The 144,179-nt window shown below is 42.5% G+C and overlaps 1 protein-coding gene, 1 long non-coding RNA gene and 1 other non-coding gene across 5 annotated transcripts; 2 read left to right on the plus strand and 1 right to left on the minus strand.

The window, feature by feature from the left end:
* Positions 1-394: 394 nt before the first annotated feature.
* Positions 395-9,914, minus strand: LOC116501464. The gene is made up of 2 exons (XR_004254438.1): positions 9,721-9,914; positions 395-725 (listed from the first exon to the last, which is right to left on the minus strand). It is a non-coding gene; the product is annotated as an uncharacterized LOC116501464 (long non-coding RNA).
* Positions 9,915-19,287: 9,373 nt separating this feature from the next.
* LOC116501453 (zinc finger RNA-binding protein-like) lies at positions 19,288-86,188 on the plus strand. Of its 3 annotated transcripts, none has more exons than XM_032207026.1 (20): positions 19,288-19,414; positions 19,624-19,708; positions 42,726-43,008; positions 44,682-44,823; positions 46,907-47,125; positions 49,754-50,001; positions 51,006-51,197; positions 53,629-53,929; positions 56,412-56,605; positions 57,146-57,265; positions 58,495-58,640; positions 59,012-59,174; positions 60,831-61,036; positions 61,282-61,432; positions 64,386-64,527; positions 80,412-80,509; positions 81,325-81,420; positions 84,929-85,040; positions 85,145-85,242; positions 85,936-86,188. In XM_032207026.1, exons 1-20 carry the CDS (start codon positions 19,378-19,380, stop codon positions 86,113-86,115), a joined length of 3,213 nt encoding a protein of 1,070 aa, XP_032062917.1. In that variant the 5' UTR covers positions 19,288-19,377; the 3' UTR covers positions 86,116-86,188. The 3 variants fall into 3 exon arrangements, with proteins under 3 accessions (XP_032062917.1, XP_032062918.1, XP_032062919.1); XM_032207027.1 differs by having other exon boundaries at positions 53,629-53,917; XM_032207028.1 differs by lacking the exons at positions 80,412-80,509; positions 84,929-85,040; positions 85,145-85,242; positions 85,936-86,188 and having other exon boundaries at positions 81,325-81,376.
* On the plus strand, positions 36,282-36,410 carry LOC116501478. Its single transcript, XR_004254442.1, has one exon. It is a non-coding gene; the product is annotated as a small nucleolar RNA SNORA66 (small nucleolar RNA).
* Positions 86,189-144,179: the final 57,991 nt, after the last annotated feature.

Genomic DNA, 144,179 nt, shown 5'->3' on the forward strand with positions numbered 1-144,179 from the left:
CTAATTGTATTTTCTAAGTCAAACAAGCTATAGAGAAGTGGGAACAGCGTGTGGATGGTGTTCAAGTGTTACTGTTTAATATAACACTCTATGCAAATAACGCAAAAAAGTCTATATACTCAGGACTGTTTACATATGAATAAATAGGGAAAATTAGCAAATACAGTATTTAAAATTATCTACAAAAATGTGTTTTACCAGGTATTCACTGTTTGTATCAAGTTTTAATGCAGAAAGTTGAGGACAATACCAAAGCGTATGAAAGAAAAACTATTTAAATAAAGATGTTTTAAAATTCTCCTTAGAAAACAAACAACTGAACTGAAACAAAGCCTAAAGCCAATAGGTGGCCTTACCAGCAAACATCTTCAATCAAAAGGCCGTAACAGCTACGTTTTAACCATTACTTGATTTATTTTACACCATGAGGTAAAAGCAACACATTTCCTTTTAGTAAAGTATACACAAATAGCCTCACTCAGAATACACTTTAAATGCACATAAAAAAAAAAAGTATTCATCTTACAAATTGTTTTACAAACCAAATATACAATAGCTTTGAAAACACTATTTTAGAAAACAAAATCCAATGTAAAAAGACTGCTTAAAACAACTGAAATGATAAAGATTTCTGTATGGCTATCTTTAAAGTTTTCTTACTGCATCATCAATATCAGAAATCTGTTCCTTCAGCTGGTTCCACTGTTCTGGATTTAAAGAAATACCTGAAATGTATTAGAAACAAACACTTAGTACAATAAGAAAATTGTAATTCAGCATCTTGCATATTTACAACCAAGACTGATTTCATACACAAAGACTGTCACAACTATTAATGTTTGAGCTACATCAAGTGTAATAAGTCTCAGCTGCAGAGTTAAACTACTCAGAACACTTCAGTTTAGACCTTTAGCCCATCTCTGGACAGGTTTACCTTACAAAGAAAATGGGTACAATACAACATTCATTCACAAGTGTTTTGCTAAATGCAGGAAGAGAAAGAGCTCTTGCCCTGATAGGGGGCAGCACAAAATGAGGTGAGATGTAGGAAACCAATTCTATTTCAGTTGGCTGCTAAAAACCAAATACCTCTGTGGACTGAACTAAGTATTTTCGATATACTATAATTCTGTGTTGTTTTCTTTTCTTGTGAAAACCTGTGGAATTCTTTCTTAAAGCACTGTGAATATCGTATGCTATAAGTAATATTTTAGAGAAGCTTTATTCTATTCCCTAGCACTCAAACCAACATGGAATATCACTACAGATTCTTGTGACATTCAATCAACCACTCAGTACCCCACAACTCATCTCCTCAGTTCTCAATTTTTACTTCCTCAAGCTCCAGTCCAGGCACACATTTCCATTGTGTATTAGCCTCCTCCTTCTTCCCCTACTAATCTCTATGCCAACTCTATGTAAGTAGAGGCTCATAGGCCTACCTCTCACCCTCTCCAGCCAGGCTCTTCTACTATTTACCCCCTTTCTCCCCCCCTCAGTGATCAGGCTTCTTTCATTGCTTTCTCCCTGTAGGTGGAGCAGGACCTGAAAACAGGTAAAACTATGAATTCCACTTTTGGGGCTCATCACCCCCCCCCCCCTTCTACTACTAGTGCTTTATCAGAGTACTGTTATTTTGAGCAGCAAGAAGTCTGCACTGTTACTTTTTCTAACGAGTTCTCCCACTAGTCTTTAAGTGGAAGATGTGTTTTGAAAACAGTTTGGTCAGGCATGCTAACCATTATTGGGGGACCAAATGTCATCAAGTTGCCCCTGAACAACATACAATATGAACTGTATGCAGGCATGAAGTTTAGAACTGCTATATGAAATAAAGGTATATTGTCATACATAAAGGTATATTGTCATGGTATATGACAAAGCAATTCCTAACTTGTGAGGAATGTTTTAACAATTCGTGTCCATAAAGAACAATTCTGTTTGAATCCTGTCTGCCTCTGGGCCCTGCACTGGCAATTCAATTCTTGAACCACAGATGCAGTGTGTCCCAGTCTCCCCCTCATTCTAGTCAATTTATCACTTCTTAAATTTATGAACCTGTTTGCTTTTGTTATTCCGGACTTCTATTTCTAACACTGCTATAGATGTGTCTGTGAATGGCTGGGGAAGAATGTTTTAATTACTCGTGTGTCTGGGAGTTTCAGAACAACTGATAACAACTAGTGACTGTTATGGGATACTATGTGGATCTTTGGTATCTGGTTAGGGGGGGGCGAGAGATAAAGAGGAAGGAGAAAGAAGCTGAAGGACGGCTGGGAGACAAGACTTGAAGAGGATGTTCTATAAACTTGGCATGGTGCCCAGTAAGTACAAAGGGGGAGAGGAAGACTACGAGCCTTCAGCATGAAAGACCCCTAGAGACCCCCAGAAGAGACCCCAGAGGAGACTGCGCATGCTCCAGTAGGAGGGACTGCACCCCGGAAGCTAATTTTAATAATCTATTTTTTTTAGAAGTAGTAATGAATATGTATTAGTCTAGGAGCATAAAAATCAGCTGCTTGATGTAACTGGTGTGCGTCCTGGTGGAGCGGAGACTCCCGGTGCACCCAGCGCTGTTTGCTTACCTCTATTCCTTTATATTCTTTCAATAAATCCTATTTTTTTATTTAATCCTAATTTGAATCCTGAGCCATTTATAACAATTTGTGGGCTCGTCCGGGATGGCTATAGTTCCTGAATTCTGATTTAATCTAGGAGAGGCGCCCCACCATTTGGTGGCTCCTGTTTGAGTCAGATCAGGACTAATGCCATCCTGAACCTGAATAAAGGTAAGCAAAGAATTTGATTTTTTTTTGAGCTCCCTTGCCGGCTGTTTTTTGCCCGTAATTCTGCACGCGAAGATCCGGACGAAGACAACAGGGTCGTTTGGATACCGTTCGGTTGGATTCCGGTGTCCGGGATCGAACCGGACGAAGACGACAGTCGTTTGGATACCGTCTGGTTCGATCCCAGATGAAGACGCTTGTGGATACCGTCCGGTTGGACTCTGGACGAAGACGACTGATTCGTAAGATACCGTCCGGTTGGGTAAAGGTACGGTTGCCCGTGTTTGTGTGTGAGAGTGTAACTGAGGCTTCTAAAGTCTGCGTAGAAGTCTTTTTGTTTTCTCACTGGTTCTAATCTCCTGTCGGGGGGGAGGTGGTGAATGGAGTGATACGTGGGTGGGTGATAGGTCCTAAACCCCCTGCAAGACACTCTCACTGGGGGCAACCAAGGGCTGTGGGAATTGCCACTAGTAAAATTCCCGGATGGGTCAGATAAAATCGAAGACCAAGGACCAGAAAGGGAGCAAATTACCAGATATATGACCAAAAAGTCCATTATGAATAATGATTAGAAATTGGAACAATAGGGGCCCCAGAAAATTAAAGAGTAAATTGAAAATGATCCAGTATTTTATGATAGAATGACCAAAAGAACCCTTAAGACCCCATGTATTTTGATCCACGGAGGACGGGGTCTGTCAGGCTTTGAACATTAATAGTAGAATACCCGTGGATCCGGAAAAGAGCAAGCTGAAACATTGGAATTAGAAATTAGAGAGCAATTGATTAAGAATGAATATGTGCTACATTTGTGCCTGTGCTGCACTTATACCACCAGATAACAGGAGCCTCTCAGACCCCGAGAACCAGATCAAAAACAACCTCACAGTTCGGACTTTAATCAAGGGGTCTGAGATAAGGACGACTGTTCACAAAGGGACAGGTTAGGAATATGTATATGTATAGGAATGTTCATGTATATGTAACTCTTTACTAGAGCAATTTGCCACGTTAGGCGTGCACGACTCTGGTGGGACTACCCACCCCGTGCTGCATGGAACTGAGTAAACATACCTACTTTACAATCTTACTGATTGTGGAGTCAGCTTTCTGTGAGTCATTTTGGTGAGCCAGGCAGGAGACACTCTGCTCGGCTGCGGGATCGGCTGTAGCGTGGACACCCCTAGGTGCACCCTGAGTGTTTTGCTCGGAGGGGACTCCACTCTCAGCTGCTCACCGCAGGAGCAAAGATCTCCTGAAACTGCAGACAAACGGTATGTTTTCAGCTGCTGGAGGGATACTAACTGGAGTGTTAATAATTGTATGTGTTTTTATGTATGTATTTTGTGTTGACATTTTGTATATTGTAATATTTGCATATTGTATGTATTTTGTGTTGAAAGTATTTGTGTAAATGTAAGGGTTTGAAACAAAGTGTTACAAGTCACTTCACAAAGAACACAGTCAGAGACAATACTTATTTGGTTGGTTATCATTCTAAATTATATTCCTGTGGTATGAATGAGATGTGCTGGAGGCCTCCGTGTGCGATTGTGCTGTGTGAGTGAGACGTAGCGTTGTTGCAAAGCGAGTGCAGAGTTCCGATCCATGGTTCCATACTCTCCGCAAGGGGAGTGGGCAGAGATGAACGAAGTGCTTGACAGACTGAAAAGAAGTGCTGTTTTATCCAAGTTTTGAGTGGTGGTGCCTAATATATGGGCCCGGTGTATCTTGTGTATCTTGTGTATCCTATTTTTGCTCTTAAATGTTTTGACTGTGACAAGAAAAAGGCAGGAGCATGATCTGACTCTACTGGTGCTTTCGCCTGTGCTTCCTGCAACATATGAGGCCCGCACAGGCCGAGACCTGGACTCGCTGAGACCTGAACAGGCCGAGAGACTGGAGCGGCGCTGGGAGACCAGAGAAACTACGGAGGGACTACCGCTGGACGGAGAGAGCCCTGAGAGACACTGCAGAGCCACGGACGGCTCTGAGAGACACAGAATAGACCTGACAGAAGCTGCAAAACACGGGGAAATTGAAGTAATTGCGGAACATCCGAGATCGAGTTGCTACGGGAGACCAGAGGCGTCAGTGGACACCGGCAGTCGACTCTCACCGTGAGGCGAGTCAGCACAGAGCAGAGGGGCGGACATCAGGACCCTGCAGCCTGTCTGACGTAACCATGGAGGCAGCGGCAGCAGCGGCTGTGCTGCTTCACTCTAGCATTCTTTTTATAAAAGGTTTATCTTGCAATGCAAAAAAGACTATTCGTCCCCAGATCGGGGTTATAACTATTACTAATGACGACTTAGCTCTATTGCGGGGCAGGAGTGCAGAGACGCAGATTACACTGCCAAATGACCACGGGCAGGCTCTTTCACAAACCTAAGGTTGCAGCTGGCACTGCCTGCAGCCGTATAGCAGACGTTACACTCTCTTTCCTAACTAGTAATCATGTGTCTCATCCAGTTGTGGTAAATGGTCAGTGGCAAAAAGAAAAGGAGGATGCCACTGACACTAACAGCATGGGTAATAGGAGTAGTATAAGTGACACAGGTGACAGTGCGGGGCGCTCTGCCTGCTGCTCGCCTTCGCCTGACTGTGCACTGCTGCCGACAGTGCTAGAGTAAAATGTGAAGACTGCTCAGATGGCAGTGATGAGAGTGCTTGTGTGAAGAAGATGTGTGCTGAATCTGATTTTGTGTGCAACAGTGGTCAGTGTGTGCCAAACAGATGGCAGTGTGATGGGGATCCGGATTGTGAAGATGGGTCTGATGAAAGTGCTGAGCTGTGTCATATGAGAACAGTGTCATGGAAATGTGATGGTGAAAAAGACTGTGACAGTGGAGAAGATGAAGAGAATTGTGGCAATGTGACTTGTAGTGCAGCAGAGTTCACATGCAGTAGTGGACAATGTATTTCCAAAAGCTTTATCTGCAATGGTCAAGGTGACTGCTCTGACCACTCGGATGAATCTTTGGAGCAGTGTGGCTGCCAGCCTGCACCTCCGGTGAAGTGTTCTGTGAGTGAGATGCAGTGCGGCTCAGGTGAATGTATCTACAAGAAGTGGCGATGTGACAGAGATCCTTATTGCAAGGATGGAAGAGATGAAATTAACTGCCCTTCTTGGACCTGTGGACCAGACCAGTTCAGATGTGAAGATGGGAATTGTGTCCATGGGAGTAGGCAGTGCAGTGGTGTGAGAGACTGTCTGGATGGCACTGATGAAGCAAACTATAACAATGTTATTCAGTGCTCTGAACCTGGCAAATTCAAGTGCAGAAGTGGAGAATGCATAGATATCAATAAAGTGTGTAACCAGCAGAGAGACTGCAAGGACTGGGGTGATGAGCCCCTGAAGGAATGCAACATAAATGAATGTGACTGTCCAGCTGAGTTTGAGTTTGTAAACAAGAGAAACTGTGGAGGTATTGATGAATGCCAAAACCCTGGTAACTGTAGTCAAATCTGTATCAACCTGAAAGGTGGCTACAAATGTGAATGTAGCCGTGGCTATCAGATGAATCCTGCTACAGAAACCTGGAAAGGGCCTTGTCAGAAGATAAAAAAGAGTGTTTCAACAAGCAGCCACGAGAGGAAAGAATCACTGAACCCCCGATGTGAGGGACTGTACCTTGTTTTACTGACTACTGAAACAGCTGTGAGAACTGCAGAAAGGGACCCACGCATCCAGAATAAAAGGACCAGTAACTACTGAAACTTGGAGGGTTGAGTCTGCTCCTGGGAAACTGAAACTCAAGCTAAGGAAGAACTAATATTCTGGCAACGAGGCTCTGCATGAATTAAGGATGCCAAATAAAGGGAACAAGCCTGAAGGGAGGAAAGGGAGAAGGCAAGACCGGGGCAGGACCCTCCACTGCGGTGTGTATGGTCTACCGAGGGAGGCAACCCCTATGGGTATTGACTGCCGAGTGAGAGGGCCTCGACCGGACTTCTCCCATACTAAGATCAGGTTGTCCTGAGAAAATAACATAAAAAAACTCTTTTTTAAACCTATATAAAATTGTGATCATTTTACAGGAGCTGGATCACCCTGACAGGCCGAACGGTAACACAAGCCTGAAGTGACCCTGAAAGCGGGCCTAACTCCTTGACTGAAGGCGTTTGCCTATTATGATCCAGATACATGGGCAGAAGACAGATCCTGGGACTATAGGACCCCAGTATATATACTTAATAGAATAATTAGGTTATTAGCTGTAATAGAAATAGTTATAAATGATGAGAACTGCTTTGTATCAAAATTGCCTACCTTTGGATTATTTACTAGCACAAGAAGGAGAAATCTATGGAAAATTTAGCTTTAGTAATTGCTGTTTAAAGATTGATAAAAAGGGTGTTTCTTCCTAGTAACTGATAGAATGTTATGTTCTGGTTTAGGATGAGAAGAATGTTAATAATATGCTGATGTTTTAATTGTTTTTAATTGTTACAGAGCAGTGCTTACACCAAGCCAAGGACCAAGCCAAATTCAGCTTCTCACTGTCCTGTCAGCAGGCAGGCTGGGAGGAGGGCCGGACTGCTCGGGGTTAGGTTGGGCATCGGACAGCAGGTGGTGAGCAATTGCATTGTGCATCACTTGTTTCGTACACATTATTACTAGTAGTACTATTATCATCATTATTGTTATTGTTATTATTTTCTTGTTTTTATCTCAACTCACAGGCTTCACTTTCCCATTTCTCTCTCCCATCCCAGAGAAGGAGGGGGGAGGTGAGCGAGCAAACACAAACCTGGAAGGATATGGAATGGGATTTATTTTCATGGCTGCCTGGTGGACCATGGTTTAAAAGAGTGTTATTTTTATTGTTATGTGGTGTAATGATGGTAATGATGTTATTGTTTATACCTTGTATGATACCTTGTCTTACATTATTAATACACCGGGTGATAAATAGTAAAAAGGAAGGGGATATGTCAATTATGATTTTTAAGAATTGGACCCTCCAAGGACGGACTGATGAAATCCAGTTATTAACAACAGAAGTGACACGAATTGTTGATATTAAAAAGAAGATAAGGGATTGTGAGGAATGTTTTAACAATTCGTGTCCATAAAGAACAATTCTGTTTGAATCCTGTCTGCCTCTGGGCCCTGCACTGGCAATTTAATTCTTGAACCACAGATGCAGTGTGTCCCAGTCTCCCCCTCATTCTAGTCAATTTATCACTTCTTAAATTTATGAACCTGTTTGCTTTTGTTATTCCGGACTTCTATTTCTAACACTGCTATAGATGTGTCTGTGAATGGCTGGGGAAGAATGTTTTAATTACTCGTGTGTCTGGGAGTTTCAGAACAACTGATAACAACTAGTGACTGTTATGGGATACTATGTGGATCTTTGGTATCTGGTTAGGGGGGGGCGAGAGATAAAGAGGAAGGAGAAAGAAGCTGAAGGACGGCTGGGAGACAAGACTTGAAGAGGATGTTCTATAAACTTGGTATGGTGCCCAGTAAGTACAAAGGGGGAGAGGAAGACTACGAGCCTTCAGCATGAAAGACCCCTAGAGACCCCCAGAAGAGACCCCAGAGGAGACTGCGCATGCTCCAGTAGGAGGGACTGCACCCCGGAAGCTAATTTTAATAATCTATTTTTTTTAGAAGTAGTAATGAATATGTATTAGTCTAGGAGCATAAAAATCAGCTGCTTGATGTAACTGGTGTGCGTCCTGGTGGAGCGGAGACTCCCGGTGCACCCAGCGCTGTTTGCTTACCTCTATTCCTTTATATTCTTTCAATAAATCCTATTTTTTTATTTAATCCTAATTTGAATCCTGAGCCATTTATAACATAACTGTTGGATTTTTTCCCTTGTTTATTATAAAATTTCAACTGTTTATACTGTTTGTAGGATAGCTACGTAAGCAGCTTGTAAGCGCATCACTGGAACATTAAACTCTCATGCTATCAGATTATTAACTTTATCCTAATAAAATCCAGTCCTGTTTCCCACAATGATAAACATTTCTATCTACATCATGTAGATCATCACTTTGCCTGCCCATCAAGTTTTGTTGTTGCTTCCCACTCAAGCTTTTGATTGATGTGATACACTAGTCTTTAAACACCAGAGTCATGATTTTTGTTAGACAGCAGCAACACATCCAAGAAAGAATTTTTCCTGTAAGGTACCCATAATATCCTGCTCATGCAAACCTATTATCAGTTGTTATCTATGAGATGTTGAAAATTCTGAAGCTTTCCAAACGTCTATTCACTGCGCTGCTCCCAGATACATCACAAAAATATAAATACCTTTAATCTTCAGAACAGAATGTTTCACACTTACCTCTTTCCTTTACACAATATGAAAAATGAGTGAAGTAAGCTTTTCTAAAGAAGCAACATGACATTAAGGAAAGCACTACTGCAACTATCAACTCATCCTCATCTTGCAGGTGGCCAAAGTTCCACAAACAGTTCAGTGAAAGGATGACATAAAAATTAAGCATGGGAGTAGAAATTAAAGGTGTAAAGGCTTATGCTGTGTTCCAGATTAGACAGACACAAAGTACCAAAGCTCAAGCACTTCAAGTGTTTTCACGTCAGCTAAAATCTTGATCCCCCCACCCAAAAAAATTAGTCATATGGAATGTTTCTATTATTTTAATCTGAAATTTGATAAAAATGAAGAACACAATTGTTTTAAATTATTTAACATCTTATTTCAACTAAACCCAAACCTTTTCAGACAAATTAGAAATAAGAAAATCTGACCTCTGTTAGAGGCAAGAAATTGAGTTAATTAAGAGGAGAAAAAGTATGGTTACATTCATAGCTCCCACAATACATTTGCTTGTATCTGATGCCTTGTTTCTCTAAATTATGCAGGATCCATTTAGAAAAAACAGACTCAGGCCAACAAAACCACTTCTCTTTTGTTTATAATGTACAGATACAGAAAAATACCTTTTCTGCCCGGCTTCATTTCACCTTCTTGATCCATCCAGCACTCTCTAATATCAATTAAGACTTTCCCTTTAAAGTCACGAACACTGACATACCTCATTTTACCAATCTGTCAAAAACACATAGAAGGATCTATTAGGTTTTTCACATATTAGAGCATTCACTTTTCCAAACAGTATTAGACTCAGACATATGACATTACCCACTGCAGCTTATTTTAGACTAATAGTTAATGACAATATAAACGAAGGACTTAAAAAACAGTTGAACATTCAATACATTTCTGCAAATGGGGCTCCTTCTAGAATAAAAATACCTATGTTCTTACCAAGTTGAATTCCTACAAAAGCCACTAATTTCATAGAATACCCCGAGTTGGAAGGGATCCATAAAGGACCACTCGTTGGCATGTTATGCAACTATTACACACCTGTTTAGCTACGGTATACATGCCTACACATATATATTTTCTTACTCCCCAGTCGCTTCCTTAATGTAGAACAGCTAAAATTTCCCTCATTATTTATTTACCATTTCTCTCCCATCACGGAGAATCCACCGTCTTTTGGACTCCTTTGCTCCTAATTCCCTAAAGGCTTCTATCTCTTTTTCACTGAATATTTGCTTTTCAGGTGGAGGTTTTATTTCAGGTACAAGAAGCAGCTTTGCTTCTACTTCTAATTGCAAAGCTGATTCTTTAGCCTTTTCATCTGCAATTCTGTTTCCCCATTCAACTAGGGAGTTTCCTTTTTGATGTCCTTTCACATGCACCACAGCAATCTCTTCTGGTAGTAACAGATTTTCCAAAATCTGTCAAATTAATTCTTCATGGACCAATTCCTTTCCCTTGCTGTTTACTAAGCCCCTTTCTTCTCAAATTTTTCCAAATGTATGTACCACCCCACATGCATATCGTGAATCTGTATATATAGTTCCCTGTTTCCCTTGCAACAACTTTAATGCTTGATTTAATGCATATAATTCACAAGTTTGAGCTGACCAATTACTAGGCAGTTTTCCCATTTCTTCGACATTCCCATTTGTTCCTTCAATAATGGCATAACCATTACATCTCCTTCCTTGTACCACCCTAGAAGATCCATCTATAAACAATATTTACCCTTCTTCTAAGGGCACCTCTTGTAAATCTGATCTTATCTTTGTCTGGTGATTTATTGGATCTTCAATTCCCTTTGACAAGAAGGAGGCGGGATTCAAAACAGGTTCTGTAGTTATAGTTAAATCATCCTTTTCAATTAGTATAGCTTCAGATTTTAGTATTCTGGAGTCTGTCAGCCACCTTCCTGCTTTCTGAGTGACAATAGTTTTCACTTGGTGAGGGGTAACAACAATCAGTTGTCCTCCAAAGGTCAATTTCCTGCTCTCTTCTACTAATAAGGCAGTTGCTGCTACTGCCTGAATGCATTCTGGCCATCCCCAGGACACGGGGTCTAATAATTTAGACAAATACGCTACAGGTTTCTTCTTATCTCCCCATTCTTGGGTTAACACCCCCAAAACAGCACCCTCACTTACAGTTATAAAAAGATAAAATGATTTCTTTAGGGCAGGAAAAGCTAAGACTGGTGCCGTGATAAGGTCTTTTTTAATTTTTCCATTACTTTTTTCCTCTTTAGTCCAGTTCAGTATATTGGGTTCTTCCTACAATAATTTGAGATATAATTTGTTTTCTGCACATATGCCTCTATCCACAGTCTGCAATATCCAATTAAACCCCAAAATTTTCTCAACTCCTTCTTTGTTCTAGGGAGAGGAAGTTGCACAATTCCCTGAGTCCTTTCAGGGTTTACTCTCTGTCTGCCTTCAGAGATTAAATGTCCCAAATACCTAACCTCTTTTTTTACATACTGTAATTTATCTTTAGATACCCTTAGCCCATGTTCTCCTAAAAAAAAAATCAGGAGTTTGTGGCTTCTTTTACCTCCGATCTTTCTACCCCAGATATCAATAAATCATCTACATACTGTAACAATGTCATCCCTTCTGGAATCTGAAACGTTTCTAAAATCTTTTACAATTCTTGTCCAAGCAAACTGGAGGATTCAGTGAATCCTTGAGGCAAAACAGTCCATTTATATTGTTGTTTACAGCCTATTTCTGGGTCTTCCCATTCAAATTAAAAAATATCCTGACTTTCAGGATCCAGTGGGCATGCCCAAAAGGCATCCTTTAAATCTATAACACTGAACCATTTGTGCTCATAAGGGATTTTACTCATCAGGGTATAAGGGTTAGGAACCACAGGGTGGCGCTTTCGTGTTATCTCCTTAAATTTTCTCCAGTCTTGTACTAATCGGTACGAACCACCTGGCTTTCGTACTGGTAAAATTGGAGTGTTATATGGTGACATACAAGGCTCCAAAAGACCATCTCTAACTAAAGGTTGCACTATAGGTTTCAGGCCCATTTTTCCTTCACAAGAGATAGGATACTGCCGTTTTCTAACTATTCAGCTCCCTTCTTGAACAGTTATCTTTAAGGGAGTTATATTAAGCCCTCCTCAATTTCCTTCCCTTACCCATACCATGGGATTTATTTCTTCTTCAACATTTTCTGTTAATAATTTCATTGAGACTGTTATTCCTTTTTCGCAGGTCTTCAATTGTAACCCTAATTTGACTATTAAATCTCTCCCTAATAAACTGGTCCCCGCTTCAGGTACATATAACAATTGACCAGTGACAGTTTTAGCTCCCCAGTATAATTGAGTAGTTTCAAAAAGTGACACCACCATACCAAATCCTTCTACCCCTGTACTCTTAAAGTATTACTAGTCAAATTGAGTCCTGATATTTTATAAGCTAAAGACGATCTGGCTGCTCCTGTATCTACTAAGAATACAGCCTCTTCTTTATTAGGTCCCATCTCTAAATTTATCAAGGGCTCTCAGTGGGACCACTGTTCAGAGAACCCCTGACCCCCCTATTAAGAGTTTATGATAGTAAACAATCTCCCTTCCCTTTTCAATTCAGGGCATTCTCATTTAAAATTACCTATTTGCCCACATTTAAAACATCCTTTCTGTACCTGTCTCTGTCCTGGCTGTGGAGGAAGTGGCCACTGATTTTACATTCCCATTCCCTTTTTCTTCTTCGTTCCATCCTAACCCTTGTCTTTCTTAAAAATTCTTTTCCCATTGGTTCCCCCTTCTATCCTACCACTTGATTCACTGTGGAGATCATCATTTTCGCCTTTTGTTTCTGTTTCTCATCTTCCCTTCTAACATACACTTTCTGGGCTTCCCTCAAAATTTTTTTCTAACGGCTGTTCAGTTAATTCCACCCCTCCAATTTCTGAAGTTCACTTTGTATGTCCAGCCACACTTTCATCACAAAATTAATCTTCAAGAGCCCCTGCGCTATGGGGTCGTCAGGATTCATTCCTGAATACCTTCGCATCCTGTCCCTGAGCCTTTCCAAGAAACCACTCCGAGTTTCATCTTTACTCTGCTGAACCTCAAAGGCTTTAATAAAATTCTGAAACTTAGGTACTGCCTCTCTAATTCCTCTAATTACCATTTCTCTCAAGTTTCTCATGTTAACCCTATCCTGCACATTATTGTTGTCCCAATTAGGGTCCACATTTGGAAATTTTTGCTCTGCTGGAATCACTCCATCTCCTGGAGGATGATCCTTTTCCCATTCCTGCATTGCTGCTCTTCTAATCATTCCTCGTTTTTCCCCTGAGAATAGCAGATTCAGAATTGCCATAATTTCTCCCCAGCAATATAGGTTGGGTCCCAAAAACTGATCTAACTGTTCTGCTAATCCAATGGGGTCCTTTCATTTCCTTTTTAAAATTTTGCACTTCTCCGCTAGAAAGGGGGGCAAATACATATCCTATCTGTCCAGATCCCAGCGGCACTTCACAGAGAGGATACATAGCAGCTTCAGTAGTGTTAGTAGTATTAGTACCAGGGAGTGGAAAATTCTCAAGGTCTTTTTTACATGGTTCCAATTCTTTTACAAGTCTGCAGTACCTCCTGTTCCCAGGGCTAATGTTACTTACAGTTCCTGTCTCTTCCCTCAGAGAAACTGCTACAGCAGCCACTGCTGCAGCTTGGGGGTTATAAGGAAGAGGTAAGTTATCCAGAAGGTCCCATTTATCATTTGTCTCTTCCTCTTTCTTTCCCTCTTTATTTTGATTTTTGCTCAAATCCAAATTTGTTCTTTGTATCCAACAAGCTGCATACTCCGATTCTTCTTCCAAAAATGGGAATTTGTTATTAACTGTGTTGGGTCTGTCTGAGCTGGAGTCACCTTTTCCCTGCAGCAGCCCACACAGTGCTGTGCTCTGCACTCGTAGCTGGAACGGCACTGATATCACTCCAGTGTTGTGTCTATTGCTGCGTAGTGCTGGCACAGCATCAGGACTCCTTCCAAGCCCCCAAGAGCCAGCAGGCTGGGGGTGGGCAAGTGATGGGGAGGGGACATCGCCAGGGCAGCTGACCTAAACCAACCAAAGGGATATCCCATAACACCTGATGTCACACTCAGCAATAAAAAGGGGGGCTCTCGTGGGGGAGGGGGCTGATCCTCCTGAACAACTACTGCACGTTTTAAGGCCCTGCTTCCCAGGACGTGGCCAAACATCACTCGTTGATGGGAAGTAGAGAATAATTTTTTTCCCTCTCTCTCTGCTTCCGCGCGGACTTATTGTTTCTGTGGTTTCTTTTTTCCTCCCCATTCCCTTTCCCTTTAATTAAACCTTTCTCATCTCAAACCTCGAGTTCTCTGTGTTGTATTTTCTCCCCCTTCCTCTTTGAGGAGAGGGGGAGTGAGAGAGCAGTTGTGGTGGAGCTCGGCTGCCCACCTGAGTAAAACCACCACAATAACTATCTAATTGGAAAAAATATTGCCAGGATCTTATATGCTACCATCACTCAAATAACTTAACAATGTGATCTTTGTCTCCAGACTAACCCCAAAAATGCCCCCAAACCAAAACTGTCAAATTGGAAAAGGCCATGGGCCAGGGCAACAGTGGCAAATTGACTTGTTTGAACTTTCAAGAAAAGGGAGGTGTCGATATTTACTGGTGTTAACAGATACCTTTTCAGGATGGCCAGAGGCTTTCCCTACTAGGACTGCCAAAGCCTGAGAGGTAGCTAAGTCTCTTGTAGAGAAAACTTTGAAACCACAGTGGGAAGGACTATACCAGGTGCTCCTTACAACCTCCACCACAATTGAGATCAAGGAACAGAGTGCCTGGATTCACCATTCTCGAGTGAAGAAAGCTCTAGAAGCCCCTTGGAAAGTAACGCCAGGTGACAGTGAACTGAAACTAAAGCTCAGTCGAGCAAAATGAGGACATTACGGTCAGGAGTATTTAATAATATAGTTAGCAGGAATTTAGTTAACAGAATTGTTTTATTTCTATGGCTTATAAGTTGTAATTGTGATTCAAGAAGGTGCCTCTATGATAATAGAGAATGGTGAGTGGCCTTGGTCCAAAGCTGTAACAACAGAGGATAAGAGCATTAATGGAAAGTTAGCAGTTGTGGTTATTTGGTGAACAAATGGTGACCATTTATATACATTATAAGAATGGAAAAAAATAGGGGAAGAATGGACACACCAAAGAACTGTAGGGGACGAAATTAAAATAGGGTGCCTAATGATTAATGGAACGACCCACGAGAAAGTAACGGGGATTTTAGTAAAACCGATTTCCAAAAGTGGCCAACAAGAAGGTTGTATCCACCCAGGTAAATCAGATTGCTGGTATAATTTTATATTAACACAGACTGTAGTAATTAGCTGTTTTTGGCTGTACTTCCTACAACAGCGGGACAAAACTAAAACAGCCTCTACAATCATCCTTATTGGCATTGGGAACTAGCCAATAGCAAGTTTCAAAGGTGTCACCGAGATGGGAAAAGGCTAATACCAAGACCACAGACTAATAATAGATGCACTTAGCATGGTTCAAGATAATGTATCTTTAGCTCTTAGTTGTATGCAAGCACAGTTATGGTTGCAGGCAACGGCTGCCTTGATCATTAGGGAACGAAGTGAAGGCATTTTTCCGGCTGAAGTCCAAAAGAATGTTTGGGACAATGCCAAAGATTTTGAGAAGAAGTTCCAGTCTTGGTGGACTCTGGTAAATTTTACCTGTGATCCCACTGTTAACATGGCTACTGCCTTTGTGCTTACTATAAGTAATGCCAAAGTTTATGTTATCCACCCCATCGTTGCACTAGGATTAAACCATGAGGAGACAGTGCTCTATCCTTCAGAGCATAGAACATGGGCACGGATGGAGAATGGGAAATGGCAGTCTATAAATCTAGAATCATGTGTTACCTGGGAACAACAAGGATTTATTTGTGAAGGCAACACAATTGATGCTCAGGATGTATGTCTTGACACGGAGCAAGGTGTCTGCCACTTTGAAATTCATCCAAATACTAGTCAAAAGACTGTGCTTGTATATATTGGTCAAGGCTGTGTGTGTTTAAGAACTGCTTGTGATTTTGTAGAAGTAGATAAGGAGGACATAACTCTCCGTAGCAAAAATCATTCTAACTTCTGTATTTGTAACTTTGTTAGAATTGTCAGGTGTGATTTTCTATATTTGGCACCAGTGGTATCCCACCAGTTGATCAAGTCTAACAACACAATGTTATTACCTACACCTATTGGGATGAACCTCGCACCAGTGAAGCAACTAGTTAAACACCAAGACCTGATCAAAATTTTAAAAGGTATTCAGGAAAATGGAGAGAAGACTCTAATCACTGTCCATCATGATACAAAGGAAATAAGCAGAGATTTGCAAAGAGTAAAACAAGACACAAATCACAACTGGTGGGATGCACTCTTTGGATGGTCACCAACTGCAACTGGGATTTTGAACACATTGAGTCACCCAATTATTGTTTTATTGATATTAGTTGGTATATGTTTAATATTGTCCTTTTGTAATACTTGTTTGGAATTGGAAATTGTTACAATGAATGTCTATATTAGCTTCCTTGACAAAAGTGCATGGCAAGGCATTGAGGGGTACATATCATAGAGACTGGGAAGATTTTTTGTATTAAGTAAAAGAATTTACTAGATTTTCTAGAAAAGGGGGGACTTAAACATGGAATTAGAAATTAGAGAGCGATTGATTAAGAATTAATATGTGCTACATTTGTGATGTACTGTGCCTGTGCTGCGCTTAGACCTCCAGATAACAGGAGCCCCTCGGACCCCAAGAACCAGATCAAAACAACCTTATGGCCCAGATTGTGACCAAGGCCTCAGAGAGCATGTGCAAAGAGATGAGGTGAAAAGTTCAACCCTGATGAAGACATCTTACTTCATCCCCGCGACCCTCAGCGCCCACCACCACAAGGCACTGAGCAAGCGCAGACAAGAGGAATTTATGGAAATGACTTCTTGTAGCTAATTTTAATATTAAGCGGGGACAGGTTATGCATATGAATAGGTGTATTGGGAAACTTCATGCATATGTAACTCTTTACTGCATATAACCACAGCAAGTTGCTGCGTCAGGTGCGCACGACTTTGGAGGGACTACCCCCTGTGCTGCCCACCGCTGAATAAACATACCTATTTTACAATCATACTGATCGAGGAGTCAGCTTTCCACGAGTCAGTTATATGCAAAGTTGTTTGACCAATGAAAAGTTGTTTTGAAAAGAACTGCTGTGGGGAGAAGGCTTTAAGAGGGGAGCCTGTCCTCGAGATAAATAAAAAGGCAACACGATGAAGTCATGTCATCAATAAAGAAGTAGAAAGAAGGAATGAAAAGAAACAGGCTAGCAGAACGGAGACCAGGATGGGAACAGGCAAATTGATCGCCTCATGAAGATAGGTTTGGCCAAACTCAGCAAACCGCTCAGAGAAGTTCGTACTGAAAGTCGTTGGAAGTAGGCACACTGGAGCTGGGAAGAAGCTCAAGCTGAGAGAAGTGGACCTGTGCACACAACTGCCCCTCGGTAGTAAGCAGCTGTGCATTATGGGGAATCATACGTCCTTAGAAACAAAGACTGTCCTGGAAACCTTACAGCTTATTCCCTTTATTAACAATCAGACAGTTTATGATCCTGAAACATGGGACCAAACTGAGGTTAAGGTGTGGGATTCTGCAACTAAAAACGACAAGGTTGCAGTGGGATTGCTCGGCACCTGGCGAGCAGTCTCTGAGGCCTTAAAGAGCCATGTGCGGCCACAGTCAGAAACGTGTGGTTTGCCAGACAGTGAGGGAGCTGTGGGCTCCTTTACTGATCCAACTGCTCTGCCATCAGCCCCTCTGCTGCTACAGCCATCGAAGGCTTTTGCTGTTACGCCCCCTGCTGACCTGGATGTGCCTTTTGACCCAGGCCCTATTGGCCTTGAAAAGGAGATGGATATGCTTTTCTTCGATCCGGGAAGAACGGGATATATAAGGCCCGAAGACCGAGTTGCTTGACTACTTAAAGCAAGACATAATTTTCCCACTACTAGCACTGGAATTCTCCAGTTTTTGTAATCAGGAAAAGGAATGAAAAATGGAGACTGTTTAGTCATGGAACTTAAAGGATTGCTTGTTACCTTTTCTGATTGTACATATGTATAGGTGTACTCGGGTTTAGTATGTAAAGCAATGTTCTGTATATTTAGAAGTTTCGATGTGCGTGTGTGCATGTTGGTAGAGCATAGACTCCCCGCGCACCCAGTGCTGTTTACTTGCCTTTTGTTAATATTCCTTTTATAAATATTACTAAATTCAGATTGAGACTTCATTTATAACAGTACTGACACATCCAGTATGTTCACAGGGAAAATAGCAGTATGTGGCAAGCGTGGCGGTGAGCCCTTTCACCTGGACTTCATCTACTTGGGTTACCAACTGCTGTGTGTTCTGCCTGCATAGGCAGGAATGAGAAATCGGCCCTATAGTTTGCCATAAAAGTTAAGGGGTACGTCTGTGGTGTGATTATGGGCGCAAAACACAGGGTAATGGAGGGAATAAGGAGAGCGGTACATGCAACGCTCCCTCCCGCGTGGGTCTGATGGATCAGGACTACACTTCCCAAGAGCTTTTGCACATCCCGCGCATGCGCGGCAGCTCCTGCGGCGTCAAGCACGCGCATCTGCGGGCGAAGGCAGCAACGGGCCGAACTACAACTCCCAGCGGCTTCTCGCATGCGTCGCATGTGCGTACGGCGCCGGCCCGGCCGTACTCCGCAGTTGTCGCCATAGGTGGCTGGAGGGAAGGGAGCAATCGTGGTCGTCAGGAGGAGGAGAGGAGAAAGAGAGGAGGAAGAGAGGGAGCGGAGAGTGGGGGGGGAGAGGAGGGGGAGGAGGAGGAGGAGGAGGAGGAGGAGGAGGAGAGAAGGGAAGGGAAGGGAGGGAGGGGGGGGGGGGGAGGAGGGGGGAGGAGGGGGGGGGGAGGGAGGGAGGGAGGAGGGAGGAGGAGGGGGGGGGGGGAGGGAGGGAGGGAGGGGGGGAGGGAGGAGGGGGGGGGGGGAGGAGGGGGGGAGGGAGGAGGGGGGGGGGGAGGAGGGGGGGGGGGGGGAGGAGGAGGGGGGGAGGGGGGGGAGGGGGGGGAGAGGAGAGGAGAAGAGAAGAGAAGAGAAGAGAAGAGAGGAGAGAGTGAGTGAGTTAGTTCAGACGTCGTTGCCGCCACCAGCTCGGACTCATGATTCCCATATGCCCGGTAGTTTCGTTCGCCTATGGTAAGTAACAGCGCTTGGGGAGGGCGGCTGCGAGGTGGGGGAGGGGGGAAGCGGGGGTCCTGAGGCACCGTGTCTGACTAGGCGCTGTCACGCTCGTTCTGTCTCTTGTCCATCTGTCCACTTCTCTTACCCCCTGCTTTCTCTTCCTTCTTCCTCCTGTTATGGCCCTGTCTGCCGCTGCCGTCTCCTCTCGGTTACCATCACCGTAGTGCCCAGCCGGCTGGGAGAAGATGCCAAAATGGCTACCGGCAACTACTTTGGATTCACCCATAGTGGGGCTGCTGCTCAGTACAGGTAACTGCCGCCACCCTTCCCTTCCCTTCCCCGCCCCACCGTCCCTTTCCTCGGCCAGGCCCGAAGCCCTCTTCTCTCCCGCTTTGGTCCCTGAGAGGGTTCTCCCCGCCTTCTCGGGGGGGGAGCCTGGGGCTTGCCATCTTTGCCTGTCCCTCTCTGGGGGCCTCTGCTGCACCGTGTGCCCCCGGGCTGGTTGTGCTAGGGACCCTTTTGCTCGCCTGCACTGTCGCGGGGTGTGTTTGCTTATCCTGCTGCCACCTGTGTCCCCTGTGGTGTGGGGGTGGAGAGGTGGAGCTGGGCACCACAGAGGAGGAGAATCAGTGGCAGGATTAGGGCTCAAGGCTTGCATACCTGGCGTAGTTTCAGGAGTGCAATTTTATGGAGGTCTTGTAGTGATGCTCAAGTTGGTGCATCTATTCTTTCCTGGAAATGGATGTAAAATACATTTGTTTTAATTTACTTCCGGTGTTGAATAGTTAAAGGAAGGGATTAAACTTAGCATGTCTTCTAGTTCTTTTAAGATGAGGTGCTCACAGCATATTTATGTGTTACTTCACAGTTATAGTGAAATTTGAAACTGGGTCCTTGTGGGATGTAGAGCAGTTTTTAAATAGCATAGAGGATTTTCTTTTCTTGATAAGAAAATAAATGATCTTTAAGTGAATAATAAACTATGAGATCCATATGACTGCAGTTATGAAGTGGAGATTAATTTTTAAATCTACTTTTCCTTTTGTTGTGGAGCTGAAGAGCTGTATAGATTTAAGAACCCAAACAACTCAGTTGGAGTTTCCTTCTGCATTGCAATATTAAAGTATAATTGGAATAAAGTTGAAGTTCAAAACTCTCTTCCTTGTTAATCATAAATGCGTTCTTGAGGAAAGAAAAACTGATCAAAAGGTTTTTCCTTTCTTACTACAAGTATATCAGTAAGACTCTGTGTTCTATAAATGGTTTGTATGTGTATCATGTCTGAGTGTGATGAGAGACAGTGATGGGTGTTCAAGTGGTCTTTTCGTAAGAGAGAAATTTAATATTTTGAGCAGAAAACACAGAAATTGCTTAAAGCATCTGAAAGGGGGTCTTACCTTCATAAAGCAGGTTTGACAGGTCCTTAGTAGCTTATTTACTGAGTACTACAAAATGTATATTCTACTCTAGCATATTTTAGAGGTAATGGCATCAGGGTAAGATAATTGAAGATTTAATATTGCAACAAGCTCTTTAAGATTGTTACCAGTATTCGAAGTATCATAACATATAAAAATAATAAAATTCCTGCCTCATTAGAGAACAGACTTGTAGAGAATACAGATTAATGTTTATCTGATAGCTAACGTGCAGGTGGGCCTCAACTCTACAGTAGACTTTTTCTGGTCACAGAACTACTCCATGGTTTTCAAAAAGTTGATCAAAATAGCAGGTTGTTTTAGGAGAGTAAATTAGACACTTGCAACTGCAGACCTTATTTTTTTTGACATAGGCTTTTTAGAAGTTTTACTCCTGTGGGTATTATAGAATGTAACAAATGTTCATAATAAACATGATTAGTCACGTTTTTGGGTTCTCTCTTGACAAAATGGCTGTCAAAAATTCTGATGCATTGGGAGAACTTCAGGATAGAACTTTAAAAGCAATCTCAGTGCTTCTTTATTATTATTCTAGGTTGTTTGTGGCCATGGTGGATCACTTAAATACTCTCCCATCCTTTGTGTGCTGGGTGAATGATTGGTAGCTGCTCAGATGTTAGAACTTGGTTTGGGAGATTCATGAGCGGAGTGTTCAGGAGTTAATAACATGTTTACTGTTGTAACATGTAAGCAGTATAGCTCCTGAGTTGACTAGATAAGAAAGGGAATAGATGTCTTTTTTATTTGCTCATAAATACTAGTTTTCATAAAGCATGTTTGAAACTTACCTTATTTCATGCTTAAGGGCAGAAAAAGAGCTAAGTGCCCTTTAAACCTATAAATAACGGATTAGAATCATTCTTGTTTCTTCTAGTGTTGTTACTGCATAAAATTTCCTGCTGCCCGCTTCATTTAGAATTCTTCTATGAACTGTACGTTAATAATATCATGACTTAATGAGAGAAGAATTAGATTATGCAAATACCTATACAGGAAATTTCTCTGCAATAGCTTTACTTTATGCTGATGGTGGTATTAGGACCTAACATCATAAATCTGTGTGCAGTGCAAAACTCATCTGTTACTTATTTCAGTAACTGTATTAATCTATTTAGGAGTCTGAAATAAATGTGTAACTTGGTGATACCAGTCCTCTTCTCTTCTGTGCTCACACTCCATAACTCACATGAACCACTGTGTATCTCCAATTTGAAATGAAGAGCTTAATATTGGCTTGTCTTTCATGTGTAAAAAACAATGTTAGCATTCTTGATTTGGTGCTGTAGAGTCATTGTTATGCTTTTATTTGAAAGTTGGCTGATTGAAATGTGGGGATGCTGGTGGAGAGATGAGAGCATTGAGAAACATTTGGATAGAAAAGTGAGCTTTTCTTTGCTTGCAAATGTGATGGTCTCATTTAACCAACCTTGTGTTAAAATTTTGGTTTCAAGAAGATAGAGTAATTCTTTGAATTTCATCTTAGTGATGTTCTTATCAAGGCTCTGCTGTAATGAGACAGGTGGGAGATCCTTGGGTAGTTAGGAGTGATTTGTTAACTTTAAATTGCCCTCAAGTAGCGTGAATATTATACATTCAGTATTGTGAGCTGTAACACACAAGGGCAAAGGAAGATGTTTGGATCCAGAGCAGATCATGATGCCTGTGAGTTTAGGTTAAGATGCAGTCTTCTAGGCAGCCATATGGAAATGAATTTTTGCAATTATAGCTAGTCTGGCATTCAGGTGCAGTGCTTAAAATTAATGGGGAACAAAAGTAATAATTTTATCACGGGATGAACCTACTTATATCAGAGTGTAAAAATTGTAAATGCTTTCTTTCTGTGAATTTTATGACTGTGGTGCCTTGAATTGCACCACATCTTAAAGGATATGTGTTTTTAGCAAAAAGAGCTTCTTAATATCATAGAATCATAGAATATCCTGAGTTGGAAGGGACCCTTAAGGATCATCAAGTCCAACTCTTGACACCGCACAGGTCTACCCAAAAGTTCAGACCATGTGACTAAGTGCACAGTCCAATCTCTTCTTAAATTCAGACAGGCTCGGTGCAGTGACCACTTCCCTGGGGAGCCTGTTCCAGTGTGCAACCACCCTCTCTGTGAAGAACCCCCTCCTGATGTCAAGCCTAAATTTCCCCTGCCTCAGCTTAACCCCGTCCCCGCGGGTCCTGTCACTGGTGTTAATGGAGAAAAGGTCTCCTGCCTCTCGACACCCCCTTACGAGGAAGTTGTAGACTGTGATGAGGTCTCCCCTCAGCCTCCTCTTCTCCAGGCTGAACAGGCCCAGTGACCTCAGCCGTTCTTCGTACGTCTTCCCCTCCAGGCCTTTCACCATCTTTGTAGCCCTCCTCTGGACACTTTCCAACAGTTTCATGTCCTTTTTATACTGTGGTGCCCAGAACTGCACACAGTACTCGAGGTGAGGCCGCACCAGCGCAGAGTAGAGCGGGACAATCACCTCCCTTGACCTACTAGCGATGCCGTGCTTGATGCACCCCAGGACACGGTTGGCCCTCCTGGCTGCCAGGGCACACTGCTGGCTCATATTCAACTTGCTGTCTACCACGACCCCCAGATCCCTCTCTTCTAGGCTGCTCTCCAGCGTCTCATCGCCCAGTCTGTACATGCAGCCAGGGTTTCCCCGTCCCAGGTGCAGGACCCGGCACTTGCTCTTATTGAACTTCATGCGGTTGGTGATCGCCCAGCTCTCCAACCTATCCAGATCCCTCTGCAAGGCCTTTCCACCCTCATTTGAGTCCACAACTCCTCCAAGTTTGGTGTCATCAGCAAACTTGCTCAAAATACCTTCTATTCCTACATCCAGATCGTTTATAAAAATATTGAAAAGTACTGGCCCTAAAATGGAGCCTTGAGGGACCCCACTGGTGACCGCCCGCCAGCCTGACGCAGCCCCATTTACCATAACCCTTTGGGCCCTGCCCGTTAGCCAATTGCTCACCCATCGTATGATGTATGATATTTAGCTGTATGGTGGACATTTTGTCCAGGAGGATCCTATGGGAAACCGTGTCAAAAGCCTTGCTGAAGTCCAAAAAAATCACATCAGCTGGTTTCCCTTGGTCCACCATACGGGTGATCTTATCATAAAAGGAAATCAGGTTAGTTAGGCAGGACCTACCCTTCACAAACCCATGCTGGCTGGGACCAATGACTGCTTTGTCCCCCAGGTGCGCCTCAATAAGTTCAAGAACCATATGATCAAGCTGTGTATGGTGCTGATTCTCCTTTGCTCAGTCTATGATAGTCTTAAGTGTTGTCTTAAACACGCTGTTCTGTCTTAATGTACACAAGAAGCCTCCATTAAGCTAGTGCTGTTTATGCAAAGATTTTGGTAGACTTGTTTCCAAACCAGTGAGGTGCCACCCTTGAGTGAGATACGCCAACATTAGTAAGGCAGTAAGGAGCCTCTGGGTTTGTTAGTGTGGGCTGCGTGCCGGTACTGCAGTTGACTATTGACAGGGAATCAGAGGAGGTGGTGGTAACTGGGGAGGAAAGGTGCCTCAGTAATCAGAGGAAGCTTTGTCATTTGGAAGAGTGAAGTCTGCCAATGAGGTGAAATTTGCAACAGGCTCATGATTTTAAAAATCGAGCACTTGGGAAAAATTTTCTGTTAATATTAAAGTCCTTTGTAGTTGTAACCTCAAAATGTATTGATGATTGCAGGCTTAACTCTGGGGTGTTAAATTATTTGTAAAAACTTGTTACCTAGATGCAAAAATGGTAGGGTAAAATGTAGTTGAGTTATTGGTACCTAGAAAAGCGAAGTAGTGGCTAAAGGCAGGAAATATAGAACGCTTCAAGAATTGAATACATTTTTCCTTACTAGTGAAGTTTCTCTCACTTAATAAAGAGCTTGCCAATTTTAGTGTTTTTTGTTGTTTTTTTTTTTTTGTTTTTTTTTTTTCTGACAGGGAAAATGTTTGTAGCTAGTATTTTTCAGGCAGATGTGACATCTTGAGCTCAGTTCTTTTCGTGTTGTGCTATCATCGTGAACATGGCTGTTAACTAGACTTGAATAAAAGCAATGTTTTGATGATGAAGGAAGTAATATAGGGAAGAGCCATCTGTTGTATGCAACTGAGTATGGGGGTGGTAGATACAGAGCATTTATTGCATCACTGTTTTAGATGCTAGCAGTTATGGTCTGATGTACAGAGATAAACGTTACCTGATTTGATTGGTTTTAAAGCAGGTAGTGAGAATAAATGTGAAGATTAAACAGTAATAGTATATTCAAAAGATGAACATTTTAATCTTTGAGATGAATTACTGATAGCGTATAATTTAGCTATATGGTGGTAATTTCAGATTCCTTTTGACTTTTTTGCTGTTTGAAGTGGTAATGTTTCTTCACTTCTCTGACCATTTTATTTGACCATTTTATGCTGTGTATTGTTAAGTGTGTTCAGGAGAAAAGAGTTGAATGAGGATTATTGTTTTTCACTCTGCCCTACTTTCATTAACATACCTGAAACTTCATCTGACCAGTTATTCAGTAGTTCCTCTTTATCCGCTTCTCTGAAGAAGCAGCAGGTTGTAGTGCTTCATTCAGTTTTTGGAGAGTTAGGTCATACTTGTTTCAATCTTAATATCACTAAAAGAAAAACTGCAGAATTATGTTTTTAGACAGAGCTTTGCTATTCTGCTATTGATAGAATAGTCTGTGAATCTTTGAAAAATCCTGCAGTTGGGTCTCAATAAGTACAGTTTCCTTAATGCTAAAATGTTCTAAGAAATTAGAATTTTCAAGAAATAAGGCTTAATTGTTTTGTCTAGATATTTGTATTTTTAAAATTATGCTTAAGAGTAGTTTAAATGTCGTATTAAGCTAGCCTGCAAATCGCTTCTTTAAATGAAAAAATATGCAAGAAACATAGTTAAGAAGTTGTCATTTCTGAGGAAGTTCATAATTTGGATTGAGACAATTGGTTTTAGCCTTAGTTTTAAATCTGTTAGAATAGTACTCTTCAGAAAGTTAAAACTAAATATACAACAATGTATTTTGCCTCTAGAAATAGAGATTTCTATGTTCAGTGCTCTAAACCAAGCTGGAATAGCAGCAGTTAAAATGTATGTGTTGGTTGTTAGTACATAAATACATAGGAGATGACCATTTCTATATTCCTTGGGCTTACGTGCACGTGAACTGTAATTCATTTTCAAGTTAAATCAGTTGGTGTGATGAAATGCAAGGCTTATAGGGAGCCTTATTTGTGCTATCCTTTTAATCTTTCATGTGCTTCGTACCCTGTATGGAAATACTGTTTTCTTCTGAAAGTGAATTCCCTTGACAATAAATGCTAAAGATATTGTATTAAGATTCTTAATACACAACTTAGTTTATTTTCCACATTAGGATGCCTGTGGAGTATCTTACAGTCTCAAGTCACCTGAAGTTATTACCTGATAACACATGGATATAATGCTGTCTATTTTAAATTCTCCTGATATTAATAAATAAATGAAATAAAACAAATCTTTCTACCTTCAATGTATTATTTTTTTTAGCAAAGCTTCAATTTTAATAAAAAAGGTCAATATCTGGAAAAGGACAGGAGCAAAGTGTTCTCAGGGAAGGATTTAATATTTATTTCTTAAATTTAAATGCTCTTAATTCACTTTCAGTGCTTAGTAGTACTTGGAATGGTCCTTCCCCTTCAGGACGAAGTTTTGATACTTTCCAGGTTCGAATCAGGACCCCATTTCCTGGGTGATTTGGGGGTGGGGTGGGATGTTGAGCCAACAACCCATGGGTCCTGAGAGATAACAAAGAAGAGGGCAACCCCAGAATACAGTTCTTAAGAAAACTCTTGTTTTGAATTGTGGTATCTCATCCCTTCTGCCCAGATAGGATAATCTGAACAGCATCTCCTTTCTTGGTGCTGTTTGAACCTGTAGGAGCGCTAAAGGTAAGCATTTTAGCCAAAGAAGTTGGGTTTCTAACACTAATTTAGTTAATTGTTTCTTTAATGTCTGGTTCATTTGCCCCACCTATCCAGAAGAGGAGGGTTGCCAGGGGGTGTGAAAATCCCACTCAATCTCTAGGGCCTGCTTTAACCCTTGCAGTACTTGTGAAGTGAAATGACGTCCTTGATCTGAATCAATGTTTTCAACTATCCCATATCTAGGGACAATTTGCTCCATTGATACTTTAGCCACTGTGTTCGCAGTGGCAGATACCAAGGGGAAAGCTTACACCCATCCAGTCTCCCTACTTTAGGTAACTCAGTAAAGTCTACCTATATACTTTGGAAAGCTCGAATCCCTGGCTCCCGCCCCCCTCTAGGTGGGTTACGGATGACCTTTTTATTTACCTTTTGACATATGGTACATCCTCTGCATATTTGCTTCACTGAAGTGTATATTCCTACACAGTCATACTTTCTTAGCACAACATCACACATTGCTTGCACCTCCCAATGACTCTCTTGATATTGATTCAAAGATCGAAGCCGAAATTCCTTTAAGTGGTATATTCTTTATTGCAGCGCTGGATGCACGGGGGATCTCTCCACCTATCGTGCATACCTAAAGCGGAAAGCAGTCTTGAATTTATACAATCAATCTATCAATATTCTACAAGCACCTATACATATGCATTACCTATCCCCGCCTTCCCTCGCTTCTCATGCTAATTAGCCTTTTGGCACCTTGCGCCTGCGTAGAGCCTTCCAAGAATTGTGGGCAGGGGTCTTTGGGACGTGGGCAGGGGTCTTTGGGAGGAAGACCCCGAGTCTTCCTCACAGTGTACTTTTCACCTTTGGTCAGGAATCTGCTGAATTGGCAGGTTTCTTAATTGCAAGAGCTGGTTGTTGCTAATTCTTCCGTTTGTTGTATCTTTATAATGAATTCCAATGTCCAGTTTTGAGATTTATAGTCCTTACGTTTGTTTCTCTGTCCGTCTGCCGCTTCCTTATCATGAGTTTCAGTGTCTTGTTTCGAGATATACAGTCCATGTCTGGGGATTGTCCTTGCCTCCCCAATGCCTCCCCAATACCTCCTTAATCAATCCCCCCTTTTCTTTTCCCATGCAAATTCTTTTGCATCAGATACTTTCATTATTTACAGTAACACAACAAAGCAGGCATCTAAACAACATGCACACAAATATTCCTAACACTACTAATACGATTAGAGCAATGAATACTTGTTTCAACCATTGGAAATTGGGCAACCAGGAGGTTAACTTATTCCATATTTCACTAAAACTCCACGAAAGATCATCTTTACTGATATCATGTAGGATCCTTGTCTGCTTCCATATTTCTTCCAGGTCGGTAGAGATCCTTCCACTCTGATCTACATACATACAACAACTTGTGTTTATTACTGTACAGACTCCCCCTTGAGCGGCCAGTAACAAGTCTAGGGCCATCCAATTTTGTAATACTACCTGTGATAAACTAGATATCTCTTCTTGTTGAGCCTTTACAGCATCCAGAGTTTTGTTTTCTAACTTCTCTATAATTGCAGAAATATTAACTATTGCCTTTTCCAATTCACTCACTCCTAACCATGTGATAAACCATCACACAAAACTATGAAAAGGGGTGTGTCTCTCTACCATTGTATTGTTAATTTTTCATCTGATTCTCCAGATATGATTTCTCAAGTAGGCTCGAGGCACTACATCATGTACTGTCATATTGGGGACTACCGCTCCAAGAGTGCAAGTTCCCTTCCAATTCTCAGGCAAGACCTTACGGGCTGTATCATTGCATAGCCAATACCACCCTTTTCCTTCTGGAACTGTCCAGCTGGTTGAATTTGCCCAGCCGCTAGTCGTACTAATATCAATTGTTCAATTACAAGATGTCTGATTTCCCACATAAGTAGTATCCGTATTTATACAATCCTGTTTCTCCATACCCCTAGGTGGGTTACACCTTTGTACACATACATAGTAAGATTCCAACAGCACAAAGCTACTCACTTCTAGTTCCAAAACTTCTTCATATTTTTGACCCCAAGATGTGTTTTCCCACAAATTAGTTCAAGATAAGTTTGCAGGTAAGGGAATCCCGATTAACGATACACCCTTATTCCCATGCTGTGGCAGATGGGTGCATACCCAACAGTTCGTCTTATTAGTTACTTGAGAAATTGTTTGTATTAAGGTCAGGTGTAAGTTCTCATCCCAAGTTGCCCACCCCGAATCCGAGAACCGCACCCCTGCAATCATTAGGATCTGGAAAACCGTAATTTTGTTGGTCCAATTGGAGTGGTGGTCTATATCCTCGCCGGGACCTTCTTCACCCTTGAATTGTGGATCCAAGCTGCTTGCTTCTTAATCTTAATGGCGGTGTGTGTTGTCAGTAATACTTGGTATGGTCCCATCCACTTTCCTTCCATTTTTCCTGTAGGGGTTGTCCTGAAAAAGTCTTTATATATATATAATTCCCGAGCTTAAAGGGGTGGATTGGTTGATCCAACCCTCTAGCCCTGGTCCCTAAAACAAATTTATGTACTTTATTTAATTGTTTCTGAAGTTCAGTTATATAAGCATATAAATATTCTGATCCTAACTGCGTTAGGTCCTCTCCACTAAATAGAAATTGCTATGGCCTTCCATATAAGATTTTGAAGGGACTCAAATTCCCTTTTATTCTAGGTTTAACTCTAATTCCAAGTAATGCTAAAGGGAGGGATTGAGGCCATGACAAATTAGCTTCTTATCCAATTTTAGCTATTTATTGTTTAATTAAATGGTTCATTTTTCTACCTGTCCACTTGCCTGTGGTCTATAAGGAGTATGCAGTTGCCAATCTATCTTTAGAATCTTACTTATCTGTTGTACCACTTGTGCACAAAAATGTGAAACTCTATCAGAAGACATTGCTACTAGAATCCCAAAGCATGGTATTATTTCATTTAACAAGACTTTAACCACTTCTCTTGCTTTGTTTGTTCGACAGGGAAAGGCTTCAGGCCTTCCTGAAAACGTGTCAGTCAGAACCAGTAATAATGATACCCCCCTTTTCTAGGGAGTTCTGAAAAATCAATTTGCCACTGTTGCCCCGAATAATTTCCTTTACCGATTATTCCAAACTTTATTCTATTCTTGGTATTGGGGTTATTGTATAAACAAATGCTACATTGTTGAGTTACTTGTTTTATCATATCGTCCCACTAATGTCTGACGCAGGCTCTTATGCAGTGTGCCAGCTCCCCAATACGTTTTATTGTGTTCTGTAAGAACTATGGGCCATGTCAAACTAGAGGGTATTACTATGTGGTTATCTTTTAAATATACTCATCCATCTGGTTTCATTTTACCTTTCAAATCTTCAATTAATTTTAAGTCTTCTTTTGTATAATTTGGATATAGTTTGGATTTTACCGTCTGGTATCAAAGACAATGCCTTCACCTCAGTTATTTCAGCTGCCTGCGTAGCCTCTGCCAATCGATTTCCAATTTCAAAATCGGTGTTCCCCTTTTGGTGTCCCTGACAATGCATGATAGTTACCTTTTCTGGTTGTTTTACAGCCTCTAACAATTTTAAAATTTCTTCAGCATGTTTTATCTGTTTTCCCTGAGCAGTCAGTAATCCACGTTCCTTCCAAATTGCTCCATGAGCATGTACCACGCCGAATGCATATTTAGAATCTGTCCAAATATTTACCCTTTTTCCAGCTGCCAGTTCCAATGCTCTCGTGAGTGCGACTATCTCCGCCTTTTGAGCTGATGTTCCAGGGTGTAAAGGCTTAGACTCGATTACCTGCTGAGTAGTTGTTATAGCATATCCAGCTTTACGTTGTCTTTGCATAACAAAACTGCTCCCATCCGTGAACCAAGTTTCTTCCGCATCTTCCATGGGCTCCTCCTTAAGGTCTGGTCGGCTGGAATACACAGTCTCTATAGTTTCTAAACAATCGTGAATCACAGGCTGTGCCGGAGCATCACTAAGAAAAGAGGCTAGATTCACAATATTAGTTATCACAATTTCCACGTTGTCCTGTTCTACCAATATTGCTTGATATTTCAAAATCATCAATTCTTGTTTAAGTTGTTTAAAGACTTTTTGTGCTTCTCCAGTCCAGACTAACTTTGACTGGTTAATCTTTATCAATTCACATAGAGGCTTTACCAATAGTCCATAATTATAAATCCAAAGGCGACACCAACCTGTCATTCTTAAAAAGGTTTGTAGCTCCTTTACCATTTGAGGTTCTGGAGTCTGGCAAATGACTTCCTTATGTTCAGTTCCTAGTTCTCGTTGTCCTTCCGAAATTTCAAATCCCAGATAGGTCACACTTTGTTGAGCCAGCTGGACTTTCTGTCAAGAGACTTGATATCCATTTAAACCCAGAAAATTAAGACGACTTATAGTCCATTGAATACAACTCCCTTTAGTCTCGGTAGCTATTAAGAGATCATCTACATATTGTAACAAAGCACCTTCAGTGTCCGGAGGCATCCATGTTTCGAGTTTCCTTGCTAATTGGTTTCCAAAAATAGTGGGGCTATTCTTGAATCCTTGAGGTAGTAATGTCTACGTAAGCTGCGTCTTTCTGCCTGAATCGGGATTTTCCCATTCAAAGGCGAATAGGTTTTGGCTTTCTGTGGCTAAGCCTAGGCAGAAGAAGGCATCTTTTAAATCCAGTACGGTAAACCAGACTTGACTATTCTTTAATTTAGTCAGCAAAGTATAAGGGTTTGCCACTACTGGATGTATATCCTCAGTGATTTTATTTATGGCCCTCAAATCCTGAACTAGCCTATAGCTTTTTCATCTGCCTTTTTAATTGGCAATATGGGTGCATTGTATTCTGATTCGCATTCAATCAATGATCCATACTGTAAAAATTTATTAATTATCTCTTTAATTCCTTTCCTATCTTCTATCCTCAAAGGATATTACTTAACCTTAACGGGTTTCTCTCCTGGCTTTAATTTAATAATTATTAAGGTCACATTTTTAGCTCTTCCAGGGACTTCGGTAGCCCAAACTCCTGGACATACTTGATCTGTGATCTCTAAAGGTATTTCACTTTTAGGGTCAGTTTGTATTAGTGCCAAGCTTAACACATTTATTAGTTGTTTTTCTCCTATTCTTAATTCCATTTTCCCTTTTTCAAAGACAATTTCTGCTCCTACTTGCTCTAATAAATCCCTACCTAAGAGTGCCCATGAGGAGCTAGGCATATATAAAAATCTGTGTATGCCCCATTGTTTCCCTAACTTGTACTTCAAAGGTTCACAAAAATAAGTCTTTTCGGTTACACCTTGTCCTGGTTTCAGTTAGAACAGAGTTAATTTTCTTCCTAGTAGCTGGTAGAATGCTGTGTTTTGGCTTAGGATGAGAAGAGTGCTGATAACACCCCGATGTTTTAATTGTTGCAGAGCAGTGCTTATACCAAGCCAAAGACATCTCAGCTTCTTGCTCTGTCCTGCCCACAGGCAGGCTGGGGGTGCAGTAAGAGCTGGCAAGGGACAGACCCAGGACAGGTGACCCAAACTAGCCAAAGGGGTATTCCATACCATCTGACGTCAGGCTAAACAATACATAGGGGTGGCTAGCCGGGGGGAGGGGGCCGGACTGCTCGGGGTTAGGCTGGGCATCGGTCAGCGGGTGGTGAGCAATTGCATTGTGCATCACTTGTTTGTACATATTATTAGTAGTGGTACTATTATCATCATTGTATTATTATTATTATTATTATTATTATTATTATTATTTTGTCTTATTAAACTGTCTTTATCTCAACACATGGGCTTCACTTTCCGTTTCTCTCCCCCGTCCCATCTGCCCCTTCTGCCCCCATCACTTTTTAGGGTTTCATTAGTGAATTTAATCCCTGATACTTTACAAGCCAGTAATGACCTAGCTGTTCCCCAGTGTATTGGGTTTGATGGCAAGGTTTGGGGGTGGGCCTGCAGTGGCAGCCCCTGTGAGAAAAACCCAGAAGCCTCCCCGTGGCAGATAAGGGACAATTTCATCTGGCCCCAAAGGGGCCCACTGCTGCCCAGAGCCATGCCATGAGCAACACAGCCTGTGCCTCTGTGAGAGCCCATCCAAGAAAACAAGCAAACAAAGAAACAAACAAAAACTTGCTGCTCAAAAGCAGCTGGGAGAGCGAGGTGCAAGAAACCTCCCCACAGACACCAGTCAGTGCAGAAGGAGGGGCAGGAGGTGCTCCAGGCACCGGAGCCGAAGCCCCCCTGTGGTCTGTGGAGAGGCCCCTGGTGGAGCAGGCTGTCCCCCCCAACCCCCCCCCCCCTTCCCGATACTTGGGAAACTGACTAAACACCACAGCAAATATACCAAAACTTCTGGACTGTTACTTAGATAATGCCTACATCTTCTTTCCCTGTGTGAGAAACACTCTAGCCAATAACTTAGGCTCAGTTGCGGATCTTGGTGAAGTAGTAATTTATTGCAATGGTGGGCACCCCACAAGCAGGAGAGCGCACCTACTAGTTCCAAAACACAGTTTATGTACTTTTTGAGGACAGGACCCTCCCTTGTTTCCCCACTGAGTGGGTAATCCTGGTTCACAGTCTGATGCTTCACAGACAATGCATGGCCTGCAGTTGCCGGCCTGTTAAATTTCTGATTTCTTTTGACTTTTTTACTGTTTGAAGTGGTAATGTTTCTTCACTTATCTGACTAGACTTGACACTGTGATTTTCACCTGATTGTCCTAAGGAGTCTGGTTGTCTGCATTTTACAAGGTCGCCTGCTAAGTTTTCTTACAACTGCAAACATATTTCAATACCAGATTCCTTACCTTTAAGCAATGTAACTCTGCAATAACAGCTTTTTTATTCCTACTGTGGGACTAAGTTGAAATACTTGATGAGGTGCATTATGGAAAATTATTACTTAATGTAGAGGTTAATAAAAGAATTGTAGCGAAATACTGGTAGAGGTGGTTATTCTAATGAGAAGAGTGATCATCATTAAATAGGAATAATTACACTGGAATTATCCAGGGATTGGTCTTGATTATTATTTTAGTATGGCATGTCTTTGTATTTTATACAAAGAAAGTATTGTCAATACAGAAGTAGCTTTACAAGAAGCTGTTCTGAGGAAACCAGACTGGAAAGAAAGCACTGGATAGTACAGCTGAACCTTCATCTGAATTGAGGGTTGTGGCCATCCACAGTCATAAAAGACGAGTAGGTAGTAAATAGGTGCAAAGATTCACTGCAAGAAAGATCAGTGGAACAGAGGGGGTCTGGCAGAATAGTCTGAGAGAGGAGGTAAGTTGTGTGATGATTGCTTGTCACTGAACAAGGGTAAAACCTCTTGTAAGTTAATTGAAAGTTGGCACAAAAATCTTTAGATATAAATTAATTACATGGAAGCATCTGGTCATCTTAATGTTAAAAGGTTTTCGGCAAGAAAATGGGGGAAAAAAGAAGCCCATAAATTTGAAAAAGATGTGAATTTCTGTAACATAATGAGTAGTTCTTTCAAAAAGGAAAAAGCAGGCAGTTCTAGAATATTTTTCTTGTAATATTGCAAACTCAATCATTAGCTCTTCAGGATGTTGCATGTTATAAATGAAGTCTCAATTCAATCTGAATTTTGTAATATTTATAAAACAAATATTTCTAAAAGGTATAAAAGCTATAAAAGGTATAAAAGGCAAGTAAACAGCGCTGGGTGTGCGGGGAGTCTACGCTCCACCAACACGCACACACAAACATCAAACATTCTAAATACATGTATACAGAACATTGCTTTACATAATAACCTGAGTATGCCTATACATACATACAATCAGGATAGGTAACAAACAGTCCTTTAAGTTCTATAACTTAACAGTCTCCATTTTCCATTCCTTTTCTTGCTTCAGGCCTTATGTATTCCGTTCTTCCCAGATCGAAGAAAAACATGTCCATCTCCTTGTGAAGGCCAAGAGGCCTGGGTCAAAAGGCACGTCCAGGTCACCAGGGGGCGTAACAGCAAAAGCCTTCGATGGCTGTAGCAGCAGAGGGGCTGATGGCGGAGCAGTCGGATCGGTAAAGGAGCCCACAGCTCCCTCATTATCTGGCAAACCACAGGCTTCTGACTGTGGCTCCACATGGCTCTTTAAGGCCTCAGAGACTGCTCGCCAGGTGCCGAGCAATCGCACTGCAACCTTGTCGTTTTTAGTTGCAGAGTCCCACACCTTGACCTCAGTTTGGTCCCATATTTCAGGCTCATAAACTGTCCAATTGTTAATAAGGAGAATAAGTTGTAAGGTTACCAGGACGGTCTTTGTTTCTAAGGACGTATGATTCCCCATAATGCGCAGCTGCTTACCAGCGAGAGGCAGTTGTGTGCTCTGGCCTGCTTCTCTCAGCTTGAGCTTCTCTCCAGCTCCAGTGCTGCCTATTTCCAGCGATGAGCTTCTCTGAGCGGTTTGCTGAGTCTGGCCGAACCTATCTTCATGAGGCGATCAAAGTGCCTGCTCCCGTCCTGGTCTCCATTCTGCCAGCCTGTTCCTCTTCACTTCTTTTTCCTGCTTCTTTACTGATTCAAAGATCGAAGCCGAAATTTCCTTAAGCGGTATATTCTTTATTGCAGCGCTGGATGCACGGGGGATCTTTCCACCTATCATGCATGTCCGAAGTAACAAGCCATCTCATATTTATACAGCAAAACGATGAATGTTCTAACGCCTATACATATTCATTACCTAAACCCGCCCACTCTCGCTTCGTACGCTAATTAGCTTATCAGTGCTTGCGCAAAGCCTTCCAAGAATTGTGGGCCGGGGTCTTCGGGACGTGGGCAGTGGTCTTTGGGAGGAAGACTGTAGGTCTTCCTCGTGATGCACTTTTCACCTTTTGCTTAAAAAATGCCAGATATGATGAATCGGTTGTTTTCCAAGCTGAGTTGGGTTTCGGCCTAACTGAGGGTCGGCAGATAATGGGATGTCTCAGTTAACAAGACATAACAGAAGGTTGACTCAAGTTATCTCAAGTCTCAGCCTGACTGAGGGTCGACGGATAACAAGATGTCATCTATTTTGTTCTCATTCATTTTTAACCACAAGATTTATCCTATCCTAAAGTGAGTCTATACAATATCATTACTGATGTAACTTCATCGTGTTGCCTTTTTTTTATCTTGAGGTCAGGCTCCCCTCTTATACCCTTCTCTCCACAGCAGTTCTTTTCAAAACAACTTTTCATTGGTCAAACAACTTTGCATATAACAACAGCAAACACCCAGAAACATCCATGCCTTTATGGCTGGAGAACAAGAGAACCAGCTGGAGAACAAGAAACCCCAGACTGCATGGCATCTCTTGAATCACCCTTCTTTGTTCCCTCTAAACTCTTTTATATTCCTGATGGCCTCATCGTTAAGAGTCTAATGTTATCTCAACCATGGGGCTTTCCAACCCCCATGGCCACATTCCCAAATCTCCCCCTTCTTTGTTAATATCAACCATTTTCTTGACACGAATTACCACTGCATATATAACATTGCAGAAGCAAGAGGAACAGTTTTGCTAAAGTGAAAATGGTGATAGAACTAAGCCTTAGAAATCAAATGATTGGGGCTGTTCATTCTATACCATGATAAGGAAATTTAATACAAAAATAGCAAAGAAGAAATGAGACTGAGCAGAATCTTGTTAACAGTACAATCACAATCTGGCAGTCAGACTGTTCTGTGAACTCCAATTTTTCTAACAGTTTTACCATGTCAAAAAATGGGCCAAGCAAAAAAAAAAAAAAAAAAAAAAAAAGATCTTGTACTTTTCTGCTAGATTGAGTTAAATCAGTAGCTCAACTAATAGCAGAGCTACCCCAAGTGATGGAATTGTATGTGATGGCCTGATGGCCAGATTTGATATATGGGAGGAGGGAAGAGTGAGAATGAGGATAGGGTGGAGCAAGACTGTCCCTTCATTGGCAGTATTGCACTGTTGATGAGTTCAGTTGTAATCTAAGTGAAAGTATAAGGCTTCCTGTTTTCTCAGTAATATATTTTGAGTAGATGCATGTGATGCTGTGAATTACCTTTGAACGTGTGAATATTTTACACTTTTGTGCTGTTAGGTACGTAAACAATGCAGCCTAATTTTATAGATTATCATACACTTTTACCATCATAAAATAGTTTTCATGAGTTTTCTGACAGTGATTTCTGACCCAAAGCTGACAAAACAAAGGCACTGCCTATATAAATCAAGTAGAAGGAATTGTTTCAAGTAGTGACTCGAGCTACACCAAAATATTTTAGGTCTTATCCTTCCACTGTTACACCAAGAAGCTAAAAATAAAATGTAATATAATATTTAATATTAATACATATAAATAACATTAATATATATAATGTAATATAATCATGAGTACAACTCACAACTGAGTTGAGTTTGGATGTAATGTAAAGGGTCTTTTAAACAATGAAATATCAGGGGACTATGGTGGGAAGAAGGTAGAGTCTAGACATGGAAGTCCAGTAGTAATAAAACTTTCTCTGTGTGTTTCTGACATAAAAATGGCTTTTTGATATGTTAAAGTCAATGTGTTCTGCTGTAATTAAATGACAAATTTTATTTTTAATTACTAAACGCAGTGGAGTTATGGAAATGTTTTTAGCAAAAATATCTACAGCAAAAAGGTGCTTTGTTTCTGGAAGTTATGTCAGAGATAATATTGCTGTCTTTTGGAATAGCTGTCTTGACTTCTTGGTCCTTTTGTGAGAAACACTCTGTAGCCAATAACTTAGGCTCAGGCGAGGATCTCAGTGAAGTAGTAATTTATTCGCAATTGCAATGGCGGGCGCCCCACAAGCAGGAGAGAGCGCATCTACTAGTTCCAAAACACAGTTTATATACTTTTTGAGGATAGGACCCTCCCCACTGAGTGGGTAATCCAGGTTCACAATCTATCTGATGCTTCACAAACAATGCATAGCCTTCAGTTGCTGGCCTGTCAAATTTCAATTTCCTTTTGCCATTTTTACTGTTTGAAATGGTAATGTTTCTTCACTTATCTGACTTGACTTGACTTGACACCATGATTTTCACCTAATTGTCCTAAGGAGTCTGGTTGTCTGCATTTTACAATGTAGTCTGCTAAGCTTTCTTATCACTGTAAGCATATCTCAGTACCACATTCCCTCCTTCTAAACAATGTAACTCTGCAAAAACAACATTTATATTCCCACACTTTTGGTTTTGAGCATAACCATGCTTCAATTCCACTGTGCCATTGTGTATGTTTCTTTCAAGTAAGATATCATTTCTGTTTTCTTTAAAATAGTGTATACTATCTCCTTGATAGACACAAAATTGGATTTGAATTATCTTTTAATAGTTCTATGGAGTTGTAGAACCCTATAATGATTATTAAATATTATTGAATAGCAGTGCTGGAAATGTATGGAAAAAAAATCAGAATAATCACTGAATCCCCATTTCATATAATTGTTCTACATAGTGATATTTATCTCAGTTCACTGTATTTGTTCAAAAAATCAGAACAGATATTGTAAGCTTTTAATCATAATGCATGGGTAGGGATTGAAATAGGACAATAATATTTGTTTCTGTTCAAAAAATTAAACCCATCATAAATTTTTTGTTTCCATTGTTAGTAATTACTCGTTCTTAGTAAATAGCCACATATTAATGTCCTACCTGCAAATTTTAGAAAGGCATGTTAGTCTCAGCATGTGCCTGGAAGATTGCCAGAGCTCTGGTGGAAGTCTTCTTCTTTGATCTAGCTGTCTTTTGATGATCCTTCATGCGGTAAGGCAGTGGACTTCTGTTCAAGTGGGGCCAGTATTTTATAATTGTAAACTTTTGTGGGAAAAGCCTGGTATCACAGGTATGTTTTTAAAGTGTGTCTGCTTTAACTTTAAGAGTTCTGAGCTAATTTTCATGGAAGTCTTTACAAGCTCATAGCTTTAATATAGTGTCGTGGTTCTGCTCGAGTGGGCAGCCGAGCTCCACCACAGCCGCTCTCTCACTCCCCCTCCTCAAAGAGGAATGGGGAGAAAATATGATGAAAAGGGCTCAAAGGTTGAGATAAGGATGAGAAGTGTTATAAGTTAGACCACACAATTTACTGGTCTATTGAAATTATTTTATTAATCAAGTAAGCAGACACAAGCAAAACAGCGCTGGGTGGCTGGGGAGTCTCCGCTCCACCACGGCACGCAACTTCCCCTTTCCAGTGTCGCTGTTTTATAGCATTGAAGTTCTGGCTTGTCGAGACCTGTCGACTTGTCGAGACCAGTCGAGACCTGTCCTAAGACTGTGCAGTCTGTTGTTGGGGGTCGTTATTCTTCCTCCGGTGATCACGAGTTGTGCTTGTGTTCAGGTGGGGGCAAAACAGGATGTCTTGCGGTGGGTGGGTGGTATCTTACAAAATCTTTGTTTTAACAAGGATGTTCACCCAACCCCCCTTCCCCATTTGTCCCCATGTTACAATGCCGTGAGTTGTGAAACCTTATCTCCTCAGTAGATTCTTTAAATTCTCAAGGACAATGAACAAACCCCTACTAATTTATCACAAGAAGATCACGCAGTAATTACTGTAACGGGCAAAACAGACTCGGCATAAGGAGATAGTAAGATTTATTGCTTATTACTAACAAGCTAGAGAAGTGAGAAACAAATGAAAGAAACCAAAAGCACCTTCCCCCCCCCATCCACCCTCTTCCACCTCCTCCCCCCGAGCGGCGCAGGGGAACAGGGGAATTGGGGTTATGGTCAGTCTACAGCGCTTCTCTGCTGCTCCTTCTCGGTCACTCTCATCCCCTGTGCTGTGGGGTCCCACCCGCGGGACACAGTCCTTGATGAACTGATCCGGCGTGGGCTTCCCACAGGCAGCAGCTCTTCCAGAACTGCTCCAGATATGGGTCCGTACCACGGGGTCCATCCCTCAGGAGCAAACTGCTCCAACCTGGGTCCCCCACGGGCAGCAGATCCTGCCAGGTCACCTGCCCCTGTGTGGTCTCCTCTCCATGGGCTACAGGTCTAGCCCGGAATCTGCTCCGGCAGGGGTCTTCCACAGGCAGCAGCCTCCGTCGGTGCAGGGCCACCTGCTCCACCGTGGTACTCCATGGGCTGCAGGGGGACTTCCTGCTTCACCATGGTCCTCACCACAGGCTGCAGGGGACTTCTGCTCCGGCGCCTGGAGCACCTCTCCCCCTCCTTCTTCACTGACCTTGGCGCCTGCAAGGCTGTTCCTCACTCCTTTCACTCTCCCAGCTGCTATGTGGCGCAGTGTTTTTTTTCCCTGTCTTAAATATGCTCTCACAGAGGCGCAAAACAACATCACTTATTGGCTCAGCTCTGGTCAACAATGGGGCCCTTACCAAACATGGGGCAGCTTCTAGATCCTTCTCACAGAAACCACCCCTATGGCCCCCCTGCTACCAAAACCTTGCCACGTAAACCCACTACATATAGTTTACTGAAAAACATAATGCAAGTGCAGGTCAATAATGAGCTGTCATAGAAAAGTAGTATTTTTCTTCATTTGTCAGGTGGTTTTATTGAAGAACTAATGAAGCACAAGCTTGTCGGGCATGAAAAGATAATAGTTTAAAATGTTGAATGAAAGATTTCTTTTTCACTGCTTCAGGAAAAAAAACAGCACACAAAACCAACCCACAAACCCTCTTCTTATAAATGAAGTCTGAACTCAATCTGAATTTAGTAATATTTATAAAAGGAATATTTATAAAAGGTATAAAAGGCAAGTTGTCGTGGTTTAACCCGGCCGGCAGCTAAACACCACGCAGCCGTTCGCTCACCCTCCCCCCTCCCTCTCTGGGACGGGGGAGAGAAATGGAAAGCGAAGCCCGTGAGTTGAGATAAAGACAGTTTAATAAGACAGGAAAATAATAATAACAATAATAATAATAATAATACAATGATGATAATAGTACTACTACTAATAATATGTACAAACAAGTGATGCACAATGCAATTGCTCACCACCCGCTGACCGATGCCCAGCCTAACCCCGAGCAGTCCGGCCCCCTCTCCCCGGCTAGCCACCCCTATATATTGTTTAGCATGACGTCAGATGGTATGGAATACCCCTTTGGCTAGTTTGGGTCACCTGTCCTGGGTCTGTCCCCTCCCAGCTCTTACTGCACCCCCAGCCTGCCTGTTGGCAGGACAGAGCAAAAGGCTGAGATGTCCTTGGCTTGGTATAAGCACTGCTCTGCAACAATTAAAACATCGGGGTGTTATCAGCACTGTTCTCATCCTAAGCCAAAACACAGCATTCCACCAGCTACTAGGAAGAAAATTAATTCTGTTCTAACTGAAAGCAGGATACAAGTAAAAAGCGCTGAGTGTGCGGGGTGTCTACGCCCCACCAACACGCACACACGAACATCAAACATTCTAAATATACAGAACATTGCTTTACATACTAAACCCGAGTACACCTATACATATGTACAATCAGAAAAGGTAACAAGCAATCCTTTAAGTTCCATGACTTAACAGTCTCCATTTTCCATTCCTTTTGAACAATATGTCTCACTTTAAGTTGTCAAGCAACTCGGCCTTCGGGCCTTATGTATCCCATTCTTCTCAGATCGAAGAAAAGCATATCCATCTCTTTTTTAAGGCCAATAGGGCCTGGGTCAAAAGGCACATCCAGGTCAGCAGGGGGCGTAACAGCAAAAGCCTTCGATGGCTGTAGCAGCAGAGGGGCTGATGGCGGAGCAGTCGGATCAGTAAAGGAGCCCACAGCTCCCTCACTATCTGGCAAGCCACACATTTGTGATTGTGGCTCCACATGGCTCTTTAAGGCCTCAGAGACTGCTCGCCAGGTGCCGAGCAATCCCACTGCAACCTTGTCGTTTTTAGTTGCAGAGTCCCACACCTTGACCTCAGTTTGGTCCCATATTTCAGGATCATAAACTGTCTGATTGTTAATAAGGAGAATAAGCTGTAAGGTTACCAGGACAGTCTTTGTTTCTAAGGACGTATGATTCCCCATAATGCGCAGCTGCGTAGCAGCGAGAGGCAGTTGTGTGCACGGGTCCACTTCTCTCAGCTTGAGCTTCTTCCTAGCTCCGGTGCACCCATTTCCAGCGACTTTTAGTACGAGCTTCTCTGAGCGGTTTGCTGAGTTTGGCCAAACCTATCTTCATGAGGTGATTAATATGCCTGTTCCCATCCTGGTCTCCATTCTGCTAGGCTGTTCCTTTTCATTCCTTCTTTCTACTTCTTTATTGATGACATAACTTCATCGTGTTGCCTTTTTTTTTTTTTTTTTTTTTTTTTTTTTTTCATCTTGAGGGCAGGCTCCCCTCTTATACCCTTCTCTCCACAGCAGTTCTTTTCAAAACAACTTTTCATTGGTCAGACAACTTTGCATATAACAACAGCAAACACCCATAAACATCCATGCCTTAATGGCTGGAGAACAAGAGACCAGGTGGAGAACAAGAAACTGGAGACTGCATGGCATCTCTTGAATCACCCTTCTTTGTTCCCTCTAAACTCTTTTACATTCCTGATGGCCTGGTCGTTAAGAGTCTGATGTTATCATCAACTACAGGGCTTTTCGACCTCCATGGCCCCACTCCCAAATCTCCCCCTTCTTTATTAATATCAACCATTTTCTCGACACAAATTACCACTCCATATGTAACACTCTCTAAGAAGAAAGTCATTATCCACTTGATATTTCTGTCATTCACAGAAACTTCAAAATGATAGTGTTTTTTTTTTTTTTAATGTGAGTAGAAGAGAGGTAATACTAGCTATTGAAGCGTATGTTCAGGTAGATAGCCATTCCTGCTTTGTTTGTAGAATAGACAAATATTAATTAAATCCAGGATTTTGAAATGCTTATGTATTAGCTTAATATGCTGAATTAACCTAATTATTTACTTACTGTCTTTTTTCCGTGTAGCCAGCAGCCAGCGTCGGGTGTAGCCTATTCCCATCCAACTACAGTTGCTAGCTACACTGTCCATCAAGCCCCAGTTGCTGCTCACACGGTTACTGCAGCCTATGCCCCAGCAGCAGCTACGGTTGCAGTAGCTAGGCCTGCTCCAGTAGCTGTCGCAGCTGCTGCAACAGCTGCTGCATATGGAGGCTACCCTACAGCACACACAGCTACAGATTATGGTTATACACAGAGGCAACAAGAAGCTCCACCACCACCACCTCCTGTCACTACGCAGAATTACCAGGTATGCTTAAAAAAATCTTCTGCTTAATGGTTTTTAAATTTGTATGTTAAAAGGAAGAGGCCTGTTTGGAGAGAGATTTGTTGGTACTTTAGATAGCTTCCCACTCTTAGACTGGCTTAAATGTAGTATGACAGCATCCTGTTACTGGATTGTATTCCTTCTCAGTTCATGAGTTAGTAAACTTGCAGTATAAATCAGCGTGCTACATTGATTTTGCAGCTGGAAGATTTCAGTCTGTAGAGGTCATGTTGGGACTTTCTAACATATGTCTTTATTTCTGTTCAGATTTTAGAAGAGTCAGAAGTTGCAGTTTTTCCTGTCTGTCTAGATTCACATAATACAGGTGTATCTGCACGTCAGCAATCCTAGCCCGTTGGTTTCAATTAGACAGTTTAGATGCAGAAAGAGGAGGGGTTTTACATGGCCAGGTAGTTTTCCATTGGAAATGTGAGCATTATTTGCATTTTTAACAGCTTTTTTTCTACATTAGCATTTGTTAGTCCAAGTCTTCAGTGGATATCTCTAGTCTGGTGTGTTTATGCACAGGAATTACATAAATTTTGTGGCATGGTTCATATTTAAAATTTGCATTTACTAGTGAGACAGAGGACATTGAAACAGTATGTCCCTTGTAATATTTCCTTAATATATTAGTTGTAAAATTATCAAGGCATTATATAGATTCTAATTAGTGGGCTTGTTTGTTTAAAAGGATGATTCTGTTGCTTTAGGTTCAGTTCTTTTGTGCAGCTTTTAGAATTTGTTACATATGGTAATGAATTGTAACCTAGGAGTCCTTCCAGTTGGGTGTATATTCACAACGTCATTAAGGTAGTCAGTTACTCGATGTATTCAGAGAAGAGTCCCCTAAATTAAAGAAAATTTCATGTCAGTAGACTTCAGCTAACGTAGTTTATGCCCTGCTACCCATCAGTTGGTCAGCTAGTCGCGCTTTACCGTAAATATGGTATGGATGAGAAAATATGTATACATATGTAGTGGTTTCCAGGCTCACCTATTCTAAGCTTACTAGCCATCTTCTGAGTTCTGGCTGTGTTGAATGGGCTACTTGCCTTACCCTTGTAGACTAGTTATGGTTCCCTAACGGAACAGCTGATATGTCAAAAAATGAAGAAGGCTTTGAAAGTGTCACTTCCACACTCTTAACAAATATAACCAAGAAAACCATTATAACCATTTTTAATGAATGGATTTTTAAGGCAAATATAGGATGATGTTTGTAACCTTGTGACTTTATTGTGGTTTATAGAAATTAACATTTTGTGGAGATTGGTGGTGTTTTTTTTCCTTCATATTTTTTTTTAGGAATTTGATATAGTTCCTATGAAAAACTAATGAAAGTAGTTGCTTTTCAGTTACAAAATAGCTTGGAAGGGAAAGCGATTTAATTAAGTGAGGTTAATTTTTATATAAAATCTGAAAAAGACCATCAGGTTTGTATTCTGTCCAGAAGCATTTGTAAACATTTAATTTCTTTAATGCATATATCTATGTATGTTGTCTCCATGAATAATTTTTTTTTAAAAACTATCTCCTTTAGTGTAGACTAGAAGGAAATATATTGTTTTTATTTTTTGACTCTGGTAATGAGCATTACTCCAGATACCTATTTTAAGGAGAAAATCACTGTTTTCTTCTTTGAAAATTTTTAGGAATCCTATTCTTATGTTCGATCTACTGCCCCAGCTGTAGCTTATGACAACAAACAATACTATCAACAGCCAACAGCAACTGCTGCGGCTGTGGCTGCTGCCCAGCCTCAGCCTTCAGTAGCTGAATCGTACTACCAGACAGGTGGGTTGCACGCTTCCAACTCCTGTCATTATACAGTGTGGGTACTACATTAATACCTTAAAAATATGTATTTGAACATATCACATTACCCAGATTTTATTTTTTTTTCGCGTAATCCTTGATAATGTGTAGAAGAATATGCTGCATCTGGAACTTGAATGTTAATGCTGTAACTTTCTTTGGATAGCTGGACATTGCTGTAGCTATCTTTGAATTTTGGATTGTTATTAAATGCACACAAAGCATACTTCTAGGCAAACGTTTTGATGATTTGTCTAGAAAGTTTGCTGAGCTATGTGCAGATAGTCAGTGGTGGGTTCAGATGATACTTTGGTTAGACTTTATTTGTAGTTCTGCAGTTACTTAATGATGTATGTAGTTATTTAATTATTGGTATCATGACTGCTACAAAGTCTTTTTTTATGTTAATGAAAAGTAATATGAAGGTTTAGATGTTCTTTAGCTTAGTGTATTCCAGTAAAAACTAAATTCGAAGGTTATTTTGATGTTATAAATGAGGTCTGAATTAAAATATTTCTAAAAGGTATAAAAGGTAAGTAAACAGCGCCGGGTGTGCAGGGAGTCTATGCTCCACCAACACGAACATCAAACATTCTAAATACATGTATACAGAACATTGCTTTACATAATAACCTGAGTATTCCTATACATACATACAATCAGGATAGGTAACGAACAATCCTTTAAGTTCCATAACTTAGCAGTCTCCATTTTCCATTCTTCGGACCTTATGTATTCCGTTCTTCCCAGATCGAAGAAAAACATGTCCATCTCCTTGTGAAGGCCAAGAGGCCTGGGTCAAAAGGCACGTCCAGGTCACCAGGGGGCGTAACAGCAAAAGCCTTCGATGGCTGTAGCAGCAGAGGGGCCCATGGCGTAGCAGTCGGATCAGTAAAGGAGCCCACAGCTCCCTCACTATCTGGCAAGCCACATGTTTCTGACTGTGGCTCCACATGGCTCTTTAAGGCCTCAGAGACTGCTCGCCAGGTGCCGAGCAATCCCACTGCAACCTTGTCGTTTTTAGTTGCAGAGTCCCACACCTTGACCTCAGTTTGGTCCCATGTTTCAGGATCATAAACTGTCTGATTGTTAATAAAGGGAATAAGCTGTAAGGTTTCCAGGACAGTCTTTGTTTCTAAGGACGTATGATTCCCCATAATGCGCAGCTGCTTACCAGCGAGAGGCAGTTGTGTGCACAGGTCCACTTCTCTCAGCTTGAGCTTCTTCCCAGCTCCGGTGTGCCTATTCCCAGCGACTGTATGAGCTTCTTTGAGCAGTTTGCTGAGTCTGGACGAACCTATCTTCATGAGGCAATCAAAATGCCTGTTCCCGTCCTGGTCTCCATTCTGCCAGCCTGTTCCTCGTCACTTCTTTTTCCTGCTTCTTTATTGATGTAACTTCATGTTGCCTTCTCTTTATCTTGAGGGCAGGCTCCCCTCTTATACCCTTCTCTCCACAGCAGTTCTTTTCAAAACAACTTTTCATTGGTCAAACAACTTTGAATGTAACAACAACAGCAAACACCCAGAGACATCCATGCCTTAATGGCTGGAGAACAAGAGAACCAGCTGGAGAACAAGCAACCCAAGACTGCGTGGCATCTCTTGAATCACCCTTCTTTGTTCCCTCTAAACTCTTTTATATTCCTGATGGCCTCATCGTTAAGAGTCTAATGTTATCTCAACCATGGGGCTTTCCAACCCCCATGGCCACACTCCCAAATCTCCCCCTTCTTTATTAATATCAACCATTTTCTCGACACAAATTGCCACTCCATATATAACATTTGAGAACATGGCAGCGTAGTTAAAAAAATAATCTGAGGCTTACTAATGTGACCTGAGACATATTTACACAGTTGTGTGGTTTTTGCACAATTACACAGTACATTACCATGACTGTTAAAATAATAGTAATAAAGGAACCAACCAAAAAAACACCTCTCCTTGTTATGTTTAATTCCCAGAATGTTATTAGGTATCATTAAGCATTACTTAATATGGTTTACACTTCATTCAACTAAAGCCTATGTTTGTGTACTTCTGTTTTCTATCCTCATTAGCTCAGAAAGCAGGATATAGCCAAGGGGCAGCTCAATATACTCAAGCCCAACAAACGCGACAAGTGACGGCTATAAAACCTGCAACCCCAAGTCCAGCAACAACTACATTTTCTATATATCCAGTATCCTCTACTGTACAGCCAGTGGCAGCTGCAGCTACTGTTGTTCCATCCTATACTCAAAGTGCAACGTACAGTACAACAGCAGTTACTTACTCTGGTAAGAGTTTTGTGTATTATGCTGCTGGGATCTTTGTCACAGAAGATTACAGGATTTAAATACTCAAAATGTTTCTGTTCAATTGCATCAGTCTACTGAGAAGTATCAACCAGTTGCATCAAAATGTTTTGCCAGTATAATGATTTATCTTTAAAAGTTTTTATGCTTAAGTATGCCTATTTTTTTACATGTAAAAATATAGAAAGTATTAGCATTGCTATGTACATGGTGTTTTGTGACTTGTTTAAAGTTTTGGAGAGAGAAGGTGGGGGAATAGAAAAAAATGGAGAGACATCCACACAAATAAAACCCAGGGAAATTGGAAGAGCATGATGCTATTGTTATAAATGAAGTCTCAACTCTGAATTTAGTAACATAAAAGAATATTTATAAAAGGCAAGTAAACAGCGCTGGGTGCGCAGGGAGTCTATGCTCTACCAACATGCACACGCACCTGTCGAACTTTCCAAATATATATAGGACATTGCTGTTACATATTTACAAGAAACCCGAGTACGCCTATACATATGGATATCCTATCCCCGCTTCATATTATAATTCTCTTTGTGGTGGTCCTTGTGGGTGAAAGGCTCATGGTTTCCCCATCACCATTAGCAACCTTTTGTTCCAGACTGCAGGAGCGGCTTCGACTGTCTCCCTCTTCTTCTGCACATGCTCTGCCCACCACAAGGTTCCCGAAAACAACAAAACGTGATTGCTTTTCCCGCGTTTCATTAACCCTTGAAATCACACTAATAATATTATTATCATATAACATTAAAGAATAAATGTTAACAGTTCTAACCAGCAACCCCTCCAGCAACTTCCATGCCTTAACAGAGGGGAAAACAAGCAACCCCAGATGGCAGGGCGTCGCCTCAATCACCCTTCTTTGTTTCCTCTAAACTCTTTACATTCCTGATGACCTCATCTTTAAGAGTCTGATGTTTTCACCAACCTCGAGGCTTTCCGACCCCCATTGCCACATTCCCAAATCTCCCCCTTCTTTATTAATATCAAGCATTTTTCTGACACGAATTACATATATAACACTATCAAACCAACAGGGAGAACCAATCCAATATAAATCTTGTAATTTTGGGTTCTGTTGGCACAAAATGGGAGGAGAATGGGTGCAAAAAAACACTTTTCTTTAAACATTAGAATCCAAAGCCTAGTTAAAGGTGAAAAGAAACTTCAGGTTTATGGCCAGATGGTGATCAACTGACATGTTATAGCTACCTTGAAGTTTTTTGGTTTTCTGTTTAAAAAGGGATTTTAAAGGGACTTCCTTGAAAGAGAACCTGATCAGAGGATTAAAATAGTTGAACCAGTAGATGTAAAAAGTTTATGGGAAAACTATCTCAAAGATATGAAAGCCCGGTTTCCTTGATTTATTCAGCTTTGAGACTAGAAATCAAGGAGTGCATATCTAGGGCGTGCTGCAGAGGTTTTAGCAGACAAGTAGCTTTGCATTTGAACAGTTTAAATCACTGAGGTAGAATGTAATAATAGCACTAGCAGTTCTATCTTTTGTATTTATTTTTTTTTGCCTTCCTCTACATAATTTGTCCTCCTTTTTGTTTTGGATCTTGAACAATAAATCTGCTTCCAAAAGACTATTTATTCCATTTGGCCTTTGAGAAATATTTTGTTCTTGTTATGTCGTGAACATGAGCCGGCAGCGTGCCCTGGTGGCCAAGAAGGCCAACGGCATCCTGGCTTGTATCAGGAATAGTGTAGCCAGCAGGACCAGGGAGGTGATTGTCCCCCTGTACTCTGCTCTGGTGAGGCCACACCTCGAGTATTGTGTTCAGCTTTGGACCCCTCACTACAAGAAGGACATCAAAGCCCTGAAGCATGTCCAGAGAAGGGCCTTGAAGCTGGTGAAGGGCCTGGAACACAAGTCCTATGAGGAGTGGCTGAGGGAATTGGGGTTGTCTAGTCTGGATGAGAGGAGGCTCAGGGGAGACCTTATTGTTCTCTACAACTACCTGAAAGGTTGTGGGGAGCTGGGGGTCGACCTCTTCTTACAGATAACCAGTGATAGCAATAGAGGGAATGGCCTCAAGTTGCCCAGGGGAGGTTTAGGTTGGAAATTGGGAGGCATTTTTTCTCAGCAAGAGTGGTCAGGCATTGGAATGGGTTGCCCAGGGAGGTGGTGGAGTCACCGTCCCTGGGAGTGTTTAAGGAAAAGTTGGACAGGGTGCTTAGGGACATGGTTTAGTGGGTGACATTTGGTAGTAGAGGGATGGTTGGACCATATGATCTTGGAGGTCTTTTCCAACCGTAATGATTCTATGAATCAGTCTTGCGAGATGTACGAGGAATTTTCACATATTCTTTAGGGATGCTTTGATATATCCAGCAACATAACTATGTCTCTGTGAAGATGTCCAAAAAAAAAAAAAAAAAAAGATACAAGTGGTATGCTATATATTTGTGATATTTGTGTACTGTGAAACATCAAGAAAAACTTGGACTATGTAACGAGATATCAATAAATTGTTTATATCTTGTCCCCCCACCTCTGTTACACAGTGTGCTTGTAAGTAGTGTGTTATGTAATTGATACATGGTGTACTTACTATACAGTGATGTAATATTTATTTTATTTTGATCTTTGAGGTACCTCTTATTCTGGCTATGAAGCTGCTGTGTATTCAGCTGCATCGTCCTATTACCAGCAGCAGCAGCAGCAACAGAAACAGGCGGCAGCAGCTGCTGCTGCTGCTGCTGCAACAGCTGCTTGGACAGGGACCACCTTTACAAAAAAGGCATCATTCCAAAATAAGCAACTGAAAGCAAAACAACCTCCCAAAACACCCCAGATCCACTACTGTGATGTTTGTAAGATCAGCTGTGCTGGACCACAGGTACTTGTATTATGTAATATTATGCTATACGTTTTTTCGTCATAATTTCTTCAGAAAAAAAATGACCCCCTTTATAAAACTCCTTAAATTTTAAGGACCTGATTCTGAAGTTTTATTAAAGGAATAATTAAATGAAAGTTTGTGCTATTATAGAGTTACTACGTGAAGGCAAAAGATGCATCCTGTTAGCTTGTACAGAGAACCTTTAACAATACTTTGAACTCCAGAAGTATTATAAACTATGAATTTGATTTGCTTTTTTAGCACAGCAAACTTCTTAGGAAACACTTTTTTTTCAAAACTACTCAATTATATAAATTTTGTGAATGGGAAGCCCGAAAATTTATTTTTCATGGTATTCTGTCATCCCAGTGTAGTTTCACAGTGGGTACAAGTGTGTAAAATGTAGACATCAATTCATGTAGTATCTGTGTGTGTTTGGCTCAACAGTTCTTTAAGGAAGTCTGTCATTATTTCCCACCCTGTCTCTCTAGGTTGTCAGGGATGTTATAGGAGCAAATCTCAACTTCTGCATTTCATTTTCACCACAGCTTTTTGTGCTACCTTCTTTTGAATCAATTTTTTAGCTCTCAGGATACACTTAATCAGTGTCATCATGCAGGTTGAGGAAAATTCAAAATCAAGAATAATTCGATGTAGTGCAGGAAACTGCAACTGAGATACAGTTTTGTGATCATCTCAAGTTTTCAATATTAATATCTTTTGAACTGTACTTGATTGAGGAAGTGAGCAGGTAGGGGAGGAGAAGCCAGGTTGTATTACTTCTAAAAGTGGAATTCTGGTAGTGGAGAATAAAATTTCTTGTTCTTGCAAGTGGCCTGTTTATGCCTTAGAGCATGTAATATAAAATAAATGTTCAAAGTAGGAAGTAGTTCTTATACAAAGCATGTATTTTATGTTATGGTCTATTCTATGTGTATTCACTTGAAAGATGAACAAGCAGTACAAAGGTAGCTTACTGTGTGTATTATTTATTTAATCAGACTTATAAAGAACACTTAGAAGGCCAGAAACACAAAAAGAAAGAAGCAGCATTAAAAGCTTCCCAGAACACCAATAACAGCAGCACATCTGCTCGTGGATCTCAGAATCAGTTGCGCTGTGAGCTTTGTGATGTGTCTTGTACAGGAGCAGATGCATATGCTGCCCATATCCGTGGAGCAAAACATCAGAAAGTAAGAGTCTTCTTTGTTCTTATTACACAAGTCAGTTGTATATTTTTCCCCTCATCTTAGAGGGGAGAAAATAAGCAGACACAATATAGTTTGAATAAGTTTGTTTTAAAATGTTTATTTCTGCTTTTTGTTTCAAATGTAACTTTAAGCTCACTATTAGAAGGGCATTGTCGGGAGAAAGGGAGAAAAATACTGCTGCTGCATCAATAAGAAGGGGATGTATTAGGGAAAGTATGGAAATTGTAGCATGAAGGTGTAGAATAAGGTGGGGAAAAGAGTCAGTGAAGACATGTGGTAGCATGCTTGTCTTCAGTAACTCTTTCCAAGACTTTTCTCGGTAGTCAGCTTACTTGCTTGGTGCTGTGAAGTTCACAGTGCGTTTTGAAATGCTGTAAACCGAGTCAGTACCAAGGGACAGGATAATTATGCATCACACCTTGGCATTTCTTGCAAACAAAATTGGTATATGGGAGCACAGAACAGTGCACTGTAGTAGTAGACTTCATAGTGTGTGCTTGGAATACTTCGGGTAAGCATGCTTTTTCCCTACTGTCTGGGTGCAGGTATGTAGGTATTCTGGAAAGAAGACTCGGTCTTCACTGTGAACCCCTGTGACCTGTATTTTGAATTTGGCCATACAATAGTAAATAGAATAGCACTGTAGTGTGTGTTTATATATTTGTTGTGGTTTAACCCAGCCGGCAGCTAAACACCACACAGCCGTTCACTCACCCTCTCCCCTCCCTCCCTGGGATGGGGGAGAGAAACGGGAAAGTGAAGCCTGTGAGTTGAGATAAAGACAGTTTATTAAGACAAAATAATAATAATAACAATAATAATAATAACAATAATAACAATAATGATGATAATAGTGCTACTACTAATAATGTGTACGAAACAAGTGATGCACAGTGCAATTGTTCACCACCTGCTGACCGATGTCCAGCCTATTCCTGAGCAGCACAGCCCCCCCACCCCGGCTAGCCACCCCTATGTGTTGTTCAGCATGATGTCAGATGAGATGGAATACCCCTTTGGCTAGTTTGGGTCAGCTGTCCTGGGTTTGACCCCTCCCAGCTCTTGCTGCACCCCCAGCCTGCCCGTTGGCAGGACAGAGTGAGAAGCCGAAACGTCCTTGGCTTGGTGTAAGCACTGCTCTGCAACAATGAAAACATCAGCATGTTATCAGCACTCTTCTCATCCTAATCCAAAACATAGCACCCTACCAGCTACTAGGAGGAAAATTAACTCTGTCCTAACTGAAACCAGGACAGTATTACAGATTTTCTTCGTTACTTGGGCAAGATTAATGTCAGTAACAAATACAGTATTAATATTCAGCTTTTACAGCTCTTACCTTTCTAACCTAGAGCACTGTACAAAGTGGCATCAGTAACATCATTTCTATTAAAATAAATAAATCTCACAATGCATTTAAAAGTTTCCTTAATATGATTTTTGTTAGTGCAAGAACAAATATAATTTAGACGTGTCTAGTGTTTTTTTTATAAATACATTGAGCCATTAATTTTTTTGTGGTGTCCCTAGTAATTGGATAGATATATGGAGGGTGGTATGTTATCTTAGTACATGTGGATGTAGCTTTCTTTTCCTTATAGATAGTCACTATCTACTGCTAATTTAGGTTGTCATCTGCGTAAAACTGAAATCTCAAAGGAATCTATTACTTTGGTACACTGTGAAGAATCTTGTGCATTCTACTGCAGAAGTCATTTTGAAGAGTTGCTTAAACTTGAAGTTATAGCCTGTATTCCAATGGGGGAAATATGATTTACTTAAAAAAAAAAAAAAAAAAAAAAAAAAAAAAAAAAAAAAAGAGAGAGAGAGAGAGAGAGAGAGCAAAAACCCAAGAAGCGTATGTATACTGTTGTATGCGTATTATTGTTGTCTATACTTTTGCATTAAAGGTGTGTCTAGCAGATTTTTTATTGCTACTTTTAAATCTTTCCCAATCTTTAGCTTTCATTTTGCATGTTTAGTTTTTATGGACTGCTTGTATTCCTTTTTCAGGTGATGGTCAGCTCTTTCAAAAATGTAGTTTAATGTATTATGCTTTTTGAAGAGAAGAAAAAGCAACCGGACAGCAAAACAGTGACATGGAAACATTTTGAGCAAAATTCCTCCTTCAGTTTTACTGGCCTTTCAGTTTATTGGCTATCTTATCCATGTAGCTTTTGGAGTAAATACTGAATTTGCGATGGAAATAAGCAATCTGAGACAACAGTTAACAATTTCCTTGTTACAGATGACAAAAACTTCTACATGTTCATCTTTTCTTGCCAAGATCACTTTTTATTTTTATTTTTTCGATGTTATATTTGTTTGTGTTACAGCTTCCATAGCCTATAACAAGTTCATTTTTTTCTAGTTGTCCCAGGAAGAGTATATGAATTTCTCTTTTCTCTTATAGGTAGTAAAATTGCACACAAAACTTGGCAAACCCATTCCTTCAACTGAACCAAATTTGGTTACCCAGGCTACTTCCTCAACATCCACATCTGCTTCCAAACCAGCTGCATCTGCTTCAAGCATATCAACTAGCAGCAGTACTGTGAACTCCTCTGTTACATCCTCTGCAGTGAAAATTCTTATTCCCACAGCAAGCACACCACTTAACACGGCGTCCAACAACAAAATGTCTTCAACTGCTGCTAATATAGCTGTAAAGAAAACATCTACACCGAAAATAAACTTTGTTGGCAAGTACAGAAGTCAGTCTTTATTTTGAAACCTAACCTATTCCTTATATTTTTTAAAGATCTTAGTTTAGTAAATACAAATGTATTGAGTTAACTATTCATGAGTAACTCCTGATAGGTGAAAATAAAAATGTGTATAAAAGTTCTGCTTCATAATTTATGGTGCAAGTCGATGGGATCCACCTGAGGGCACTGAAAGAACTGGCAGAATAGCTGACCAAGCTGCTTTCCATCATTTATCAGCAGTCCTGGCTATCAGGGACGTCTCAGTTGACTGGTGGCTAGCAAATGTGACGCGCATCTACAAGAAGGGCTGTGGGTAGACCCAGGAAACTATAGGCCTGTTAGTTTGACCTCAGTACCAGGGAAGCTCATGGAGCAGATTATCTTGAGTGTCATCACGCGGCACTTGCAGGGCAAGCAGGCGATCAGGCCCAGTCAGCATGGGTTTATAAAAGGCAGGTCCTGCTTGATGAGCCTGATCTCCTTCTATGACAAAGAGACATGCTGGGTGGATGAGGGAAAGGCTGTGGATGTGGTCTACCTTGACTTCAGCAAGACTTTTGACACCGTTTCCCACAGCATTCTCCTCAAGAAACTGGCTGCTCATGGCTTGGACTGGCTTATGCTTCGTTGGGTTAGAAACTGGCTGGATAGCCGGGCCCAAAGAGTTGTGGTGAATGGAGTTAAATCCAGTTGGAGGCTGGTCACTAGTGGAGTCCCCCAGGGCTCAGTACTAGGGCCAGTTCTCTTTAATATCTTTATTGATGATCTGGATGAGGGGATCGAGTGCACCCTCAGTAAGTTTGCAGATGACGCCAAGTTAGGTGCGTGTGTCGATCTGCTCGAGGGCAGGAAGGCTCTGCAGGAGGATCTGGATAGGCTGGACCGATGGGCTGAGGCCAACTGCATGAAGTTCACCAAGGCCAAGTGCCAGGTCCTGCACCTGGGGCACAATAACCCCAAGCAGCGCTGCAGGCTGGGAGATGAGTGGCTGGAAAGCTGATTAGTGGAGAAGGACCTGGGAGTATTGGTTGATAGTCGGCTGAATATGAGCCAGCAGTGTGCTCAGGTGGCCAAGAAGGCCAGCAGCATCCTGGCTTGGATAAGAAGCAGTGTGGCCAGCAGGTCTAGGGAAGTGATTGTCCCCCTGTACTTGGCTCTGGTGAGGCCGCACCTCGAGTACTGTGTTCAGTTTTGGGCCCCTCACTACAAGAAGACATGGAGGTGCTCAAGCGAGTCCAGAGAAGGGCGATGAAGGTGGTGAGGGGTCTGGAGAACAAGTCTTATGAGGAGCAGCTGAGGGAGCTGGGCTTGTTCAGCCTGGAGAAAAGGAGGCTCGGGGCGACCTTATCGCTCTTTATAAGTACATTAAAGGAGGCTGTAGCGAGGTGGGGGTTGGTCTATTCTCCCACGTGCCTGGTGACAGGAGAAGGGGGAACAGGCTAAGGTTGCTCCAGGGGAGTTTTAGGTTGGATCTTAGGAAGAACTTCTTTACCGAAAGGATTGTGAGGCATTGGAACAGGCTGCCCAGGGAAGTGGTGGAGTCACCATCCCTGGAGTTGTTTAAAAGACGTTTAGATGTAGAGCTTAGGGATATGGTTTACAGAATCACAGAATCACAGAATTTCTAGGTTGGAAGAGACCTCAAGATCATCGAGTCCAATCTCTGACCTAAGAGGAGTTTAGTGGAGGACTGGTTAGTGTTAGGTCAGCAGTTGGACTAGGTGATCTTGGAGGTATCTTCCAACCTAGATGTTTATGTGATTCTGTCTTCTGTCCTTTTGTCTCTACCTGACTTTTCCTGGAGGCTTCTTCCTCCTTCATAAAAGTGTTTTGGTTTCTTACATAGTAGCTGATGGAGTATTGCAGTTTATAGTCCAGTTGGTCCTAATTTCAGTTTACAGCCTGGACTGCTATGGCAGACAGGCAGTTGATTACTGGGAAGCTGAAACATCCTTGTAACAGTGTAAGTGTATAGTGAAAACTTTTTGAAATTAGCATGATAGACATACAGAGATGGGAAGTAGATGTTCTGAAATAAGCTGTTCTCCTCTTGAAGGAAAAACCTATGCAGTTGCAACATTGAGAGCATAGTACCTTTGTTAATACACAAATTATATGGTTTTTCAAATATGGTTTTGGATCCATTTACAAAAAAAAAAATATTAAAATGTCTTTGTTCCTTTCGGTTTTCTCTCGAAAAAGCGTGTTAGTGAATGATGAAAATTACGTAAAGTAGTAGGTTTTTGTGCTAAAATTAAAAGCTAATACTAAGTGCTTTAAACAAATTTGAATGTTTTCAAACTCTTATTTATTAAAAAAAAAAACAACACATATTTTAAATATGTTTAAGTTTTAACTAGTTTTAAAAGACTGATAAAGTTTTGGGCAGAACATTGATACTTGCAAATAAACTCTTCAGTCTGTACATCACGTGTAATCATGTTTGCATTTTATGGAAGTTAAAAAAATTTAATATTTTAATTTGTAGGTGGTAATAAGCTTCAGACAACAGAAAGTAAACTGGAAGAAATGAAATCAGCTGAAAGTGTTAAAACAACTCTTGTTGCCACGGTACAAACACAGGAAGTAACACCAGACACAGCAACTGAACCAGTGACTCCTGCGACTCTTGCTGCCCTGCAAAGTGATGTACAGCCAGTGGGCCATGACTACGTGGAGGAGGTATTGATGCAAAAATATGTATTATTTTAACTATTTCAGTGAAAAATTGTTCATTATGAAACAAGGCATCACACCTGCAAAGGCTTGTGCATATATTCACATTTTTGTATTGTATATGTTTTAAACTGAGCGGGGGACTCTTCACGTTGGTGGTATGAGACGTGGATCAAGTCAATAGGATCAGAATCTGATGTAAATCTTTCATTATTTTTCATTATTTGATTATTATTTTTTTAATTTTCATTATTTTTGTTTTGCTATTATTAATTTCAGCTCAATATGTTCAGGTTCAAGTTTAAAGCTGTGTGCTCATTGGAATGGAAGAACTCAGTTCGTTATGGAGCACAATGGTGTCTCTGGCAGAATTGAAAGCTAGCCTTCTTTCAGTTACTGTGTGAACTTTTTAGTATGTGTTATAGATGAATACACATTATCCAATGTTACTGAATTAAATTCATGTTTACATCATTTTTGAGTTTAAAACAAAAACAACAACAACAAATAAACACAAAAACAACTGTGTTAAACTTTATTTTCCAGGTAAGAAATGATGAAGGAAAGGTGATCCGCTTTCACTGTAAACTTTGTGAATGCAGTTTTAATGATCCAAATGCCAAGGAGATGCACTTAAAAGGGAGGCGGCACAGACTTCAGTATAAGGTTAGTAGAAATGTTTATGCTTCTATCTGAAAATCCATCAGATTGTCATCTAATTGTACAGTCTTACGTTTAAAGAATGCCAAACTAAGTACTCTGAGTAAACAGCATGTTAAAGAAGGTAGAGAAATATATTGATTTTCTTTGGATTATAGTCTTCAAAAAAAAAAAAAATTGTGCCAGGGGAGTTTTAGGTTGGATGTTAGGAAGAACTTCTTTACCGAAAGGGTTGTTAGGCATTGGAACGGGCTGCCCAGGGAAGTGGTGGAGTCACCATCCCTGGAAGTCTTTAAAAGATGTTTAGATGTAGAGCTTAGGAATATGGTTTAGTGGAGGACTTGTTAGTGTTAGGTCAGAGGTTGTACTCAATGATCTTGAGGTCTCTTCCAACCTAGAAATTCTGTGATTCTGTGATTCTGTGATTCAAAGCAGTAATGCAGACTATGAAACTCCATTTTTGATTTTGTTTGTTATTAAACATTTTGAATGTTGCTTTTGGGAACCTTTGCAACATTGAAATATGGTACAACATATGCAAGGAACAGTAGGTTCTTTTATGTTTTTTACCATTAATTTCAAGCAGTGTAATAGAATAGTGCTTAATGTTTTTGGCAGGATAGACCACACAAACCTTTTGTGGAGACATTTGAGAAATGAGCATTGGAGCTTTTTTTCCAGTCATGAGTGGAGAGCCACCTGTATTGATATATGGTGTGCATTTTGATTATTATGAAACAATGTAAGAAGAATCTACTGTGGTCTCAGGAATTGTAATAGGCCTGTGTAATCATGAAAGGGATGAAAAAAGAGAATTGCTAGAAAAATGTGTTCAGTAACTCATGATGATACATCTGTATGAGGTACCTTTCAGGAATTAGGATGTCAGGAAGCACACAGTAGTTGAGAGGAAATGTTTTTTCAGGCTACAGATTAGTCACCTGGCTACAGAATGAACAGCAAGTTACTTGGTCTTTCATGTAACATTTTCATCTTAAATTACTTTGTTCCTGATGTAGGTAAAGAGGGGATTCATGCTATTTGTAATATGTTATTTCTTTAAAATACTGGACATGATTTTCTTCAACTACTCATTCAATGTAGTTCTAAAACTGCATTTTACTCCCCTTGATTTTATTGTAGACAAGTAGTGTGTGTTAAACATTCCAGGAAAAACTATGTAAATTTGAGATGACAAGGAAAACCAGCATTTCATTCATTTTTTTCTGAACTAGAAAAAAGTAAACCCAGATTTACAAGTAGAAGTAAAGCCTAGTATTCGAGCAAGAAAAATTCAAGAAGAAAAGATGAGGAAACAGATGCAGAAGGAAGAATACTGGAGAAGGCGAGAAGAGGAAGAACGCTGGAGGATGGAAATGAGGTAATGCATTGTTTTATCAGTAAATGAGACAAAGCTGAAGTCGGATTAAAACTAACTCTGCTTCTGTAGTTAGTTCTTTTGAATGATGTGGGAACTCTGTACTGTCTTGTTTTAAATTAAATTGTCATTAATTCACTGGGGTTTTCGTTTGCTGGTCTTTGAGCCCTCTGAGGAATGTGGACTTACTAGAATTATTTTGCTATAAACAGACTCACTTTCAAAAAGCCATTCCTTTTTACTTACCCTCTGGAATTCCCTGGTATTTGCACAATTACTAGAAATGAGTTAGTGAGGACATCCAAGAATTTATTTAGAATGTTTGGAAGTACTAACAGCTATGTAAAGAGAATGCTTTGTTTCATGCACTTCAGGCGATATGAAGAAGACATGTACTGGAGGAGAATGGAGGAAGAGCAGCATCACTGGGATGACCGTCGCAGAATACCAGATGGAGGATATCCTCATGGTCCTCCAGGACCTCTAGGCCTGCTGGGAGTTAGACCAGGAATACCTCCTCAGCCCCAAGGACCAGCTGTGAGTTTCTTAACTTAAAGGGAAAACAATGAAATCTTACTTACTAGGAGGCACAGTTAAGGACTATAAATTATTCAGTGCAGAGTTGTCTCCATCCTTTCTTAATAAAGGATTCGTAAAGGTGAAGAAAAAAATTATATGCTAATGAAATTATGTAGATGAACCTTTCTTCCAAAATAAGTCCACTTAATATGACAATAAGATGCCTCGAAATATACTTGAAATATACTCGAAAAATACTGATGCTTCTGAAATACAAGTCTTTCTGGATTTGTGTATTACTTTTATTTAATTGCATTATAAAACATTATTTTCTTGATCTTTAAAGATCCCTTCCAACCCAAACCATTCTGTAATTGTGGACAAATGTATTAGGTAAAAAGTGGTTGGATCATGAGTCCCAGAGGATAATGGTTAGTGGTGGGTACTACTCTCCTTTGAGGTTGGTAACAAGTGGAGTACCACATGGGTTTATCCTGGGATTTGTCTTGTTAGTACCTTATCAGTCATCTGAAAGGTGATGGAGTTTAGTGTGTGCTCATCAGGTTTGCTGCTGACATTGGCTCAGGGTGGGGAGAAGAACCTATACCTTTAAGGACAGGACTTCTGTCCAGATGGACCTAGGCAAGCCGGAGGAATGAGTTGACAGGAGCTTTACACAATTCTGCAAGAACAAATGGCTAGTGCTGCACTTGGGCAGGAGTAACCCATTGCACTGGTGAAGGCTGGGAAGTGACAGGCTGGGTAGTAGCCCTACAGAAGGGAACCTGGGGATCTTGGCAGAGAACAAGCTGAACATGAGCCAGCAATGTGCTCTGACAGCAAGGAACACCAACAGTATCCTGATTTGTATTAACAGGAGCATAATCAATAGATGATAGGAAGCAGTCAGCTTTCATTAGACCCAAGCTGCAATACTGCATTCAGTTTAGGGCATTCTAGTACAAGAAAGATACTGATAAATCATAGCAGGTTCAATGTGGGGTCACCAGAATGACTGGGGACTGCAGCATGTGTGCTACATGGAGAGACAGGGATCTTGCCACTTTCAGCCTGGAGAAGAGAGAGCGTCAGTAGGTCCTAAGAGCCTTCTAATGTCTGTGCCTTAGAAAGACGATGGAGCCGGGTTCTTTGTAGTGGTGAGATCAAGATAGAGCCAGCTTAAGCTGAGATGAGAAGTTCAGACTGAATACAGGAAGTAACTTTTTCACAGAGACGTTGTGCAGCCTCCATCTTTGGTGTTTTTTCAAGACATGACTGGATAAATCCCTAAACAATGTGATCTGATCTTATAGCTAACCGTTGTTTGCACAGGAAGTTGGACTAGAGACCTCCTGAGGCCCCTTACTATTTGAATTCTTCTTTCTCTGAAAGAAACGATAGATACTTTATTTTGCAGCAGTGAATAAGTATGCAAGCATTTAGCGGTTAATAAAAAGACAATAGATACTTATTTGGGAGAGAGGAGTACTTTGGATCTGTGGATTTCAAAATTTGTTTTATTTCTATAGTTTCTTCAGACATGATTGTGAGCAGTGTAAGTTGTTAAGGACATCTCAGTTCATGTTTTGTTACATTTCAGTCATTTGAGGCTTGAATATTCTATGAACTTTTAAGTGTTCCCACATTTCAGAAATATACTTTATCTCTGTTTAGCCTCTATGCCGCCCTGACTCCTCTGACGACCGTTACGTGATGACCAAACATGCGACAATATATCCAACAGAGGAGGAACTTCAGGCAGTCCAAAAAATCGTTTCTATTACTGAGCGTGCTTTGAAACTTGTTTCTGACAATATGACTGACCATGAAAAAAACAAGAGCAAAGAGGGAGATGATAAAAAAGATTGCAGTAAAGACAGGTATTTTTTTTTTAAGAAATGCATCTTTTGTTTCTAAAATCATTTTATGTTTTTCCTTGTACTGTTCTTAGTGCTTCCAGGGATCCTGTTCTCTTTAAGTTTTCATACAGCAAATTTTGATTAGGACTGTGTCCTCAGGAGTATGTGGAATATTCCTATTTCATTTCATTTTTCTATCTTCATGACTAGCATTTAAAATAATAGTAAAACCTTAAAGCAATTTCTAACTGTAATTTACTTCACAGAGCTTTGAAAGGAGTTTTACGGGTAGGCGTTTTGGCTAAAGGTTTGCTGCTCCGTGGAGACAGAAATGTCAATCTTGTTTTGTTATGTGCTGAGAAGCCTTCAAAGACTTTACTCAGTCGTATTGCTGAAAGTCTTCCCAAACAACTTGCAGTAAGTAGAGTTTAGATTCTTTCATCTGATTTTTTGTAAAGATACTTTAAAAAAAAAAATCTGTCCTCAAGTCATATGTCTGCAGGGCTGACAGCTGCTCAGCTGACAGCATAGCTCAAGTTGAGTTTCTTTTGTTTTTCTGGGTGTTTCCATCTGAATTCAGTGACCACACTGCATGTTTTGCTTTCTGTACATTGTGTTTACAAGTGTCTAGGTGTTTATGCTAGTGGTGTAGTATCAATCATCATTTAATAGAGTTCATTTAATTGGAAAATATATAAATAATTGAATAAATGAATAGAAGAAATGAATAATTAAATGAATAGAATAAATGAGTAGAAGATGACTTTCTATTGTCCAGTTACCACCAGTGACAGAGGTAATTTGTGCAGTGTTATAGAAAGCTTACTGCCTGAAGGTCAAAGTTCTCCATTAATGCCAGTGTGTTTCCAGTATGTGTGCTTCATAGTTCCACAGTTAACAGATTAAGTCTTGTTGCTTTTTAATGTTGTACCGTTCTTAAAAGTTACCAAAAAAAAGTCCTAAACCATTCAGTGGAACTCGTATAAACTATTTGATATATTTCCATAAGAAATGTGTAAAAGTCTTTGCTCCCTACTGAAATAAAGCCTGCTGTTATAAATGAAGTCTCAACACAATATGAATTTAGTAATATTTATAAAAGGAATATTTATAAAAGGCAAGTAAATAGCGCTGGATGTGCGGGGAGTCTACGCTCCACCAACACGCACACATGAACATCGAACTTTCTAAATATACAGAACATTGCTTTTACATACTAAACCCGAGTACGCCTATACATATGTACAATCAGAAAAGGTAACAAACAATCCTTTAAGTCTATTACTATTAATGTCCATGTCTGGGGGAGCATAGTTGGAGTTGGTAATCCTGGTTGAAGCGCTCCCATATCTTCCATGACTTAACAGTCTCCATTTTCCATTCCTTTTCTTGATTACAAACACCAGAGAATTCCAGGGCTAGTCGTGGGAACAATATGTCTTGCTTTAAGTTGTCAAGCAACTCGGCCTTCGGGCCTTATGTACCCCATTCTTCCCAGTTGGAAGAAAAGCATATCCATCTCCTTTTCAAGGCCAATAGGGCCTGGGTCAAAAGGCACGTCCAGGTCACCAGGGGGCGTAACAGCAAAAGCCTTCGATGGCTGTAGCAGCAGAGGGGCTGATGGCAGAGCAGTTGGATCAGTAAAGGAGCCCACAGCTCCCTCACTGTCTGGCAAGCCACACATTTCTGACTGTGGTCCCACATGGCTCTTTAAGGCCTCAGAGACTGCTCGCCAGGTGCCGAGCAATCCCGTCGTAACCTTGCCATTTTTAGTTGCAGAGTCCCACACCTTGACCTCAGTTTGGTCCCATATTTCAGGATCATAAACTGTCTGATTGTTAATAAAGGGAATAAGCTGTAAGGTTACCAGGACAGTCTTTGTTTCTAAGGACTTATGATTCCCCATAATGCGCAACTGCTTACCAGCCAGGGACAGTTGTGTGCACAGGTCCACTTCTCTCAGCTTGAGCTTCTTCCCAGCTCCAGTGTGCCTACTTCCAACGACTTTCAGTACGAGCTTCTCTGAGCAGTTTGCTGAGTTTGGCCAAACCTATCTTCATGAGGCGATCAATGTGCCTGTTCCCATCCTGGTCTCTGTTCTGCTAGCCTGTTCCTTTTCATTCCTTCTTTCTACTTCTTTATTGATGACATAACTTCATTATATCGTGTTGCCTTTTTTTTTTTTCATCTTGAGGACAGGTTCCTCTCTTATACCCTTCTCCCCACAGCAGTCCTTTTCAAAAACAACTTTTCATTGGTCAAACAACTTTGCATATAACAACAACAGCAAACACCCAGCAACTTCCATGCCTTAATGGCAGGAGAACAAGAAACTGGAGACTGCATGGAGTCTCCTGAATCACCCTTCTTTGTTCCCTCTAAATTCTTTTATATTCCTGATGGCCTCATCTTTAAGAGTGATGTTACCATCAACCACTGGGCTTTTCTGACCCCCATAGCCTCACTCCCACATCTCCCCCTTCTTTATTAATATCAACCATTTTCTCGACACGAATTACCACTTAATATATAACGCTGCCCACCTTCATTATAGAAGGGTTGCTTGTAGCATCAGTGTTTCAGTAGTCTGGTAAATTGCTTGGCAGAATCAGTGGCATGGTAGAAGCATTAGCAGGATCAAATTAATTAGGAAATAATTTTGGGTCCTGCTCAAAAGTTACAAAGCAAGAAAAGCTAAAAATTGCACATCTTGGTCTGTCTTTGTGGAGAACTGACTTCTAGTTTGTAAAAGGAGATGACAGAGGTGCCTATAGCTTCCTCTTGAGATATTTAGAACTATTAAATCACTAGCAAGAACCAATTAAGAATTACTACCTTGTTATTCTTATGTTTTCCCCTGGTGTTTATCTTGCTCTTTGTTCTCATCTGAGGATGTTGCGACAGCCAAGTATAGAATGTGCCTAGCAGTACCCAACCTATAAGTGAGAGCTGGAAGGAGGGGAACCACTGCAGCTTTGTGCTTTTTAAAGACTTGTATGTTTGAACAGGAAACATACCCAGTAGCTGTTTCAAGTGGCACTGAGGCTTTTCTTTATTTTAAATGCTGTTCATGTTACATAATTTACTTGGTGTATGAATTTCCTTTATGGACAGTTTTCCCTTTTCTTTTGCATGCTTGGTGAGTGCTTTGTATTTTCATTAATGATTTGATAACAGTAAGTCCACAAATCTTTGTACATATGTATATATATTTTTAATTGCATATACTGTGACTTTTATGAATAGAGATACCTGCTGCTTATAATTAATACTGCATTTCTGTCTTTCTGTTTGAAAAGACTATATTGAAGTCCATTTTCTTCTCCATACTTTTCTTGGTGCTAATAGAAATCTGTTTCCCAATATTTAGGTAATAAGTCCTGAGAAATACGATATCAAGTGTGCAGTCCCAGAAGCAGCAATAATTTTAAATTCATGTCTGGAACCCAAAATGCAAGTTACTATCACGCTGACATCTCCAGTCATTCGGGAGAAGAACATGAGGGATAGAGGTTGGGAAGTTGTTGAAGATGTTACTTCTTTCTTATGTATTTTATATGCTTAACTATTCTGCTTAAGATGGCATTAAGGTCCTGGAAGGTAACATGCTGGCACAACTAATACCCATTGAAAACTTGTTTTTCAACAACCAGTCTCAGTAGTCAACAGTTGGTTAAAAATAAATGCTTATATGATGCATTTATTTAATTTTTTGAAATTGTAACTTTTATGTCCAACCTCAGCTTTCTGGAAAAGGTACAAACTTGACTATTTTTTCCCCTCTTACAAAATTACTTGAAAAACTTGGTATTTTACAGCAAATGGCTATAAACTGGCTTTGTAGAGCAGTCTTGTCCTAAGATAAAGATTGTATCCTTTTAGAAAATCAAATCATATGGTCTTGGATTTAAACTGGATCAGTATTACCATCACTTACACGTTCCAATTAGCAGTACCACTTAAAATACACTTATGTAATAATTTTGATGGTAATGGTGCTTCTAACCTTAAAAGACAGTGTGATTTTTTTCCAGCTCTCTGAGGTTGCTTTTTGGTCTGGAGTGCTTTTTGAGTATATTTAAGCTCCTGGCATTACAATCAGTTTTCTGTCCAACTGGCGAACCCAGACTTGTACAGTAAGAATTGGCTTTGTCATTGAGCTGAAGCAGAAGGTGGAGCTTATAAATCAATTTACATTTCTGAAGTCCACAGTTTCTCTGGTGCCAGCAGTGTTGCTTTAGATTCTGTTCTGTAACACTTTCAAAGCTCCAAAAGCTTTTAAGCCAACAAGCATGTTTAATGTCTGAAGTTCATTGGTTCTTTTTGTTTACGGGTCAGATAAAATTAACTTTTGTTTCCTTTTAATCCTGTATTTTCATAGTTGAAAGACATCGTGGTGTGAGAAATACTCCGTAGCCAACAACTTAGGCTCAGGCGAGGATCTCAGTGAAGTAGTAATTTATTTGCGATTGCAATGGCGGGCGCCCCACAAGCAGGAGAGCCTGCCTACTAGTTCCATAACACAGTTTATATACTTTTTTTCCTCGAGGACCGGGACCCTCCCCTGTTTCCCCACTGAGTGGGTAATCCAGGTTCACAATCTGTCCTATCCGGTGCTTCACACACAAGACCCGGCTTTCAGTTGCCGGCCTGTTATAAGTCAAATTTCTTTTGACTTTTATACTCTTTGAGGTGGTAATGTTTCTTACACGGTGATTTTTGCCTAATTCCTCTAAGGATTCTGGTTGTCTGCATTTTACAAGGTCGTCTGTTAAGCTTTCTTATCACTGCAAGCATATCTCAGTACCACATTCCTTTCCTCTAAACAATGTAACTCTGCAAAAACAATATTTCTATTCCCACAATTCCTCCCTTTTCTTCATTATAAACTGTTGATTTTTGCAAAACTTTTCTCTAAGGTGTAATTTGGTAGATATCTTCCTCTTCTTCACTTTTTTGCTTTCCATTTCCTCTAATATCATCATCTTATCTGAGTAGGGTGGTGGCTCCATGGTCATTTGTTTCAATAGTGCAGTTTGAGTTAACTGCTGGACAAGTCCCCTTACACAGGGGATAATGCAACAACCAATGTCTGTCAAAACTCCTGCTACTATGATCAAGGTTGTAAATATGGACACTACCATCCCTTTCCATTTACCAAACCAAGATTCCAACCATCCGGTGATGGAAGTGTCTGCTCCTGAGTTTTCTGCCAATTCACTGGCAAGGGTGGTAAGCCCTTGCAATGCTCTAGTTACTGTGCCATCCGGAGCAGTATTGTTAGAGATAAAAGTACAATGGTTGCCCAGCATCGCGCACACACCTCCTTCATATCTAATGCTATTCTGTTTTCCTAAACCATTTTGCTGGTGGCACCTAGTTGTTCAGCAATACTTTTTATCACATCCCTTGTATAATTTATGAATCTCTGCTGATTATAATAAATATAATGAATCTAATCCACATTCTTATTGATTGTTACACATGTTATAAATGAAGTCTCAACACAATATGAATTTAGTAATATTTATAAAAGGAATATTTATAAAAGGTATAAAAGGCAAGGAAACAGCGCTGGGTGTGCGGGGAGTCTGCGCTCCACCAACACACACACACGAACATCAAACATTCTAAATATAAAGAACATAGCTTTTACATACTAAACCCGAGTACACCTATACATATGTACAATCAGAAAAGGTAACAAACAATCCTTTAAGTTCCATGACTTAACAGTCTTCATTTTCCATTCCTTTTCTTGACTACAAACAAGTCTCCATTTTCCATTCCTTTTGAACAATATGTCTTGCTTTAAGTTGTCAAGCAACTCGGCCTTCGGGCCTTATGTACCCCATTCTTCCCAGTTGGAAGAAAAGCATATCCATCTCCTTTTCAAGGCCAATAGGGCCTGGGTCAAAAGGCACGTCCAGGTCACCAGGGGGCGTAACAGCAAAAGCCTTCGATGGCTGTAGCAGCAGAGGGGCTGATGGCAGAGCAGTTGGATCAGTAAAGGAGCCCACAGCTCCCTCACTGTCTGGCAAGCCACACATTTCTGACTGTGGTCCCACATGGCTCTTTAAGGCCTCAGAGACTGCTCGCCAGGTGCCGAGCAATCCCGTCGTAACCTTGCCATTTTTAGTTGCAGAGTCCCACACCTTGACCTCAGTTTGGTCCCATATTTCAGGATCATAAACTGTCTGATTGTTAATAAAGGGAATAAGCTGTAAGGTTACCAGGACAGTCTTTGTTTCTAAGGACGTATGATTACCCATAATGTGCAACTGCTTACCAGCCAGGGGCAGTTGTGTGCGCGGGTCCACTTCTCTCAGCTCGAGCTTCTTCCCAGCTCCAGTGTGCCTACTTCCAACGACTTTCAGTACGAGCTTCTTTGAGCAGTTTGCTGAGTTTGGCCAAACCTATCTTCATGAGGCGATCGATGTGCCTGTTCCCATCCTGGTCTCTGTTCTGTAAGCCTTTTCCTTTTCATTCCTTCTTTCTACTTCTTTATTGATGACATAACTTCATCGTGTTTCCCTTTTTTTATCTTGAGGCTCAGGCTCCCCTCTTATACCCTTCTCCCCACAGCAGTCCTTTTCAAAAACAGCTTTTCATTGGTCAAACAACTTCGCATATAACAGCAACAGCAAACACCCAGCAACTTCCATGCCTTAACGGCAGGAGAACAAGAAACTGGAGACTGCATGGAGCCTCCTGAATCACCATTCTTTGTTCCCTCTAAACTCTTTTATATTCCTGATGGCCTCATCATTAAGAGTCTAATGTTATCTCAACCCTGGGGTTTCCGACCCCCATGGCCACACTCCCAAATCTCCCCCTTCTTTTTTAATATCAACCATTTTTTTGACAAGAATTACTACTCCATATGTAACACCCACCAGAACAATGCTGATTCAAACCCTACAGCAATTTGATTCCTGGCTTTCTGTTCATCAGGAACTCCTCTAGGCACCCCGATGGAATCTATGTATACTCTGTCATCAAATTATACTCCTAAGTGTCTTTTACTTCTTCTGGGTATTTGTGATGTTTCTCTTTCAAATGCCAGGGTGAAGGGTATAGCTAATTGAACAAGTGCAGAAGTGCCTCCCCAATTGGATGGTGGGGTGGACTGTAAGATCTTCCCTCAGCCGTACCACCAGAGATCTGCCCTGGGGATCTCAAGTCTTGAGCAGTTTCCCATCAAGTCCTCGGTAGCACAAGGCAAATTCTCCCAGATGCCAGGTAGCACTCACACCCTGCCGTGACAGGCAAGCTGTATGGTTACCTATAGCTGTAGAGAATGCAGGGGGAGCCCTGATATCCCTATCACGCAAGGAACAGCAAAGAGAGAGACTTACAGGCCTCATTTCCCCAGGCAGTCTTTTCTTGGTACAATGCAAACATACATCGCATCCCCGGGGAGTCCTTGGTCCACCCCCATGGGAAGGGCACTATCTGGGCAATCGGTCGTCCTGAGGCACAAGCATAGCAATTGCTATGGTTGAGATTCTGGACTGTATATTTGACCCATTCTATCCAGGCATTCACATCCCCATACCCTGTTTGAATCTCAAATGTTTGAACTGCCGCATTTCAAAGAGGGCCTCCTGTTTTCTCCTTGAGTTTCTCCCTTTCTCTGATGGCAATAGAGGATTGTTTCCATACAGCCATTCTCAATCTGGCTGTTGGGTCTCTCCCAGTTATTTGTTTTCTCTGCTCAATTGTCGTTGGGCATTTAAATCTCCACAAGCTAACACCTCACAAGCATCAAACGTGATGAATTGTGGTTCATAACTGTCACATTCACCCATATTTTGATGGGGTATCCCGTTTTTGCTATTATCTGGTCATGCCTTTTCCAAGTTGCCAATTGACCAAGGCCTTGTCTGAGGCCTACAATCACTGGAAACAAAATTAATAGTTGATTTTTCCCTGTCGTTATTTTTAACCCTTAGGTTTCCAAATAATTATCAATACAAAGAATAAGATATATGTAGTACTAGAACAAAAACCCCTTGGGAGCACTGCAATTCGCTATAGGTCTGTCCTTTCTCTCAATCACAAATCACACTCGTTAGTTACCTGTGAAAATAAAAGGTTAGTTTACAATTGTAAGCTTTTATCCTGCTCACAGTCCACTATGAGATTTTTCTCTTCAATTTCAACTTCCATCAAGTCTTCTGTAGGAACAGATTCCCGGGTACCAGGGTTGATGGATGTATTCACTCGAGTATAGTGAGTCCAACCTTTTTCCGCAGTTCTTATGGCTGTTTCGGTGATTAGTAATTGTCCTTCCCATTCAGGCTGGAGGTTTGATTCTTTCCAGGTCCGAATCAGGACCCGGTTTCCTGGGTGATGGTGGTGAATAGGGAATTCCAAAGGTGGGGTTTGAGCCAACAACCCACAGGTCCTGAGAGATGACAAAGAAGAGGACAACCCCAGAATACAGTTCTTAAGAAAACTCTCTTGTTTCAAGTTGTGGTATTTCATCCCTTCTGCCCTAATAGGGCAATCTGAACAGCATCTCATATGGTGAAATTCCTATATCCTTTCTTGGTGCTGTTTGAACCTGTAGCAGTAAGCATTTTACCCAAGGAAGTTGGGTTTCTAACACTAGTTTAGTTAATTGCTTCATTAATGTCTGATTCATTCGATCCACCTTCCCAGAAGAGGAGGGCTGCCAAGGGGCTGTGAAAATCCCACTCAATCTCTAAGGCCTGCTTTAACCCTTGCAGTAAAGCTTTCCCCCCTCCAGTCACGTGGTCAACATGGACAAACAAGTAATTCAGTAGAGTCTACCTGTATACTTTGAAAAAGACAAATTCCTGGCTCCTGTCCCCCTCTAGATGGGTTACAGATGTCCTTCTTATGTACCTTTTGACATATGGTACATCCACTGCATATTTGCTTCACTCAAGTGTATATTCCTTCACAGACATACTTTCTTAGCACAACATCACACATTGCTTGCACCTCCCAATGACTCTTGATGTAAAACAGTTAATATTTGCCTCATTATCACTTTATTCAGCATTTCTCTTCCATCAGGGAGTATCCATTTTCCTTCAGACTTTGTGGCTCCTGATTCCTTAAGAAAAAAATCTTTCTCGTAAAACTTTTTAGTTCTTTCTTAGTTTTCAACAACTCCCTGAATCCCCTCTGGATTTATTCTTTGTTTTCCCTCAGACATTAGATGCCTTAAATACCTGACTTCTCTTTATAGATTTGGTAATTTATTTTTCAATACTTCCAAGCCCTGCTTTCCCAGAAAGTTGAATAGCTTGTTAGTAGCTTTCTTCACAACTCTTTTCTCCTGTCCTGACAATAAAAGATCATCCACGTATTTGTAACATTGATACCTCCTTGGGAGGTTGTAATTGCTCCAAAATCTGTTCTAGAACTTGCCCAAATAAATCAGTGGCCCTGTAAACCCCTGAGGTAAAATTGTCCACCTATATTGTTGCTTCCGCCCCCATTTCAGGGTCTTTCCAGTCAGAGGTGAATATTATCTTTGCTCTCAGGGCCTGAGAGCACTCCATTAATAACACTGTTATTCCAGCCTAACAATTTACTAGTTGAATGCCCAATTTCATCATCAAATCCCTTCCCAACAAGTTAGTCCCTGCCTTGGGTACATGCAATAATTGCCCAGTGATCGTTTTATCTCCTAGTCTCAGCTTGGTATTCCCCAAAGGTGGCACTGTTATCCCAGCCCCTTCTGCCCCCATCACTTTTTAGGGTTTCATTAGTGAATTTAAGCCCTGATACTTTACAAGTCAGTAATGACCTAGCTGTTCCCCAGTGTATTGGGTTTGATGGCAAGGTTTGGGGGGGGGGAACTGCAGTGGCAGCCCCCGTGAGAAAAACCCAGAAGCCTCCCCGTGGCAGATAAGGGACAATTTCATCTGGCCCCAAAGGGGCCCACTGCTGCCCAGAGCCAAGCCATGAGCAATACAGTCCGTGCCTCTGTGAGAGCACATCCACGAAAACAAAAACAAAGAAAGAAACAAACAAAACTACATTCCCTACCTTCTGGAGCATTTTCTGTGTATCTTGCCAGGCTTTAATCGCAAAATTAACTTTCAAGAGCCCTTGGGATACCAGGTCCGCAAGATTCATTCTTTCTCATTCTGACACTAAGTCTCTCATATGATTTCTGTGTTGCACACTATTATTATTCCAGCCAGGATTTGCAAGTGGGTATTTCTGCCCTGCCGGTATTACCCCTGGTCCTGGAGGATGAGCTCTTTCCCATTCTTGTATAGCAGCTCTCCTCCTGATCATTCCCATTTCTTTCCCTGTAAACAACATACTTAGTATAGATATAATTACCCCCCCCCCCCCCCAAGTGTATGAATTAGGTCCTAGGGACTAAATTTGAGGTGTGAGCAGATGGATGACCTGGTCCACATGGTGACAGAACTCAAGGAGGAGGTGGAGAGGTTGAGGGCTATCAGGGAGTGCGAGCGGGAGTTAGACTGGTGGAGCAACTCCCTGCAGGGCCTCAAGGAGAGGTACCGGGGTGAGACACCCCAAATGGGGGTGGACCCCCTGCCCTGTCACCATCAGGCAGGGGGAAGGGACCTGGGAGTTGAGGAGGAATGGAGACAGGTCCCTACTCAACCTCGCAGGCGATGCCCTCCCCTTCCAGCCCTGCCTTCCCAGGAGCCCTTATACAACAGATTTGAGGCCCTGGAGCTTGAGAGACCCGTGGGTGAGGATGAGGTAGGAAGCCTACTCAGGAGGGTAGGGGGAGGAAGTCAACTCCATGCCTCAGGACTGCTTCCACCAAGAAAGAAAGACGGGTTGTTGTAGGCGACTCCCTTCTCAGGGGAACAGAGGGCCCTATTTGTCGGCCTGACCCTACCCGTAGGGAAGTCTGCTGCCTCTCTGGGGCCAGGGTCAGGGACGTTGCCAGGAAGCTTCCCAACCTGGTTCGCCCCTCTGACTATTATCCTCTTTTGATAGTCCAGGCTGGCAGTGACAACGTTGAAGAGAGAAGCCTCAAGGCTATCAAACGGGACTTTAGGGGGCTAGGACGATTAGTGGAGGGAGCGGGAGTAGAGGTGGTGTTTTCGTCTATCCTTACGGTGGCAGGGAGGGGTACTGATAGGACACGAAAAGCCCACCTGATAAACACATGGCTCAGAGGCTGGTGCCAGCACAGAAATTTTGTTTTTTTTTGACCATGGGGCGCTTTACTCAGTACCCGGCCTGATGGCCGCAGATAGGTCCCTGTCTCTAAGGGGAAAACGGATCCTGGGCCAGGAGCTAGCGGGACTCATTGAGAGGGCTTTAAACTAGGTAAGAAGGGGGACGGGGCTGAAACAAGGCTTGTTGGAGCTGTGCCAGGGGGAACAATGGCAAGGCCAGGGGATAAGGCAATGGCCCAGCTGTAGTGCATCTACACCAATGCACGCAGCATGGGTAACAAACAGGAGGAGCTGGAAGCCATCGTGCGGCAGGCAGGCTACGACTTGGTTGCCATCACGGAGACGTGGTGGGACCAGTCTCATGACTGGAGTGCTGCAATGACTGGCTATAAGCTCTTCAGAAGGGACAGGCAGCACAGAAGGGGTGGTGGTGTGGCTCTCTATATTAGAGAGTCTTTCGATGTTGTGGAACTCGAGGCTGGGAATGACAAGGTTGAGTCCCTTTGGGTAGGATCGGCGGGAAGGCAAACAAGGCTAGAATCCTGGTCGGGGTCTGTTATAGACCGCCGAACCAGGATGAGGAGATGGATGAGGAGTTCTAGAGGCAGCTGACAGAAGTTGCAAAATCGTCGGCGCTTGTTCTCGTGGGGGACTTCAACTTCCCTGACATATCCTGGAAGCACAACACGGCCCAGAGAAAGCGGTCTAGGAGGTTTCTGGAGAGCGTGGAAGATAGCTTCCTGACGCAGCTGGTTAGTGAGCCTACCAGGGGAGGTGCTCCGCTAGACCTTCTCTTCACAAACAGAGAAGGACTGTTTGGAGATGTGGTGGTCGGAAACTGTCTTGGGCAGAGTGATCTCAAAATGGTCGAGATCTCTATTCTTGGCGAGGCCAGGAAGGGGACCAGTAAAACTGCTATACTGGACTTCCGGAGGGCTGACTTTGAGCTGCTGAGGACACTGGTTGGCTGAGTCCCTTGGGAGGCGGTTCTGAAGGGCAGAGGAGTCCTTGAAGGCTGGGCACTCTTCAAGAAGGAAATCTTTATGGCGCAGGAGCGGTCTGTCCCCACGTACCCAAAGACAAGCCGGTGTGGAAGAAGACCAGCCTGGCTCAACAGAGAGTTGCAGCTTGAGCTTAGGAGAAAAAAGAGGGTTTATAATCTTTGGAAACAAGGGCGGGCCACTGAGGAGGACTATAAGGATGTTGCGAGGCTGTGCAGGGACAAAATTAGAAAGGCCAAAGCTCATCTGGAGCTCAATCTGTCTACTGCCGTTAAAGACAACAAGAAATCTTTTTACAAATACATCAACGCCAAACGGAGGACTAAGGAGAATCTCCAGTCTTTACTGGATGTGGGGGGAAACCTTGTTACAAAAGATGAGGAAAATATGCTTAATGCCTTCTTTGCCTCAGTCTTTTGGGGCAATACCGGTTGTTCTCTGGATACCCAGTACCCTGAACTGGTGGAAGGGGATGGGGAGCAGAATGTGGCCCTCACTATCCACAAAGAAATGGTTGGTGACCTGCTACAGCACTTGAATGTGCACAAGTCGATGGGGCCAGATGGCATCCACCTGAGGGTACTGAGAGAACTGGCAGAGGAGCTGGCCAAGCTGCTTTCCATCATTTATCAACAGACCTGGCTATTGGGGCAGGTCCTAGTCAGCTGGCAGCTAGCAAACGTGACGGCCATCTACAAGAAGGGCCGGAGGGCAGACCCGGGGAACTCTAGGCCTGTCAGTTTGACCTCAGTGCCAGGGAAGCTCATGGAGCAAATTATCTTGAGAGTCATCACGTGGCACTTGCAGGGCAACCAGGTGATCAGGTCCAGTCATAATGGGTTTATGAAAGGCAGGTCCTGCTTGATGAACCTGATCTCCTTCTGTGACAAAGTGACACGCTTAGTGGATGAGGGAAAGGCTGTGGATGTGGTCTACCTTGATTCCAGTAAGGCTTTTGACACCGTTTCCCGCAGCATTCTCCTCAAGAAACTGGCTGCTCTTGGCTTGGACTGGCGCACGCTTCGTTGGGTTAGAAACTGGCTGGATAGCCGGGCCCAAAGAGTTGTGGTGAATGGAGTTAAATCCAGTTGGAGGCCGGTCACTAGTGGCGTTCCCCAGGGCTCGGTGCTGGGGCCGGTCCTCTTTAATATCTTTATCGATGATCTGGATGAGGGGATCGAGTGCACCCTCAGTAAGTTTGCAGATGACACCAAGTTAGGTGCGTGTGTCGATCTGCTCGAGGGTAGGAAGGCTCTGCAGGAGGATCTGGATAGGCTGGTCCGATGGGCTGAGGCCAACTGCATGAAGTTCAACAAGGCCAAGTGCCGGGTCCTGCACCTGGGACGCAATAACCCCAAGCAGAGCTACAGGCTGGGAGATGAGTGGCTGGAAAGCTGCCTGGCGGAGAAGGACCTGGGAGTGATGGTTGATAGTCGGCTGAATATGAGCCAGCAGTGTGCTCAGGTGGCCAAGAAGGCCAACGGAATCCTGGCTTGGATAAGAAGCAGTGTGGCCAGCAGGTCTAGGGAAGTGATTGTCCCTCTGTACTCAGCTCTGGTGAGGCCGCACCTCGAGTACTGTGTTCAGTTTTGGGCCCCTCGCTACAAGAAGGACATGGAGGTGCTTGTGCGAGTCCAGAGAAGGGCGACGAAGCTGGTGAGGGGCCTGGAGAACAAGTCTTATGAGGAGCGGCTGAGGGAGCTGGGCTTGTTCAGCCTTGAGAAAAGGAGGCTCAGGGGCGACCTTATCGCTCTCTACAGGTACCATAAAGGAGGCTGTAGCGAGGTGGGGGTTCGTCTGTTCTCCCACGTGCCTGGTGACAGGACAAGGGGGAATGGGCTAAAGTTGCTCCAGGGGAGTTTATGTTGGATCTTAGGAAGAACTTCTTTACCGAAAGGATTGTGAGGCATTGGAACAGGCTGCCCAGGGAAGTGGTGGAGTCACCATCCCTGGAGTTCTTTAAAAGATGTTTAGATGTAGAGCTTAGGGATATGGTTTAGTGGAGGACTTGTTAGTGTTAGGTCAGAGGTTGGACTCGATGATCTTGAGGTCTCTTCCAACCTAGAAATTCTGTGATTCTGTGATTCTGTGAACTGGTCTAATAGTTCAGCTAGCCTGATGGGGTCCTCAGATAAAGACTTCATCTCCTTCTTAAAACCCTTAACACCTCCCTGCTGTTAAGGAGCGGGGGGGGGAGTTCACCTAAGAGGATGCACAGTTAGTGTTAGTACTGTTAGTATCAGGGAAGGCAAAATTCTGCATATCTCTTCTACCTTGTTCTAATTCTTGCCACAGCCTAGAGTACGATCCTTCTTTAGGGACAGTGTTAATTGCAGTCCCTGTCTCCCTTCCTGGAGTGACTGCTGCTGCCACCGGTGCAATATTAGGATTATAGGGAGCATAACTTGGCTCCTTCTCCGAAAAAGGAATCTTATTGTTTACATATAGAGTTAAAGACTGAATTTTCATCAGACCCATATTTTGGCCAAAATACTGCTGTTTCCTTAATTGGTTCTTTTGTCCAGACCGATACACAATATTTAACCTTTTTTTTTCTTTCTTTTATAATCTCCTCTAATTTGGGGATTATTTTTCCAATTGCTTATCATTCTTTAGGAAGAACTGTTGGTAGGCACTCCCCCAGGGATATCTCCCTGTCCCCTGGAACTCATATTTCCCCTTTTTCCTAGCCCTTGTCAGTGTGCTGCTACAGAAATTTCCCTCCTGTAGGGTACCACACACTAATGTTCCGATTCTGGAAAATGGGGGTGTCCTGCCAAGTACTTCCCCGTGCAAGGATTTGCCGTACACCAAATTTCCCGAGACTCTTCCTTTCTCTCCCTTATCTCACCCTTCATCCATCTCCAGCCACCCCCCTCACGGAGCTATGGAACTGCGGATCAGGACTCCACACTGGGTTCGTACAAAAGTACATCTGAATTACACATCACACAGCATCTCACCCAACCCCCAAGGCAATACTTAATATTTCTTACCTTGGTCTGTGCACAGAGTTACCGGATCAATTCTTAAAACCTGGAGTGCCTACGTTCTTCCTTTCCCCACTACTTCACGGATCCTGTCTCTTTAATCAGCCTCGGGCCTCTGTCAGCTCTCCACCAAACCGCCACCGTCGATGCACAGGACCACTGAAATCAGTGGGGCATGCCTTCCTGCTGCTGTGGCGGTGGGGCTCCCCGGTAGGTGACTGGATCCTGGACGAGCCCCCAAATTTTGAGAAACTCTCTAAGGAGTCTGGTTGTCTGCATTTTACAAGGTAGTCTGCCAAGCTTTATTATCAGTGTAAGCATATCTCAATACCACATTCCTTTCCTCTAAACAATGTAACTCTCTGCAAAAAACACATTTCTATTCCCACAATGGCAAACAGTGTTCTGGTGTATTATAATGAACCTACAAATAAGAAATCAGGTTATCTTAACATTTTTCGTGCAGGTTTAAAAAAATTGTGTTTATGTATGCATGTGCTTGTGTATATACATATTTATATAAGCCACAGCTTTTTATTTCATCTCATCATTACATGTCCTCTAAAATACATGAGGTTTTATACTGCATTACTAAATGTTCTGTAGCTGTGACTAGTGCATCAAAAGCAAACTGTGTTAACAAAGTCATCGTATGTAATCAGAATAAATTCAAGATTCATTCTGTAGTTTGGATGACTTCTGAAGAGTATTTGAGTGCTTTGTACATGATTTTTAAGCTGTGCACATCATACCTAGCTATAAATGCTTTGTACATTTACTGTCACACCCAACCAATACTACTTGTTTTTTTGCAATCTTAAGTGTTACATGACTCTTGGTTTGTTTGTGCTGAATCAGACTTTGTATATTGCTTAAGTCCATAAAGAATACTTTCACTTAAAACCTTTGATTATTAAATTAGATTAATCATTAAAAAAAGTTAACCTGAAACACTATGTTAATTTTAATGTACTGTACAAAAGTGCAGTATTGATTCCTGCTACAATTTCAATGGAATTGTTTCTGGCCTAAAATTTTATGAAGTGGACTAAAAATAGATTTAAAATGCCTATGATCAATCCCTTAATTTATGCCTCCTAAAGGAAACAAATGTTTTTTTGTCTGACCCACACTTGAGTTAAAATGATCGTTATGAGTTTATTCACTACTGAATACAGTACTGCCTCTAGGCAAGCCAAATCAGTAGATTTCTCTTCAAAACACTGAGCATTGTAAAATGGATCTGCAGTAGTTTGCTCTTGAAACGAGAAAATACAAGACTCAATTGCAAATTATTGCAGCAAAGATGGCCTTATTATGAAGACTGCTTCTTATTTGCTGTAGAGTTAACAAGTATATGTGTGTGTGTTTTTTCTTGCTTCAGCTTCTCATGCTCCGTGTCTTACAATGGTTTAAAGTTGGTTTTTTTTTAGCTTGCTTGGGGAACTAGTTCAGGTGATGAGGAAGGCTTTACCGGAAGAACCGGTTTGAATAAAGATGAGACTGAAACTTGCACGTGGAGTAGAATTGTGTTTGATGTGTAATAATACAGTTACATGATTAAAGGGCTAAAAGAAAACACAAATAGTGTGAAATAAAATTGTTAACCGCATAGCTACTGTTCCTTACAGTGTTGTGCATTTGACAGTTTCCCAAATCTGATATGTTCAAAGTGATCTAACCCCCTGCTGTGGAATCTTTCCTTCAGCAAACAAAGTGTACATATGTATAAACGCGTATGTGTGTGCATGTGTTTTTTCTATCCTTAGCTAACAGCCCCGGTCCAAAGCCTTCTAGCAGAGGGACTTGATTCCTGTCAGGGGTTGCTGCCAAGACATCGGAAGGATTTTTGACCAAGGTTTTCTAAAGCTCAGTGTCACACCTGCTATACTTTATAAAGGAGGGGAGTTTGGCTGTCCTAGCATCTCCTGTTTCTTTGTGTTTGGCTTTTTTTTTTTTCCTTTTAATCTCTGTCTTTCTCTTAGAATTAAGCAGTGTTCACACTAGTTTTGAAATAGTTGACTGGGTAATATGTATTTTGCATAATAAAACTTACCAAAATTAATATACCTGTTAACTTTTAATGAAGAAGTAGTGTGGACACAGCATGTATAACCAAAGATTAACCCCTTATATTTAGGCTACTAATAAATATGTAGGGTGAGAATTCATGATTGTGTTTTGTAAATTAATTCCGTTTTGTTTTTTAGCTTTTACAGGGTGGTAGGTTAGGAGTCTGAATTTAGTTAAATAGTCTTTAAAAGGTTAATCCTAAAATGTAAAATAGATGCAAAAATTCACAGATTAAATATTACAAGAGTTCCCTTATTTTTTTTTCAGTCAATATATTCTCTGTTCAATAGGTGTCTTGGCAACTTCTGACTTTCAGTCTTTTTTAGTTTCAAGGGTATTCATATGATTTCTGTTAGTAGTAGTACACTTTAGATTGACATTTCCAGCACTAAGTGCACTTCTGTGTGTTTGCAATGTAGTAGATTTAGTAAAATTATTTTCCAAATTGAAGTTTTTGAGACCTAGAAGTCAAGTAATCAAAGTTTTAAATTACGTAGTGAATTATTGTGATAAAATTTTGCAATGCATCTTTCTTGTATTGGTTTGTGTTGACTTCTTTTTGTTGTTTGTTGTTTTTTTTTGGAGTTTTTTGATTTTGTTTTAAATGAACCAATTTAAATGTCGTCATTTGCTCTGTAAATGTTTTGTTAGTTTCTTCTTTCCACTTTAACATATGGTCCATAAGTCTGAATATCTTTGAGAGAAGATAGCCATATTCTTTGCAACTAGGTTCTTATTTTGAAATCCTTCTCTTTTTAACCCTGTGCAGAGCAATAAGACTATCATATAAAAATGCCTAAATCTAGTACCTTAGATTAAATTCAGTTATAATACTGGAAAATTGTAGCACTGTGCTCATTTACAGCTTTTTTGCTCTCAGTATAATAAAAAGTACCCTACTGTTCATTACATATTTGTATATAAGTATATGGCAGCTTCAGAGCTGTCTCTGCAGCATCCCTAAAATTTTCTCCATGTTGGCCTGTTTCATAAGTCTCTCTGTTTTTTTTTAATTTGGTTCTCTGACTTAACCTAAATTTGTATCTTGCTGCAATAAACCATACAGTTTCACAGTCAATTGCTGTGAAATAACTACCATTGAGACGTGGCTTTTCGTTTTTTCTTATCTGGTATATTACCAGTCATGCTACTGTTTTTTTGTGTTACTAGTCACAATAATTCATAAATAATAAAATAAAGATATGTTAAAGCTGATTACTGCATCATATCCTTATAATTTTAAGTAACCTGAAAATACCATTTCAGATTGTTCAGTGGTTCCTGTTTTGTTGATTAAACCAATTCTAAAATGATCTTGTGATCTATTCTATTTAGCTAACAAAGCAATCAGCTTGGTAACTTAAATAATTTTCTGAATATTTAATATATGAGATATTCTATATTTTCTTTCAGACATTCTGCTTTTGTTTTTTTTTTTTATACTATTCCTTGCTTTTCTTTTTCCTGCTGAATCTTAAGTAAAGCAGTCCCCTTTCAGATCTTTCTTTACATCCAAAGTTATATTGGAGCACATATATTATGGGTTGAGGAATTTGAGTAAGAGGGGATACTAGAAGGTAGTGAACTCAGTAATATTGAAGAGCATTTCAGATTCCTTTAATTAGCTTTTAAAGCAAAATCATTGCATTCTAAGGTTAAGGTATAATAAAAATAACATAATTACTAAGCATCTAGTGCTTTTGAGATTTGTTATACTTTTTTTGAGGACTAGGTCCCAAATAACAGGTAGCAGTTAAAATATGCAAGAAACTAAGATTTAATATTACTACTTGGTTAAAGTGGATTTTTGTGTTCCTTCTGTCTTGTGTTCTCTGTGCTGGTGCACTGTGTCCAACCATCCTTCCTTCCCTATTTAATTTTAGCAGATATATATTTTTCCAGTGGTAGCTTAAATAAAGAAGCACTAAGCATTGCATAATCTGCAATGCATTTGAAAATAACCTGAGAGCTAAATAAAGTTTATTATGCTCTTGATCTTCATGCTGGGTTGGTACACTAATCCTAATTGAATACCTTGTATGGAACATTTTCACTTGTTTCACAAAGGTTTAAACTTTAAAATGGCATGTGTGACATTGAAGCTACTTTCAGGAACTGTCTTGCTCACCTGGTCAAACACCCATTCCTCACTGCATTTTGCCAATTCAATCCATTTTAGATGTAACCTCGGGTATGGTGAAAGACCCACCGGACGTCTTGGACAGGCAAAAATGCCTTGACGCTCTGGCTGCTCTACGCCACGCTAAGTGGTTCCAGGTTCGGAACATCATTTTACTTTCTTCTTGTAGCCTTATGAGAGATTAGTTCAGTTGCAATATAAATGTTTAATTGTGTGAAAACACTCAGCGTTGTTCATGCTAATAATACTTATTATTTTTCTGGTCCCTAAATTTAAATGTAGAAAGTTGAGTATGGAGGAACTGCTTTATGCAGTTAATTGCTCGTTTGACATGATTTTTTTCTGGTCATTGAGAAGGCGATGTTGAAAGTTTGACTCGCTTGGGGTGATCATACGTTGTATATTTGTTATATATTCCATAAGGCTGCAGAGTAACTTTGCTTTAAATGATGGAATATGTGTTTAAAGCTTTGTGTTTAGATTTAAGACTTTTTTCCCATTTCTTTAAGTGCATTAAGTGTAGGGAATGAAAGGTGAGAAACAACTGCTTGGTTTAGTGACTTTGCATTCTGGCAAAGGTACAATAAAGAAACCAAACAGATTCCCTTGACCTTTCAGTCTCTATACCTATTTCTTAGACCTTTACTTTATTCTTTATATTTCTAATATAGTAAGATGCTGTATTTATTGTTATAAGTGAACATAGGTCAAAGTGTACAGGGGATCAAGAAATGTTATTCTTGTATAACCTGCGCACTTTGACTTTTACAACTTTAAATTACTAACCCTGTATAAAATACTGCTGTAAATGGCAGCTCACTGAATAAACTTGAATGATTTGTATCAGTCTTGTATCTGAGCTTCCATTGAACAGTGGTGTTTTAGTCTTTCAACAAGGCCTATTTGCTGTAGGTGCTGGGATTGATTAATTTGATTTTGTTTTGCTCTCAAGGCTAGAGCTAATGGTCTGCAGTCCTGTGTGATTATCATACGTATTCTTCGTGACCTCTGTCACCGTGTTCCAACCTGGTCTGATTTCCCAAGCTGGGTGAGTAATACTCTTTTTGAATGAGTCTTTTCAATACACATGGTACTACAAGTAGGGCACTGGAAAGTGTTACTGCAGTTAAACGTAGACTTTTTCAAGAAGTAATATGCTTTTTGTGCTTGTATTTACAGGTAGAGAGTCCCTCTAAAAACTTAATTTTCTGAAATTTAGTCATTTGGAGCTGGATTTTTTTTTCCAAAAGAATTTTCTTGTTCTTTTGAGTTCTTTGTGCTTAGCATTCTTATTCTAGATTTCAGGTGTTGTTTTTTTAAACTGTATATAAAGAATTTTTTTTTTTTTTTTTTTTTTTTTTTTTACCACCTACTGGTGGTTAGAAATTCCTTGGGTTTTACTGAAATTGATTTAAAGTGATGTCAGCTGTGCCCAGATACCTCTGTGATAACAGAAAGGTTACTTAAAGTAAAAGAACAAATCACAGTAATTCCTGTGATTGTTATTGTGACCCTTCTCCAAGATGAAATACCACAGTACTAGTCAGTGGATGTGTCAAAATTAGTATCTTTAATCAGTGTCACTTAGAAAAAGATCTCTAGGTTCAACCTGTTTACTTCTGATAATTCCTGCAGCTGAGCATTCTTCAAACATTCCTTTTGCATTGACTGTTTTAAAAGATGCTCTTCAGGAATGTAATTTGTTTTCCAATCTGTGGACCAGCCAAAATTAGTCTGAAAGAAAATTTCAGAAATGTGTGTAGATAAACTGACCGTTTTGTTTCACAAACCCAATCCTGTTGCACTATGCTGCTTCCCAGTGTAAACTTTTTGGTTTTGACAAGAAGAGCACTAAGTTGGCATTCTTTGAATGAGAAATGTGTTAGTCTTACATATGATTTTATTAAATTAGTTCTGATAATATTATTTCTGGAAAAATGTAGAAAAGATTATATATGTTTTTAAAGTATTAATAGAAATATATATCCCGCCAGTTTCTGTGCTACATTTCTGAAAGATGCACTGTATAAATAAAACTTAAAAGAAGCTAGAAAAGTGTGTAACTGTCCTCTTAATTATCACTGTGATGCTGAAATGCCAAAGAATAAAAACTGGAGTGCTTGCAGGAAAGCACCATTATAACTCCTGCAACACACATGAAGATGAAGAATAAAGAACGTTGTTTTTTCTTTGTCACATTGTCTGTTCTAAGGCACATCTGAAAGGGAATAGAGGTGTGTGTCAAGTCTAGCTGCATCTCTGCTCTCTACAAGAGTGCTTCTCTGGTTTGCTGAATTGATTTTTGACAATGCTGGGATGCATTGTCAGTGACATGGATCAGCACTGAAGTCTGTGTAGTCAGTTGTTCTTCTGGTCTATTGGCAAAGTCTTACTTGACAAAAGCAGTGACAGAATGAAAATTTGTGATTTTAAATATCTGTAATTTCTGCTAGTCACAGGTGGAATTTCAGATAGAAGAAACAGACTTTTCTGAATATAGAACTTCTCTTGACCTGTATGCTAGAAGCCTGTCACAAACCAAGGAGCTTTTCAAAAAGAGCCTAAGTGTTTGTAATAATAGAAAATAGTAGGAAGTTTAAACACAATTAGTAGTGACCTCCCTATATACCTAAAAATAAAAAATAAATTGGAAGAATTTTGTCAATTTCCTACAAGTTGGAAGTAATGATTATTCAAGGTTGATTTTTCTGACATGAAATCCAGCCTTTCATGCACACAAACACCAGGTCATTGTCCTGGGCTAGGAATGAGCACCCTTAATGAAGAATTGTAATCAACACTGCCCATAGTTACTGCATGCATCAGAATAGGCATTTACTTTTAGTGAAAATAAAAGACAACGTTTGAAAAAGTGTAAATTCAGAGGAAGGGGGGAAAAAAGACATTGTTTGAAAATGAAACTTGCAAATGAAGTGGTAGTGAAACATCTTAATGCTGAAACAGCTAAGGAAAGCTATTCCTTACTATTGCAAATCTTTTTTTACAGTCTATTGAAAAAACGTCTAATAAAAGGAAACAATGGAAATAGTCACAGAGGAAAAAATAGTATTTAAAATACACCTTTTTAAACCGTCATTTAAAATTTTTTGGTGTGTACATTTTTGAAAATCTGTTGATTGATAAGATTTTTTTTACGCTTGTTTATCATCTGAGTTAGTGTTAGGCTAAGTCCAGGAAAAAAACATGTGAGCTTCAGTTTTGTTAATCTGAGGAACTAGTAACCATTTAAACTAAACTTCAAACAAAAGACCATTATATTTTTGATGATTTGAGTTTGTGTTCTTATAGAAAACACAATAGATTTTTTGTCATATTCTTTTACTCTTATTAGATACACTGTGTGCTGTTTATTCATCTGGCTGCCACGTTTAGATAACCCATCATTTTTCATGAGTTCCCAAGAAATTGTTGGACAAATTGGCTATCTGCACATGTATAGTTACTAATGTATAATAATAATTTTTTAAAAAAAACAACTTTTGGGCAATCTGTGATGAGAAGAGGCATGTCTGTATTGGTACCCAGTGTTAATCTTGCACCAGTCTTTTTTATGCACTTTTACAAAATATGCTTTTTTTTTTTTTTTTTTTTTTTTCCATTTTAACTGAAATTGTTCTGTGATGTTCTTCAAAATTTCTACGTCAAAAGTTGTTGAGTGAACCTAATGAGGTTCAACAAGGCCAAGTTGCAGGATGCTGCACCTGGGTCAGGGCAATCCCAGACATGAGTACAGACTGGGAGAAGAACCCATTGAGAGCAGCCCTGCAGAGAAGGACTTGGGGGTTCTGGTGGACAAAAGGCTCAACATGAGCCAGCAGTGCATGCTTGCAGCCCAGAAGGCCAACTGCATCCTGGGCTGCATAAACAGAGGAGTGGCCAGCAGGTTGAGGGAGGGGATTGTCCCCCTCTTCTCTGCCCTTGTGAGGCCCCTCTTGGAGTACTGCATCAAGGTCTGGAGCCCCCATCAAAAGAAGGATGTTGATCTGTTAGAGTGGGTCCAGAGGAGGGCCACAGAGATGATCAGAGGGCTGGAGCACCTCTCCTATGAAGAAAGGCTGAGAGAGCTGGAGCTGTTCAGCCTACAGAAGAGAAGGCTCTAGGGTGACCTCGTTGCAACCTTTCAGTACTTGAAGGGGGCTTATAAAAAAGATGGAGAGCAACTCTTTGCTCAGTTGGATAATGACAGGACGATGGGGAATGGTTTTAAACTAAAAGAGGGGAGATTTACATTAGAGGTTAGGAAGAAATTCTTCACTCAGAGGGTGGTGAGGCACTGGAACAGGTTGTCCAGTGAGGTTGTGGATTCCCCATCCCTGGAGGTGTTCAAGACCAGGTTGGACAAAGCCCTGGGCAACCTGGTCTTAGTGGGTGGCATCCCTGCCTATGGCAGGGGGATTGGAACTAGATGATCTTTAAGGTCCTTTCCAACCCAAACCATTCTATGGAAAGTTCTGTATTGAACAACAGTAGTGTGTTTTTTTTTTCTGTTTCAATCAGTCTTCTGAATTAACTGGATTTTGTTGTTGTTGTTACAGGCTATGGAGTTGCTCGTGGAAAAAGCAATCAGCAGTGCTACTGGACCACAGAGTCCTGGGGATGCACTTAGAAGAGTTTTTGAGTGTATATCTTCAGGAATCATCCTTAAAGGCAAGTTGAATTTGATCAATGTACTTATGCTGAAGTAATATAAAATATATAGTCTTGGTCAAAATAAGGTATAGATGTTCTACTAATTAGCCTAACCATTCTAGGTGGTCCTGGCCTTCTGGACCCTTGTGAGAGAGATCCTTTTGATACACTTGCTGTAATGACAGATCAGCAACGAGAAGATATTACTTCAAGTGCACAGGTAAGGGAAAATATGTGTAAAATAACTAAAGTTGAAGACATTAGTGTTTTTTCTGAATGAGGCTATGTGGATGTGAATTTTCCTTTCTTATAAGAACATAGTCCATTTTTTTTAGATGATGAGCCTTAATCTAGGCAATGAAAATGTCGCAGGAGAGGATGCGGAGCAGTGTTGTGTTTTGCACTGAAATAAATGTGACAAGTTTGGAACGTTCCTTTCTATATACATGTATATCCATAAGGATGCTCTGCCTACAACAGTATTCTATTAGATTTAAAATGTTGTTGGAACTTAAGATCATACAAATAAATATGTTTAAATTTTAATATTTATTGTTTCTGTTCATAGTATTGACCACTCATGCTTGCAGCTGAATAGCTCACTGTCTCTACGAGTTTGTTTGATCCTTTTGCCAAAGATTACTAGCATGTAATGGGATGTGTGAAAAGCCTTGGCTGCTTCATTTGCTAGTCCAACAGTTAAAACATATTATTTTGAAGCTGAGATGCTGGGCTTTGTACAGAGATAGCAAATGTAACATGCATATATTACTGTGTTGATGCTGTGGAAAAGAAGAGGATGGATAGTAAGAGCTAAGGATGATATCTTACACCACTTCTCTGTTGTTTGACAAAGTACTCAAAATTGACATTTGTTTCTAACTGAAATATCTTCTTTCTACCCTTTTTGTAGTTTGCATTGAGACTCCTTGCATTCCGTCAAATACACAAAGTTTTAGGAATGGATCCATTACCACAGATGAATCAACGCTTCAACATCCATAACAATCGTAAAAGGAGAAGGGACAGTGATGGGGTTGATGGATTTGAAGCAGAGGGGAAAAAAGACAAAAAAGATTATGATAACTTTTAAAAAAAAAAAGTTTTTCATTTATGCTAAGATTGAAGGTGATAAAAAGTCCATTTGTTGCCTTGCTTTTACTTCATAATAATGTCTGTTTAAAACATCCAAAACCAGCTCGGGAATTAGAACAACCTAGCTTTTCTGTGAGATTCTGAACATTGTAATGGATGTGCTGTATCACACAAATTATGGATGGAAAGACTACAAATGGAAACTGTCATTGGGGAGAAAATAGATTGATTTTTTTTTCCCCCTCATTGTGTTTCCTTTAAATGTATTGCTAACTTCAGTAACTTTTCTTCTTTTTTGACCTTTTTTATTAACAAGTGTGTTGTCTTATCTTGACTGTATTTAATGCAGCATTTCTGCTTCTGTTGCTATGTGTATTTTGACATTTTATTTAGAAGGTTTTTTTGTTTGCCCTTGACACTAGTTGTATAAGTTACTTTGTGTTAGATAGTATAAACTGTTCCCCTCCCAATTAATATTTTACAGAACTTTTTTTTTTGTAAAGTGAGACTGCAGGATTATACTTTTTTTCCCTAAATGTGAAGGGGTTACAACAGAATTAGCCTGCCATTTGAGTGCTCAGAATTAAATGCTTTTGCCAATCTTGTAGCATTTGTCATCTTAGTGTGATATAACAGTGTAATTAAAACAAATTTGTGTTAATCTAATCAAGTTTGCTGTTAGTTTTGCATTAGCAGTATAAAAGCTAATATATACATTATGGTCTTGCAACAGTTTTAAAGCAGCTACATAATTGATCAAAGTTTAGCATGATTTTGTTTTTAATAGAAGGGCTTTTAAAACTATCATTTTAGGTTAAATGCGTAGTTCTTTGTATGATAGACTTTGTGACATAGCAAGGCCAAAAAATAACTTTCTGAATTTCTTAACATATAAGCAGAAACGGGCATTTCCTATTTGGACAAAGTTAGTCATTCTTTTCAATCAGCTTTGTCAATATAATATTAATGCCTCTTAGACCTTAAAAATAGATATTTGTCATATCAGTGCCTGTAAGTTATTCCTTATAGCTATTCCTGTATAAAATTTCTGTGATTTTTTTTTCAATAAATCAAAATTTAAAAGTGAAGTATTACTAAGAGAAGGCTATCAAAGAAAAAAACAAAACAAAACAAAAAAAAACACCACCAAAAAAAACCAGAAAATTATTTGATGTGGCTATAGTGTATGCTTATGTCTCTTTCAAAAAGCTAAATATAGCAGTGGTGTAAGTAAAGTTACATCATGCTGTTGATATATGCTCTGATACGCAGGTGTGATTTATTGTAACAGCACTGAAGTGGAACACTCAAAAGCTAAAATTTATTAAATGACTTAAATTCATTATATACTGGAAACTGAAGTTTCACTTATTCTGTTCAATGTGTATTATACTTTGTTGCAAACCCATAAAACATAGATAACATAGACTAACATTCTGGTATCTACTTAATCACAGGCTGTATGAGAGCATCAGCCATCACAAAGATCATTTGTCATTTCACAGAATCACAGAATTGTAGGGATTGGAAGTGACCTAAGGAGATCATCAGGTCCGACCCCCCTGCCAAACCATTTCTGATACCATTTGTTAAAAACTTCTGTTCCCGTTTGTAGTTTGTGGTTTAATTTATCTTTGACCTTTTTAATAAAACAAGTTTTGGAGTAGGGGGATACTTTTGTCTTGCAACACCTACTGCTAACAGCATGGGTCCATACAATGCAAATAAAATATTTTAGAAAATAGAGGGAATCTTAAAGAAAAATTTTAATATTTTAATTAATTTATTTAAATTTTAATGTTCTTCAAGCATCAGAGTGCAATTTTAAAAGGAGTGAATATTAATGGTTAGCAAATAAAATGAAAGCAATCTCATTAAGAAAAACTTTTTAAATAATTTCAGTGTCAGAAATAGAATAATTAGTGTGTGCTTTAAAATGACTAAAAAAAAAAATTGCAGTAGTTTCTGTTGTCCAGGCATAGCTTCCAAACACGTGCTTGTCCTTATTTTTTATTTTTATTTTTTTAATAGGAGTCTATCTTGCTGCCATGGTGTCTAGTTAGCCATTACTATTTATTTTGAAAGCTACAGGTGCTATTCATGTAGCTAGTTTAACTCCATACCAAAGTTTCTTTCCTCATAAAGCTAAAACTTGTCTATTCAGGCATGTGACCCTCAAATTTAGGATTAAAAAGGTCAAAGATGTAGTTTGGATTTCCTGTATTTTTGTTCTGCTGGCTTTTATCTCTTAACTAATTTCTGGATCTTTTGAAATATTGTATACTTAAAGTGATTCCACATTAAATATGAAACTGTGACTGTGATTTTTGTGCTGTGTAGTGAAGAGTGAATTTCAGTTTGTTGCTGTTTTTCCTGCCCATTATTATGGCCTGTTTTAACTAGGTAACTCCTGGCTCTGTCAAAGCTAAAAGTGGAAAAACAACACTTTACAAAGTACAGCGATAGTTTTGACTTTTAAATATTACATTGTGTGCTTATGAAGACAAAACTTCCATTTTCTTTATTTTTTTTCTCTGAAGCTTGTAAGCCAGAGTTTTCTAGCCCAAAAGGCTACAAATTAAATTTCTTCTGACAGATTACTTTATAAATCTTCTCAATAGTTTATTTTTTTTTTATTCAGCGCGGTCTTTCTCAGCCTTTTTTTGAATGAAACAGCTATGAAATCTTTTGAGGGTGGGGGAGAAATCCAAGAAGTGTCATCTGTAGTATAGTGTTACCTCAGAGGTTCGCACAACCAAATAAAAATCAGGCTTAATTCTGTAAGTATCTGTTAATTTGTATTTTCCCATTTTGTACCAGTTTCTCATTTGGATTTATGAAAATGTGCGATTGTACATATATGTTCATAGTACTGGAAGATGTTTCCAGTTGGACTACTTTCTGATGTTTACCATTCACATTTTAAGAAATGCTACCCTAATATAATACTTGGCAAATGTAAACTTCCTAACAGGGTAGAGTGCATCATTTTTCATAGGCATCTGATTGGCAGCGGGGGATTTTTGTCCTACACATTATTTACTTTCCCACTTAATGTTGCCTTAACATACCAGCATTAGCAATGGTCTTCTTCTTTAATGCATATATTTTCTTAAATCGTTTTGCAAAGACATGTATATTACTATTTATTCTGAAGCCAGTGATTAATTTATTGCAGGACTGTTTAAAGCCTGACAGCTTTTAGAGTCTTAGCCTAGCTTAAATACTTTGAAATACATTCTACATCAATCCTATTTCAAGTTGATATCCTAAAATCCAAAGACACGTAGAAGGTATCAAGAAATCTCTCTTAATTTTTGAAGCTTCCTACATTTTAAAATCTAAATTTGCAGAATGGAATAGCTGACCAAGAGAAAATAAATCATTCATTCTACAGTGGAAGCTTACTTTATCATTAAAAAGAGATGAAAAGTCTTGTTTCTACATGAGTCATAAACCTTGCTCCTTATATAAGTCTTTTTCCTTTGCTGCATACTCTTATCATGTTTACATCAATTGTATGCATATGATTAGGAAGTTCTGTCCAGAATATGAGATACCTTTATCACAGACTTAACTTCAGGCATACATTTAGATTTATCTGTAATTTGCTGGTTATACAAGTTAACGGTTTGTTATTAAGACAGGAAGCTGAGCTGAATTGCTGACAATGCAAGTCAGAACAATATGGGAGAGGTTATGGTGCCTAAATACAGGGGTTTAGTACCATTTTATGTGTTCCTAGGGTATGTGGTGCTGCAAAAGAGGACAGGTTTCACAGAGGTCCGTGACTGTATTAGCCAGCCTTGTGTCACAGAATGTCTGAGGTTGGAAGGGACCTCTGAAGATAATCTAGTCCAACCCCCCTGCCAAGCAGGATCACCTAGAGCACGTTGTGCAGGATGGCATCCAGGTGGGTTTTGAATATCCAAACAAGGAGACTCCACAAACTCTCTGGGCAACCTGTTCCAGTGCTCTGTCACCCTCACAGTAAAGAAGTGCCCCCTCATATTCAGCCAGAACTTCCTGTGCTTCATTTTGTGCCTGTTGCCTCTTGTCCTGTTGCTTTTATTTTCTTGTTAGGCTTCTAATGAGAGGTGATGGGCACAAGCTGCAATATCCAGGAAAAAAATCCCCATGAAAGGGGCCCAGGAGTGGAGCTCTTGACTCCAGGAGAGCTGCAAGTGCAGGGATAGTGTGAGCCTTTCTGGAGCAGAGAGTAGCAAATAGTAGGGCTGGCCACTGTGCCTCCCCACTAGCCCTCCAGTGCAAGGTGCTATTTTCCATCTAGGCTTTGCTACAGGGGAGTATAAAATAAATATTAAAAAAAAAAAAAAGTATTTCAGAGGTTTTTTTAATATAGTTTAAGGAAACGCTAACATAATAAACTTACAGGGTGAGAGATTTTGTGTACAAGCAGCAAAGACACAAAGCAACATCTGCACAAGATGTCATGATGGATATTTCACATGCCTGATGACATCTAAAATGGCGTTTAGGTAACTACCATGTATTTATATGCATGAAAGGAAAGTGTTAGCATTTTTACCTTTTTAGAGTTTGTGCCAGTGTGGGCCAGAGCACTGCCAATATAGTCACATGAAACAGCTACAAGGTTGTATAATCATGAAGAAAGCACTGGTATTAGCAATGGCACGTGCTTGTCACAGAAGCTCAAATGCCTGTGATAATTAAATACCATCCCAATTTCTCCAAGTAATTTTTTAGCGTGTGTTTTGTGATTTACACCTGTCCAAGGTTTTGAGAATACATAGGAATCATGATCTACAGCTTCCTCCCAAGGGGAGCGGAGTGTCAGGTGCTGAGCTCTGCTCTCTGGGGACAGCGACAGGACCTGAGGGAACAGCATGGAGCTGGGACAGAGGTGGGTCAGGCTGGGTGTTAGGAAAAGGTTCTTCACCGAGAGTGTGATTGGGTGCTGGGACAGGCTACCCAGGGCAGTGGTTGCAGCACTGAGCTGCCAGAGTTCAAGCAGCATTTGGACAATGCTCTCAGGCATAGGGTCTGATTTTTGGGTGGGCCTTTGTGGAGCCAAGAGTTGGACTTGTCATGGACAAGTTGGACTTGTCTTGGACACATGTCTTAAGAATGTCACCCAACAGTCTTTTTCCAGTCCCAAATGTATTGTTTCTGATAATGTAACTTATTTCAAGTTCATTGTGATTTTGGTGCCACTTTGCAGGAACAAGGACATACATGTTTTAGCAGGAAAAAGAAGTAGGACTTCAATTAATTATGAGAAGAAAGGAAAAAGTGAGTAAAACAGTATCAGAAAGAACAGAACTGATTAAATGGGTCCAACTGAAGAAATAAAATGAGGAAGGCTCTTTGCTGGAGAACTACATGTGAAAGCTAAATGAAAAATGGAAGAAAAGTTATGTCAAGTAGTAAAACAAACAACTACACATACAAATAGTGCAAGAACATGAAGAGAGAAGCTCTGTTCAATGCAGAGAAGGGTCAGTGCAGTATGTGATTTGCCACCCCCCATGCCAACTACTGCAGTGCTCCACTAAAGCATGGAAGACAAAAAGTGCCAGGTGATTGAGGAGGCTGAGACTGAAATTGTTTAGGCCAGTCAGTCACTGTGCTCATGTGCTGAGGCGAAAGGTAAAAGGGAAGATGAAGAGAAGGGGCTGACCTTTAATGCATCCATCTTAGCAGGCAAAGCTGTACATCTGGCGTTTATGCCTTGTTCTGCTACATTTGAATGAAGGGAGTATGCAAGCAACATGTAAAAAAAATAAAATCGGAAATCAATATGCTACACAGACAAAATAAGTGCAATTTTATGCAGGAAATCAACCACTTCAGCTGGGCTGATGCTTGTAACATTTCTGTGTGTTCTGAACATCAGAGAGCCCTCTTGCCATTAGCAGCAGCTGCAATCTGGAAAGGGCCAGTCAATTCTCACATCGCCTGTGACAAGCACGAGGCAAAAACTGTGATCTTTCAGCTACTCTGGTGTGCCTCCGTACTGACAAAAGGTGCACATAATAAAAAAAAAATAGGCAAGAAAAAAACACCTTTATGCAGCCAAGTTGCCATGGCAGTAAAATCCATAGAAAAACATTGCTAGTGCATAAGAAGAGAGCAGTAGTTAGAAGTACAGTCAGGACTATCCCATTAATAAATTAGAAGTAAATACTTTCTGGGGTAAAGAAATAAAACATTTCAGCTAGTAGATTTCGGAGAAGACAGATTCAATTTGTCCAGAGTCACTGTGGGACTGCGAAGAAGACGTGAGCTCTAGAAGTTTTCCCAGGTAAAGATTCACACTGAGAAAGAGGCTATAGAAGAAGACTTCAGAAAATGTGTCAGAAGAATTTGTCTTGCAAGTCATTGGGAACAGGAAGAGAGGCATTTTAGATGTAATTCCTGTACGAGGAGACAGCATATTTTTGCATTCTTGCAGCTGTGGCAACAAAAATGTTGTTTTTGCACAGAATTACATTGTTTAGAGGGAAGGAATGTGGTATTGAGATATGCTTGCAGTGATAAGAAAACTTAGCAGACTACATTGTAAAATGCAGACAAGCGGATTCCTTAGAACAATTAGGTGAAAATCATGGTGTCAAGTCAAGTCAGATAAGTGAAGAAACATTACCACTTCAAGCAGTAAAAATGTCAAAAGAAATTTGGAATTTAACAGGCCGGCAACTGAAGGCCATTCATTGTCTGTGAAGCATCAGATCGATTGTGAACCTGGATTACCCACTCAGTGGGGAAACAGGGGAGGGTCCTGTCCTCAAAATTATATAAACTGTGTTTTGGAGCTAGTAGATGCGCTCTCTCCTGCTTGTGGGGCGCCCGCCATTGCAATTGCGAATAAATTACTACTTCACTGAGATCCTCGCCTGAGCCTAAGTTGTTGGCTACGGAGTGTTTCTCACAGAAAAGTGTGTGGTACCCTGCAGGAGGGAAATTTCTGTAGCAGCACACTGATAAGGGCTAGGAAAAAGGGGAAATATGAGTTCCAGGGGACAGGGAGATATCCCTGGGGGAGTGCCTACCAATAGTTCTTCCTGAAGAATGATAAGCAATTGGAAAAATAATCCCAAAATTAGAGGAGATGGTAAAAGGAAAAAAAAAAAAAGAAAAGAAGAAAGTTAAATATTGTGTATCAGTCTGGACAAAAGAACCAATTAAGGAAACAGCAGTATTTTGGCCAAAATATGGGTCTGATGAAAATTCAGTCTTTAACTCTATATGTAAACAATAAGATTCCTTTTTCGGAGAAGGAGCCAAGTTATGCTCCCTATAATCCTAATATTGCACCGGTTGCAGCAGCAGTCGCTCCAGGAAGGGAGACAGGGACTGCAATTAACACTGTCCCTAAAGAAGGATCGTACTCTAGGCTGTGGCAAGAATTAGAAGAGATATGGAGAATTTTGCCTTCCCTGATACTAACAGTACTAACACTAACTGTGTATCCTCTTAGGTGAACTACCCCCCCTCCTTACCAGCAGAGAGGTTAGGACTTTTAAGAAGGAGATGAAGTCTTTATCTGAGGACCCCATCAGGTTCGCTGAACAATGTCAGGGTTTAACCCGGCCGGCAGCTAAACACCACGCAGCCGTTCGCTCACCCTCCCCCCTCCCTCTCTGGGACGGGAGAGAGAAATGGAAAGCGAAGCCCGTGAGTTGAGATAAAGACAGTTTAATAAGACAGGAAAATAATAATAACAATAATAATAATAATAATACAATGATGATAATAGTACTACTACTAATAATATGTACAAACAAGTGATGCACAATGCAATTGCTCACCACCCGCTGACCGATGCCCAGCCTAACCCCGAGCAGTCTGGCCCCCTCTCCCCGGCTAGCCACCCCTATATATTGTTTAGCATGACGTCAGATGGTATGGAATACCCCTTTGGCTAGTTTGGGTCACCTGTCCTGGGTCTGTCCCCTCCCAGCTCTTACTGCACCCCCAGCCTGCCTGTTGGCAGGACAGAGCAAAAGGCTGAGATGTCCTTGGCTTGGTATAAGCACTGCTCTGCAACAATTAAAACATCGGGGTGTTATCAGCACTCTTCTCATCCCAAGCCAAAACACAGCATTCCACCAGCTACTAGGAAGAAAATCAACTCTGTCCTAACTGAAACCAGGACATCTATCCACCCCTTATTCCATATCATTTATGTCATGCTCAGGTTACACTCTTCTCCATACATTCTGATTAGTCACCATTTTCATGTAGGGTATATAGTAGTCATGGTAGTGATAACATACAGTATTATATGGTAATTAACATGGTACAATTCAATTCATGGGCTATTCTCACACAGTATTAAATCCCCTTGAGGTACACACCGGACCTCTCCGTCCTTTTGCATCACCCACCAAGTGTATCCAGGTCCCTGAGCAAAAGCAATCCCACAAATTGATTTGCCTTCTCCTGAGGCAGGAGTAGCCCAGACTGTTTTACCCACCATATTTCTTACATGCACTACAGGAACTTTATCCCCATCTACAGTACGTAACAGGTTTGATTGGGCAGGTCCAGCTCGGTTGGCAGATCCCCTAGTATTGACTAACCAGGTGGCCTTTGCCAAATGCGTATCCCAATTTTTGAATGTCCCAGCGCCCGTTGCTTTCAATGTAGTCTTTAACAGTCCATTGTATCGTTCAACTTTCCCAGAGGCTGGTGCATGATAGGGGATGTGATACACCCACTCAATACCATGCTCTTTGGCCCAAGGGTCTATAAGGTTGTTTCGGAAATGAGTCCCATTGTCTGATTCTATTCTTTCTGGGGTGCCATGTCGCCATAGGACTTGCTTTTCAAGGCCCAGGATAGTGTTCCGGGCGGTGGCATGAGGCACAGGATATGTTTCCAGCCATCCGGTGGTTGCTTCCACCATTGTAAGTACATGGCGCTTGCCATTGCAAGTTTGAGGGAGAGTGATGTAATCAATCTGCCAGGCCTCTCCATATTGATATTTCAGCCATCGTCCTCCATACCAAAGAGGCTTTGACCGTTTGGCTTGCTTGATTGCAGCACACGTTTCACAGTCATGAATAACCTGTGCTATAGCGTCCATGGTCAGGTCCACCCCTCGATCACGAGCCCATCTGTATGTTGCATCTCTACCTTGATGGCCTGAGGTGTCATGGGCCCATCGGGCTATAAATAATTCACCTTTATGCTGCCAATCCAGGTCCACCTGAGCTACTTCAATCTTAGCAGCCTGATCCACCTGCTGGTTGTTTTGATGTTCTTCAGTAGCCCGATTCTTGGGCACGTGAGCATCTACGTGGCATACTTTTACAGCCAGGTTCTCTACCCGAGCAGCAATATCTTGCCACAATGCAGCAGCCCAGATGGGCTTGCCCCTGCGCTGCCAGTTGTTTTGCTTCCATTGCTATAACCATCCCCACAGGGCATTTGCTACCATCCATGAATCGGTGTAGAGATAGAGAACTGGCCATTTTTCTCGTTCAGCAATGTCTAAAGCCAGCTGAATGGCCTTCACTTCTGCAAACTGACTCGATTCACCTTCTCCCTCAGCAGCTTCTACAACTCGTCGTGTAGGACTCCATACAGCAGCCTTCCATCTCCGATGCTTCCCCACAATACGACAGGACCCATCAGTGAACAGGGCATATTTCTTTTCATTCTCTGGTAACTGGTTGTACAGAGGGGCTTCTTCAGCACGGACCACCTCCTCCTCTGATGATATGCCAAAGTATTTGCCTTCTGGCCAGTCCATAATCACTTCCAATATTCCTGGGCGGCTGGGGTTTCCTATTCGAGCCTGCTGAGTAATCAGTGCAACCCACTTGCCCCATGTAGCATCAGTTGCATGATGTGTAGAGGAGACCCTTCCTTTGAATGTCCAGCCTCGTACCGGCAATTGGGGTGCTAGGAGGAGCTGCGCTTCAGTACCGACCACCTCCGAAGCAGATCGAACTCCTTCATATGCTGCCAATATCTCCTTTTCAGTTGGAGTATAGCGGGCCTCGGATCCTCTGTATCCCCAACTCCAAAACCCCAGGGGCCGACCTCGAGTTTCCCCAGGTTCTTTCTGCCAGAGGCTCCAGGTGGGGCCGTTCTCCCCGGCTGCAGTGTAGAGCACATTCTTTACATCTGGTCCTGTTCGAACTGGCCCAAGGGCTACTGCATGGACTATTTCCTGCTTGATTTGTTCAAAGGCTTGTCGTTGTTCAGGGCCCCATTCAAACTCATTCTTCTTACGGGTTACTTGGTAGAGCGGGTTTACAATCAGACTGTAATTTGGGATGTGCATTCTCCAAAACCCCACAACACCTAGGAAGGTCTGTGTTTCTTTTTTGCTAGTTGGTGGAGACATAGCTGTTATTTTGTTGATCACATCCATTGGGATTTGACGACGTCCATCTTGCCATTTTATTCCTAAAAATTGGATCTCTCGTGCAGGTCCTTTGACTTTATTTTGTTTTATGGCAAAACCGGCTTTCAGAAGGATTTGGACTATTTTCTTCCCTTTCTCAAAAACTTCCTCTGCTGTGTCACCCCACACAATAATGTCATCGATGTACTGCAGGTGTTCAGGAGCTTCCCCCTGCTCTAGCGCAGACTGGATCAACCCATGGCAAATGGTAGGGCTGTGTTTCCACCCCTGGAGCAGCCGATTCCAAGTATATTGGACTCCCCTCCAAGTGAAGGCAAATTGTGGCCTGCATTCTGCTGCTAGAGGGATGGAGAAAAATGCATTAGCGATATCAATAGTGGCGTACCACTTGGCTGCCTTTGATTCAAGTTTGTACTGAAGTTCCAGCATGTCCGTCACTGCAGCACTCAGTGGTGGCGTGACTTTGTTCAGGCCACGATAGTCCACTGTTAGTCTCCACTCGCCATTAGACTTTCACACTGGCCATATGGGACTATTGAAAGGTGAATGAGTCTTGCTGATCACTCCTTGGCTCTCCAATTGACGAATTAGCTTATGGATGGGAATCAGGGAGTCTCGGTTAGTGCGATATTGCCGCCGGTGCACAGTTGTGGTAGTGATTGGCACTTGCTGTTCTTTGACCCTCAGCAACCCCACAACAGAGGGGTCCTCTGAGAGACCAGGCAAGGTAGATAATTGTTTAATGCCCTCTGTCTTTAAGGCAGCTATACCAAAAGCCCACCGGAACCCTTTTGGGTCCTTGCAATATCCTCTTCTAAGATAGTCTATGCCAAGGATACATGGAGCATCCGGGCCAGTCACAATGCGGTGCTTTTCCCACTCATTCCCAGTCAGACTCACTTCAGCCTCCAATACAGTTAACTGCTGGGATCCCCCTGTCACTCCACAAATACAGATGGGCTCTGGTCCTTTATAGCTCAATGGCATTATAGTACATTGTGCACCGGTGTCTACTAAAGCCTTATACTTCTGTGCGTCTGACGTGCCAGGCCATCGAATCCACACAGTCCAATAAACTCGATTGTCCCTTTCCTCCCCCTGGCTGGAGGCAGGGCCCCCCTAATCCTGGTCAGAATCTTCTTCGTTTCTGTGTTTGAAGGACTGCCTGCTGGAAGTTGGAGCAGCAAACTTTTCAGAGAACCCCTTTTTCCTGATTGTTTTCTTTTGCAACTCACGTACCTGTGCCTCTAGGGTCGCGGTAGATTTTCCATCCCATTTTCTCATGTCCTCTCCATGGTCTCGTAAGTAAAAGCACAGGGTGGCACGGGGTGAGTACCCACCATATCGTCTTCCTTGTGTGGATGAACGCCTACCCCTGATAGCTGAGACACTGCTTTGTACAGGTGCGGAGGAGAATAATCTCTCTTCAAGTTGGTGAACCTTTTCAGAAAGTTTCTTCACAGTGTTCTCTTTTGGTCGGTGGACACTGGTTGGTTCAGGTGGGGAGGATGATAGATTCTCTTCAAGTTGGTGAACCTTTTCAGAGAGTTTCTCCACAGCTGAGACGCAGGCCTGTAAGGAAGAGGAGAGACTTTCTTCGTACTGCCGGAGTTGTTTAGCCACTTCATCCACTGTGGGTTCCTCATCCTCTTTCCAGGCCATTATTGCCAATGAGCTGGCATATGATGATGGTGCACTCCGTACAAACTTCCGCCACATGGGTCGTTGTCCTGGTTTCAGTTAGAACAGAATTAATTTTCTTCCTAGTAGCTGGTGGAATGCTGTGTTTTGGCTTAGGATGAGAAGAGTGCTGATAACACCCTGATGTTTTAATTGTTGCAGAGCAGTGCTTATACCAAGCCAAGGACATCTCAGCCTTTTGCTCTGTCCTGCCAACAGGCAGGCTGGGGGTGCAGTAAGAGCTGGGAGGGGACAGACCCAGGACAGGTGACCCAAACTAGCCAAAGGGGTATTCCATACCATCTGACGTCATGCTAAACAATATATAGGGGTGGCTAGCCGGGGGGGGGGGGGGGGCCGGACTGCTCGGGGTTAAGCTGGGCATCGGTCAGCGGGTGGTGAGCAATTGCATTGTGCATCACTTGTTTGTACATATTATTATTACTTTCCTATTATCACCATTGTAACATTATTGTTATTATTGTTATTATTATTTTGTTATTATTATTTTCCTGTCTTATTAAACTGTCTTTATCTCAACTCACGGGCTTCACTTTCCATTTCTCTCCCCCGTCCCAGAGAGGGAGGGGGGAGGGTGAGCGAACGGCTGCGTGGTATTTAGCTGCCAGCCGGGTTAAACCACGACAGTCTTTTTGGCGCCCAACGTGGGGCACGAAAGGTTGAGATAACGGCAGATCTGACCAGAGTGTGTTAAACTGAAATTGGTATAAGTATTAGACCTGCTTAATAGTCACTTGTCATAATGCTGATCGCTTTAATCTCAACTCTGCTGCGCCTGTTTTCCAAATTGAGTATTACAGTACATTATTTTCCGTACTTACAATGGGGGGTTTTGGAGAATGCACATCCCAAATTACAGTCTGATTGTAAACCCGCTCTACCAAGTAACCCGTAAGAAGAATGAGTTTGAATGGGGCCCTGAACAACGACAAGCCTTTGAACAAATCAAGCAGGAAATAGTCCATGCAGTAGCCCTTGGGCCAGTTCGAACAGGACCAGATGTAAAGAATGTGCTCTACACTGCAGCCGGGGAGAACGGCCCCACCTGGAGCCTCTGGCAGAAAGAACCTGGGGAAACTCGAGGTCGGCCCCTGGGGTTTTGGAGTCGGGGATACAGAGGATCTGAGGCCCGCTATACTCCAACTGAAAAGGAGATATTGGCAGCATATGAAGGAGTTCGATCTGCTTCGGAGGTGGTCGGTACTGAAGCGCAGCTCCTCCTAGCACCCCGATTGCCAGTACTAGGCTGGATGTTCAAGGGAAGGGTCTCTTCTACGCATCATGCAACTGATGCTACGTGGAGCAAGTGGGTTGCACTGATTACTCAGCGGGCTCGAATAGGAAACCCCAGCCGCCCAGGAATATTGGAAGTGATTATGGACTGTCCAGAAGGCAAATACTTTGGGATATCATCCGAGGAGGAGGTGGTTCATGCTGAAGAAGCCCCGCTGTACAACCAGTTACCAGAGAATGAAAAGAAATATGCCCTGTTCACTGATGGGTCCTGTCGTATTGTGGGGAAGCATCGGAGATGGAAGGCTGCTGTATGGAGTCCTACACGACGAGTTGCAGAAGCTGCAACTATCATACCCCTGATAGCTGAGACACTGCTTTGTACAGGTGCGGAGGAGAATAATCTCTTCAAGTTGGTGAACCTTTTCAGAAAGTTTCTCCACAGTGTTCTCTTTTGGTCGGTGGACACTGGTTGGTTCAGGTGGGGAGGATGATAGATTCTCTTCAAGTTGGTGAACCTTTTCAGAGAGTTTCTCCACAGCTGAGACGCAGGCCTGTAAGGAAGAGGAGAGACTTTCTTCGTACTGCCGGAGTTGTTTAGCCACTTCATCCACTGTGGGTTCCTCATCCTCTTTCCAGGCCATTATTGCCAATGAGCTGGCATATGATGATGGTGCACTCCGTACAAACTTCCGCCACATGGGTCGTGTACACCTGACTTCATCTGGATCTGTGGATGTTTGTCCGTTGTCTAGGTCTTCATAAATCACCTCTCGTACGGCTAATTCCCTCAGGTACTGGATTCCCTTCTCCATAGTGGTCCACTTGCCTGGTAGACATACAAGTTCTTCCTTGAAGGGATACCTTTCCCTCACAGCTGAGAGGAGACGCCTCCAGAGGCTGTGAGATTGTGCTCCATCTGCAATTGCTTTGTCAATGCCAGCGTCTCTAGCAAGGGATCCCAGCTGCCTGGCTTCCCTGCCATGTAATTCCACACAATTGGCTCCAGTGTCCCAGCACCGGAGAACCCAGGTGACAAGCTGCTCACCTATACAACGACCAAAATCTTTTCGCACATCTTCGGCATCCTCATCTTCCTCCTCCTGAATCCTTGATGGCCCAGCGTCGTCGTTATCTCTATACCTAGATTTGGCAGAAGACTCTCTGCATCCTAAATGACCTGAATCTCTATACCATTTTTTCACCTTCTCTACAGGGGCAGCTTGCACTGCTACAGCTCGTTTCTCTGACCCCGTTACAGGGTCTGCCACAGGGGTTGGAATACCCTCTGCAGGGTCAACTTGCACTGCTACAGCTCGTTTCTCTGACCTTGTTACAGGGTCTGCCACAGGGGTTGGAATACCATCGTCAGGGTCAACTTGCACTGGTACAGCTCTTTTCTCTGACCCAGCCACAGGAGCTGGAGCGGCTGCAGGAACCGGAGCTGGAGCGGCTGCAGGAGCTGGAACTGGAGCGGCTGCAGGAGCTGGAACAGGAGAGGCTGCAGGAGCTGGAACTGGAGTGGCTGCAGGAGCTGGGACTGGAGCGGCTGCAGAGTCCACCGTAGGGGTCACAGTGGCCGTTGGATCTGTCACAGGGCTTGGAGTGGCCACAGGGTCTGTCACTAAGTTGATAGCAGTATCAATGGCAGCTCGATAGGCATGAGCCAGGCCCCAGCATGTTACAATGATTTGTGTTACTTTGGAACTGCCAGAATCATGACACTTTTTTTCAAGCATTCTGCCAGTTTTTGAGGATTTTGCAGTTGTTCAGGGGTGAATTTCCAAAACACTGGGGGTGCCAACTGCTCTAGATGCCTGCCCATATCCTCCCATACTCCCTGGCACCCACAACTATAGTGCCTCCCGGCAGATCTCCAGATGAGCTTCCTAAGTAGTTGTTTAACTTTAAGCAGAACCTGAAGTGCATTCAGGAGGCAGAACAACAAGACTATGCTGGTCTGAGTATCCCAAGGATATTCAATATCTTGGAGAGCTATTGTAACAAGCTCGGAGGATAAGAGGGTGGTGAAGGAGGAAGGGAGAGTGATCGAGTAAGAAAAAATATCTTCCCCTTTCCCCTCCACAGATTGACTCCCTGATGAAAAAAGGCAACAGGTGTAATTGCTAATAGTTTCTGAGATATTGTGAGGAATGTTTTAACAATTCGTGTCCATAAAGAACAATTCTGTTTGAATCCTGTCTGCCTCTGGGCCCTGCACTGGCAATTTAATTCTTGAACCACAGATGCAGTGTGTCCCAGTCTCCCCCTCATTCTAGTCAATTTATCACTTCTTAAATTTATGAACCTGTTTGCTTTTGTTATTCCGGACTTCTATTTCTAACACTGCTATAGATGTGTCTGTGAATGGCTGGGGAAGAATGTTTTAATTACTCGTGTGTCTGGGAGTTTCAGAACAACTGATAACAACTAGTGACTGTTATGGGATACTATTTGGATCTTTGGTATCTGGTTAGGGGGGGGCGAGAGATAAAGAGGAAGGAGAAAGAAGCTGAAGGACGGCTGGGAGACAAGACTTGAAGAGGATGTTCTATAAACTTGGCATGGTGCCCAGTAAGTACAAAGGGGGAGAGGAAGACTACGAGCCTTCAGCATGAAAGACCCCTAGAGACCCCCAGAAGAGACCCCAGAGGAGACTGCGCATGCTCCAGTAGGAGGGACTGCACCCCGGAAGCTAATTTTAATAATCTATTTTTTTTAGAAGTAGTAATGAATATGTATTAGTCTGGGAGCATAAAAATCAGCTGCTTGATGTAACTGGTGTGCGTCCTGGTGGAGCGGAGACTCCCGGTGCACCCAGCGCTGTTTGCTTACCTCTATTCCTTTATATTCTTTCAATAAATCCTATTTTTTTATTTAATCCTAATTTGAATCCTGAGCCATTTATAACAATATGGTTTCCAAAGTATAGAGTCGACGATGTTACTGAGAACAAATATCAAGTCAGAGTCATGGCCAGATATTTCATCATCTCATAAGCCACTGTTACAACACACAGTACCATAATGGTCTGAAACCAGGGCCCGGAGAGGATAAACAACATGACAGAGAGCACATACGGAAAATAATGTGCTATAATACTCAATTTGGAAAACAGACGCAGCAGAGTTGATATTAAAGCAATCAGCATTATGACAAGTGACTATTAAGCAGGTCTAATACTTATACCAATTTCAGTTTAACACACTCTGGTCAGATCTGCTGTTATCTCAACCTTTCGAGCCCCACGTTGGGCACCAAAAAGACTGTCGTGGTTTAACCCGGCCGGCAGCTAAACACCACACAGCCGTTCGCTCACCCTCCCCCCTCCCTCTCTGGGATGGGGGAGAGAAATGGAAAGCGAAGCCCGTGAGTTGAGATAAAGACAGTTTAATAAGACAGGAAAATAATAATAATAATAATAATAATAATAATAATAATAATAATAATAATAATAACAACAACAACAACAATAATAATAATAATACAATGATGATAATAGTACTACTACTAATAATATGTACAAACAAGTGATGCACAATGCAATTGCTCACCACCCGCTGACCGATGCCCAGCCTAACCCCGAGCATGACGTCAGATGGTATGGAATACCCCTTTGGCTAGTTTGGGTCACCTGTCCTGGGTCTGTCCCCTCCCAGCTCTTACTGCACCCCCAGCCTGCCTGTTGGCAGGACAGAGCAAGAAGCTGAGATGTCTTTGGCTTAGTATAAGCACTGCTCTGCAACAATTAAAACATCGGGGTGTTATCAGCACTCTTCTCATCCTAAGCCAAAACACAGCATTCCACCAGCTACTAGGAAGAAAATCAACTCTGTTCTAACTGAAACCAGGACAAACAATTAGACCAGTTCCTAGGACACAACTGATAGTCTTTGGGGGGGAGTTATGTCTATAAGTATGTTGTTTACAGGGAAAGAAATGGGAATGATCAGGAGGAGAGCTGCTATACAAGACTGGGAAAGAGCTCATCCTCGAGGACCAGGGGTAATACTGGCAGAGCAGAGTCCTCTCCACGGGCTGCAGCATGGAGATCTGCTCTGCCGTGGTACGCCATGGACTGTGGGGTGGTGGACACGAACAGACAGCCTGCTCCACAAGGGGCCTCTCCACAGGCCACAGGGGGATTTCGCCTCCAGCACCTGGAGCGCCTCCTCACTCCTCACTCTCCCAGCTGCTGTTGAGCAGAAGTTGGTTGGTTGTGCGTTTCTTTGGTTTTGTTTTTTTCCTCGTTTTTTTGGTTTTTTTTGGATGTGCTCTCACAGAGACACGGACTGTGTTGCTCATGGCTTGGCTCTGGGCAGCAGTGGGCCCTTTTGGAGCCGGCTGAAACTGGCCCTTATCTGCCACGGGGTAGCTGCTGGGTTCTTCTCACAGGGGCTACCACTGCAGGCCCCCTGCTACCAGAACCTTGTGTGGGAAGCCCGCCATTGCAATCGCAAATAAAAATGCTACTTCACTAAGATCCTCACCTGAGCCTATGTTATTGGCAACAGAGTGTTTCTCACATGAATGCCTTAACTAATGTTCCCAGCATGCTCTCCAGCATATCCAAAGGCATAAGATGTGCCAGTTTACAAGCTGCACGACTGATTCAGAGCTCATATTACAGGAGCTGCCAGAACAGAAGTGTTTCCTAAGGAGCAGTGAAGCAAAGTGAGAGAAAACAGATGTGAATGCCATGGGCTTGGAACAAAGCCCCCACAGAAAAGCTTTCACCTCCCCTCTGCTGTTTTATGTGTTCTCCTTGAGGAACAGTCCCTCTACAAATGTTACCCATGTATTAGGAAAGAGCAGATGATTTAAAGTAACCAATTTCCCTGGAAAAACATTCTCGCATTCTGGAAGTGGAAGTGAGTGCTGGAATCCCCAAGACAAACAGCCAGATTTCCAAATACCTGTCTGACATCCAGGAGTGCCAAACCTAGTGCAGGCATCACTGCAGACATGTTTTAAATCTAGAAAGTTTGGTCAAGAAACTTTCCACATGCCTAGAACTGAAAACCACAGCCATTCCAGAGAAAAACGTTCTAGTAAATGGAAGACAGTTGCTAACACAAAAGAATACATGGCTTTAGCAGATTTATTTTACAAGACCTGCTTCTTTTACAAAGGTTTGCTCTTTTAAAGATTCATCTGGTGACCGGTGACCAGTGGTGTTCCCCATGGGTCGGTGTTGGGGCCCATCCTCTTTAATATCTTTATTGATGACTTGGATGAGGGAAATAAGTGCATCCTCAGTAAGTTTGCAGATGACACCAGGTTGGGGGAAAGTGGTGATCTGCCGGAGGGTAGGAAGGCCCTACAGAGGGACCTGGACAGGTTGGATAGATGGGCAGAGGCCAATGGGATGAGGTTCAACATGGCTAAGTGCCCGGGTCCTGCACTTTGGCCACAACAACCCCATGCAACACTACAGGCTTGGAGCAGAGTGGCTGGAAAGCTGTGTGGATGAAAAGGATCTGGGGGTGCTGAGCAATGCTTGCCTGAACATGAGCCGGCAGTGTGCCCAGGTGGCCAAGAAGGCCAACGGCATCCTGGCTTGTATCAGGAATAGTGTAACCAGCAGGACCAGGGAGGTGATTGTCCCCCTGTATTCTGCTCTGGTGAGGCCACACCTCAAGTACTGTGTTCAGCTTTGGACCCCTAATTACAAGAAGGACATCGAGGTGCTTGAGCAAGTCCAGAGAAGGGCCGTGAAGCTGGTGAAGGGCCTGGAACTCAAGTCCTATGAGGAGTGGCTGAGGGAATTGGGGTTGTCTAGTCTGGAGGAGAGGAGGCTCAGGGGAGACCTTATTGCTCTCTACAGGTACCTTAAAGGAGGCTGTGGGGAGCTGCTTTCTTTAATGGGTGAGTTTACGCCTGTTTCTTAAATTATTCATGTTGTAATTTTTAGTTACAGCAACTGTATGGGAACTCCTGCTGTCATCCCCAGTTCCCATGGGCTGGATGGCTTATGTCAATACCCAAGATACATGATTACTGTGAGTTACACGTGCATTTTTCATTAGGAAATCAAAGTCAAGAGTATGTCAAGGGCTTAGTAGCCAAATTAAAACAAACACATTTTACTTCAGTCGTGCTAGATACAATTTTTACTGATAAAGTAGAAAACAGAAGAAACAGGACATCGCTAGCAAAAGCTTCAACTCTAAACATGCTTTACAAAGAGAAAAGGCTGCTGTTGATAGCAAACTGAATATTCCTCCCTACCAGTGTGCTGGAACCATCCTGTCCTATCCTGACTCAGATGCTGGATCGTTCTTTCTGACTTCTCCCAGAGCAGGACCACTCATAACCAGCAGGAAAGGTCCTGATGTAGCTGCCCCACATCCAGCCTTGGCATAGGCTTTCTCCTGACGAGGGTGGGCCTTTTTTCACCCTTCAGGCATGGTTAAAGAGAAGAAGTCTGCTTGAGGTAATCTGGATTCGGAGCCTTTGCAGAAGAAAACAAAGAGGTATACCACACAACAAAGACAACTCATCATGCCCATGCATAAGTAATTGTGTTTGCTTTCAAGAGAGATTTAAAAAAGGTGGAGAACTTCCCTAGCTCATGTAGTTTTTATTTCTGATGCACATGCTTCCTCGGGTGATTAGAGTTATTAGTTACTTCCTATTCTCCCACTTAAAGCTAAGAAAAGAAGGTGGTTCTGCTAATAGATGTGAAATGCTTTGTTCGCTCAATTTTTACAGCTCTCATAGCAATACTTTGCTTTCTATTCTCAAGTTTAAAACATGCAGTTCCCAAGTACATCTCCATGACTCCAGTAAACACTTTGTTCCAGGGTGTGTTCTCAGCAGTGAATGCTTCTGTCCTAATCTTCATTATGTTGTTGCTAATAAAGTCTTGCATTCATGTTTTCACAGGTGAACCCCACATGGTAGGTGAACCTTCCTGGTAATTGAAATGCCCTCATGGCATCTCTCTACTGTCTTTTAATACCTGGATTGCCACTTGACCAGGGTTTTAAAATCTCAGTTTCTTCAATTGGCTCTGGAAGATCCTTGTAAAACAAAAAAAATGTGGTAATTAGAGGATGGACACAAAACTGTAATGGCCTGTATCACTAGGGCTGAAGGAACTGCTGTTTACCATCTGAGTCATGACCAATGGCCAAGTGGGACCTCCTAGACAGTTTCACTTAAGAAGTTAAAATGCATCTCTTCAGCCACCTTCAGAGAGGAACTGGACACATGATGTCCCAGGGCTGAGTCACAGGATGGTGCAGGAAAGCAGCTACGGAGCTGCTTTGTCTTTACTGGGGGAATTTTTTTTTCATGTTCTACATAATGTCACCCCTCAGACATGTGCGTGCAACCCTCCCCAGAGAAATTAGGTTCTCCCAACAATGAATAGAAAATGTTGCTTAAAAATTAAAGTGCATAATGCAGCCAGTGGAGAAAGCAAGAGCAACAAAAACACAACATAGAGAATTCAGATAGGACAGCATTACAAAATCTCTGACCATATACTTAGTACATGAGAGTAAAAACAAGAGCTCTGAGCTCTAAACATTACCTTGAAGTTCACTATGAAGGTGACAGACTGTGAAGGAAGAAATCCAAACCAAGTTTGGAAACTAATTCCCAAAGGACATCTGAGAGCACCTGCAGATGAAAGTGTCAGTGTGAATCTGGCACTAAAACCATTGTCTTAGAGTAGAGTCTTCTTTCATCTGCTTCTTGCTTTTATAGAACTGTATCAACTTATATAAAGCTAAGACTTTTAATAATAAATTATCTTAACCTGTGTAAAGCAGAGAGAGCTGCTGGTTGTTTATGGGCAGACTGATTTGCTGACCCTTACCCATAGGACATGGCAGCACATTTCTCATTTCCCTTTTTTCTTCTGATAGTTTCCAGTAATCTGACATTCCATTTAGGCTTAAGTCTTCTACATTTCTTCCATACTGTTTTCAGCTACTTTAATGTGGTCTCATACCTTTTAATATGGGCCATCATACCTATTTAATATGGGCCCAACTAGAGTTGAAGCTGGCCACGTCTGTGGGATACAATAAAAAAGTTTTTTATAGATATGTGAACAGAAAAAGGAGAACCAAAGAAAACATAGGTCTGCTACTTGATAGGGAAGGTCTCTTCACAGACAAGGACATAGGCAAAGCAGAGACGTTTAATGCCTTCTTCGCCTCTGTCTTCAACACTGATGATGGGCTTCAGGACCCAGGGTGCCCTGAGCTGGAGGACCGTGATGGTGGGAATAATAAACTCACAAGCGATCCTGAACATGTGCGGGATTTGCTGCTCCACCTGGATCCATACAAGTCCATGGGTCCAGATGGGATTCATGCCAGGGTGCTTAAAGAGCTGCCTGACGTCATCGCGGGACCTCTCAATTATTTTTCAACAGTCTTGGGAATCTGGAGAGGTCCCAGTAGACTGGAAGCTGGCAAATGTTGTACCAATTTTCAAGAAGGGCAAGAAGACCCTAGTGTTATATATGGAGTGGTAATTCGTGTCGAGAAAATGGTTGATATTAATAAAGAAGGGGGAGATTTGGGAGTGTGGCCATGGGGGTTGGAAAGCCCTGTGGTTGAGATAACATCAGACTCTTAATGATGAGGCCATCAGGAATGTAAAAGAGTTTAGAGGGAACAAAGAAGGGTGATTCAAGAGACTCCATGCAGTCTTGGGTTGCTTGTTCTCCAGCTGGTCTCTTGTTCTCCAGCTGTTAAGGCATGGAAGTTTCTGGGTGTTTGCTGTTGTTATATGCAAAGTTGTTTGACCAATGAAAAGTTGTTTTGAAAAGAACTGCTGTGGAGAGAAGGGTATAAGAGGGAAGCCTGCCCTCAAGAAAGAAGAAGGAAAAAAAAAAGGAAGGCAACACGATGTGATGAAGTTATGATCAATAAAGAAGCGGGAAAAAGGAGTGAAGAGGAATAGGCTGGCAGAACGGAGACCAGGACAGGAACAGGCACTTTGATTGCCTCATGAAGATAGGTTCGGCCAAACTCAGCTAACTGCTCAGAGAAGCTCATATAGAAAGTCGCTGGAAATAGGCGCACAAGAGCTGGAAAGAAGCTCGAGCTGAGAGAAGCAGACCTGTGCACACAACTGCCTCTCGCTGGTGTGGGAATAGAAATGTTGTTTTTGCAGAGTTACATTATTTAGAGGGAAGGAATGTGGTACTGAGATATGCTTACAGTGATAAGAAAGCTTAGCAGGCGACCTTGTAAAATGCAGACAACCAGACTCCTTAGGACAATTAGGTGAAAATCATGGTGTTAAGTCAAGTCAGATAAGTGAAGAAACATTACCATTTCAAACAGTAAAAATGGCAAATGGAAATTAAAATTTAACAGGCCGGCTACTGAAGGCCATGCATTGTTTGTGAAGCATCAGATAGATTGTGAACCTGGATTACCCACTCAGTGGGGAAACAGGGGAGGGTCCTGTCCTCAAAAAGTATATAAACTGTGTTTTGGAACTAGTAGATGCGCTCTCTCCTGCTTGTGGGGCGCCCGCCATTGCAATTGCGAATATATTACTACTTCACTGAGATCCTCGCCTGAGCCTAAGTTATTGGCTACAGAGCGTTTCTCATACACAATTTGGGGGCTCGTCCGGGATCCAGTCACCTACTGGGGAGCCCCACCGCCGCCGCCGCAGGAAGGCATGCCCCGCTGATTTCAGCGGTCCTGTGCATCGAGGGTGGCGGTTCTGCGGAAAGCTGACAGAGGGCCCGAGACTGGTTAAAGAGGCAGGATCCGTGAAGTAGTGGGGAAAGGAAGAAGGTAGGCACTCCGGATTTTTAAGAATTGATCTGGCAACTCTGTGCACAGACCAAGGTAAGAAATATTAAGTATTGCCTTGGGGGTCGGGTGAGACTCTGTGTGAAGAGTCTTGGGAAATTTGGTGTATGGTAAGCCCTCGCACAGGGAAGTGCTGGCACTACACCAGGGAAATTTGGTGTGCGGTAACCCTTGCACGGGGAAGTGCTTGGCAGTACACCCCCATTTTCCAGAATCAGAACATTAGTGTGTGGTACACTGCAGAAGGGAAATTTCTGTAGCAACATACTGATAAGGGCTAGGAAAAATGGGAAATATGAATTCCAGGGGACAGGGAGATATCCCTGGGGGAGTGCCTACTAATAGTTCTTCCTGAAGAATGATAAGCAATTGGAAACATAATCCCCAAATTAGAGGAGATGATAAAAGGAAAATAAAAATAATTTTAAAAAGGTTAAATATTTTGTATCAGCCTGGACAAAAGAACCAATTAAGGAAACAGCAGTATTTTGGCCAAAATACGGGTCTGATGAAAATTCACACTTTAAATTTATGTGTAAACGATAAGATACCTTTTTCAGAGAAGGAGCCAAGTTATGCTCCCTATAATCCTAATATTGTACCTGTGGCAGCAGCAGTCACTCCAGGAAGGGAGACAGGGACTGCAATTAACACTGTCCCTAAAAGAAGGAGCATACTCTAGGCTCTGGCAAGAATTAGAACAAGGTAGAAGAGATATGGAGAATTTTGCCTTCCCTGATACTAACAGAACTAACACTAACTGTGTTGGGAGGACCCCATCAGGCTAGCTGAACAATTAGACCAGTTCCTAGGACCTGACTTATACTCTTGGGGGAGGGAATTATGTCTGTAAGTATGTTGTTTACAGGGAAAGAAATGGGAATGATCAGGAGGAGAGCTGCTATACAAGACTGGGAAAGAGCTCATCCTCCAGGACCAGGGGTAATACTGGCAGAGGAGAAATACCCACTTGCCAATCCTGGCTGGAATAATAATAGTGTGCAACACAGAAATCATATGAGAGACTTGGGGTCAGAATGAGAAAGTACTCGGGGATGATTCCTGAGGACCCAGTATCCCAAGGGCTCTTGAAAGTTCATTTTGTGATTAAAGCCTGTCAAGATGCACAGCAAAAGCTCCAGGAGGGTTGGAGGATGTAGTGAACAGTCACTGGGGGCCTCCTGAGGCCTCCTGGAGGAGGTCCTGAAGGTGTTTTAATTGTTGCAGAGCAGTGCTTATACCAAGCCAAGGACATCTCAGCCTTTTGCTCTGTCCTGCCAACAGGCAGGCTGGGGGTGCAGTAAGAGCTGGGAGGGGACAGACCCAGGACAGGTGACCCAAACTAGCCAAAGAGGTATTCCATACCATCTGACGTCATGCTAAACAATATATAGGGGTGGCTAGCCGGGGAGAGGGGGCCGGACTGCTCGGGGTTAGGCTGGGCGTCGGTCAGCGGGTGGTGAGCAATTGCATTGTGCATCACTTGTTTGTACACATTATTAGTAGTAGTACTTTTATCACCATTGTATTATTATTATTATTATTATTATTATTATTATTTTGTCTTAGTAAACTGTCTTTATCTCAATTCACGGGCTTCACTTTCCATTTCTCTCCCCTGTCCCAGAGAGGGAGGGGGGAGGGTGAGCGAACGGCTGCGTGGTGTTTAGCTGCCGGCTGGGTTAAACCACGACACCATACAGCTTGCCTCTCACGGCAGGGTGTGAGTGCTACCTGGCATCTGGGAGAATTTGCCTTGTGCTACCAAGGACTTGATGGGAAACTGCTCAAGACTAGAGATCCCCAGGGCAGATCTCTGGTGGTACGGCGGAGGGAAGATCTTACGGTCCACCCTACCATCTAATTGGGGAGGTACTTGTGCACTTGTTCAATTAGCTATACCCTTCACCCTGGCATTTGAAAGAGAAGCATCACAAATACCCAGAAGAAGTAAAAGAGGCTTAGGAATATCATTTGATGATAGAGTATACATAGATTCCATTGGGGTGCCTAGAGGAGTTCCGGATGAACATAAAGCCAGAAATCAAATTGCTGCAGGGTTTGAGTCACTGTTCTGGTGGGTAACAATCAATAAAAATGTGGATTGGATTAATTATATCTATTATAATCGTCAGAGATTCATCAGTTATACCAGGGATGAGATGAGAGGAATCGCTGAACAACTAGATGCCACCAGCAAAATGGCTTGGGAAAACAGAACATCATTAGATATGATGCTCGTGGAGGAAGGAGGTGTGTGTGTGTGATACTGAGCAACCATTGTTGTACTCTTATACCCAACAATACTGTCCCAGATGGCTCAGTAACTAGAGCATTGCAAGGGCTTACCACCCTTGTGTCGTGGTTTAACCCGACCGGCAGCTAAACACCACGCAGCCGTTCGCTCACCCTCCCCCCTCCCTCTCTGGGACGGGGGAGAGAAATGGAAAGTGAAGCCCGTGAGTTGAGATAAAGACAGTTTAATAAGACAGGAAAAAAAAATAACAAAATAATAATAACAATAATAATAATGATGATACAATGGTGATAATACGAAAGTAATAATAGTATGTACAAACAAGTGATGCACAATGCAATTGCTCACCACCCGCTGACCGATGCCCAGCCTAACCCCGAGCAGTCCGGCCCCCTCCCCCCGGCTAGCCACCCCTATATATTGTTTAGCATGACGTCAGATGGTATGGAATACCCCTTTGGCTAGTTTGGGTCACCTGTCCTGGGTCTGTCCCCTCCCAGCTCTTACTGCACCCCCCAGCCTGCCCGTTGGCAGGACAGAGCAAAGGCTGAGATGTCCTTGGCTTAGTATAAGCACTGCTCTGCAACAATTAAAGCATCGGGGTGTTATCAGCACTCTTCTCATTCTAAGCCAAAACACAGCATTCCACCAGCTACTAGGAAGAAAATTAATTCTGTGCTAACTGAAACCAGGACATCTATCCACCCCTTATTCCATACCATTTATGTCATGCTCAGGTTACACTCTTTTCCATACATTCTAATTAGTCACCTATAGTAATCATGGTAGTGATAACATACAGTATAATATACTATTTAACATGGTGCAATTCAGTTCATGGGCTATTCTCACCCAGTATTAAATCTCCTTGAGGTACACACCGGACCTCTCCGTTCTTTTGCATCACCCACCAAGTATATCCAGGTCCCTGAGCGAAAACAATTCCACGAATAGGTTTGCCTTTTCCTGAGGCAGGAGTAGCCCAGACTGTTTTACCCAGCATATTTTTTACATGCACTACAGGAACTTTATCCCCATCTACAGTACGTAACAGGTTTGATTGGGCAGGTCCAGCTCGGTTGGTAGATCCCCTAGTATTGACTAACCAGGTGGCCTTTGCCAAATGCGTATCCCAGTTTTTGAACGTCCCAGCGCCCATTGCTTTCAAGGTAGTCTTTAACAGGCCATTGTATCGTTCAACTTTCCCGGAGGCTGGTGCATGATAGGGGATGTGATACACCCATTCAATACCATGTTCTTTGGCCCAAGTGTCTATAAGGTTGTTTCGGAAGTGAGTCCCATTGTCTGATTCTATTCTTTCTGGGGTGCCATGTCGCCATAGGACTTGCTTTTCAAGGCCCAGGATGGTGTTCCGGGCGGTAGCATGAGGCACAGGATATGTTTCCAGCCATCCGGTGGTTGCTTCCACCATTGTAAGTACGTGGCGCTTGCCATTGCGAGTTTGAGGGAGTGTGATGTAATCAATCTGCCAGGCCTCTCCATATTTATATTTCAGCCATCGTCCTCCATACCAAAGAGGCTTTGACCGTTTGGCTTGCTTGATTGCAGCACATGTTTCACAGTCATGAATAACCTGTGCTATAGCGTCCATGGTCAAGTCCACCCCTCGATCACGAGCCCATCTGTATGTTGCATCTCTACCTTGATGGCCTGAGGTGTCATGGGCCCACCGGGCTATAAATAATTCACCTTTATGCTGCCAATCCAGGTCCACCTGAGCTACTTCAATCTTAGCAGCCTGATCCACCTGCTGGTTGTTTTGATGTTCTTCAGTAGCCCGATTCTTGGGCACATGAGCATCTACGTGGCGTACTTTCACAGCCAGGTTCTCTACCCGAGCAGCAATATCTTGCCACAATGCAGCAGCCCAGATGGGTTTACCCCTACGCTGCCAGTTGTTTTGCTTCCATTGCTGTAACCATCCCCACAGGGCATTTGCTACCATCCATGAATCGGTGTAGAGATAGAGAACTGGCCATTTTTCTCGTTCAGCAATGTCTAAAGCCAGCTGAATGGCTTTCACTTCTGCAAACTGACTCGATTCACCTTCTCCCTCAGCAGCTTCTGCAACTCGTCGCGTAGGACTCCATACAGCAGCCTTCCATCTCCGATGCTTCCCCACAATACGACAGGACCCATCAGTGAACAGGGCATATTTCTTTTCATTCTCTGGCAACTGGTTGTACAGTGGGGCTTCTTCAGCACGACCCACCTCCTCCTCTGATGATATCCCAAAGTATTTGCCTTCTGGCCAGTCCATGATCACTTCCAATATTCCTGGGCGACTGGGGTTTCCTATTCGAGCCCGCTGAGTAATCAGTGCAACCCACTTGCTCCATGTAGCATCAGTTGCATGATGCGTAGAGGGGACCCTTCCCTTGAACATCCAGCCTAGTACCGGTAATCGGGGTGCTAGGAGGAGCTGCGCTTCAGTACCGACCACCTCCGAAGCAGATCGAACTCCTTCATATGCTGCCAATATCTCCTTTTCAGTTGGAGTATAGCGGGCCTCAGATCCTCTGTATCCCCGACTCCAAAACCCCAGGGGCCGACCTCGAGTTTCCCCAGGTTCTTTCTGCCAGAGGCTCCAGGTGGGGCCGTTCTCCCCGGCTGCAGTGTAGAGCACATTCTTTACATCTGGTCCTGTTCGAACTGGCCCAAGGGCTACTGCATGGACTATTTCCTGCTTGATTTGTTCAAAGGCTTGTCGTTGTTCAGGGCCCCATTCAAACTCATTCTTCTTACGAGTTACTTGGTAGAGTGGGTTTACAATCAGACTGTAATTTGGGATGTGCATTCTCCAAAACCCCACAACACCTAGGAAAGTCTGTGTTTCTTTTTTGTTAGTTGGTGGAGACATAGCTGTTATTTTGTTGATCACATCCATTGGGATTTGACGACGTCCATCTTGCCATTTTATTCCTAAAAACTGGATCTCCCGTGCAGGTCCTTTGACTTTATTTTGTTTTATGGCAAAACCGGCTTTCAGAAGGATTTGGACTATTTTCTTCCCTTTCTCGAAAACTTCCTCTGCTGTGTCACCCCACACAATAATGTCATCGATGTACTGCAGGTGTTCAGGAGCTTCCCCCTGCTCTAGTGCAGACTGGATCAGCCCATGGCAAATGGTAGGGCTGTGTTTCCACCCCTGGGGCAGCCTATTCCAAGTATATTGGACTCCCCTCCAAGTGAAGGCAAATTGTGGCCTGCACTCTGCTGCTAGAGGGATGGAGAAAAATGCATTAGCGATATCAATTGTGGCGTACCACTTGGCTGCCTTCGATTCAAGTTCATACTGAAGTTCCAGCATGTCCGGCACTGCAGCACTCAGTGGTGGCGTGACTTCGTTCAGGCCGCGATAGTCCACTGTTAGTCTCCACTCGCCATTAGACTTTCGCACTGGCCATATGGGACTATTGAAAGGTGAATGAGTCTTGCTGATCACTCCTTGGCTCTCCAATTGACGAATTAGCTTATGGATGGGAATCAGGGAGTCTCGGTTGGTGCGATATTGCCGCCGGTGCACAGTTGTGGTAGCAATTGGCACTTGCTGTTCTTCGACCCTCAGCAACCCCACGACAGAGGGGTCCTCTGAGAGACCAGGCAAGGTAGATAATTGTTTAATGCCCTCTGTCTCTAAGGCAGCAATACCAAAAGCCCACCGGAACCCTTTTGGGTCCTTGCAGTATCCTCTTCTAAGATAGTCTATGCCAAGGATACATGGAGCATCCGGACCAGTCACAATGCGGTGCTTTTCCCACTCATTCCCAGTCAGACTCACTTCAGCCTCCAATACAGTCAACTGCTGAGATCCCCCTGTCACTCCACAAATATAGATGGGCTCTGGTCCTTTATAGCTCGATGGCATTATAGTACATTGTGCACCGGTGTCTACTAAAGCCTTATACTTCTGTGCGTGTGATGTGCCAGGCCATCGAATCCACACAGTCCAATAAACTCGATTGTCCCTTTCCTCCCCCTGGCTGGAGGCAGGGCCCCCCTAATCCTGGTCAGAATCTTCCTCGTTTCTGTGTTTGAAGGACTGTCTGCTGGAAGTTGGAGCAGCAAACTTTTCGGAGAATCCCTTTTTCCTGATTGTTTTCTTTTGCAACTCACGTACCCGTGCCTCTAGGGTCGCGGTAGATTTTCCATCCCACTTTCTCATGTCCTCTCCATGGTCTCGTAAGTAAAACCACAGGGTGGCACGGGGTGAGTACCCACCATATCGTCTTCCTTGTGTGGGTGAACGCCTACCCCTGACAGCTGAGACACTGCTTTGTACAAGTGCGAAGGAGAATAATCTCTCTTCAAGTTGGTGAACCTTTTCAGAAAGTTTCTCCCAAGTGTTCTCCTTTGGTCGGTGGGCACTGGTTGGTTCAGGTGGGGAGGACAATAGATTCTCTTCAAGTTGGTGAACCTTTTCAGAAAGTTTCTCCACAGCTGAGACGCAGGCCTGTAAGGAAGAGGAGAGACTTTCTTCGTACTGCCGGAGTTGTTTAGCCGCTTCACCCACTGTGGGTTCCTCATCCTCTTTCCAGGCCATTATTGCCAATGAGCTGGCATATGATGATGGTGCACTCCGTACAAACTTCCGCCACATGGGTCGTGTACACTTGACTTCATCTGGATCTGTGGATGTTTGTTTGAGGTCTGGATCCTCATAAATCACTTCCCGTACGGCTAATTCCCTCAGGTACTGGATTCCCTTCTCCATAGTGGTCCACTTGCCTGGTAGACATAAAATATCTTCCTTGAAGGGATACCTTTCCCTCACAGCTGAGAGGAGACGCCTCCAGAGGCTGGTGGGTCGTGCTCCATCTGCAATTGCTTTGTCAATGCCGGCGTCTCGAGCAAGGGATCCCAGCCGCTTGGCTTCCCTGCCGTCTAATTCCACACAATTGGCTCCAGAGTCCCAGCACCGGAGCAGCCAGGTGACAAGCTGCTCACCTATACAGCGACCAAAATCTTTTCGCACATAGAATCATAGAATCATAGAATCATAGAATATCCTGAGTTGGAAGGGACCCTTAAGGATCATCAAGTCCAACTCTCGACACCGCACAGGTCTACCCAAAAGTTCAGACCATGTGCCTAAGTGCACAGTCCAATCTCTTCTTAAATTCAGACAGGCTCGGTGCAGTGACCACTTCCCTGGGGAGCCTGTTCCAGTGTGCAACCACCCTCTCTGTGAAGAACCCCCTCCTGACGTCCAGCCTAAATTTCCCCTGCCTCAGCTTAACCCCGTTCCCGCGGGTCCTGTCACTAGTGTTAATGGAGAAAAGGTCTCCTGCCTCTTGACAACCCCTTACGAGGAAGTTGTAGACTGCGATGAGGTCTCCCCTCAGCCTCCTCTTCTCCAGGCTGAACAGGCCCAGTGACCTCAGCCGTTCCTCGTACGTCTTCCCCTCAAGGCCTTTCACCATCTTCGTAGCCCTCCTCTGGACACTTTCCAACAGTTTCATGTCCTTTTTATACTGTGGTGCCCAGAACTGCACACAGTACTCGAGGTGAGGCCGCACCAGCGCAGAGTAGAGCGGGACAATCACCTCCCTTGACCTACTAGCGATGCCGTGCTTGATGCACCCCAGGATACGATTGGCCCTCCTGGCTGCCAGGGCACACTGCTGGCTCATATTCAACTTGCTGTCTATCACGACCCCCAGATCCCTCTCTTCTAGGCTGCTCTCCAGCGTCTCATCGCCCAGTCTGTACGTGCAGCCAGGGTTTCCCCGTCCCAGGTGCAGGACCCGGCACTTGCTCTTATTGAACTTCATGCGGTTGGTGATCGCCCAGCTCTCCAACCTGTCCAGATCCCTCTGCAAGGCCTTTACGCCCTCACTTGAGTCCACAACTCCTCCAAGTTTGGTGTCATCAGCAAACTTGCTCAAAATACCCTCTATTCCTACATCCAGATCATTTATAAAAATATTGAAAAGTACCGGCCCTAAAATGGAGCCTTGAGGGACCCCACTGGTGACCGCCCGCCAGCCTGACGCAGCTCCATTTACCATAACCCTTTGGGCCCTGCCCGTTAGCCAATTGCTCACCCATCGTATGATGTTTTTATTTAGCTCTATGGTGGACATTTTGTCCAGTAGGATCCTATGGGAAACCGTGTCAAAAGCCTTGCTGAAGTCCAAAAAAATCACATCAGCTGGTTTCCCTTGGTCCACCATACGGGTGATCTTATCATAAAAGGAAATCAGGTTAGTTAGGCAGGACCTACCCTTCACAAACCCATGCTGGCTGGGACCAATAACTGCTTTGTCCCCCAGGTGCGCCTCAATGAGTCCAAGAACCAACTTCTCCATGATTTTACCAGGCACTGACGTGAGACTGACAGGCCTGTAATTGCTAGGGTCTTCTTTCTGACCCTTCTTGAAAATTGGCACAACATTTGCCAGCTTCCAGTCTACCGGGACCTCTCCAAATTCCCAGGATCGTTGAAAAATAATTGATAGAGGTTCCGCAATGACATCCGCCAGCTCTTTCAGCACCCGGGGATGAATCCCATCCGGACCCATGGACTTGTAGGGATCCAGGTGGAGTAGCAAATCCCGCACACGTTCAGGGTCAGTTGGGAGTTTGTCATCCCCACCGTCCCGGTCCTCCAGCTCAGGGCACCCTGGGTCCCGACGCCCATCATCTCGTAGCTACATCTCGCTACATCTCGTAGCTCGCGCTCGTTTAGGCTTCGGGTAGTTACTGTTGCTCTTTCGGCATCCTCATCTTCCTCCTCCTGAATCCTTGACGGCCCAGCGTCGTCATCATCTTCGTCATCTCTATACTTAGTTTTGGCAGAAGCCTTACCTGGATTGGCAGAAGACTCTCTGCGTTCTAAACGACTTGAATTTCTATACCATATTTTCACCTTCTCTACAGGGGCAGCTTGCACTGCTACTGCTCGTTTCTCTGACTTTGTTACAGGGTCTGCCACAGGGGTTGGAATGCCCTCTGCAGGGTCAACTTGCACTGCTACAGCTCGTTTCTCTGACACGGCTACAGGAGCTGGAGCTGGAGCTGGAGCAGTTGCAGGAGCTGGGACTGGAGCAGCAGTAGGAGCTGGAGCTGGAGCGGCTTCAGGAGCTGGAGCTGGAGCGGCTTCAGGAGCTGGGACTGGAGCAGTTGCAGGAACTGGGACTGGAGTAGCGGCCGGAGCTGGAACTGGAGCGACTGCAGGAACTGGGACTGGAGCAGCTGCAGGAGCTGGAGCTGGAGCGGCTTCAGGAGCTGGAGCTGGAGCAGCTTCAGGAGCTGGGACTGGAGCAGTTGCAGGAACTGGGACTGGAGTAGCGGCCGGAGCTGGAACTGGAGCGACTGCAGGAACTGGGACTGGAGCAGCTGCAGGAGCTGGGACTGGAGCGGCTGCAGGAGCTGGGACTGGAGCGGCTGCAGGAGCTGGGACTGGAGCGGCTGCAGGAGCTGGGACTGGAGCGGCTGCAGAATCCACCGTAGGGGTCACAGTGGCCGTTGGATCTGTCACAGGGTTTGGAGTGGCCGCAGGGTCTGTCACTAAGTTGACAGCAGTATCAATGGCAGCTCGATAGGCATGAGCCAGGCCCCAGCACGTTACAATGATTTGTGTTACTTTGGAACTGCCAGAATCATTACACCTTTTTTTCAAGCATTCTGCCAGTTTTTGAGGATTTTGCCATTGTTCAGGGGTGAATTTCCAACACACTGGGGGTGCCAACTGCTCTAGATGCCTGCCCATATCCACCCATACTCCCTGCCACCCACAACTATACTGCCTCCGGGCAGATCTCCGGATGAGCTTCATAAGTAGTTGTTTAACTTTAAGCAGAATCTGAAGTGCATTCATGAGGCAGAACAACAAGACTATGGTATTCTGAGTATTCCAGAAATATTCAATATCTTGGAGAGCTATTGTGACAAGCTCAGGGGATAAGAGGGTGGTGAAGGAGGAAGGCAGAGTGACCCAGGAGGATACAGGGGTGGTGAAGGAGAAAGGGAGAGTAAGCAAGTAAGGAAAAATATCCTCCCCTTTCCCCTCCACAGATTGACTCTCTAATGGAGAAAAACAATAGGTATAATTGCTAATAGTTCCCAAGATGCTGTTTCCAAAGTACAGAGTCCACGATGTTACTGAGTATAAATACCAAGTTAGAGTCATGACCAGATATCTTATCGTCTCATAAGCCATTGCTATAACACTTAGTACCATAATGGTCTGAAACCAGGGCCCGGAGAGGAGAAACAACACTACAGAGAGCAAATACGGAAAATAATGTACTATAATACTCAATTTGGAAAACAGGCGCAGCAGAGTTGTGATTAAAGCAATCAGCATCATGACAAGTGACTATTAAGCAGGTCTAATCCTTACACCAATTTTAGTTTAACACACTCTGATCAGATCTGCCGTTATCTCAACCTTTCGGGCCCCACGTTGGGCGCCAAAAAGACTGTCGTGGTTTAACCCGACCGGCAGCTAAACACCACGCAGCCGTTCGCTCACCCTCCCCCCTCCCTCTCTGGGACGGGGGAGAGAAATGGAAAGTGAAGCCCGTGAGTTGAGATAAAGACAGTTTAATAAGACAGGAAAAAAAAATAACAAAATAATAATAACAATAATAATAATGATGATACAATGGTGATAATACGAAAGTAATAATAGTATGTACAAACAAGTGATGCACAATGCAATTGCTCACCACCCGCTGACCGATGCCCAGCCTAACCCCGAGCAGTCCGGCCCCCTCCCCCCGGCTAGCCACCCCTATATATTGTTTAGCATGACGTCAGATGGTATGGAATACCCCTTTGGCTAGTTTGGGTCACCTGTCCTGGGTCTGTCCCCTCCCAGCTCTTACTGCACCCCCCAGCCTGCCCGTTGGCAGGACAGAGCAAAGGCTGAGATGTCCTTGGCTTAGTATAAGCACTGCTCTGCAACAATTAAAGCATCGGGGTGTTATCAGCACTCTTCTCATTCTAAGCCAAAACACAGCATTCCACCAGCTACTAGGAAGAAAATTAATTCTGTGCTAACTGAAACCAGGACACCTTGCCAGTGAATTGGCAGAAAAAGTAGGCATATTTACGTCCTTGATCGTAGTTGTAGGAGTTTTGACAGCCATTGGTTGCTGCATTATCCCCTGTATAAGAGGACTAGTACAGTGGTTAACTGAAACCGCACTATTGAAACAAATGACCATGGAGCCACCACCTTACTCAGATAAGATTGTTATAAATGAAGTCTCAACTCTGAATTTAGTAACATAAAAGAATATTTATAAAAGGCAAGTAAACAGCACTGGGTGCACGGGGAGTCTATGCTCTACCAACATGTACACGCACCCGTCGAATTTTCCAAATATATATATAGGACATTGCTGTTACATATTTACAAGAAACTCGATTACACCTATACATATGGATATCCTATCCCTGCTTCATATTATAATTCTCTTTGTGGTGGTCGCCTCAATCACCCTTCTTCGTTTCCTCTAAACTCTTTACATTCCTGATGACCTCGTTGTTAAGAGTCTGATGTTTTCACCAACCACGAGGCTTTCCGACCCCCATTGCCACATTCCCAAATCTCCCCCTTCTTTATTAATATCAACCATTTTTCTGACACGAATTACCACTCCATATATAACAATCCCTCCTCTTCTTTTGAATGTCATTAATTCGTGTCTTGGCTTCGAATTTGGCCAATGCCAATTGAACCATAAAAGAATGCTTTCACAATATTCTCTGTAAGTTTTATAAACAAGTTTTTAGCAATGGTTGGAATCCCATATTTAGCTCGTGTTTCAATTTCACGATTCCGCAAGGTGTATAATAATTGTACTTTTCCCAATTAACCCTCCTTCATTATTAACTCTTACCTCTATCCACCATTGATAGGGGACCTCTTTTGGCTCATAACTGGTTATCTTATTGCTTTCATTACTTCGAGCATACTCTGGTTTCCATAGCATAGGTTTAATAGGCATAATAGTGTTTGTTCCTGCATTCTTCCCCTCTGGGTGTTAACAATACATTCACTACAATTCTGAGACCAATGGCATGTAATTAGGAGAGGTCCGGTAAAGGCCATGTTACCTGGTGGTTATTACCCTAAGGGGTTGCAGCCCTTGGTAAACCTTCTTGAGCCGCAGTACTGGTCTATTCTCCGGGTTTGCCCTCTCCCTGATGCTTCTTAGGAAATGGTCCAGGCTTACACACACGATGGTTCTTCTATTTGCGTTCAACTTTTCCACGAGTTAGTGGGGGCTCGATTCAAAGCAGATAACCAATCATCTAGGTAAATTTTCCCACCTATTATTAAATTTTCAGGTAATTCAATATGTTGTGGGTATCTCTACTGGAGGTGGCACTCCCCCTATGGGACTTTGGGGTCCCCAAATCCTTCTATTAGGGCCTTTATATGAGTTTCCAATGATTGCTAATATTCTAATCAATACAAGATTTAATATACATACAATTAGCATCCAAAGGGTACCTATGCCCTGATATACTTCAGGTTCTTTTAAGCTTAACTTTCAGATCTCCAGGAGTAGACTCAACCTTCCAGGTTCCTGTTACGGGTCCCTTTACTCGTGATGCATGTGTCCACCCCTTTTCCACCATTCTTATAGCCATCTCTTTGGTAGTTCAGTAAAGTCCACCTGTATTCTCTCAAATGGTCGATATGCAATTCTTCTTCCTCCAGCAGGTGCTTGCCTAATCACCTTCTTATTTACTTTTTGACACGTTAAGCATCCTTGTATGGTTTGTTTGGCTATCTCATATATTCCTACACACCCATAAAATTTTAGAAATTGATCACTCAGTGCTTTTGTTCCCCAGTGGGTTTGTAGGTGTAGCCGTAAAAGTAGACGCCTAGTTTGTTCCTTTGGCAGTATTTCTCTTCCATCAGGCAGAATCCATTTTCCTTCTTTCAGTTCTGCTCCTATGGTCTTTATAATTTTTATTTCTGCTTCTGTATACTTTTTCTTTTGTGTCCCTTTTCCGTTATCCGTTTCTTGTGGGGTTAGGACTACACCATGCTTCCTAAGAGCTGCTTCCCTAGCTTCTCTATTCGCTAGGTTATTCCCTCTTATGTGGAAGCCAGTTCCCTTTTGATGTCCTCTGACATGTACCACAGCAATCTCCCTAGGTCCTCTCAATGCCTGCAATCTTTGAGTAACTAAAGTTTGGTGAATCAGCCCTTTTCCCTGTGTGCCTATGAGTCCCCTTTCTTCCCAAATTTTCCCAAATGTGTGGACTATTCCATAAGCATATTTAGAGTCTGTACAAATAGTGCCACTTTTTCCTTTCAATAGTTCTAGGGCTCGTAATAATGCATAAAGTTCACATGCTTGAGCGGACCAGGCAGCTCTGAGTGGTCCCGATTCTATTAGGACCATATCCCCATTTACAATGGCATATCCTGATCTTCTTTTTCCATCTACTACTTTGGATGATCCATCAATAAGTAATTTTTCCCCTGTTTCTAATTCTGTCTCCTCGAGATTGGGTCAGATTTTGGTTTGCAATTCAATCACTTCCACGCAGTTATGTTGTAGTTCTGTTAGGGGTTCCCCATATAGAACCCCTTGTGCAGGGCTCTGTGCAGCAGTTACTTTTAGTTCTAAATCAGGGGAGTTGATCAGGATGGCCTCATACTTCAGCATCCTACTGTCAGTTAACCATTTTTCAGCCTTTTGCTGGAGTACTCCCCTAACATTATGTGGAGTATATATCTTCAGAGGTGCCCTAAAAGTGACTTTTCTGGCTTCCTCAATCAGTAAGGCAGTAGCCACAATTGCCTGTAAGCACACTGGCCACCCCCTACTCACAGGGTCTAATAGCTTGGAACAATATCCCACAGGTTTCTTGATTCCTGCCCATTCTTGAGTTAGTACTCCATATGCGGTTTGGTTAGAAACATTTACAAATAAATAAAAGGGTCTTTCTAAATCTGGGAGGCTCAGCACTGGAGCTTCTATTAACGTTTTCTTGATCAACCTCAACTTTTCCTCATCTTCCTCATTCCACTTAATTTTTTCTCCAGTCAATTTTTCATATAAAAACTTTGCCTTTTCACTAAACCCTTCAATCCAGGGTCTACAACATCCCAAGAGGCCGAGCAGTTGCCTCACTTCCTTCTTCGTTTTGGGTGATGACAGGGCTAAAATCCCAGATACCCTGTCAGGATCCAATTTTTTCTTTCCTTGGCTAAGCCCATGTCCTAAGTACCTTACTTCCTTTTCCACAAACTGTAATTTAGATTTTGAGACCTTCAACCCTTTTTTCCCTAAGAAATTAAGTAATTCAATAGTGGTTCTCCGTGTCTCTTTTTCAGTCTCCCCAGCTATTAATAGGTCATCCACATATTGCAACAATTTCACTTCCCCCTTTACCTCAAAAAGTTGTAATAATTTTTCTAAGGTTTGGCCAAATAAATGTGGGGATTCAGTAAATCCCTGAGGAAGTACAGTGCATCTAAGCTGTTGTCGCCTTCCTGTTTCGGGGTCTTCCCATTCAAAGGCGAAGTAATTCCGCGACCCTTCACTTAATGGGCAGGCCCAGAAAGCATCCTTCAAATCTATTACACTATACCATTTATGCTGAGGTGTTAGGTGGTTTAATAAAGTATATGGGTTAGCCACCACTGGAAATTTGGTTATGGTTCGCTGATTCACAGCCCTAAGATCCTGAACCAACCTATATGATCCATCAGCCTTTTTTACTGGCAAAATGGGGGTATTATGTGGGGACATACATGGTTCCAACATCCCCTTTTGGAGCAACCTGTCTATAACTGGTTTGAGTCCTCTTTTCCCCTCCAATGGGATAGGATATTGCCTAATCCTTATTGGCTGTTGTGGATACACTATTTCTACTGCCAAGGGTTCCATATCTAATTTTCCCGAATCTCCCTCTTGATACCATACCTGTGGGTCTATTTCTCCCTCATCTTCTTGGGTTAGGGTATATAGCTGAATTTTTAATTCTTCCCCCTGGCTCTTGATTTCCAACCCTAATCTTATTATTAAGTCCCTTCCTAATAGATTGTGCTCAGCCTCAGGCACCAGCAATAGGTCATTGAGACATAGTTTCTTTTCTGATTCTATTTCTATATTTTCCAATATAGGAACCTTAAAGGGCTCACCTTTTGCTCCTACTACCATGGTATTCCTCTTCCCTTCCTTAACCCCTTTTGGTAATTTTCTAAGAGTTGATTTCTCCGCTCCAGTATCTACCAAAAAATACACCTCTTCCCTCTGGGGACCTATTAATAATTTTATCAAGGGCTCATTCGATGTTCGGGTCCCCAAAAGATATAGCCCCTGACACCCCTAGACTTCCTTAAACATTTAACATTTCTTCATCCTGTTTCTTTTTTTCTACAGTTCCTCTGAAGATGACCCTTTTTGCCACAATAGTAACAGATAGGGATTCTATCTTGTTGTCCTTTCCATTTATCCATGGGTTCTCTTTCACCCTGTTTTTTTCCTGATCCTTTCCTGCTTTCCTGTCCACTTGGCTTTTGACTTTCCCTTATTGCTGCCATAAAAACATTTGCTTTTGCCTTCTGTTTTTCCCCATCTCTCCTCACATAGACCTTCTGTGCTTCCCTCAATAATTCTTCTAATCCCTTTTCATGCCAATCATCAAGTTTCTCCAATTTCTTTCGGATGTCTTCCCAGGATTTTGCTACAAACTGGGTTCTCAACAGTGCCCCTCCTGCAGGGGAATCAGGATCTATACCCAAGTACATCTGAAGGCTTTTTCTCAGCCTGTCTAACCATTCAGTTGGAGATTCGTCTCTGCACTGACACTCGTTAAAAGCTTTATTTATATTTTGTCCCCTTGGAACCGATTCCTTTATCCCTTGTATCATTATGGTCCTAAGATCCCTCATATTTTGCCTCCCCTGAGCAGCCTGATGCTCCCAGTTAGGGTTGGTATTTGGCCATTTCACATCCCCTGGAGGACCTCCCTGATTTTGTCTTTCCCACAGTCTCATTCCTGCTTGCCTGATCATTCCTCTTTCTTCTATGGTGAAGAGGATTCCTAATATGGACTGCATTTCTTCCCAGGTATACGTGTTTGGAACTAGGAACTGGTCCAATCTTTCGGCAACTCCTAAAGGGTCATCTAAAAGGTTTCCCATTTCCTTCTTAAAATTTCTTACATCTGACGTGTTCAAAGGAACCACTACAAACCCTATTCCCCCCTGGTTCCCCCCAAGGGGTACCTCCCTCAAAGGGTAAAGGCCTCCTAAATCATCAGTCCGGCCTCGTGTTTCACTTTCCTCCCTTTCTGTGGCCCTTATCTTACTTCTAGTCCTTTGTGCAGGAGGAGAGGGAGAGAGAACAGGGGCCGCGGACAATCGACTTTCAAAATGTGGCAGTTCTGGTTGCCATGAATAGGGAGGGGGTATATTATCCAGAGGTTCCCATTCTTCCTTTCCCCTGTCAGTTCTTGTATTTAATGCAAATATTTGTTTTGGGGGAAATGCGTTTGAGGCTCCTACCCATAGAGCCGCATAATCGCTTTCTTCTTGGTTAAAAGGCTCCTTAGAGTTAACATAGCGGTTTAATGCCTGACATACCCAATCCTCAAAGGATCCAAAAACTGGCCAAAAAACATGTGGCCTTAAAGGTTCCTTTGGCCATTTTATCATACAAAATTGAGCCATTTTCTCTTTATTTTTTCCTTTCCTCGATTCCCAAACATCCCAATATTTTAACATTATCCCTAATGGGCTTTCTGGTGGAATGTCTGGGCTCTCTGAGTCTCCCAGGTCAGAGAATCCACTTTCCCCCAGACCCATCCTGGAACCTTCAAATAAGTTCCGAATCCCTGGAACCCTTAAAGAGGTTCCGAATCCCTGGAATCCTCTAAGAGGTTCTGAATCCCTGGCCGAATCCCTGGAAGCTTAAAATAAGTTCCGAATCCCTGGAAACCTTAAAGAGGTCCTGAATCCCTGGCTGTGTTTGTGTAGAGGTGTCTTGCAAGTGGTTAACCCACCCACAAATTCCTAGACCAATCGCTTCGGTCCTTCACTGGCCGAGTCCCTCGCGGGAGATCGGAACCGCTGTTAGAAGACCTCCGCACTCGCTTCGGAACTAAATTCTGTCTCAGTCACACCCTTACACACAGTCACACAGCTGAATCCCACCCAACCGAACAGTATACTCACAAATCCTCTTCGTTAGGGTTTTCGCGCACAAGATTACGGGTCACTGACGGAGAGCTCTTTTTTTTTTTTTTTTTTTTTTTAACTTGCTTCTTATGTTCGAAATCTTGTTGAACACTAGCGCCACTATTGGCAAGGGCCACTGTGTGGGGCGCCTCCCTTTACCAGTCGCAGATACAAAGTCCAAGAATATCTCTTTGTGGTGGTCCTTGTGGGTGAAAGGCTCATGGTTTCCCCATCACCATTAGCAACCTTTTGTTCCAGACTGCAGGAGCGGCTTCGACTGTCTCCCTCTTCTTCTGCACATGCTCTGCCCACCACAAGGTTCCCAAAAGCAACAAAACGTGATTGCTTTTCCCGTGTTTCGTTAACCCTTGAAATCACACTAATCATATTATTATCATATAACATTAAACAATAAATATTAACAGTTCTAACCAGCAACCCCCCCAGCAACTTCCGTGCCTTAACAGAGGGGAAAACAAGCAACCCCAGATGGCAGGGCGTTGCCTCAATCACCCTTCCTCTAAACCTTCCTCACCTTTCCTCTAAACTCTTTACATTCCTGATAATCTCATCGTTAAGAGTCTGATGTTATCACCAACCTCCAGGCTTTCCGACCCCCATTGCCACATTCCCAAATCTCCCCCTTCTTTATTAATATCAAACATTTTTCTGACACGAATTACCACTCCATATATAACACAGGGGACAGGGAGATATCCCTTGGGGAGTGCCTACCGACAGTTCTTCCTGAAGAATTATAAGAAATTGGAAAAATAATCCCAAAATTAGAGGAGATGATAAAAAAAAAAAAAAAAAAAAAAAAAAAAGGTAAGTATTGTGTATCAGTCTGGGGAAAAGAACCAATTAAAGAAACAGCAGTATTTTGGCCAAAATACGGGTCTGATGAAAATTCAGGATTAAAATTTATGTGTAAACGATAAGATTCCTTTTTCGGAGAAGGAGCCAAGTTGTGCTCCCTATAATCCTAATATTGCACCGGTGGCAGCACCAGTCGCTCCATGAAGGGATACAGGGACTGCAATTAACACTGTCCCTAGAGAAGAGTGTACGCTAGGCTCTGGCAAGAATTAGAACAAGGTAGAAGATATGTTGAGAATTTTGCCTTCCCTGATACTAACAGAACTAATAATAACTGTGCATCCTCTTAGGTGAACTTCCCTCCCCCCTCCTTACCAGCAGAGAGGTGTTAAGGGTTTTAAGAAGGAGATGAAGTCATTAATTGAGGACCCCAACAGCCTAGCTGAACAATTAGACCAGTTCCTAGGACCTAATTTATACTTTTTGGGGGAGGGAATTATGTCTATAAGTATGTTGTTTACAGGGAAAGAAATGGGAATGATCAGGAGGAGAGCTGGTATACAAGAATGGGAAAGAGCTCATCCTCCAGGACCAGGGGTAATACCGGCAGGGCAGAAATACCCACTTGCCAATCCTGGCAGGAATAATAATAATGTGCAACACAGAAATCATATGAGAGACTTGGGATCAGAATGAGAGAGTACTCGGGGATGAAGGGCTCTTGAAAGTTCATTGTGTGATTAAAGCCTGACAAGATACACAGAAAATGCTCCAGAAGGTGGGGGTATGTAGTGAACCATCACTGGGGGGCCCTCCTGCGGGAGTCCATGAAGGTGTGTGTCCGGAGGGGAGATGAGAAGGAAAAGCAGAGAGCGAAACTAATAGTATTGACAGTGCAGGAAGTAGTGAGGCAGAGGATTGGAGAAAGAGGAAGAAAATCCTCAGGTGGAATCAGGGCCAGGATGGAAAGGAGAGGAAAAGAGATGAAGGAATGGCAGGCAAGGAAGGCTGCCTGTGCTGCAGCCTGAATCCTAGCAGAGACAGGCTTTGATAAGACGTTTTAAGTGAGAAGGAAAATGGGATGAAATATGGTATACTGATATGTTGTTTCAGCATCCAGGAGGGAGAAAGGTATGGAAATAGGTTGGCCAATGACTGAGCCTTTGGTGAAAGGCTGGAGAAAGATAAAAAGAAGTGTTAAAAAGTGTTACTGAAGGTGTTAAAGGTGTGGTATGTAGTGTTTCACAGAGTTGTTTGAAGTTGAATGAGCAGGGAAAGAGGAAGTAGGCATTATCTAAGTAACAGTCTAGAAGTTTTGGTATATTTGCTGTGGTGTTTGGTCAGTTTCCCAAGTATCGGGAAGGGGGGGGATGTGGCGGGGGTGACACAGCCTGCTCCACCAGGAGCCACAGGCCGCAGAGGGGCTTCGGCTCCGGTGCCTGGAGCGCCTCCTTCCCCTGCTTCTGCGCTGACCTTGGTGTATGTGGGGAGGTTTCTTGCTCCTCGCGCTCCCAGCTGCTGTTGAGCAGCAGGTTTTTGTTTGTTTTCATTTTCTTGGATGTGCTCTCACAGAAGCACAGACTGTGTTGCTCATGGTTTGGCTCTGGGCAGCAGTGGGCCCCTTTGGGTCCAGATGAAATTATCCCTTATCTGCCACGGGGAGGCTTCTGGATTTTTCTCACAGGGGCTGCAAAGTTGTTTTGAAAAGAACTGCTGTGGGGTGAAGGTTATAAGAGCTGTCTGACGTCATCGCGGGACCTCTCAATTATTTTTCAACAGTCTTGGGAATCTGGAGAGGTCCCAGTAGACTGGAAGCTGGCAAATGTTGTACCAATTTTCAAGAAGGGCAAGAAGACCCTAGTGTTATATATGGAGTGGTAATTCGTGTCGAGAAAATGGTTGATATTAATAAAGAAGGGGGAGATTTGGGAGTGTGGCCATGGGGGATGGAAAGCCCCATGGTTGGTGATAACATCAGACTCTTAATGATGAGGCCATCAGGAATGTAAAAGAGTTTAGAGGGAACAAAGAAGGGTGATTCATGAGACTCCATGCAGTCTTGGGTTTCTTGTTCTCCAGCTGGTCTCTTGTTCTCCAGCTGTTAAGGCATGGAAGTTTCTGGGTGATTGCTGTTGTTGTTACATTCAAAGTTGTTTGACCAATGAAAAGTTGTTTTGAAAAGAACTGCTGTGGGGAGAAGGGTATAAGAGGGGAGCCTGCTCTCAAGAAAGAAGAAGAAAAAAAAAAGGAAGGCAACACGATGTGATGAAGTTACGATCAATAAAGAGGCAGGAAAAAGAAGTGAAGAGGAACAGGCTGGCAGAATGGAGACCAGGACGGGAACAGGCACATTGATCGACTCATGACGATAGGTTCGGCCAAACTCAGCAAACCGCTCAGAGAAGCTCATACTGAAAGTCGCTGGAAATAGGTGCACCGGAGCTGCAAATAAGCTCAAGCTGAGAGAAGCGGACCGGTGCACACAACTGCCCCTCGCTGGTAAGCAGCCAGGCATTATGGGGAATCATACGTCCTTAGAAACACAGACTGTCCTGGAAACCTTACAGCGTATTCTCCTTATTAACAATCGGACAGTTTATGATCCTGAAATACGGGAACAAACTGAGGTCAAGGTGTGGGACTCTGCAACTAAAAACGACAAGGTTGCAGTGGGATTGCTCGGCTCCTGGCAAGCAATCAGCAAAAAGCTGAAACAGCAAAAGCTCCAGGAGGGTTGGAGGATGTAGTGAACAGTCACTGGGGGCCTCCTGAGGCCTCCTGGAGGAGGTCCTGAAGGTGTATGTCAGGAGAGGAGATGAAAAGGAAAAGCAGAGAGCGAAACAAATGGCATTGACAGTGTAGCAGGTAGTGAGGCAGAGGGTTGGAGAAAGAGGAAGAAAATCTTCAGGAGGAGTCAGGGCCAGGATGGAAAGGAGAGGAAGAGAGATGAAGGAATGGCAGGCAAAGAAGGCTGCCTGTGTTGTGGCCTGAATCCTAGCAGGGACAGGCTTTGATAAGATGGTTTAAGTGTGGCCAGGCTGGCCACTTCGAATAGGAATATCTGGAGTGGAAGAAGGAGGAAAGAAGGAAAATGAGATGAAATATGGTATACTGATATGTTGTTTCAGCATCCAGGAGGGGGAAAGGTATGGAATTAGGTTGGCCAATGACTGAGCCTTTGGTGAAAGTACAGGCTGGAGAAAGATAAAAAGAAGTGTTAAAAAGCGTTATTGAAGGTGTTAAAGGTGTGGTATGTAGTGTTTGACAGAGCTGTTTGAAGTTGAATGAGCAGGGAAAGGGGATGTAGGCATTATCTAAGTAACAGTCTAGAAGTTTTGGTATATTTGCTGTGGTGTTTGGTCAGTTTTCCCAAGTATCGGGAAGGGGGAATAGGGTGGGACAGCCTGTTCCACCAGGAGCCACAGGCCGCAGAGGGGCTTCGGCTCCAGCACCTGGAGCGCCTCCTCCCTCTCCTTCTGGGCTGACTTTGATGTCTGTGGGGAGGTTTCTTGCTCCTTGCTCTCCCAGCTGGTGTTGAGCAGCAGGTTTTTGTTTGTTTCTTTGTTTGTTTGTCTTCGTGGATGTGCTCTCACAGAGGCACGGACTGTGTTGCTCATGGCATGGCTCTGGGCAGCGGTGGGCCCCTTTGAGGCCGGATGAATCTTCTCTCCCCCCCCCCCCCAAAAAAAAAAGTTATTGGCTATGGAGTGTTTCTCACTATTGGCTATGGAGTGTTTCTCACAATGGTAAGCAGTTGCGCATTATGGGGAATCATATGTCCTTAGGAACAAAGACTGTCCTGATAACCTTACAGCTCATTCTCCTTATTAACAATTGGACAGTTTATGAGCCTGAAATATGGGACCAAACCGAGGTCAAGGTGTGGGACTACAACTAAAAATGGCAAGGTTGCAGTGGGATTGCTTGGCACCTGGCGAGCAGTCTCTGAGGCCTTAAAGAGCCATGTGGGGCCACAGTTAACAACGTGTGGTTTACCAGACAGTGAGGGAGGTGTGGGCTCCTTTACTGGTCCGACTGCTATGCCATCGGCCCCCCCACTGCTGCTGCCATCGAAGACCTTTGCTGTTATGCCCCCTGGTGACCTGAACGTGCCTTTTTACCCAGGCCCTATTGGCCTTGAGGAGGAGATGGATATGCTTTTCTTCCATCCGGGAAGAATGGGATACATAAGGCCCATAGGCCAAGTTTCTTGACAACTTAAAGCGAGACATATTGTTCAAAAGGAATGGAAAATGGAGACTTGTTAGTAATCAAGAAAATTAATGGAAAATGGAGACTGTTAAGTCACGGAACTTAAAGGATTGTTTGTTACCTTTTCTGATTGTACATACGTATAGGCATACTCGGGTTTTGTATGTAAAAGCAATGTTCTATATATTTAGAATGTTCGATGTTCATGTGTGCGTGTTGGTAGAGCTTAGACTCTCTGTGCACCCAGTGCTGTTTACTTGCCTTTTATAAATATTTGTTTTATAAATATTACAAAATTCAGATTGAGTTGAGACTTCATTTATAACACTACCATCTAATTGGGGAGGCACTTGTGCACTTGTTCCAATTAGCTATATCCTTCACCCTGGCATTTGAAAGAGAAACATCAGAAATACCTAGAAGAAATAAAAGACACTTGGGAGTATCATTCGATGATGGAGTATACATAGATTCTATTGGGGTGCCTAGAGGAGTTCCCGATGAACAGAAAGCCAGGAGTCAAATTGCTGCAGGGTTTGAGTCACTGTTCTGGTGGGTAACAATCAATCTCCCCATGCAGGGAAGCCCCCCTCCTCTCCCCTCCCCCACCCGGGCAGGGATACAAATGTCAGTAGGCTGTAGGACATGATTACTGAGGTGCTGAAAACAAACTTCACAACTCACGAAGAGTTATAAAGCAGGTATGTTTATTGCAGTACTGGGTGCAAGGGGGATCTTTCCTCCTAGCTTGCACACAAAGGGTTACTGCCAGGGTGCTTATATTAGTTGGATACATACATATTCCTTAAGTTTATTGCATATCTTGCATGTCAATTAAGTTTCTTGCATATTCATCAGGTCTCTGAAGAAACATTAACATAGATTCCCGCCCCTATTTGCATGTGTATTGGAGTCCTTGGGTGGTTGTCTGGCATACCCTGGCGGTCTTTTGACGAAGGCCAGAAGTCTTCCTCACTGCTAAACTTCTGACCTTTCCTTTCTTTGACAGACATCAGTAGTCCAAGCCAGTTCTTGCTGGTTCCATTATCTACGCATACAGTCTTTTACTCCCTTATCACAGAATCACAGAATTTCTAGGTTGGAAGAGACCTCAAGATCATCGAGTCCAACCTCTACCTAACACTAACAGTCCCCACTAAACCATATCCCTAAGCTCTACATCTAAACGTCTTTTAAAGACTTCCAGGGATGGTGACTCCACCACTTCCCTGGGCAGCCTGTTCCAGTGTCTAACAACCCTTTCGGTAAAGAAGTTCTTCCTAACATCTAACCTAAAACTACCCTGGCGCAACTTTAGCCCATTCCCCCTCGTCCTGTCACCAGGCACGTGGGAGAACAGGCCAACCCCCACCTCACTACAGCCTCCTTTAAGGTACCTGTAGAGAGCAATAAGGTCACTCCTGAGCCTCCTCTTCTCCAGGCTGAACAAGCCCAGCTCCCTCAGCCGCTCCTCATAGGACTTGTTCTCCAGGCCCCTCACCAGCTTCGTCGCCCTTCTCTGGACCCGCTCAAGCACCTCGATGTCCTTCTTGTAGCGAGGGGCCCAAAACTGAACACAGGACTCGAGGTGCGGCCTCACCAGAGCTGAGTACAGGGGGACGATCACCTCCCTAGCCCTGCTGGTCACACTGTTTCTGATACAAGCCAGGATGCCGTTGGCCTTCTTGGCCACCTGAGCACACTGCTGGCTCATATTCAGCCGACAATCCACCATCACTCCCAGGTCCTTCTCTGCCTGGCAGCTCTCCAACCACTCATCTCCCAGACTGTAGCTCTGCTTGGGGTTATTACGTCCCAGGTGCAGGACCCGGCACTTGGCCTTGTTAAACTTCATGCAGTTGACCTCAGCCCATCGGTGCAGCCTATCCAGGTCTTCCTGCAGAGCTTTCCTACCCTTGAGCAGATCGACACACGCGCATAGCTTGGTGTCATCTGCAAACTTACGGAGGGTGCACTCAATGCCCTCGTCCAGATCATCGATGAAGATATTAAAGAGGACCAGCCCCAGCACCGAGCCCTGGGGAACGCCACTAGTGACTGGCCTCCAACTGGACTTGGCTCCATTCACCACGACTCTTTGGGCCCGGCTATCCAGCCAGTTTCTAACCCAACGAAGCGTGCGCCAGTCCAAGCCAAGAGCAGCCAGTTTCTTGAGGAGAATGCTGCGGGAGACGGTGTCAAAAGCCTTGCTGAAGTCAAGGTAGACCACATCCACAGCCTTTCCCTCATCCACCCAGCGCGTCACTTTGTCATAGAAGGAGATCAGGTTCGTCAAGCAGGACCTGCCTTTCATAAACCCATGCTGACTGGGCCTGATCGCCTGCTTGCCCTGCAAGTGCCGCGTGGTGACTCTCAAGAGGATCTGCTCCATGAGCTTCCCTGGCACTGAGGTCAAAGTGGGGTCATCCTGTCCTTGTGGTTAACGTACAATTGTGTTAGCTAAGACCTACATAATCAACGTCCTTTATCTTGTTCCCTGTCTCAAGTCCTCCCTTTTCTTTATCCTAAGCAAATTCTTTTGCTTATAACATTCCTTCTTGATTCAAAGTTTTCATGAAATACTTACCAGTTTCTACTTGGTGCTTGATTCGGTTACACTTCCAGGTTTCATAATCATCTAGTCCTTTTATACAGCACCAAAATGCACATTGTACTAATACACAGGGTAAGAATACTAGTATAAGCAAGATCAATATTCCTATAAACAATTGCTTAAGCCAAGAAAAGATAGGTAACCAAGAGGTCAGTTCGTTCCATAATTCTCAAAAACCTCACAAGGTGTCATCTTGAACTACCTTATGTAAGATCTTGGTCTTTTCCCAAATATTTTTTGAGATCAGTCACAATTCGTCCTGCCTCATTTACATACCTAGAGCAACTAATATTTATTAAAGTGCATACTCCCCCTTGGGAGGCTAATAAAAGGTTTAGTGCCTAAAATGTTCTTATTAATTTGTTCTAGTTGCTTGCCCAAAAATAAAATATGTTGTCATAAATGTTGGTTTCCTACTTGTGTTAGATCTTCTCCTTCGTATGGCATTTGGTAAGGCCTGCCATACAATATCCCAAAGGGGCTTAGTTTTTCCTTGGTCCTAGGCCTAGTTCTAATTCTAAGAAGTGCCATGGGTAGTGCCTGATACCAAAACATATTGGCTTCTTGACAGATTTTAGCAATCTGTTGTTTTATCAAATGATTCAGTTTTTCCACTTGGCCACTTGCCTGTGGCCTATACGGAGTGTGTAGTTGCCAATCAATCCCCAGCACTTTGCTGACTTGTTGGGTCAGTTCTGCAGTGAACCATGGTCTCCTGTCAGATGAGATTACCGAGGGTACACCAAATCTTGGTGTAATTTCATTCAACAATACTTTGGACACTTCTCTAGCTTTGTTACTTCTACACAAGAATGGTTCTGGTCATCCAGAAAAGACATCTGTTAGTACTGATTCAAAGATCGAAGCCGAAATTCCTTTAAGTGGTATATTCTTTATTGCAGCGCTGGATGCACGGGGTATCTCTCCACCTATCGTGCATACTCAAAGCAGAAAGCAGTCTTGAATTTATACAATCAATCTATCAATATTCTACAAGCACCTATACATATGCATTACCTATCCCCGCCTTCCCTCGCTTCTCATGCTAATTAGTCTTTTGGCACCTTGCGCCTGCGCAGAGCCTTCCAAGAATTGTGGGCAGGGGTCTTTGGGACGTGGGCAGGGGTCTTTGGGAGGAAGACCCCGAGTCTTCCTCACAGTGTACTTTTCACCTTTGGTCAGGAATCTGCTGAATTGGCAGGTTTCTTAATTGCGAGAGCTGGTTGTTGCCAATTCTTCCGTTTGTTGTATCTTTATAATGAATTCCAATGTCCAGTTTTGAGATTTATAGTCCTTACGTTTGTTTCTCTGTCCGTCTGCCGCTTCCTTATCATGAGTTTCAGTGTCTTGTTTCGAGATATACAGTCCATGTCTGGGGATTGTCCTTGCCTCCCCAATGCCTCCCCAATGCCTCCCCAATACCTCCTTAATCAATCCCCCCTTTTCTTTTCCCATGCAAATTCTTTTGCATCAGATACTTTCATTATTTACAGCAACACAACAAAGCAGGCATCTAAACAACATGCACACAAATATTCCTAATACTACTAATGCGATTAGAGCAATGAACACTTGTTTCAACCATTGAAAATTGGGCAACCAGGAGGTTAACTTATTCCATATTTCACTAAAACTCCACGAAAGATCATCTTTACTGATATGTAGGACCCTTGTCTGCTTCCATATTTCTTCCAGGTCGGTAGAGATCCTTCCACTCTGATCTACATACATACAACAACTTGTGTTTATTACTGTACAGACTCCCCCTTGAGCGGCCAGTAACAAGTCTAGGGCCATCCGATTTTGTAATACTACCTGTGATAAACTAGATATCTCTTCTTGTTGAGCCTTTATAGCATCCAGAGTTTTGTTTTCTAACTTCTCTATAATTGCAGAAATATTAACTATTGCCTTTTCCAATTCACTCACTCCTAACCATGGGATAAACCATCAAACAAAACTATGAAAAGCGGTGTGTCTCTCTATCAATGGATTGTTAATTTTTTGTCTGATTCTCCGCATATGATTTCTCAAGTAACCTCGAGGCACTACATCATGTACTGTCATATTGGGGACTACCGCTCCAAGAGTGCAAGTTCCCTTCCAATTCTCAGGCAAGACCTTACGGGCTGTATCATTGCATAGCCAATACCACCCTTTTCCTTCTGGAACCGTCCAGCTGGTTGAATTTGCCCAGCCGCTAGTCATACTAATATCAATTGTTCAATTACAAGATGTCTGATTTCCCACATAAGTAGTATCCGTATTTATACAATGCTGTTTTCCCATACCCTTAGGCAGGTTACACCTTTGTACACATACATAGTAAGATTCCAACGGCACGAAGCTACTAACTTCTAGTTCCAAAACTTCTTAATATTTTCGACCCCAAGATGTGTCTTCCCACAAATTAGTCCAAGATAAGTTTGCAGGCGAGGGAATCCCGATTAACGATACACCCTTATTCCCATGCTGTGGCAGATGGGTGCATACCCAACAGTTCGTCTTATTAGTTACTTGAGAAATTGTTTGTATTAAGGTCAGGTGTAAGTTCTCATCCCAAGTTGCCCACCCCGAATCCGAGAACCGCACCCCTGCAATCATTAGGATCTGGAAAACCGTAATTTTGTTGGTCCAATTGGAGTGGTGGTCTATATCCTCGCCGGGACCTTCTTCACCCTTGAATTGTGGATCCAAGCTTCTTGCTTCTTAATCTTAATGGCGGTGTGTGTTGTCAGTAATACTTGGTATGGTCCCATCCACTTTCCTTCCATTTTTCCTGTAGGGGTTGTCCTGAAAAAGTCTTTATATATATATATAATTCCCGAGCTTAAAGGGGTGGATTGGTTGATCCAACCCTCTAGCCCTGGTCCCTAAAACAAATTTATGTACTTTATTTAATTGTTTCTGAAGTTCAGTTATATAAGCATATAAATATTCTGATCCTAACTGCGTTAGGTCCTCTCCACTAAATAGAAATTGCTATGGCCTTCCATATAAGATTTTGAAGGGACTCAAATTCCCTTTTATTCTAGGTTTAACTCTAATTCCAAGTAATGCTAAAGGGAGGGATTGAGGCCATGACAAATTAGCTTCTTATCCAATTTTAGCTATTTATTGTTTAATTAAATGGTTCGTTTTTTCTACCTGTCCACTTGCCTGTGGTCTATAAGGAGTATGCAGTTGCCAATCTATCTTTAGAATCTTACTTATCTGTTCTACCACTTGAGCACAAAAATGTGAAACTCTATCAGAAGACATTGCTACTAGAATCCCAAAGCATGGTATTATTTCATTTAACAAGACTTTAACCACTTCTCTTGCTTTGTTTGTTCGACAGGGAAAGGCTTCAGGCCTTCCTGAAAACGTGTCAGTCAGAACCAGTAAATAATGATACCCCCCTTTTCTAGGGAGTTCTGAAAAATCAATTTGCCACTGTTGCCCCGAATAATTTCCTTTACCGATTATTCCAAACTTTATTCTATTCTTGGTATTGGGGTTATTGTATAAACAAATGCTACATTGTTGAGTTACTTGTTTTATCATATCGTCCCACTAATGTCTGACGCAGGCTCTTATGCAGTGTGCCAGCTCCCCAATGCGTTTTATTGTGTTCTGTAAGAACTATGGGCCATGTCAAACTAGAGGGTATTACTATGTGGTTATCTTTTAAATATACTCATCCATCTGGTTTCATTTTACCTTTCAAATCTTCAATTAATTTGAAGTCTTCTTTTGTATAATTTGGATATAGTTTGGATTTTACCGTCTGGTATCAAAGACAATGCCTTCACCTCAGTTATTTCAGCTGCCTGCTTAGCCTCTGCCAATCGATTTCCAATTTCAAAATCGGTGTTCCCCTTTTGGTGTCCCTGACAATGCATGATAGCTACCTTTTCTGGTTGTTTTACAGCCTCTAACAATTTTAAAATTTCTTCAGCATACTTTGTGTTTTCACTGAGCGGTCAGCAATCCATGTTCTTTCCAAATTGCTCCATGAGCATGTACCACGCCGAATGTATATTTAGAATCTGTCCAAATATTTACCCTTTTTCCCGCTGCCAGTTCCAATGCTCTCATGAGAGCAACTATCTCCGCCTTTTGAGCTGATGTTCCAGGGGGTAAAGGCTTAGACTCGATTACCTGCTGAGTAGTTGTTATAGCATATCCAGCTTTACGTTGTCTTTGCATAACAAAACTGCTCCCATCCGTGAACCAAGTTTCTTCCGCATCTTCCATGGGCTCCTCCTTAAGGTCTGGTCGGCTGGAATACACAGTCTCTATAGTTTCTAAACAATCGTGAATCACAGGTTGTGCTGGAGCATCACTAAGAAAAGAGGCTAGATTCACAATATTAGTTATCACAATTTCCACGTTGTCCTGTTCTACCAATATTGCTTGATATTTCAAAATCATCAATTCTTGTTTAAGTTGTTTAAAGACTTTTTGTGCTTCTCCAGTCCAGACTAACTTTGACTGGTTAATCTTTATCAATTCACATAGAGGCTTTACCAATAGTCCATAATTATAAATCCAAAGGCGACACCAACCTGTCATTCTTAAAAAGGTTTGTAGCTCCTTTACCATTTGAGGTTCTGGAGTCTGGCAAATGACTTCCTTATGTTCAGTTCCTAGTTCTCGTTGTCCTTCCGAAATTTCAAATCCCAGATAGGTCACACTTTGTTGAGCCAGCTGGACTTTCTGTCAAGAGACTTGATATCCATTTAAACCCAGAAAATTAAGACGACTTATAGTCCATTGAATACAACTCCCTTTAGTCTCAGTAGCTATTAAGAGATCATGTACATATTGTAACAAAGCACCTTCAGTGTCTGGAGGCATCCATGTTTCGAGTTTCCTTGCTAATTGGTTTCCAAAAATAGTGGGGCTATTCTTGAATCCTTGAGGTAGTAATGTCTACGTAAGCTGCGTCTTTCTGCCTGAATCGGGATTTTCCCATTCAAAGGCGAATAGGTTTTGGCTTTCTGTGGCTAAGCCTAGGCAGAAGAAGGCGTCTTTTAAATCCAGTACGGTAAACCAGACTTGACTATTCTTTAATTTAGTCAGCAAAGTATAAGGGTTTGCCACTACTGGATGTATATCCTCAGTGATTTTATTTATGGCCCTCAAATCCTGAACTAGCCTATAGCTTTTTCATCTGCCTTTTTAATTGGCAATATGGGTGTATTTTATTCTGATTCGCATTCAATCAATAATCCATACTGTAAAAAATTATTAATTATCTCTTTAATTCCTTTCCTATCTTCTATCCTCAAAGGATATTACTTAACCTTAACGGGTTTCTCTCCTGGCTTTAATTTAATAATTATTAAGGTCACATTTTTACCTCTTTCAGGGGTTTCAGTAGCCCAAACTCCTGGACATACTTGATCTGTGATCTCTAAAGGTATTTCACTTTTAGGGTCAGTTTGTATTAGTGCCAAACTTAACACATTTGTTAGTTGTTCTTCTCCTATACTTAATTCCATTTTCCCTTTTTTCAAAAACAATTTCTGCTCCTACTTGCTCTAATAAATCTCTACCTAAGAGTGCCCATGAGGAGCTAGGCATATATAAAAATCTGTGTATGCCCCATTTTTTCCGTAACTTGTACTTCAAAGGTTCACAAAAATAAGCCTTTTCGGTTACACCTTGTCCTGGTTTCAGTTAGAACAGAGTTAATTTTCTTCCTAGTAGCTGGTAGAATTCTGTGTTTTGGCTTAGGATGAGAAGAGTGCTGATAACACCCCGATGTGTTAATTGTTAAAGAGCAGTGCTTATACCAAGCCAAGGACATCTCAGCTTCTTGCTCTGTCCTGCCAACAGGCAGGCTGGGGGTGCAGTAAGAGCTGGGAGGGGACAGACCCAGGACAGGTGACCCAAACTAGCCAAAGGGGTATTCCATACCATCTGACATCAGGCCAAACAATACATAGGGGTGGCCAGCCGGGGGGAGGGGGCCGGACCACTCGGGGCCAGGCCGGGCATCGGTCAGCGGGTGGTGAGCAACCGCACTGTGCACCACTTGTTTGTACACATTATTAGTAGTGGTACTATTATCATCATTGTATTATTATTATTATTATTATTTTGTCTTATTAAACTGTCTTTATCTCAACTCACGGGCCTCACTTTCCACCTCTCTCCCCCGTACCAGAGAGGGAGGGGGAGGGTGAGCAAACGGCTGCGTGGTGTTTAGCTGCCGGCCGGGTTAAACCACGACACATCTTTTACCCTAACATAATAATTCTGTGAAGGCATTAATGCTTGATTTAGAACTGAATACGTTGCCCCATATCAATAAGAAATTTCACTTCCATTCCTCCCCTAGCTTCATTATAACCAGCGGAGGTACTAGGGTAGATTCCCCAGGTCCCCGTTATTCCTGTTGAAATCAGGGGTCTATTATCCTAGGAAAAGGCTAGTCAATTTGTCCTCCGAAGCCAGGTCCAAACCGTTTTGTTTTATTTATTTATTTATTTATTTATTTATTTATTTATTTTCATTACATTTCAGAGTTGGTCCAAAAATTCCATAGGGCTTTCTTTTAGACCTTGTTGGAAGCATATTCTCAATTCCCAATTCATCCAGATTTTAGTATTTACTTAACCGTTCATAATTTTCAGGATGATTCGGGTCTTAGTGGGGGTCGGTCAGGGGAATGCAATTGTCCACAGTTCCCTGAGCGGTCCCATCGGCAATCTGAGCTCGCACATGAACTCAGGTTGTTTTAAGAGTTAACTGGTTTTCTGTTTCTGTGACAACTCTCTCGGACCCATCATGGTCCCTTTGCCCTAAAGGGCTAACACCCGGATTTTAAGATCTCTGCCTCGGGCAGAGGCAGAACTATTAACATTCCTACATCCTCTTTCCCTGCTCATTCAACTTCAAACACCTTTAACACTTTCAACAACCCTTTTAACACTTCCTTTATCTTTCTCCAGCCTGTACTTCTCTAATGCCATCATCAAAGGCTCAGTCAGGGGCCAACTTAATTCCGTACCTTTTCCCACCAAGATGCTGAAACATCAGTATACAACATTTCATCCTGTTGTGCTTCTCAAAAAACAACATTAACTGTAGCAAAATATTATAGTTTAAAGTTCCATTTAGGGGCCACTCTTCTCCACATTCCAGCTTATAAAGCGGCCACCACTGATTACGATATTTTATCAATGTTTTCCTGTTCACACTTCCACCGGCAGATCCTCCGATATCCTTCCAGTGACTTAAAACACATCCTAACACACTTTTCTTTAAAATTTCACTGCTTGTTTGCCCCCCCAGTTTCCAGTTTACACTTTCAGAATACACATGTTACTTACAAAAGCGTATCACAAAACGTATCACTCACAAAAATACGGGCACGCAATATCTTTCAGTAGAGATGTCACAAAACTACTATTACCAGCAATATTGCCAAAATCACAATAACAATAGTCAGAGTCAAATTCCACATGCGATAAGTCAGAAAACCAAACTGTGTAACACCATAACGATATCTTTCTTACAACAATGCCACGAACCTACTATTACCACCAGGAAAATAGCCAAAATCGCAGTAACAATAACCAGAGTTAAATACCATACTCCATGAGTCAGAAAACCGAAATAGACAACACAATTCCAGATGGACCTTAAAGCGAGCTCCTTCCTTAAGGTCCCCAAATATACTTATGGTGCTTACCACAAAGTATATACCAAACACTGCCTCGCAGAAGATCACCTTCTGACTTACAGACAGTTCCAGATACAGATGGACCCCAAGGTCCCCAGATATACTTGTGGTACTAACCACAAAGTATATACCAAATACTGTCCTGCAGAAGTCACCTTCCGACTTACTGGACAGTCCCAGATGACCGGTCTACCAGAAAACCAAACCAGAATAAAGAATATACTCACTTACAATGATGGGGTCCTTGTCTGCCTCCGCAGTGATCCGGTGAGTCGAGGAGTCCCTCCGGGAAATCCCGGGGGTACCCTAGGGAGTCCTGTCCCCAGCGGGTCCTGCGGTCCGGCAGAGAGGTCGTCCCATCTGGGGTGCCAGATTGATTCAAAGATCGAAGCCGAAATTCCTTTAAGTGGTATATTCTTTATTGCAGCGCTGGATGCACGGGGTATCTCTCCACCTATCGTGCATACTCAAAGCAGAAAGCAGTCTTGAATTTATACAATCAATCTATCAATATTCTACAAGCACCTATACATATGCATTACCTATCCCCGCCTTCCCTCGCTTCTCATGCTAATTAGTCTTTTGGCACCTTGCGCCTGCGCAGAGCCTTCCAAGAATTGTGGGCAGGGGTCTTTGGGACGTGGGCAGGGGTCTTTGGGAGGAAGACCCCGAGTCTTCCTCACAGTGTACTTTTCACCTTTGGTCAGGAATCTGCTGAATTGGCAGGTTTCTTAATTGCGAGAGCTGGTTGTTGCCAATTCTTCCGTTTGTTGTATCTTTATAATGAATTCCAATGTCCAGTTTTGAGATTTATAGTCCTTATGTTTGTTTCTCTGTCCGTCTGCCGCTTCTTTATCATGAGTTTCAGTGTCTTGTTTCGAGATATACAGTCCATGTCTGGGGATTGTCCTTGCCTCCCCAATGCCTCCCCAATGCCTCCCCAATACCTCCTTAATCAGTACCAATAGGCATCTAAACCCCCCTTTTTCTTGGGAGTTCAAAAAAATCAATTTGCCACTGTTTCCCAGGAAAGACCACATCCACAGCCTTTCCCTCATCCACCCAGCGCGTCACTTTGTCATAGAAGGAGATCAGGTTCGTCAAGCAGGACCTGCCTTTCATAAACCCATGCTGACTGGGCCTGATCGCCTGCTTGCCCTGCAAGTGCCGCGTGGTGACTCTCAAGAGGATCTGCTCCATGAGCTTCCCTGGCACTGAGGTCAAAGTGGGGTCATCCTGTCCTTGTGGTTAACGTACAATTGTGTTAGCTAAGACCTACATAATCAACGTCCTTTATCTTGTTCCCTGTCTCAAGTCCTCCCTTTTCTTTATCCTAAGCAAATTCTTTTGCTTATAACATTCCTTCTTGATTCAAAGTTTTCATGAAATACTTACCAGTTTCTACTTGGTGCTTGATTCGGTTACACTTCCAGGTTCCATAATCATCTAGTCCTTTTATACAGCACCAAAATGCACATTGTACTAATACACAGGGTAAGAATACTAGTATAAGCAAGATCAATATTCCTATAAACAATTGCTTAAGCCAAGAAAAGATAGGTAACCAAGAGGTCAGTTCGTTCCATAATTCTCAAAAACCTCACAAGGTGTCATCTTGAACTACCTTATGTAAGATCTTGGTCTTTTCCCAAATATTTTTTGAGATCAGTCACAATTCGTCCTGCCTCATTTACATACCTAGAGCAACTAATATTTATTAAAGTGCATACTCCCCCTTGGGAGGCTAATAAAAGGTTTAGTGCCTAAAATGTTCTTATTAATTTGTTCTAGTTGCTTGCCCAAAAATAAAATATGTTGTCATAAATGTTGGTTTCCTACTTGTGTTAGATCTTCTCCTTCGTATGGCATTTGGTAAGGCCTGCCATACAATATCCCAAAGGGGCTTAGTTTTTCCTTGGTCCTAGGCCTAGTTCTAATTCTAAGAAGTGCCATGGGTAGTGCCTGATACCAAAACATATTGGCTTCTTGACAGATTTTAGCAATCTGTTGTTTTATCAAATGATTCAGTTTTTCCACTTGGCCACTTGCCTGTGGCCTATACGGAGTGTGTAGTTGCCAATCAATCCCCAGCACTTTGCTGACTTGTTGGGTCAGTTCTGCAGTGAACCATGGTCTCCTGTCAGATGAGATTACCGAGGGTACACCAAATCTTGGTGTAATTTCATTCAACAATACTTTGGACA

Source organism: Aythya fuligula, chromosome W (assembly GCF_009819795.1).
Source record: "Aythya fuligula isolate bAytFul2 chromosome W, bAytFul2.pri, whole genome shotgun sequence".
Taxonomy (NCBI): domain Eukaryota; kingdom Metazoa; phylum Chordata; class Aves; order Anseriformes; family Anatidae; genus Aythya; species Aythya fuligula.

What these genes read in the sequence shown, in the direction of transcription:
- LOC116501453 (XM_032207026.1), top strand. Translation starts at nt 19,378, where the DNA reads ATGATTCCCATATGCCCGGTAGTTTCGTTCGCCTATG. An exon ending in GGTAGTTTCGTTCGCCTATG is followed by an intron (nt 19,415 to 19,623) that starts GTAAGTAACAGC and finishes CCATCACCGTAG; the next exon opens with TGCCCAGCCGGCTGGGAGAA. An exon ending in TTCAGGAATCATCCTTAAAG is followed by an intron (nt 85,041 to 85,144) that starts GCAAGTTGAATT and finishes TAACCATTCTAG; the next exon opens with GTGGTCCTGGCCTTCTGGAC.